The following is a 144,179-nucleotide window of genomic DNA, read 5'->3' as shown; positions in this document are numbered from 1 at the left end:
ATTTTCTAAGCATTCTTATGTGAAATACGTTGTGTATTTGATAATATTAGGGTGACAATGCTATTATTTGCAACATAACTAAGTAGGCGTGATGTTTCTTTTACTAATATGTCAACATATCTATCTCAGTCGTATCCATGGTATGAATCAGATAAATAATTATGCAATCATTTGCAAGGTGTCTAAGTAGGTGTGGTGTGTCATTCACCTAATTTGCTATCATATTCATTTCAATCATAACGTCATATCACGATCTATAATCATTGAGGGTATGCTTCTTATATCTGAGTTTAATATCAAATCATGCTACAACAATGGTAGCAAAACCAAATCCATAGTCTTCCAACTAGCTATCAATCATAGACATTCCATGTAACTATTTCATATAACATGATCATTTTTACAAAGATTTATCATATTAGAACAAGTCCCTTGTCAGATTATCTGGTCTTGAAAACATACCTCCTCACAGGTTCGTCCTCATCGGACTCACTTGGTATTGAGATAGTACACCCTCATGGAATCATCTTAGCCAAGCTACTGGTATTGGACATGTACACTCATATACGATATGCCTGGTTATAGAGCTATACATCCTCATAGGCTCATCCTGGCCGAACTATTCGATTGTAGATATATACAACCTCACAGGATCCTTCTCTTGAAATCAGTTCCTCAACGGTTTATGGATTTATAAAGTTACTTTGAGTGTCGTAAATACACAAACATAGTAACTCATTAATAGGGTCAATGGTCACCAATTTGGGCACACACACATATAAATTCAATTGACAAGTCACAAGATTATTGGCCATCACTTTGGGCACAAACACATATCAATTTAGATGACCATACACAAGGTCATGAGCCATTTTTCTGGGCTCGAGCATTCAATTGATCTTATGTTGTTTCTTGGTTGCTTTCTACCCAACATGACTTCTACATATAAAGGCTATTTGAGTTCTTTGATAAGGTCGCTATTTACGAGTTGTTCGATTGATACAGTATAGACACAACCAATCACAAGTTTTTGCTCTGTCTTTTATGGTGGCGGTAGTTAGAATGGGGGATGCTACGACGGTTGTTGGGAGGATCCTATAGATCTCATATTTTTTTATTGATCGTATGAGGCCTTCTTACAATGTTCTCTTATATGATGGCCCTGCTTGTCGTAATATAGGCAACCACCTATATTATAGGAATAAGCTTGTCCGGGGTAATGTGCGCTACACCTTAGGCAACCAAAATTGAACTGTTGGTAGAGTTAAATGGCTCCCTCCATCTGTGGTGGCCCCTCGATAGGTGGAGCAAAGCTATTTCCTCAGCACTCCCTCTTTTAAAAAGGTCATCATGATTCTTGTCCACCAAAGAACGTCCTCTTGTTGTTTCAGTCACTTGTTGATCTTTTTCCTATGATCCCCTTGGATTGCTCTCAGTCCATATTTATCTTTAAAGTTACCACTACGATAGCTTGAAACGTTTGGGGCATGATTGTTATTACGTGAGACCTCAATCATACCTATAATCCATGGATATACTTGTTGGCCCTCAACTGGTTAGTCTCAAACAACCTGACACAGTACTGATCAAGGTTCTGAAACTTAGTAGTATAGTCAATGAGACTCATATCACCTTATTTTAATTCTAAAAACTCCATCTTTTTCTAGTTTCTAGAGTGTATGGGGAAATAGTTATCCAAGAAGGCCCTTTGAAAATCATCCCAAGGGATGACCTCATATTCTGAAAACTGAATTAATTTGGTGGTATCCCACCACTTCTATGTGTTGTCCTTCAATCAATATGTGCCAAAATTGATTTTTCATTCCTCTGACACTCCCAGTACTTGAAACGCACACTCAGTTTCCTCGATCCAGCTTTCTACGAGTTTTGGGTCAGCTTTGTCAGTGAAAACCAGTGGGTCTAGCTTGAAGATTTTTTCGTAAGTAATTTCTCCAACATTCTCATTATGAGGCGAAACCGGTTCCTACCTTGTCTCAAAGATGGCGGTAACTAGATAGTTGAGGGTTTTCAAAAGAAACCCCTGAGTGTGGGACTTCTCGCTCGACACGATTCTCCTCATCGTAGTAGCCATCCGTCTATTCACGCATAATTAATGTGATTTAGTTTCTTCAATTGCATTTAAGTAAGCCAAAATTTTACTTTGTATATATATTACAAAGTAAGCAAACACATATCATCATTGCCCCTTGAGTTGTGAGTTACCATCAATATTTGTCAAAATATTTTTTTGATGTTAGAATCTTGAAAGTAATACTTATAGTGAGATATCATGAGCATGACAGATCTCAAACCAAGTTTTTCAAACTAAATCTCTGATACCAATTCTGTAACATGCTGAATTTTTAAAACAAAACCTTGTCCATATTTTATGGATTTCTTTTTTTTCTTTACTGTAAAATTTAGAAAAGGTTTTAGCAGCAAAATTAGATGATAGTTAGCCGTCGGTTTTAGAAAATGTCAGAAAAGTAACAGGTATGTGGCCAAGCACTCATTGTCCACCAAAATATTTTATTTAAGCAAACCAAAATGAGTTATTTATTACAAATAGTACTACTTGGTAAAAAAGTACTAAATAAAACTGAGTTTGTAAATGAAATATCCAACACAGTTTAGAGAAACCCTAGATCTTGATGTTGCCCTACCTTGTATATCACACAACAGCCTTAGTACATATATCTCTATAAAACAGGGTCAAAACCATTTCTGGTTTGGTCGAAAAGCATAACTTGTAGAAAATAAATACATATATATTTGCAAAAAGCAGGAGCCTTGGCATCGTTCGACGCAATAACAATCTTAAATGCATAAGCAAATACACACACACACACACACACACACATATATATATATATATATATATAGAAAGAAGAAGCCTTGGCATCGTTTGACGTGATGGCAATCTCAAAAGCATAAACAAAAACATATATATTAAGAAAAGTAGGAGCCTTAGTGATGAAATGGTACGATGTAAACTCGGTACACACCGATCCAGGATCCAAACGCACGCGAAAGCTTTAATGATAGAGAATCTGGACAGAACTCTGACAAACAAATTTTCGGGACCTGAGCATTGTACTTTGACAGAAACAATCTAAATAAAAGTTGTGTGTGACTCGCACAACTTTCCAACAAATCCAGAAACACCAGATTCAGAGCAGGGATGGCCGTTCTATAGATTCAGAACCGAGATTGTTAGACAAGTCCAACAGACTATCAGATTCTATGGATAGACTGTTCGAAGGGATTTTTGGACTCGTAAATGTTACAGTTTGCAAAAACTTTCAACTAACAAAATGAAGGTCAGATCTAGACCTTTTCAGAACACTAAGAATCGAAATTTTCTATAATCATCTATGAATTTTTGAATTTATGAAATGATATAAAATATTTTCAAGGAATTAACACTTTAGATATACGATAGCAGCAGAAAGATTGATCTTTTTGATAAACAAGGATAATGATTTATTGAAAACTTAAAACATGAAAAATGTAGGATTAGATCTTATATTTTCACAGAATAAAAAAAATCTAAATTTCATGTAAGGAATCGTCTAATAACAAGAAAATACTAAACACAACTATGATGATTCTGTAGCAGAAAAAGAGATAGCAGACTTCTGCCAGTTTGACATCTTGATAGCCAGATTCAGAGGCTCAAATGAATTCATCTTGAAAAATGTTCAACTATTAAGTTATAGAAAATTGTCTTAGCTTTCCAGGAAGCTAAAGAACACAAAAATCCGGTTAGTATTGAGTCCAACACAGATGTTTTATCAGGGGCACTTCTATTATCTCGTAACAGCATTTTGATCTTTTGACAGGATCCGAGTTTCATTCACACACATGAATATTCAGAGAAAACTCAAGTTCAATGGAGACAAATCATAACATGAAAACACTACTAACATGTATTTGCAACTCACTAAAGATCCAATATAACTTAGCAATGATAAATCATAAACAATCGCAAAACAAATGCGAATAAAAGTAGCAAAGGACTAGAACGAAGAACCGATGGTGATATCAGAGCTGAAATCAATAATGACTGTTGTTGAGAAGCAACCGACGCCACAAGGGAACCCACGAACAGTAGGGATAAATTTCAGCCACCACGAACTCACAGTTGGGGGCAACCATGACAAAATGACTTCTCAATGAACCCACTCATCACACTCACAAGGTGAAACACAATTCTCCTTTCACACCAAAGAGTCTTCCTCCAAGCAACCTCACGAATTTTAGCAAAAACAAAGCCACCACCAAGAACCCACAAATTTTCAAAAGAAGGAGCCTCCATTGCCTTGGTCAACCTCCCCTAATTAAAAGCATTGTGGTTTGGGAAGGGCCACAATAAAGAGGCCATGGGCCTTCCCAATCCTTGCGCCAAAAACAAGCATGCAAGGCATCATTTTTTGCCAAGAGCTAATAAATATCCAACAACCCTTTTTTTTTTTTACTTTGGATTGGTCAACAAGATTTGAATGAGGTCTAAGATGGACCACACTCATGTGGTGCCAACTAGGATCCCTCATTGATTATGGATCTCGATCCAGATCTCGATCGTGAAGTTAAATGGATCCTGCACCAACACATTAGAGAAGAGAATATGCAAAAAATAAAAAAAACTACCCTTGGACCCCCATACACCCTCTAGTAGCAAAAAAAAATCCTACAGGGTACCAGAACTATTCGGATCCGTAGAATTTGGCTCCTAAAAAATAAAAAATAAGAAAGATTACATGACACGACAATTGTTGAAACAAAGTCCAAAATACGATTCCACAATGGAATCTAGACAATAAAAGGAGCATGACGAACATCGGCTAACTGAGAGATCCACTAGGACCAGGGACGTCCTGCAAGCCTGTGGATCGCCTAGGGTAGCGATGTCCGGATCGAGTGTGGAGATTTGGATTAGTATCCAAATCCGCTTTTGAATTCTGAATCTCTAGATGCTTTGCATCATCCTCCCCATGTTGAAAAGGCTTCATCGTCAAAGTCGATTCCTCACCTTCAGCATCACCACGGTACCGCTCCAAGTGTTTGACGTTGAACACATTCAAAGTTTTCAATTGAGGCGGCAACTAAACCCTGTAAGCATTAGAATTATTGATGTTAGTAACTGCACAAGGACCAATGAGCTTAGGTGCCAACTTACCATGTAACTCAGGAGGTAAACGTTCTTTAGTAAGAGTAACCCATACCAGATCTCCAAGTTCAAATAATACTTGTTGATGCTTCTTATCATAGCTTGCTTTATACTTACTGATGTTGTCTTAAAGATTCAAATGTACCTGTTCATAAATATCTTGCAACAAAGAAACACGATCTTAAATAGAATTTAAAATAGGACCAACAACAGGAATAGGAGTTAAGTCAACAGGAGAACAAGGATTAAATCCATACAAAGCAGTAAAAAGGCTAAATCCAGTAGAATGATTCACAGATTTATTGAAAGCAAATTCAGCTTGTGCAATTATTTTAGACCATGACATTAGTTTATCCTTAATTAAAGCTCGCAATAAGTTTCCTAAAGACCGATTAACAACTTCAGTTTGACCGTCGATCTGAGGATGAGCTAAATTGTAGATTGGTTCCTAACTTCTTCCATAATTGTCGCCAAAAATGTCCTACAAATTTAACATCTCTATCTGAAGTGATAGTTTTTGGAATGCCATGCAATTTGTAAATTTTCTTGAAAAACAAATCCACAATATGAGATACATCCATGGTTTTTCTACATGAAATAAATCAAGTCATTTCTGTGTATCGATCGATGACCACAAAGATAGAATCAAGACCATGAGAGGTCTTAGGTAATCCTAAAATGAAATCCATGGTTATATCTTACCAAGGTTTCTCAAGAATAGGCAATGGCAAATATAACTCAGCATTTGTGACATTTCCTTTCGCGATATGACATGTATGACATTTTTTCATGAATCTATCCACATCCTTTCGCATGTGAGGCCAGAAATATGTTGAAGACACCAAATGCACTGTCTTGTCTTGACCAAAATGTTTCTCATTATGTATCTCAGAAATCAAACGTTGTCTCAGGGAACAGTCTGGGATACAAAGCAAATTGCCTTTAAATAAAAATCCTTCAACCAGGGAGAAATTGTCATGAGGATGACTATTCATTTCATTAATAATTTTTGAGGACTAACTATCTGACTCATATAATGATATGAATTCCTTAAAACCCCAAATAAATGATTTCATGGTAGATAGAAGAATGGTTTTCCTATTTAAGGCATCAACGATAACATTATCCTTTCTTGCCTTATGTTTTAGAACAAATGTGAACTCTTGCAGATATTCTACCTATTTGGCTCTATGGGCATTTAGCTTATGCTAACCATTGATGTATTTGAGATCCTTGTGGTCAGTATGGAGAATAAATTCTCGATACACCAAATAATGCCTTCAGTGCATTAATGCTCTAACGATAGCATAGAATTCCTTATCATAGGTGCTATATTTCAGTTTGGCTTTATTCAACTTTTCGCTAAAGTAGGCCACAGGTTTACCTTCTTGACTTAACACAACACCTATACCTACTCCAGATGTATCACATGACAATTCAAAAGCAAGTTCAAAATTATGTAAGACTAACACAAACATTGAACAAAGATAGGATTTCAAACGCTCAAATGATTGTTGAGCTTCTGGATTCCATTGAAAGGTTTTACCTTTTATACAATCGGTCAGTAGAGCAACGATACTACTAAAATGCGGAATGAACCTCCTATAAAAGGAAGCTAACCCATGAAAACTACGAACGACAGTAATAGAGTTTGGCACAGGCCAATCTCGAATCAACTTAACCTTTGAAGGATCAACAGATATACCTGTCGTCGAGACCACGTAACCAAGGAACAAAACTTCAGTGACCCAAAAGACACACTTATCTATAGATGCATAAAATTGTTCCCTTTTGAGGATATCGAACACTAAACGTAAGTGTTCTAGATGTTCAAGTTCGGTTCGACTATATATGAGAATGTCATCAAAATAAATGACCAGAAATTTGCTGATGTAAGGTCAGAAACTTTGATTCATGATTCTCATGAAGATAGATGGAGCATTGGATAGACTAAATAGCATTACGAGCCATTCATAGAGACCATCACGAGTTTTGAATGCAGTTTTTCATTCATCGTCAGGCCTAATTCGTATTTGATGATATCCGCTACGCAGATCTAACTTGGAAAATATCTTTGAACCAGTCAATTGGTCCAACAGATCATCCAATCTTGGAATGGGGAACCTATACTTGATGGTTATTTTATTGATAGATCGGCTATCAATGCATATCCACCACGTTCCATTCTTCTTGGGTACAAGAAGGGTAGAAACCGCACATGGACTAAGACTTTCACGAATGTGACCCTTAGTCAGTAATTCTTTAACCTGTCTACGAAGCTCTTCGTACTCTGTAGGACTCATGCGATAATGTGGGGCATGTGGAAATACCACGCCAGGGTGTAAATCGATATGATGTTGGACTTCCTGCAGAGGGGGTAATCCATCCGATAATTCATCGGGAAAGACTTCACGAAGTTCCTCTAACAGGGGTGTGATTCTAGGATCCATGGTGTCAAACTTTGACTCACCGCGTGATGAATTAGAATCAACGGAGAACAGAAAATAACACATGCTAGATTGACTTAGAGCCTCTTGGAGCTCATGTCTAGCAATAAAAGCACTTGAAAGCTTAACTTTGGAAGGAGCAGGTTGGGATGAAGTGGGGTGAAAATTTTGGGTGATAGCAGGAGTACGAGATGATGAAGCAGATGAAGATGTCTAAGACAAAGGTGGTAAATCCTTGGATGGCTTTAAATGAATCTTTCGTCCTTTAAAGGTGAATGAGTATGAGTTAGATCGACCATTATGTATAACGAAATGATCATACTGCCATGGTTTTCCGAGTATGATATGACTAGCATCCATATGGAGCACATCACACCAGACTTGATCGAAATAGATGTCTCTAATTGAGAATTTGACCAAGCATTGCCGGTCGACACAAACATCAACGCTCTTTTGGAGCCAAGACATCTGGTAGGGATAGGGATGAGTCTTACAACTCAAACCTAACTTGGTCATGGCTTCAACTGAAATGACGTTCTCACAGCAACCTGAGTCTATGATGAATCGACACACTTTTCCATTGATGGTATAAGCATACTCAAATATGTGAGTTCTTAACCATTAATCATTCGTTTCTTGTCTCGAGGCTAAACAAACTCGCCTAGTGATGAGTGCTTCACCTCTATCAGGTAGCAACACATCCTCATCCACAATTTTTTCTTCTGGTTCTTATTTAAAGGATTCAACCTCCGGGTCATAAATGGGGTCAAACTCGGGATTGAATTGGACATCCACTTCCTCATGAATTCCTTCAACGAATAAGGATTTGCCACGATATTCAGTGGACTTATGATCAGGTTTTCCATAAGTATAGCACTTGTTGGGGGTGCTCGAACTAGAGGTTCTAGTCTGGTTGCCTATCGGGTCATTCTGGCTCGTAACTCTAGGTGGGTTTGACGTATTGGGGTGACGGTAGGGTGGGACGACTTTCGTATTGGGGACCGTAGGAGTCCGCGCTGCTGGTCTAGTCACAGGACTAGGCCTAGCAAAGGTCTTTCTCTGGGTGGACCTCTCCCATTGACGTGCCTTTAGATGTGCTTCAGACACAGTCCAACACTCTACAAAATTTAACATTTCTTGTAACTAGAAGTTCAGACCTTCAATATACTTTGAGACTAGTTGTTCCTCACTTTCAGGGATGTCATTCCGTGCAACAAGATCATAAAATTCTTCAGTGTATTGGTCCACCGAACGAGTTTCTTGCTTAAGGCTTTGGTATTTTCGATAAAGTTCTCAATGATAGTTCAATGGTAAGAATTGAGCACGAAGTTTCTGCTCTATGTGCTCACAACGCTCAATCGAGGCATGACCCTGATGTCTACGCATTTGCTTGAGTTGTTGCCACCAGGATACAGCTCGACTCTTTAATTTGAGGGATATCAATCCCACACAACGATCTTCGGGGACTTCCTTAAATTCAAGGATTTTGCGAACTTCGCTAATCCAATCCAGGAATTCTTTGGAAGTTCCAGTTCCCTTGAATTCTGAGATATCAAAACATAAGCCTGAATCCTAATGGGATCTCTTAGGCTGTAGGTTATCTCTCCTCTCTGGACTTCGTCACTGTGACTCGAAGTCATCATTGGAATCATATGAATGAGTTTCATGAGTTTCTCAAGAACTGTGCAAACTTCGCTCATCTTGTCGATCGTTAACTCTAACATTTTTGGACATTTGATGAGTTAAATCTTTAACTTGGCGACTAGCCTTGGTGAGTTGTCTTTACAAATCTCGCACCTCATATCGATGGTCATGATCATTGTTTCCTCTATTAAAATTACTTTGACCTCGATCACCCATTCGACCCGCCATGGTGAATGGTTCTTAAAAAAAAAATTGATCTCCCACTGCATTGAGAATTGTGTCAGATTGAAAAATCCAACAACCCTCGCTCTGATACCAAAATGATGCAATGGTACAATGTGGACTCGGTACACACCGATCCATGATCCAGGATCCAGATGGATCTAAACACACACGAAAGCTTAAATGATAGAGAATCTGGACAGAACTCTGAGAAACTGGATTTCGAGACCCGAACACTATATTTTGATAGAAACAATCCAAATGAAAGTTCTTCATGACTCGCATAACTTTCCAACGAATCCAAAAACACAAGATTGAAAGTAGAGATGGTTGTTCCACAGACTATCAGATTCCACGAATAGACTGTTCAAAGAAATTTTTGGACCCACAAACATTAAAGTTTGTGAAAACTTTCAACTAACAAAACGAAGGTCAGATACAGACCTTTTCCAAACACTAAGAATTGAAATTTTTTAAATTTTCTACAATCCTCTACTAATTTTTGAATTTACAAAATGATATAAAATATTGTCAAGGAATGAGCACTTTAGATATACGACAACAACAAAGAGATTGATCTTTTTGATGAACAAAGATAATGATTTATTGAAAACTCAAAACATAAAAGATGTAGGATTAGATCTTAGATTTTCACATAATCAAAAAAATCTAAATTTCATACAGGGAATATTCTAATAACAAGAAAATACTGAATACAACTACGATGATTCTGTAGCAGAAAAAGAGACAGTGGACTTCTATTAGTCTGATGTCTTGACAGCCAGATTCAGAGGCTCAAATGAATGAATCTCGAAAAATGTTCAACTACGAAATTATAGAAAATTGTCTTATCTTTCCAGAAAGCTAAAGAATGAAAAAATTCATTCAGTATTGAGTCTGAAACAGATGTTTTATTAGGGATACCTCTGTTATCTCGTAACAACATTTTGGTCTTTTGACAGGATTCGAGTTTTATTCACACACATCAATATTCCAAGAAAACTCAAGATCAATGGAGACAAATCATAACATGAAAACACTACTAACATGTATTCACAACTCACTAAAGATCCAATACAACTTAGCAATGATAAATCATGAACAATCACAACAAATGCGAATAAAAGTAGCAAAAAAATACAACGAAGAACCAATGGTGATATCCAAACTGAAATTGATAATGGCCATCGTTGGGAAGCAACTGACGCCACAAGGGAACCCACGAACAATAGGGATGAATTTCAGCCACCACGAACTCATGGTTGGGGCAACCACGACAAAATGACTTCTCAACTAACTCACTCATCACACTCACAAGGTGAAACATGATTCTCCTTTCACACCAAAGAGTCCTTTTCCAAGAACCCTCACTTACAAATTCCAGCAAAAACAAAGCCACCACCAAGAACCCACGAATTTTCAAAAGAAGGAGCCTCCATTGCCTTTGTCGACCTCCGCTAATTAAAAGCATTGTGGCTTGGGAAGGGCCACAATAAAGACGCCATGGGCCTTCCCAAGCCTTGCACCAAAAATGAGTGTGCAAGGCATCATTTTTTGCAAAGAGCTAATAAATATTCAACAACCCTTTTTTTTACTTTGGACTGGTCAACAAGATTTGAATGAGGTCCAAGATGGACCACATTGATGTAGCGCCAACTAGGATCCCTCATTGAATACGGATCTTGATATAGATCTGGATCGTGCAGTTAAATGGATCTTGCACCAATACATTAGAGAAGCGAATATGCGAAAAATAAAAAAAACTACCCTTGGACCCCATACACCCTCTAGTACCACAAAAAAATCCTACAGGGTACCAGAACTATCCAGATCTGTAGAATCCGACTCCTAAAAAATAAAAATAAAAAAAGATTACATGACACTACAATTGTTGAAACAAAGTTCAAAATATGATTTCACAATGGAATCGAGACAATAAAAGGAGCACGACGAGCATCAGCTAACTGAGAGATCCACTAAGACCAGGGATGTCCTGCAAGTATGTGGATCGCCTAGGGTAGCGATGTCCGGATCAAGTCTAGAGATTTGGATTAGGATCCAAATCCTCTTTTGAATTTTGAATCTCTGGATGCTCTACATCACTTAGCATTGTTCGACGCGATGGCAATCTCAATAGCATAAGCAAATACATATATATTGAGAAGTGTAGAACTTTGGCACTGTTTAGTGCACAAACCTACCAAGATATACGGTAGTGCTCCAACAAGGTAGTTGAGGCACTCCTAGCTCATGGTCGATATCTCCTTTATGTTCGGTATGGTCACAACCATGAGTATCTTTTGCAGCTTTCGATAGAACGGTGATCCGACAAAGTCTAGATCAAGAAGTGGTTTGGACCTAGCTTAGGTCTAATTGGGTTCGAACCTACCTCAATTAGGCTAGGTTTGGTCGGATGGGTTAGACTTAGGCAAGAAAATGGTAGATAAGATCAAGCCGTCAGGACCAAGGGGTCATGTCCCAACTGGGTTCAAATTAGGTCAATTGGTTCCAAGCCCACCTCAACTAGGCTAAGTCTAGGTCAAGTAAGTTTGACCTATGCTAAGACAAAAACCAAAGTGGAGAGAGAAAAGCTAACGTGGTAGGTCAAGTGAGTCTTTACCAAATGGGCTCAGCAGGTCCAAGCTCACTGCAAGTAGGCTTTGTCTAGGCTAGAACCAAGAGAGAAGAGCTAGAGTGAGAAAGAGGAGAGAGGAGTGGGGATGATTTTTAAGAGAGGGGATCACCCCTATTTATAGTTTTTCAAATGTATCTTGGATCCATATATGGTATGGATCTGATCCAAGACCCAAACATGGGGATAAAGTAATAAAATAACTTCTATATCCCTATAGGGCCCACTTAATTAATTCCATGAGATATTTTTGTAGCGCCCACAAAATATTTTTGGAGAATTATTTTTGTGAGACCCACCAGATATTTTTGTGGGTCCCATATATTTTTGGAGTTTCGCAAATATTTTTTGGGAAAAATTATGAGTACACCATTTTCTTCGTATCGATGAAACTAAGAGAGTTGGCTCGTTGAAATCTCCTAATTTTACTCAAGGAGGAAGTTATGGCCCCCTGATTATTTGATCATATATTTGCGATGATATATACACCATAAGTATAATTGGTTCATTGAAATCTATTTGTTTCGCATTTTGAGTTCATATACTATTTTTATATAAAATACTTCATGGATTTATTCAAAAATTTTGCTGACAATTTTACGAGTCTTACAATATCCCTATCTCACTACACCAGACACCTTATTTTGCTTGCAACCATCATGGAGAGTCTCATTAGCATGCAAAATGTCTCAGCCAATCCATTGTGTGCCCACAGTTTTAGAGGTTTTGGAGTTTTTGGCATTTGCAACCACACACGAAGGGTTCATTGTATTGCTTGGGTAGCGGTCTTTGTAAACTTCGAAATCCCTCGGTCTTTTGGGTTTTGATTCATTGTTCTTCACATTATTAAGGTAAGGTATCTCAACTGAACTTGTAGAGAGCATGTTTAGGCATTATTCTTATAATCCTGTGGTATGGCATTAAATTCTTAACTGAATCACAAATATAAATTATGTGCACACACCACATATAGTTGTGGATATTTAGGGCCGTTATGTTTGCTTAATTGCCTATATTTTGTTTCAACTATGTTATGTGCATACACACATGTAGTTGTGGATATCTAGGAGTGCCATGGTGTGATCATCGCAAAATTTTTCCTCTCTTGGTATTTCTCTCTCTTCCTTCTCTTTTCCTTTCCAACCTCTATTTCCTCCTTTTTGAAGGGAGAAAATAAGAGACAGAAAAGAAGAGAGAAGGGAAAAGAAAAGAAGGAAGAAGGAGAGGAAATCTTCTGCGAAGGTCTCACTTGACCTTAATTTTGAAAAGATTTTAAAGATTACTTGCCTTCGTTTTGAAATATTTGCGGGAAAATTGAGAGACGGGGCTCGCTCGTCAGTATGAGGCTCGACCGTTCCTGGCGCCTTTACTAGAGGTAATCGAACCAAGGGTCAAATTCATGCCTCTTTGCTTTGCTAAAAGATTATCTAAGAATTTATCTTAAGTCTAAATGCACAAAGAATCATGCTTGTGAAATGCAAGGATGTATGCTCTTTTTGAAAAAAAAAAGGATTTGGAAATCTCTAAGTGTTTCTGAGATGAAAATAGAATGAAGAAATGATTTCTAACTTAGAACTTAAGATTTAAAGTTCTAGGTTTTTGGAATAATCAGAGCTTTGGAAAAATAAATCTGAACTTCGAAAGGAATGGTTTTGAAGTTGAGATAAAAAGAGAAGAAAGAAAAATTCAAAGTCATGAATGGACTTTGAATTAGGATTTTAAATCAGGATAGAGATGGAATGTGATTTGAATTTCAGTTTTAAAATTTGAAATCAGAGTAAGATTTGAGCAATCCAAATAGAATTGAGAGATGGAATTGGTTTTTGGAATTTTTGGGAATCAAAGATAAACTCAGATTGAAATGGAATTGGATTTTTGAAATCAGGATAGACTTTGAATCCATAGTCTGAATCCTAAGATGAATTTTGGATCTGAAATCTGAGATCCAGGATGGAATTTGATCCAAAATTTGGAATGGAATTTGGATCTGAAATCTGAGATTCAAGATGGAATTGAATTCTGGATCCTAAATGGAATTTGGATATGAAATCTGAGATCCAAGATGGAATTGGATTCTGGATCCTAGAATGGATTTTGGATCTGCGATCTGAAATCTAAGGTAAAATTAGATTCTGGATCCTAAAATGGATGTTTTGGATCCGAAATCTAAGATCCAAGATGGAGTTGGATTCTGGATCCTAAAAATGGATTTTGGATCTGAAGTCTGAGATCCAAGATGGAATTGGATTCTGGATCCTTTAGATGGGTTTTTGGATCTAAAATATGAGATCCAAAAAGTGGAGTTTATACTTGGAAATCTGGATCCAAGTGGGGATTAGGATCTAATTTTGTATTTGGATTCTGAAAGTCCACATGGGACTTTTGAAGATGGATCTGGGTTTTAAAAACCTAGATTAAATTTAAAGTTTAGGAAGAGTCAAATTTGAGATTTCAGAATTAATCTCAAAACCTTGATTTTGATTTAAGAAGCATTTTGAAGATAAAGAAAAATTTTGAATTTGAATTTTGAATATACAAATGAATTTCAAAGTCAAATTGGACTTCGAATTTGAAGCTTGAATTTGAAATCAGAAGATGAATCAAGAATTTCAAAGTTAAATTGAATTTTGAATTCGATTGGAGTTTTGAATGTAAGATGAATTTGAAATTTCAAAGTCAAATTGGACTTTGAAATCAAATTTTGAATCTTGAAGATAAGATAGAATTGATGAATCGAAGATATATTCAAGATTACTTGGATTTTGAAAAGGAATTTTGAAAATATGATGCAATTCTATCTTAAATGATGAATGTAAAGAATTTTGAAATTTAATTTGAAAAGCATATTTCATTCTTTAGGTGAATTAAAATAAGATTGAAGATATAATATATCCCTGACTATGGTAATTGAATATATTATATAATAATCATATTTGAATTCAGGTGAAGAATAAAATATATTTTAGGTGCTTTTATAGAGTTATAATGAAATTAACTCTCAATATATCTTGACTATGGCCATTGATATACGTTTTGAGTTAATTTTTTAACTAAATTCTGAAAAAAGTGGAAAATATTTAAAGAAAATATGATGATTTTTGAAGAGGGATCCCGTGTAGCTCCGGTGTTATTCTATAGAAGATGAAAATCCTAAGTCTTGTTCACATCTTGACTATGGCCATTGATGTAAATCATCAACTTAGGATTAATCACCTTTTATAAAATGGTGCACATGCTATTCGTGCTCCCGTTGGTGAAATTTTGCAATAAAAGGTAAAACGAGATGAAACAAACAATTTCTAAGATATACAAATGCTCATGCATTTTAATTTAATGCAAGAAATGGAAATTTTTTATCATATAAGTATTGCAACTTGGAATAACGGAATTAAACTTACAATTTCTAAGCTAAGAACACAAAATGACCTTTTTCACATATTTTCCTGCAAAACAGGGTTAGTACAAGATGAAAATGTATATAAAAAGTAATGACTTCACATTGAATCTCAAGATGTAACTAATGAAATGCTTGGGCACATGCACAGAAGACAAAAACATACATTGAGATGATAGATCGAATGAATACAAAAACATACCTGTGATATCCTAAACTAACAGAAGGATTAATACATTTTGCAAAAGATATATATTGTACCTTAGGCAAAATTGCAAATGTATCTACTTTAGTTTAAGGTGTTACACCCACAACTATATATGCTGGAATAGGAATATAATTACTGTATGCCGAGTGTTAATGAAGACTACAAATAGTAGTGTCATAGGGGCAGACTGCAGTAGTGATTGTCGAAAGGTGAAGCAGGTGATGTATGAGAAAGTAGTTGGAATGAGGTGTGCTGATTTAAGTAAACCTCTATAACTGACACTATAGTAAGAAAAGAAAGGGGACTGTAGATGAAGTGATGTGGTGAACATGAGTGGGGAAGGTAGGAAAATGTAACCAGGGAAGAAGGTGATATAAAAATGAATGTGGTGACTGGGAATGGAGGTGTGGAGGCAACTAGTATGACAATGGTTTGATCAATCACCTTCAGCAATAAAACTGTTTTATAACCACAATGAGCATGAGGATTCCAGCATTATTATCCTATGACAGAGCATCCCAACGATAGCATTATCCATGTAGTTCCTAGTAACAGCTTTTTGATGCATGGTTTTCTGGTGATAGTAAGTTGATTTGTTCACGACAAATCGATTTCTGCCAGCTGGTTGCTGCAAGAATGGTCACTGCTGTGACTGGATGCAAATGAAAACAGGTGACGCTGGGATGGATATAGGTATTGTTGTGTAATGACAATGTATGATGAAAGGTAATGTGCAATGGTGGTTGCAGCAAAGTGAAGTGGAAATAGTGGGTATGGACGTGAGGGGAATAAATAGGAAAAATGTCATGAATGAGTGTAGTGTTATGGTTGCTACAGTGATGATTGCAGGAAATAGTTATGAATAACTATAGGGGGTACAGTAGATGGTGCTGCTATAGGGAGGGCAGTTTGTGAATGGAGTGTAGATGGTAATAGTGAAGATGGGTGTAAGCTAAGGATTGCACATAGTGGTGTGCAAGCGTTGAAACTAAAGTGAGTGTTGGGTGCAAAGGGATGCACACAGGACCATGACATTAGTTATACAAATAATAAAACTGAATTGCTGACATATTTGGGCTAATTCAATCTTTAGCCCCTATAACCCTAATATCATCTGCCACCAGACCCCAAGATTGATGACAGCAAACAACCTGTACATGTGCTCCCTCCAATGCTCGTCATTCAACTCATCATATATATATATATATATATATATATATATATATATATATATATATATATATATTTATGGTTGACTCACCTTTTCCTTGATTTTCTTTTGACATACCACTTAAATCACCTGTATTACCTTCCATTGCACACCAAACACATCCACAACTGATCCAAAAGGAAAGGAAACTAACAGTGAAAGGATCAAACTCAGCAACACAAACCTCTACTCATGAGTTGAACCTCACACAGGTCTGCCACCAGACTTATATCACCTGAAAATTCACAGTGAAAGGATCAAGCCAGCAACACAAACCTCTACTCACGAGCTGAACTTCACACAGGTCTGCCACCATACCTATATCATTTGAAAAACTCACAGTGAATGGGTCAAGCCAACAACACAAACCTCTACTCACGAGTTGAACTTCACACAGGTCTGCCACCAGACCTTTATCACTTGAAAAACTCACAGTGAAGCGGTCAAGTCAGCAACACAAACCTCTACTCACGAGCTGAACTTCACACAGGTCTGCCACCAAACCTATATCACTTGAAAAACTCACAGTGAAGGGGTCAAGCCAGCAACACAAACCTCTACTCACGAGCTGAACCTCACACAGGTCTGCTACCAGACCTATATCACTCGAAAACTGATCATCAACGCCAAATATGGTCCCACCATTTAGGGGAAACAATTTGGATGGGTTAAACAGGTTTAAACCCATCAACTGACCTTATTTTCCCACCTTAAAACCCTCTGAGTAGCCACACAAATCTCAAATTTCCAAGAAAATGCACCAAAATAAAACGAATTTAGACAATGATGCCCCAAACCCTAGGTAGAGCATCTGATCATCAATGTCCAAAATTTTGCAGAAAATGAAACTAATAAGCTTTCTGTTTTAAGAACATCAAAGTTACTATTACAAGGCAAGGGTAAGCTATAAGCAACTCAATAAATCATGATAAACATATATGGAATGAATTGCTTTTCCCAATAAATCATGATAAACATAGATAGAATAAATTGTTTCCAATAGCATGCATATGGATGAGCAATTCTGCAGAAACAGAAAATTCTGATTTAAGAAGGGAATCAATCATTTGAACGGCATACCTATCAACGCTATTTTCACTCCATGAATGCAAGTCACAGTGTTATTGAAATAAACTATCATGGTCAACGTACAATATCGTAGAATAAAAACACATATCCATGTTATTTGAAGCACAGACATCCACTCAGTTAAAGTTCAAGGGACCAAAAAAAAAAAAACAGGTTATAACACATGATGTGCATGAGGATAGGGTATGAAAATATAAGCATGTGGTAATGTGAGTGCTAAGTGTGGTGGGAGATGGACATGTGAGGATGAAGGCAATAATACGCTATGAGGAATGAGTGATAGGTAAAATTGATCGAAGAAATTACTATTGTTAGCTGAAATTTGAATGCATTCAACTTTACTTTGAGCAGCATGCTCTTTCATTTATGATAGACCCTATTCTTTTCAGCAACAGACCCAGAACTTAAAAAGCATTCTTCCAAAACACGCTTGGCATAAGACCCTTTGCCCAGCTTTCTTCCTCATCCTCTGCTCTTGACATAAAACGCCAACTGAATTCAGACGCAAATGTTTATTGACTGTGGTCATTAATCTAGAGGCAAGGATTAGGATGATAGGAGTGAAATCCCACGAATCATGGTCTGGTACTTCATTTATCATATAATAGTCCTCTGTGAAATCCATAGTGGTTGTACAGGATTTTTTTTTTTAGGATAACATGATATCTGTACCAGTGGCTTCCGACTATGTGATCCATTCCTCCATATTTTCTCAATGGCTATTTTCTGAATTTCTGAAATCCATAATGGAATATACAAAGAACGATCCCACTCTTGTGAGACTGTTCCGATATCAGAGGTTCCCATTGAACATGATTTCAATTCATGTTCATACTTTCAACCGTCCTTGGGGAATGACAAGAGAACCTCGTCAATTGTACCACTCATGACACGAGCCCATATATCATCTTTGACATATTATCAAGGAACCTCTCCTTGCTACGTCTCTATGTGATTCACAGAGATCATTGAATTGCTCTCAACTTTTCATTCTTGGTGATATGTAAATCAAAATAAGAAGAGAAATTAGTGAACCAACAAAAATGGAATGATAATAATAACAAAATAAAAAAAAAGATCGCATAAGATACAAAGGTGAATTAACGTTTTGGTAACAATCAAATATGGCCATATTCTAAGGAATCCAAAGTAGAAGATAAATGAGGGGTTACGCGGCATGGTAAGTTACAAACAAATTCAGGTCAATTCTGAGTATTTCTTGTGGCCAAGGGTCACATTCAAACTAAACAAAAAAGCAAATGAGATGAAATAAAATGAACGGCCATCTTGAAAGAAAAGAAAAAAAGAAAAAAAAAATATAGCCAACAAGGTAAACAAACCAAATCAATTGTTGGAACAGATTAGTGGAAAGAAAATAATGCAGCATAAAGAACATATGGAGGAATTGTGGGATGTTGTTGAACGTGAAAATACAGAGATGATGAAATAGGGGTTATGCTGGTGTTAACATTTACAAAACATAAATGAGAGGTAATAAGGGAAGCAAGAGCATAACTTGAAAGCAAATGAGTGAAAAATACAGAAATTAGCCAATAATCATGCATCAACAGTAGTGGCCACAGGGTTTGCAAAGGGGCATAACATGAGTTGAGATCTACACTTGCACAGACTGAAGAAAATCAATGAAATAAATTAGAAAAAATGTTGGGATCTCTCATCTCGTTAATATTACATCTCTGTAAATCGGTTTTGCTAATAAGCAAGCCGATGTTACAATGGTGTTTTAGTGGAAATGACTGAAATAAAGGCGAAAAAGAAAAGAAAAACCCAAAAAAAAAAAAGATAAAGAAGACCATGAAGGATTGAGAGAAATGCAGTAAAGAAGAGAAAGGGGAGAGCAAGTTACTTACCTTTGATTGTTATTAATGAGGTCCAGACTCCTTCGATCGATGAGAAAAACCCCAGAGGAAAACGAAAAGAGAAGAAGGAGAAGTACAGAGATGAAGGGCTGAAGAAGTAGTTCGATGAGAAATCAGAAGATGGTGGGATGAAGATGGATGAGGAAGAGAGAGCCCTGCGTGATTCTTTTAAAGGGAGGGAAGAAGGTTCGGGAGAAATCTGTTGGGGATCAAGGGCAGAGGATGAAGAGGGTGTGATGGAGGGAGAGAGAGAGATGGAGCCTGCGAACGGAAAATGGGCCGTTACAATTTTCCCCAAATTTCAAAAAGAGGGCTTTCTCAAAGGGTTTTTTTCATAAAATGGTTCTCCCACGAGGTTTTTAGTAAAACGAGTTTCAAAAAGAGTTTAAATTGTATATTTTCTGTTTTTTTGGGATTTTGTTATTTTCTTTCGGCATTTTCCACATTTTTTTGGTGTTTTTAAGATAAAACTCTGAAACTTACAATAAAATAAAAGGATTTTTAAAATATTTTGTAAAATTTGAAAATATTTACAAAGGAAGGGTTTTTCGAGAGTTTTAATGTTGTTCTTTGGAAAATCCTTCAAAAAAATGGGTTAGAAATGAAAATTGGGTCTGGTTTCCAACAAATCCGAGAAATGAATGGAGATTTTATCAAAAATTGACCTGATTATTCTAAAGATGGACCTAGGGGCAAAGAAGGAATTTTTGAATTTTTTGGAAAATTTGGGGTGTTCACAGATGCCCCTCTTTGCTTCTAAGCCGGTTGTAAGCCGAGCTTAGCGGCAAAGAAGACATGCCAAATTTTCTTTAAAAATGCCCTAGTCAGGATGTCTGAACTGGGTGTGGAAGAATTTATTTTGAAAAGCTTTATTTTCAGGTTTTATACCTTATCCTGAAAGGTTTTGGCAGGAATGAAATCCTCAAGAATGAAAGTAATTTGGACAGAAGAAAATGAGGAGATCGTGATGGGATTTTGGGATGATTATCCCGAAATGGTAAAAGGAGAGATTTTGAAAAAGTCTTACAGCTGAGACAAAAATAAGAATTTTTGAAAAGACACAGGCTTAGCCCTTAACCTGGATGGGACAAAGATATTTTGAAAACTATGATGGGGCATTTTTAAAAAAAAATACCTCGTGAGGCGAGGTTTAGGTATAATCTTTATTTGAAATGGATATACAAAGCATGGCTTCCTTGATGAGGAAAACCATGACGGGACTGGGAGAAATACCTACCTGAATGAAGCGATTCTCTTTTGGAAAATATAAACGACGCTAGGTTGCGTCAAAATAGATATTGAGCATTCATCTCATTTTTGGATAACCAGAAAATTTTGCCAATAAGATGAAATTGCAATCGATTCAAATGCTTGAAAGTGTACACGTATGTGCGAAAGATATTTCCTCTTTTTACCTAGAGTATTTCCTCCAAAGTGAGGTTAACTTCCCGGATTCCGGAGTCAGATTCAAATTTTAAAGCTGTTGAGTTTCTTCAAGGAAGTTATCTATTTTCTTGATATGAATAGAGAAGAAATACTCTTAATTTCATAAAAGTAAGTAGTGAAAAGACATCGATGAAAGAATTTCGCATAAGAAAAGATGATTTCTGGCAATTTTGGCAATTTGATATCTTGAGGCTTTTCCTATAATGATCTTTCTGGCACTCCTTTTGAGTCAGTGAGCTTTCTTGGGTTTTTTTTACATCATCCTTCATTTGGATGTGTCCTGACTTTTCTCTCTTTTTCGGAAAAGGGTACATCGCAAACTTCTTTATCTTGAAGATGTTTCGATCCTTCTTTTATCTCAGGAATTCTATTGATGATATTGGCTCAAAAGGTCTTTAGATGATAGCAGAAATCAAATATCTTTTAGGGTCTGTCAGTAGGTTCATCACACTCGCCTTCATCTCGACGGTGATCTGAACTTTCCCTGGAAGGATCCGTCACAAACTCCTTCATCTCGAAGATGATTCAAATCTTCTTTGGCCCCGGAGGTCAAACTCGCATATTCGTCTTCATCTTGACGACAATTGAGAGATCCCCTTTGCGGATATTTGATTGTAGCTTAAATGAATGAGGAGATATGGATTGAGTGGATTCTTCTTATCGCTCAGAATATTTTCACTGCCTGATTACCAGAAAATCATCTTTAAACATGCGCCATAGCTATGATCAATATCGATTCACTTCTAGCTTTTCAACATCATTGAATATTTCTTTCGCTAATCATACCAAAGATATTTCTTACATCCTCTTGGTTGATCAACAGAGGGAAGATTTGAATTTTACTCTTTTTCGCAGAAGCTTCACCCTTTTTAAAAAGAATACTAGAGGTAACCAGAGGTGATTCTTTTGTGCGGTAAAATATTGGAATCAATACATTTTTAGCAGATTGGTAAGATTTTCGAGAATCCTTGGTGAAATAACCACTCAATATGGATTTTGATAAGACCTTGGGCTGAAAATTTTGATTTTGACAATTTTGATCAATAAGATTGGATTTTATAGGACCAATATATAAAAAATGAGTTTAAGTAAAGAATTTGGGTGAAAGACTTTGGTAAAAGAATTTGATAAAGGAACAGTGTTAAACTGGAATTTTAGAAGGATTTTGCTAAAGGAATTTTTGGAAAAAAAGATTTTGGTAAAAGATCTTGGTAAAGGACCAGCGTTAAACTAGAATTTGAAGGACCAATTTGAGAAAATTGGAATTTTGAAGGACTGGTGTAAAACTAGAATTTGAAGGACCAATTCATGAAAATTGGAATTTGGAAGGACCAATGTAAACATTGGAATTTTGAAGGACCAGTGCAAAACTGGAATTTTTGAAGGACCAATTTATGAAATTGGAATTTCGGAAGGACTAATGTAAACATTGGAATTTTGAAGGACCAGTGTAAAACAGGAATTTTGAGGGACCAATTTATGAAATTGGAATTTTGGAAGGACCAATGTAAACATTGGAATTTTGAAGGACCAGTGTAAAACTGGAATTTTTGAGGGACCAATTTATGAAATTGGAATTTTGGAAGGACTAATGTAAACATTGGAATTTTGAAGGACCAGTGTAAAACTGGAATTTTGAGGGACCAATTTATGAAATTGGAATTTTGGAAGGACCAATGTAAACATTGGAATTTTGAAGGACCAGTGTAAAACTGGAATTTTTGAGGGACCAATTTATGAAATTGGAATTTTGGAAGGACCAATGTAAACATTAGAATTTTGAAGGATCGATGTAAACTGGAATTTTGAAGGACCAATTTATGAAATTGGAATTTGGAAGGACCAATGTAAACATTGGAATTTTGAAGGACCGGTGTAAAACTGGAATTTTGAAGGACCAATTTATGAAATTGGAATTTTGGAAGGACCAATGTAAACATTAGAATTTTGAAGGACCAATGTAAAACTGGAATTTTGAAGGACCAATTTATGAAATTGGAATTTTGGAAGGACCAATATAAACATTGGAATTTTGAAGGACCAGTGTAAAACTGGAATTTTTAAGGACCAGTGTAAAACTGGAATTTTGAAGGACCAATTTATGAAATTGGAATTTTGGAAGGACCAATGTAAACATTGGAATTTTGAAGGACCAGTGTAAAACTAGAATTTTGAAAGACCAATTTATGAAATTGGAATTTTTGGAAGGATTGGGAAGGACCAATGTGAGAATCGGATTTTGAAGGACCATTATAAAAGGTCGCACCGCTTCTATGAATGGTTTCAAGATTATCCCTTATCCTGAACGGAAAATGAAGGAATTTTAAAGAGAATAAACCTGAATTTGGATATTCAAGAAGATGGAACATATAAAGGGGAAAACCCGAGTTGGAACCCGGATCTTCAAGATAAAAGATAAAAGAGAAAATTGAGTTTGAAAACTCGAATTTTCGACGCAACGATTGGTTCCAACACGAGTATTGGATGCAAAAGGAAGTCCGAGTCGGAACTTGGAACTTCAAACGAAAAATATGAAAGGGAAGGCCCGAGTCGGAACTCGAATCTTAAAGGGAAAAGATAAAAGAAAACTAGAGTTTTGGAACTTGAATTTTTAAGGAAAATGATTGGTCTAATGCGAGGATTAGAACCAAAGGGAAGCTCGAGTCGGAACTCGAAACTTAAAAAAAAAAGATAAAGGAAGACCCGAGTCGGAACCCGAATCTTAAAAGGAAAAGATAAAAGAAAAACCTGAGTTTTGGAACTCGAATTTTTAAGGAAAACAATTGGTCTAATGCGAGGATTAGAACCAAAGGGGAGCTCGAGTCGGAACTCGAAACTTCAAAAGAAAAGATAAAAGGAAGACCCGAGTCAGAACACGAATCTTAAAAGGAAAGATAAAAGATAAACGATTGGTCCAATTAGAACCAAAGGGAAGCCCGAGTCGGAACTCGAAACTTCAAAAGAAAAGATAAAAGGAAAACTCGAGTCGGAACCCGAATCTTTAAAAGAAAAGGTAAAAGAAAACTAAGATTTGATGAAAATTAAAGAAATTATGGAAGATGATTTTAGGCTTTATCCCTTAACCTGAAAGGGAAAAAGAATAAAATTGACAAATTCGACAAAATTTAATAAAAGGTTGATAAATAATTTAAAAGAATTGATAACAAATGATAAGGAATCAATAAAATTGATAAAGAATTGGAAATAAAGAATTGACAAAGATTGACAAAGATGGTAAAATTTGGTAGAAAAATTGAAGATACTTGGAAGATGATGAAAGACTTCAGGATTATCCCTGACCCTGACGGAAGAAGGACCTCGCGGGACGAGGTTCAGGTTTATCCCTTAACTTGAGCGGGAAAAAGAAGAAAAAAAGGAATACCTCATGGGAAAAAGGCATCAGGTTTATCCCTTATCCTGAAAGGGTAATTGAAATAAGAATTGACAAGAAAAATTAATAAAATCAATGAAGGATCAAGAAAATTGACAAAATTGCTAAAGATGAATAAAAATTGATAAGACTGATAAAAATTGACAAATGAAAAAAAAGTTGACTGAGGAAAAGTATTTGTTTGATCCTGCTTGCATGTGGGATCTTTAAAATGAGATGAGAATGTTTATGAGAAAATTATTTTTGTAAAGAGGATCAACCGTGAGGTTGATTTTGAAGAATAATCAATACGAGAGCTAAGTTTTTTGGAGAAGGATCAATACGAGGATTGATTTTGGAGAGAGATCATCATGAGGGTTGATCTTTTGAAAATAGTGGTTTTAAAAATCGATTTTGAAAAGGATATCAACACAAGAGCTGATTTTCGAAGGTAATGGTTCGAAACTGATTTTGGCAAGAGAAGATCAACATGGGGGTTGATTTCTGAAGATGATGGTTCAAAACTAATTTTGAAAAGAAAAGATCAACACCAGGGTTGATTTAAGATGGTGGTTCAAAACCATTTTTTAGAAAAGGATATCAACACAAGGGTTGATTTTTGGAAGATGATGGTTTTAAAACCAGAAGATCAACACACTGGTTGATTTGGAAGAAGATTGGGTCAAATTTTGAATTTTTGGTGATTATGATGAAAATTTTGCAGAATTTTTTTTTCAGATTTTTACGATTTTGAAAAACCCTCATAGGCAATATCATTTCTCTCACGGAGGATTTGTCAGGATTGCCCCTCATCCTGAAAAGAATGGGAATTTGATGACAAAAGAATATTTTGAAGTGTAAATGTAATTTTAACAATAAAATATGCCCCAATATGGCGAAAGAAATAAGAATTGAACATCAAAAATAGGAAGGAAATTTCCATTTCATTGATAAGTAATGACTAAAAACAAAACTTGGATATTTACAAGTGATAAAAAGAGATCACAGAAGACTGGGGCTGACTTGCCCCTACAAGATGATTGCTAAGAAAAGGAGAAAAAAAAAAACAGAGAAACTTCAGCATCTTTAGTTCTTGGAGTGGTCCGAGAAAGGCTTGGTTATGACAACGGGCTGCTCTTCATCTTCGTCCTCTATCAGGAGATTTTTATCAATGCAATCTTGGATAATGTTCTTTAGGACGAAGCAGTGCTCTGTGTCGTGCCCCACTGCTCGGTGAAACTTGCAGAACTTGTCCTTCCATTTTCCCAAGGAAACTGGGGGATCAGCAACTCTCAGAAGTTTAATCATATCTTTGCTCAACATATATTCTAGAACTTGCTCAAGGGACTGTTCCAGAGCAGTGAATTGGCGATCATAACCCCACCCTTCATGTTTTATTTTTTCCTTTTGCTTGGCTGGAACTGGCTTGTCATTCTTCTTGAAGGGTCCCTCTCACTGCCCCATCTGCTTGTTCGTGCTATCCTTGCTGCTATTGCCCCCAGAGTTGGCTGAAAAGGTATAATTTGCCCTCTTTTTAAGGTCTTGACCGCTCTTGACGAGAGTGATGCCCTCATAATTCCCATTGTCCATCCTCATTTCGAGCCACTCAGCTCGTTCAATAAGCTCTATGAATGATTTTGATGGGTAAGTGGAAATAAGGCTCGTGAGAGGCTGAGAGAAATTGTTTAGGATGACCTAGAGCACGTGTTCCTCTGAAATGGGGGTTCTCATTTTATTTCAGGTATCTCTCCACCTGCGAATGAAATCTACGGCCTTTTCACTGTCTTCTTGTTTCAGGTTATATAGGTGATTAAGGGTTGGCAGCGCCTCGATGTTGAACTTGAACCGTTCCACGAACAGATTAACAACTTTATCAAAAATTTGCAGCTCGACGAGGTTGATATGCTCTGCGTACCATTTTGCCACTACGCTCTCCAAGCTGCGAGGAAAACACAAGAACAAGGCCCGATTGTCTTCACTAATCTGGCACACTCGGCGAAGAACATCGCAAGGTGAGCCTTTGGGTTGCTGGACCCATCAAACTTAATAAATTTTTGGGGGAGGTCTTCCAAGCTGCTGTCCCCATCTAAACCGAGGTAGAAGTCCTGCCTGGTATACACTTTTTTTTTCTCTTGTCTCGAATTTGCAGATCTTTGACCATCTTTGTCAATACTTGAATTAAATCCTCTGCCGAGACCCCATCTTTAGGTTTGTTGACTTATTCAGGTTCTTCTGCCACCTTCTTCAGTTGTCGCAGATGTTTTGGGATGAATACAAACTACTCTTCTTCGGGGTCCTCGTCTGCCGATTCTGAATCCTCTGAGGTGTTGTCCTGCTAAACTTTCTTCTTGTTGATCCTGACATGTTTCTTTACTGGCTTCCTTTTGACCTTGGTTTTAGAGGATGTTTTCTTTGAATCTGCCCCAGCTTGTTCGGACATCATTTTTGCCATCATCTTTTGAAAGATTTTATACATTGTCGAGTCGACATCATCCTCATCTGAATCATGTTTTCGGGACAACCTGGAAGAGTTCATCTCTTCCACTTCGCTGTCATTGTGCTGCTGAGCTGCCCTTCTCCCTGCTCTTGTTTGAACCATGGTGAAATGACGATGCTTTCTGTAGAATAAAGGAAGGATTTAAACTCGAGGATTTTCTGGGAAAAAGAGAGATAAAGAAAGAGATTTTTAAAAGATTTGAGAGGAGATCTCTTGATTAAAGGAGATCTTGGATGGGAATGTAGAATTTTAAAGACATAGTTTTGAAGATGGATGACAAGACCTGAAATATTTTTGAAAAGTTGCAGGCAGGATCAAAAGAATAAATCAAAAGAAAAGAAGGAAATGTGCCTGGACTTTTTGAAAGATAGAGAAAAAAAACTTAAAAGAATGTCCAGGGTTTTAAGAAATTTATGAAAGAATAAAGAAATGAGGAAAATACAATCCTGGATTTTGAGAAAATAAAAGAATTTTTATGAAATAAATATCCAGGGTTTCGAAAAATAAGATTTTTCAAGATAATATCTACAAAAGAATCAATCTATACAAACAATTATGCTCAAGATGGCACTCCCTAGAGGCTGACTCTAAATGCAAATTTTAAAAAAGGCTCGTAGGACCTTAATCCTAACTCTAAGGTTCAGATCATCTGATTCCAATCAAGGTATGCCGATATACTCAAGCCGAAGCTCGAAGTACGTGGCATATAAAATATTTCTCTGGTTCTAAGGTAATGGTTTCCCAACATCCTTGAGCACCTACCTCAGACTATGGCCCTTAGGTATGTGGTAGGGAGGCGTGAACCCAAATAAGTGGTCCAATTGTGAGGCTCTCTCCCGAACTATGGTTCAGTGAGACAGCCCAGCAACGTGAAGACCGGGACAATATAGGTAGGGAGGTTTTCAAAATATGCTCAACATGCAAGAAATCAGATGTCTCTAATGCAAGTCCTAAATAGATAGATTTAAAATGAAGAGGAGCATACACTTGCATACATTGTTTTACATTCAATCCCTAGCATTGAGGAGAGTTGTATTTCAGACCTAAGTCTAATGTGAACATGGAATAATCTCCTCAATAAGGTCCTACCAAACCATACTTAAATCCTATATGCAATGATGTCAGCTTAGGACAGAGTCTAGGCTCCTAAGGTTTGCATCGAAATGAAGCTGACATTTAAAGAATAAAGACTTAGATAATATCAAAGCAAAGAAAAGGCATAGATTCAACCGGACGAAGACGGGGTCCCATAACGATCGCCAAATCTGTGATCATCGCAAAATTTTTCCTCTCTTGGTATTTCTCTCTCTTCCTTCTCTTTTTTTTTCCAACCTCTATTTCCGCCTTTTTGAAGGGAGAAAATAAAAGACATAAAAAAAAGAAGGGAAAAGAAAAGAAGGAAAAAGGATAGGAAATCTTCTGCGAAGGTCTCACTTGACCTTAATTTTGAAAAGATTTTAAAGATTACTCACCTCCGTTTTGAAATATTTGCGGGAAAATTTGGAGACGGGGTTCGCTCATCGGTACGAGGTTCGACCGTTCCTGGCGCCTTTACCAGGGGTAATCGAACCAAGGGTCAAATTCATGCCTCTTTGCTTTGCTAAAAGATTATCTAAGAATTTATCTTAAGTCTAAATGCACAAAGAATCATGCTTGTGCAATGCAAGGATGTATACTCTTTTTGAAAAAAAAAGGATTTGGAAATCTCCAAGTGTTTCTTAGATGAAAATAGAATGAAGAAATGATTTCTAACTTAGAACTTAAGATTTAAAGTTCTAGGTTTTTGGAATAATCAGAGCTTTGGAAAAATAAATTTGAACTTCGAAAGGAATGGTTTTGAACTTGAGATAAAAAGAGAAGAAAGAAAAATTCAAAGTCATGAATGGACTTTGAATTAGGATTTTAAATCAGGATAGAGAATGAATGTGATTTGAATTTCAGTTTTAAAATTTGAAATCAGAGTAAGATTTGAGCAATCCAAATAGAATTGAGAGATGGAATTGGTTTTTTGGAATTTTTGGGAATCAAAGATAAACTCAGATTGAAATGGAATTGGATTTTTGAAATCAGGATAGACTTTGAATCCATAGTCTGAATCCTAAGATGGAATTTGGATCTGAAATCTGAGATCCAAGATGGAATTTGATCTGAAATTTGGATCTGAAATCTGAGATTCAAGATGGAATTGAATTCTGGATCCTAAATGGGATTTGGATATAAAATCTGAGATTCAAGATGGAATTGGATTCTGAATCCTAGAATGAATTTTGGATCTAAGATCTGAAATCTAAGGTAAAATTGGATTGTGGATCCTAAAATGGATGTTTTGGATCCGAAATCTAAGATCCAAGATGGAGTTGGATTCTGGATCTGAAGTCTGAGATCCAAGATGGAATTAGATTCTGGATCCTTTAGATGGGTTTTTGGATCTGAAATCTGAGATCCAAAAAGTAGAGTTTATACTTGGAAATCTAGATCCAAGTTGAGATTAGGATCTAATTTTGTATTTGGATTCTGAAAGTCCACATGGGACTTTTGAAGATGGATCTGGGTTTTAAAAACCCAGATTAAATTTAAAGTTTAGGAAGAGTCAAATTTGAGATTTCAGAATTAATCATAAAACCTTGATTTTGATTTAAGAAGCATTTTGAAGATAAAGAAAAATTTTGAATTTGAAGTTTGAATTTTGAATATACAAATGAATTTCAAAGTCAAATTGGACTTCGAATTTGAAGCTTGAATTTGAAATCAGAAGATGAATCAAAAATTTCAAAGTTAAATTGAATTTTGAAATCGATTGGAGTTTTGAATGTAAGATGAATTTGAAATTTCAAAGTCAAATTGGACTTTGAAATCAAATTTTGAATCTTGAAGATGAGATAGAATTGATGAATCGAAGATATATTCAAGATTACTTGGATTTTGAAAAGGAATTTTGAAAATATGATGCAATTCTATCCTAAATGATGAATGTAAAGAATTTTGAAATTTGATTTGAAAAGCATATTTCATTCTTTAGGTGAATTAAAATAAGATTGAAGATATAATATATCCCTGACTATGGTCATTGAATATATTATATAATAATCATACTTGAATTCAAGTGAAAAATAAAATATATTTTAGGTGCTTTTATAGAGTTTAAAATAAAATTAACTCTTAATATATCTTGACTGTGGCCATTGATATACGTTTTGAGTTAATTTTTAAACTAAACTCTGATAAAAGAGGAAAATATTTAAAGAAAATATGATGATTTTTGAAGAGGGATCCCATGTAGATCCGGTGTTATTCTATACAAGATTAAAATCCTAAGTCTTGTTCACATCTTGACTATGGCCATTGATGTAAATCATCAACTTAGGATTAATCACCTTTTATAAAATGGTGTGCATGCCATTCGTGCTCCCATTCGTGAAATTTTGCAATAAAAGGTAAAACGCGATGAAACAAACAATTTCTAAGATATACAAATGCTCATGCATTTTAATTTAATGCAAGAAATGAAAATTTATTATCATCTAAGTATTGCAACTTGGAATAACGAAATTAAACTTACAATTTCTAAGCTAAGAACACAAAATGACCTTTTTCACATATTTTCCTTCAAAACAGGGTTAGTACAAGATGAAAATGTATATAGAAGTAATGACTTCACATTGAATCCCAAGATGCAACTAATGAAATGCTTGGGCACATGCACAGAAGACAAAAACATACATTGAGATGATAGATCGAATGAATACCAAAACATACCTGTGATATCCTAAACTAACAGAAGGATTAATACATTTTGCAAAAGATATATATTGTACCTTAGGCAAAATTGCAAATGTATCTACTTTAGTTTAAGGTGTTACACCCACAACTATATATGCTGGAATAGGAATATAATTACTGTATGCCGAGTGTTAATGAAGACTACAAATAGTAGTGTCATAGGGGCAGACTGCAGTAGTGATTGTCGGAAGGTGAAGCAGGTGATGTATGAGAAAGTAGTTGGAATGAGGTGTGCTGATTTAAGTAAACCTCTATAACTAACACTATAGTAAGAAAAGAAAGGGGACTGTAGATGAAGTGTTGTGGTGAACATGAGTGGGGAAGGTAGGAAAATGTAACCAGGGAAGAAGGTGATATAAAAATGAATGTGGTGACTGGGAATGGAGGTGTGGAGGCAACTAGTATGACAATGGTTTGATCAATCACCTTCAGCAATAAAACTGTTTTATAACCACATTGAGCATGAGGATTCCAGCATTATTATCCTATGACAGAGCATCCCAACGACAGCATTATCCATGTAGTTCCTAGTAACAGTTTTTTGATGCATGGTTTTCTGGTGATAGTAAGTTGATTTGTTCACGACAAATCGATTTCTACCAGTTGGTTGCTGCAAGAATGGTCACTGTTGTGACTGGATGCAAATGAAAACAGGTGACGCTGGGATGGATATAGGTATTGTTGTGTAATGACAATGTATGATGAAAGGTAATGTGCAATGGTGGTTGCAGCAAAGTGAAGTGGAAATAGTGGGTATGGACGTGAGGGGAATAAATAGGAAAAATGTCATGAATGAGTGCAGTGCTATGGTTGCTACTGTGATGATTGCAGGAAATAGTTATGAATAACTATAGGGGGTACAGTAGATGGTGCTGCTATAGGGAGGGCAGTTTGTGAATGGAGTGTAGATGGTAATAGTGAAGATGGGTGTAAGTGAAGGATTGCGCATAGTGGTGTGCAAGCGTTGAAACTAAAGTGAGTGCTAGGTGCAAAGGGATGCACACAGGACCATGACATTAGTTATACAAATAATAAAACTGAATTGCTGACATATTTGGGCTAATTCAATCTTTAGCCCCTACAACCCTAATATCATCTGCCACCAGACCCCAAGATTGCTGACAGCAAACAACCTGTACCTGTGCTCCCTCCAATGCTCATCATTCAACTCATCATATATATATATATATATATTTATGGCTGACTCACCTTTTCCTTCATTTTCTTTTGACATACCACTTAAATCACCTGTATTACCTTCCATTCCACACCAAACACATCCACAACTGATCCAAAAGGAAAGGAAACTAACAGTGAAAGGATCAAACCCAGCAACACAAACCTCTACTCATGAGTTGAACCTCACACAGGTCTGCCACCAGACTTATATCACCTGAAAATTCAAAGTGAAAGGATCAATCCAGCAACACAAACCTCTACTCACGAGCTAAACTTCACACAGGTCTGCCACCAGACCTATATCACTTGAAAAACTCACAGTGAAGGGGTCAAGCCAACAACACAAACCTCTACTCACGAGTTGAACTTCACACAGGTCTGCCACCAGACCTTTATCACTTGAAAAACTCACAGTGAAGGGGTCAAGTCAGCAACACAAACCTCTACTCACGAGCTGAACTTCACACAGGTCTGCCACCAGACCTATATCACTTGAAAAACTCACAGTGAAGGGGTCAAGCCAGCAGCACAAACCTCTACTCACGAGCTGAACCTCACACAGGTCTGCTACCAGACCTATATCACTTGAAAACTCATCATCAACGCCAAATATGGTCCCACCATTTAGGGGAAACAATTTGGATGGGTTAAACAGGTTTAAACCCCTCAACTGACCTTATTTTCCCACCTTAAAACCCTCTGAGTAGCCACACATATCTCAAATTTCCAAGAAAATGCACCAAAATAAAACGAATTTAGATAATGATGCCCCAAACTCTAGGTAGACCATCTGATCATCAATGTCCAAAATTTTGCAGAAAATGAAACTAATAAGGTTTCTGTTTTAAGAACATCAAGGGTATGAATACAAGGCAAAGGTAAGCTATAAGCAACTCAATAAATCATGATAAACATATATGGAATGAATTGCTTTTCCCAATAAATCATGATAAACATAGATAGAATAAATTGTATCCAATAGCATGCATGTGGATGAGCAATTCTGCAGAAACAGAAAATTCTGATTTAAGAAGGGAATCAATCATTTGAACAGCATACCTATCAACGCTATTTTCACTCCATGAATGGCAAGTCACAGTGTTATTGAAATAAACTATCATGGTCAGCGTACAATATCGTAGAATAAAAACACATATCCATGTTATTTGAAGCACAAACATCCACTGAGTTAAAGTTCAAGGGACCAAAAAAAAAAACAGGTTGTAACACATGCTGTGCATGAGGATAGGGTATGAAAATATAAGCATGTGGTAATGTGAGTGCTAAGTGTGGTGGGAGATGAACATGTGAGGATGAAGGCAATAATACACTATGAGGAATGAGTGATAGGTAAAATTGATCGAAGAAATTACTATTGTTAGCTGAAATTTGAATGCATTCAACTTTACTTGAGCAACATGCTCTTTCATTTATGATAGACCCTATTCTTTTCAGCAACAGACCCAGAACTTAAAAAGCATTCTTCCAGAACACGCTTGGCATAAGACCCTTTGCCCAACTTTCTTCCTCATCCCCTGCTCTTGACATAAAACGCCAACTGAATTCAGAAGCAAGTCTTTACTGACTGTGGTCGTTGATCTAGAGGCAAGGATTAGGATGATAGGAGTGAAATCCCACGAATCATGGTCTGGTACTTCATTTATCATATAATAGTCCTCTGTGAAATCCATAGTGGTTGTACAGGATTTTTTTTTTTAGGATAACATGATATCTGTACCAGTGGCTTCCGACTATGTGATCCATTCCTCCAGATTTTCTCAATGGCTATTTTCTCAATTTCTGAAATTCATAATGGAATATACAAAGAACGATCCCACTCTTGTGAGACTGTTCCGATATCAAAGGTTCCCATTGAACATGATTTCAATTCATGTTCATACTTTCAACCGTCCTTGGGGAATGACAAGAGAACCTCGTCAATTGCCCCACTCATGACACGGGCCCATATATCATCTTTGACATATTATCAAGGAACCTCTCCTTGCTACGTTTGTGTGATTCACATAGATCATTGAATTACTCTCAACTTTTCATTCTTGGTGATATGTAGATAAAAATAAGAAGAGAAATTAGTGAACCAACAAAAATGGAATGATAATAATAACAAAATAAAAAAAAAGATCGCATAAGATACATAGGTGAATTAACGTTTTGGTAACAATCAAATATGGCCATATTCTATGGAATCCAAAGTAGAAGATAAATGAGGGGTTACGGGGCATGGTAAGTTACAAACAGAATCAGGTAAATTCTGAGTATTTCTTGTGGCCAAGGGTCACATTCAAACTAAACAAAAAAGCAAATGAGATGAAATAAAATGAACGGCCATCTTGAAAGAAAAGAAAAGAAAAAAAATATAGCCAGCAAGGTAAACAAACCAAATCAATTGTTGGAACAGATTAGTGGAAAGAAAATAATGCAGCATAAAGAACATACGGAGGAATCGTGGGATGCTGTTGAACATGAAAATACAAAGATGATGAAATAGGGGTTATGTTGGTGTTAACATTTACAAAACATAAATGAGAGGTAATAAGGGAAGCAAGAGCATAACTTGAAAGCAAATGAGTGAAAATACAAAAATTAGCTGATAATCATGCATCAACAGTGGTAGCCACAGGGTTCGCAAAGGGGCATAACATGAGTTGAGATCTACACTTGCACAAACTGAAGAAAATCAATGAAATAAATTAGAAAAAATGTTGGGATCTCTCATCCCGTTAATATTACATCTCTGTAAATCGGTTTTGCTAATGAGCAAGCCGATGTTACAGTTGTGTTTTAGTGGAAATGACTGAAATTAAGGGGAAAAAGAAAAGAAAAAAAAATAGATAAAGAAGACCACGAAGGATTAAGAGAAATACAGTAAAGAAGAGAAAGGGGAGAGCAAGTTACTTACCTTTGATTGTTATTAATGAGGTCCAGACTCCTTCGATCGATGAGAAGAAACCCAGAGAAAAACGAAAAGAGAAGAAGGAGAAATACAGAGATGAAGGGTTAAAGAAGTAGTTCGATGAGAAATCAGAAGATGGTGGGATGAAGACGGATGAGGAAGAGAGAGCCCTGTGTGATTCTTTTAAAGGGAGGGAAGAAGGTTCGGGAGAAATTTGTTGGGGATCAAGGGCGGAGGATGAAGAGGGTGCGATGGAGGGAGAGAGAGAGATATGGAGCCTGCGAACGGAAAATGGGCCGTTACAATTTTCTCCAAATTTCAAAAAGAGGGCTCCCTCAAAGGGGGTTTTTCATAAAATGGTTCTCCCACGAGGTTTTTAGTAAAACGAGTTTCAAAAAGAGTTTAAAATGTATATTTTCTGTTTTTTGGGGATTTTGTTATTTTCTTTTGGCATTTTCCACATTTTTTTGGTGTTTTTAAGATAAAACTCTGAAACTTACGAGAAAATAAAAGGATTTTTAAAATATTTTGTAAAATTTGAAAATATTTACAAAGAAAGGGTTCTTCGAGAGTTTTAACGTTGTTCTTTGGAAAATCCTTCAAAAAAATGGGTTAGAAATGAAAATTGGGTCTGGTTTCCAACAAATCTGAGAAATGAATGGAGATTTTATCAAAAATTGACCTGATTATGTATGATGAAAGGTAATGTGCAATGGTGGTTGCAGCAAAGTGAAGTGGAAATAGTGGGTATGGACGTGAGGGGAATAAATAGGAAAAATGTCATGAATGAGTGCAGTGCTATGGTTGCTACTGTGATGATTGCAGGAAATAGTTATGAATAACTATAGGGGGTACAGTAGATGGTGCTGCTATAGGGAGGGCAGTTTGTGAATGGAGTGTAGATGGTAATAGTGAAGATGGGTGTAAGTGAAGGATTGCGCATAGTGGTGTGCAAGCGTTGAAACTAAAGTGAGTGCTAGGTGCAAAGGGATGCACACAGGACCATGACATTAGTTATACAAATAATAAAACTGAATTGCTGACATATTTGGGCTAATTCAATCTTTAGCCCCTACAACCCTAATATCATCTGCCACCAGACCCCAAGATTGCTGACAGCAAACAACCTGTACCTGTGCTCCCTCCAATGCTCATCATTCAACTCATCATATATATATATATATTTATGGCTGACTCACCTTTTCCTTCATTTTCTATTGACATACCACTTAAATCACCTGTATTACCTTCCATTCCACACCAAACACATCCACAACTGATCCAAAAGGAAAGGAAACTAACAGTGAAAGGATCAAACCCAGCAACACAAACCTCTACTCATGAGTTGAACCTCACACAGGTCTGCCACCAGACTTATATCACCTGAAAATTCAAAGCGAAAGGATCAATCCAGCAACACAAACCTCTACTCACGAGCTAAACTTCACACAGGTCTGCCACCAGACCTATATCACTTGAAAAACTCACAGTGAAGGGGTCAAGCCAACAACACAAACCTCTACTCACGAGCTGAACTTCACACAGGTCTGCCACCAGACCTTTATCACTTGAAAAACTCACAGTGAAGGGGTCAAGTCAGCAACACAAACCTCTACTCACGAGCTGAACTTCACACAGGTCTGCCACCAGACCTATATCACTTGAAAAACTCACAGTGAAGGGGTCAAGCCAGCAGCACAAACCTCTACTCACGAGCTGAACCTCACACAGGTCTGCTACCAGACCTATATCACTTGAAAACTCATCATCAACGCCAAATATGGTCCCACCATTTAGGGGAAACAATTTGGATGGGTTAAACAGGTTTAAACCCATCAACTGACCTTATTTTCCCACCTTAAAACCCTCTGAGTAGCCACACATATCTCAAATTTCCAAGAAAATGCACCAAAATAAAACGAATTTAGATAATGATGCCCCAAACTCTAGGTAGACCATCTGATCATCAATGTCCAAAATTTTGCAGAAAATGAAACTAATAAGGTTTCTGTTTTAAGAACATCAAGGGTATGAATACAAGGCAAAGGTAAGCTATAAGCAACTCAATAAATCATGATAAACATATATGGAATGAATTGCTTTTCCCAATAAATCATGATAAACATAGATAGAATAAATTGTATCCAATAGCATGCATGTGGATGAGCAATTCTGCAGAAACAGAAAATTCTGATTTAAGAAGGGAATCAATCATTTGAACAGCATACCTATCAACGCTATTTTCACTCCATGAATGGCAAGTCACAGTGTTATTGAAATAAACTATCATGGTCAGCGTACAATATCGTAGAATAAAAACACATATCCATGTTATTTGAAGCACAAACATCCACTGAGTTAAAGTTCAAGGGACCAAAAAAAAAAACAGGTTGTAACACATGCTGTGCATGAGGATAGGGTATGAAAATATAAGCATGTGGTAATGTGAGTGCTAAGTGTGGTGGGAGATGAACATGTGAGGATGAAGGCAATAATACACTATGAGGAATGAGTGATAGGTAAAATTGATCGAAGAAATTACTATTGTTAGCTGAAATTTGAATGCATTCAAATTTACTTGAGCAACATGCTCTTTCATTTATGATAGACCCTATTCTTTTCAGCAACAGACCCAGAACTTAAAAAGCATTCTTCCAGAACACGCTTGGCATAAGACCCTTTGCCCAACTTTCTTCCTCATCTCCTGCTCTTGACATAAAACGCCAACTGAATTCAGAAGCAAGTCTTTACTGACTGTGGTCGTTGATCTAGAGGCAAGGATTAGGATGATAGGAGTGAAATCCCACGAATCATGGTCTGGTACTTCATTTATTATATAATAGTCCTCTGTGAAATCCATAGTGGTTGTACAGGATTTTTTTTTTTTAGGATAACATGATATCTGTACCAGTGGCTTCCGACTATGTGATCCATTCCTCCAGATTTTCTCAATGGCTATTTTCTCAATTTCTGAAATTCATAATGGAATATACAAAGAACGATCCCACTCTTGTGAGACTGTTCCGATATCAAAGGTTCCCATTGAACATGATTTCAATTCATGTTCATACTTTCAACCGTCCTTGGGGAATGACAAGAGAACCTCGTCAATTGCCCCACTCATGACACGGGCCCATATATCATCTTTGACATATTATCAAGGAACCACTCCTTGCTACGTTTGTGTGATTCACATAGATCATTGAATTACTCTCAACTTTTCATTCTTGGTGATATGTAGATAAAAATAAGAAGAGAAATTAGTGAACCAACAAAATTGGAATGATAATAATAACAAAATAAAAAAAAAGATCGCATAAGATACATAGGTGAATTAACGTTTTGGTAACAATCAAATATGGCCATATTCTATGGAATCCAAAGTAGAAGATAAATGAGGGGTTACGGGGCATGGTAAGTTACAAACAGAATCAGGTAAATTCTGAGTATTTCTTGTGGCCAAGGGTCACATTCAAACTAAACAAAAAAGCAAATGAGATGAAATAAAATGAACGGCCATCTTGAAAGAAAAGAAAAGAAAAAAAATATAGCCAGCAAGGTAAACAAACCAAATCAATTGTTGGAACAGATTAGTGGAAAGAAAATAATGCAGCATAAAGAACATACGGAGGAATCGTGGGATGCTGTTGAACATGAAAATACAAAGATGATGAAATAGGGGTTATGTTGGTGTTAACATTTACAAAACATAAATGAGAGGTAATAAGGGAAGCAAGAGCATAACTTGAAAGCAAATGAGTGAAAATACAAAAATTAGCTGATAATCATGCATCAACAGTGGTAGCCACAGGGTTCGCAAAGGGGCATAACATGAGTTGAGATCTACACTTGCACAAACTGCAGAAAATCAATGAAATAAATTAGAAAAAATGTTGGGATCTCTCATCCCGTTAATATTACATCTCTGTAAATCGGTTTTGCTAATGAGCAAGCCGATGTTACAGTTGTGTTTTAGTGGAAATGACTGAAATTAAGGGGAAAAAGAAAAGAAAAAAAAATAGATAAAGAAGACCACGAAGGATTAAGAGAAATACAGTAAAGAAGAGAAAGGGGAGAGCAAGTTACTTACCTTTGATTGTTATTAATGAGGTCCAGACTCCTTCGATCGATGAGAAGAAACCCAGAGAAAAACGAAAAGAGAAGAAGGAGAAATACAGAGATGAAGGGTTGAAGAAGTAGTTCGATGAGAAATCAGAAGATGGTGGGATGAAGACGGATGAGGAAGAGAGAGCCCTGTGTGATTCTTTTAAAGGGAGGAAAGAAGGTTCGGGAGAAATTTGTTGGGGATCAAGGGCGGAGGATGAAGAGGGTGCGATGGAGGGAGAGAGAGAGATATGGAGCCTGCGAACGGAAAATGGGCCGTTACAATTTTCTCCAAATTTCAAAAAGAGGGCTCCCTCAAAGGGGGTTTTTCATAAAATGGTTCTCCCACGAGGTTTTTAGTAAAACGAGTTTCAAAAAGAGTTTAAAATGTATATTTTCTGTTTTTTGGGGATTTTGTTATTTTCTTTTGGCATTTTCCACATTTTTTTGGTGTTTTTAAGATAAAACTCTGAAACTTACGAGAAAATAAAAGGATTTTTAAAATATTTTGTAAAATTTGAAAATATTTACAAAGAAAGGGTTCTTCGAGAGTTTTAACGTTGTTCTTTGGAAAATCCTTCAAAAAAATGGGTTAGAAATGAAAATTGGGTCTGGTTTCCAACAAATCTGAGAAATGAATGGAGATTTTATCAAAAATTGACCTGATTATGTATGATGAAAGGTAATGTGCAATGGTGGTTGCAGCAAAGTGAAGTGGAAATAGTGGGTATGGACGTGAGGGGAATAAATAGGAAAAATGTCATGAATGAGTGCAGTGCTATGGTTGCTACTGTGATGATTGCAGGAAATAGTTATGAATAACTATAGGGGGTACAGTAGATGGTGCTGCTATAGGGAGGGCAGTTTGTGAATGGAGTGTAGATGGTAATAGTGAAGATGGGTGTAAGTGAAGGATTGCGCATAGTGGTGTGCAAGCGTTGAAACTAAAGTGAGTGCTAGGTGCAAAGGGATGCACACAGGACCATGACATTAGTTATACAAATAATAAAACTGAATTGCTGACATATTTGGGCTAATTCAATCTTTAGCCCCTACAACCCTAATATCATCTGCCACCAGACCCCAAGATTGCTGACAGCAAACAACCTGTACCTGTGCTCCCTCCAATGCTCATCATTCAACTCATCATATATATATATATATATTTATGGCTGACTCACCTTTTCCTTCATTTTCTATTGACATACCACTTAAATCACCTGTATTACCTTCCATTCCACACCAAACACATCCACAACTGATCCAAAAGGAAAGGAAACTAACAGTGAAAGGATCAAACCCAGCAACACAAACCTCTACTCATGAGTTGAACCTCACACAGGTCTGCCACCAGACTTATATCACCTGAAAATTCAAAGTGAAAGGATCAATCCAGCAACACAAACCTCTACTCACGAGCTAAACTTCACACAGGTCTGCCACCAGACCTATATCACTTGAAAAACTCACAGTGAAGGGGTCAAGCCAACAACACAAACCTCTACTCACGAGCTGAACTTCACACAGGTCTGCCACCAGACCTTTATCACTTGAAAAACTCACAGTGAAGGGGTCAAGTCAGCAACACAAACCTCTACTCACGAGCTGAACTTCACACAGGTCTGCCACCAGACCTATATCACTTGAAAAACTCACAGTGAAGGGGTCAAGCCAGCAGCACAAACCTCTACTCACGAGCTGAACCTCACACAGGTCTGCTACCAGACCTATATCACTTGAAAACTCATCATCAACGCCAAATATGGTCCCACCATTTAGGGGAAACAATTTGGATGGGTTAAACAGGTTTAAACCCATCAACTGACCTTATTTTCCCACCTTAAAACCCTCTGAGTAGCCACACATATCTCAAATTTCCAAGAAAATGCACCAAAATAAAACGAATTTAGATAATGATGCCCCAAACTCTAGGTAGACCATCTGATCATCAATGTCCAAAATTTTGCAGAAAATGAAACTAATAAGGTTTCTGTTTTAAGAACATCAAGGGTATGAATACAAGGCAAAGGTAAGCTATAAGCAACTCAATAAATCATGATAAACATATATGGAATGAATTGCTTTTCCCAATAAATCATGATAAACATAGATAGAATAAATTGTATCCAATAGCATGCATGTGGATGAGCAATTCTGCAGAAACAGAAAATTCTGATTTAAGAAGGGAATCAATCATTTGAACAGCATACCTATCAACGCTATTTTCACTCCATGAATGGCAAGTCACAGTGTTATTGAAATAAACTATCATGGTCAGCGTACAATATCGTAGAATAAAAACACATATCCATGTTATTTGAAGCACAAACATCCACTGAGTTAAAGTTCAAGGGACCAAAAAAAAAAACAGGTTGTAACACATGCTGTGCATGAGGATAGGGTATGAAAATATAAGCATGTGGTAATGTGAGTGCTAAGTGTGGTGGGAGATGAACATGTGAGGATGAAGGCAATAATACACTATGAGGAATGAGTGATAGGTAAAATTGATCGAAGAAATTACTATTGTTAGCTGAAATTTGAATGCATTCAAATTTACTTGAGCAACATGCTCTTTCATTTATGATAGACCCTATTCTTTTCAGCAACAGACCCAGAACTTAAAAAGCATTCTTCCAGAACACGCTTGGCATAAGACCCTTTGCCCAACTTTCTTCCTCATCTCCTGCTCTTGACATAAAACGCCAACTGAATTCAGAAGCAAGTCTTTACTGACTGTGGTCGTTGATCTAGAGGCAAGGATTAGGATGATAGGAGTGAAATCCCACGAATCATGGTCTGGTACTTCATTTATTATATAATAGTCCTCTGTGAAATCCATAGTGGTTGTACAGGATTTTTTTTTTTTAGGATAACATGATATCTGTACCAGTGGCTTCCGACTATGTGATCCATTCCTCCAGATTTTCTCAATGGCTATTTTCTCAATTTCTGAAATTCATAATGGAATATACAAAGAACGATCCCACTCTTGTGAGACTGTTCCGATATCAAAGGTTCCCATTGAACATGATTTCAATTCATGTTCATACTTTCAACCGTCCTTGGGGAATGACAAGAGAACCTCGTCAATTGCCCCACTCATGACACGGGCCCATATATCATCTTTGACATATTATCAAGGAACCACTCCTTGCTACGTTTGTGTGATTCACATAGATCATTGAATTACTCTCAACTTTTCATTCTTGGTGATATGTAGATAAAAATAAGAAGAGAAATTAGTGAACCAACAAAATTGGAATGATAATAATAACAAAATAAAAAAAAAGATCGCATAAGATACATAGGTGAATTAACGTTTTGGTAACAATCAAATATGGCCATATTCTATGGAATCCAAAGTAGAAGATAAATGAGGGGTTACGGGGCATGGTAAGTTACAAACAGAATCAGGTAAATTCTGAGTATTTCTTGTGGCCAAGGGTCACATTCAAACTAAACAAAAAAGCAAATGAGATGAAATAAAATGAACGGCCATCTTGAAAGAAAAGAAAAGAAAAAAAATATAGCCAGCAAGGTAAACAAACCAAATCAATTGTTGGAACAGATTAGTGGAAAGAAAATAATGCAGCATAAAGAACATACGGAGGAATCGTGGGATGCTGTTGAACATGAAAATACAAAGATGATGAAATAGGGGTTATGTTGGTGTTAACATTTACAAAACATAAATGAGAGGTAATAAGGGAAGCAAGAGCATAACTTGAAAGCAAATGAGTGAAAATACAAAAATTAGCTGATAATCATGCATCAACAGTGGTAGCCACAGGGTTCGCAAAGGGGCATAACATGAGTTGAGATCTACACTTGCACAAACTGCAGAAAATCAATGAAATAAATTAGAAAAAATGTTGGGATCTCTCATCCCGTTAATATTACATCTCTGTAAATCGGTTTTGCTAATGAGCAAGCCGATGTTACAGTTGTGTTTTAGTGGAAATGACTGAAATTAAGGGGAAAAAGAAAAGAAAAAAAAATAGATAAAGAAGACCACGAAGGATTAAGAGAAATACAGTAAAGAAGAGAAAGGGGAGAGCAAGTTACTTACCTTTGATTGTTATTAATGAGGTCCAGACTCCTTCGATCGATGAGAAGAAACCCAGAGAAAAACGAAAAGAGAAGAAGGAGAAATACAGAGATGAAGGGTTGAAGAAGTAGTTCGATGAGAAATCAGAAGATGGTGGGATGAAGACGGATGAGGAAGAGAGAGCCCTGTGTGATTCTTTTAAAGGGAGGAAAGAAGGTTCGGGAGAAATTTGTTGGGGATCAAGGGCGGAGGATGAAGAGGGTGCGATGGAGGGAGAGAGAGAGATATGGAGCCTGCGAACGGAAAATGGGCCGTTACAATTTTCTCCAAATTTCAAAAAGAGGGCTCCCTCAAAGGGGGTTTTTCATAAAATGGTTCTCCCACGAGGTTTTTAGTAAAACGAGTTTCAAAAAGAGTTTAAAATGTATATTTTCTGTTTTTTGGGGATTTTGTTATTTTCTTTTGGCATTTTCCACATTTTTTTGGTGTTTTTAAGATAAAACTCTGAAACTTACGAGAAAATAAAAGGATTTTTAAAATATTTTGTAAAATTTGAAAATATTTACAAAGAAAGGGTTCTTCGAGAGTTTTAACGTTGTTCTTTGGAAAATCCTTCAAAAAAATGGGTTAGAAATGAAAATTGGGTCTGGTTTCCAACAAATCTGAGAAATGAATGGAGATTTTATCAAAAATTGACCTGATTATGTATGATGAAAGGTAATGTGCAATGGTGGTTGCAGCAAAGTGAAGTGGAAATAGTGGGTATGGACGTGAGGGGAATAAATAGGAAAAATGTCATGAATGAGTGCAGTGCTATGGTTGCTACTGTGATGATTGCAGGAAATAGTTATGAATAACTATAGGGGGTACAGTAGATGGTGCTGCTATAGGGAGGGCAGTTTGTGAATGGAGTGTAGATGGTAATAGTGAAGATGGGTGTAAGTGAAGGATTGCGCATAGTGGTGTGCAAGCGTTGAAACTAAAGTGAGTGCTAGGTGCAAAGGGATGCACACAGGACCATGACATTAGTTATACAAATAATAAAACTGAATTGCTGACATATTTGGGCTAATTCAATCTTTAGCCCCTACAACCCTAATATCATCTGCCACCAGACCCCAAGATTGCTGACAGCAAACAACCTGTACCTGTGCTCCCTCCAATGCTCATCATTCAACTCATCATATATATATATATATATTTATGGCTGACTCACCTTTTCCTTCATTTTCTATTGACATACCACTTAAATCACCTGTATTACCTTCCATTCCACACCAAACACATCCACAACTGATCCAAAAGGAAAGGAAACTAACAGTGAAAGGATCAAACCCAGCAACACAAACCTCTACTCATGAGTTGAACCTCACACAGGTCTGCCACCAGACTTATATCACCTGAAAATTCAAAGTGAAAGGATCAATCCAGCAACACAAACCTCTACTCACGAGCTAAACTTCACACAGGTCTGCCACCAGACCTATATCACTTGAAAAACTCACAGTGAAGGGGTCAAGCCAACAACACAAACCTCTACTCACGAGCTGAACTTCACACAGGTCTGCCACCAGACCTTTATCACTTGAAAAACTCACAGTGAAGGGGTCAAGTCAGCAACACAAACCTCTACTCACGAGCTGAACTTCACACAGGTCTGCCACCAGACCTATATCACTTGAAAAACTCACAGTGAAGGGGTCAAGCCAGCAGCACAAACCTCTACTCACGAGCTGAACCTCACACAGGTCTGCTACCAGACCTATATCACTTGAAAACTCATCATCAACGCCAAATATGGTCCCACCATTTAGGGGAAACAATTTGGATGGGTTAAACAGGTTTAAACCCATCAACTGACCTTATTTTCCCACCTTAAAACCCTCTGAGTAGCCACACATATCTCAAATTTCCAAGAAAATGCACCAAAATAAAACGAATTTAGATAATGATGCCCCAAACTCTAGGTAGACCATCTGATCATCAATGTCCAAAATTTTGCAGAAAATGAAACTAATAAGGTTTCTGTTTTAAGAACATCAAGGGTATGAATACAAGGCAAAGGTAAGCTATAAGCAACTCAATAAATCATGATAAACATATATGGAATGAATTGCTTTTCCCAATAAATCATGATAAACATAGATAGAATAAATTGTATCCAATAGCATGCATGTGGATGAGCAATTCTGCAGAAACAGAAAATTCTGATTTAAGAAGGGAATCAATCATTTGAACAGCATACCTATCAACGCTATTTTCACTCCATGAATGGCAAGTCACAGTGTTATTGAAATAAACTATCATGGTCAGCGTACAATATCGTAGAATAAAAACACATATCCATGTTATTTGAAGCACAAACATCCACTGAGTTAAAGTTCAAGGGACCAAAAAAAAAAACAGGTTGTAACACATGCTGTGCATGAGGATAGGGTATGAAAATATAAGCATGTGGTAATGTGAGTGCTAAGTGTGGTGGGAGATGAACATGTGAGGATGAAGGCAATAATACACTATGAGGAATGAGTGATAGGTAAAATTGATCGAAGAAATTACTATTGTTAGCTGAAATTTGAATGCATTCAAATTTACTTGAGCAACATGCTCTTTCATTTATGATAGACCCTATTCTTTTCAGCAACAGACCCAGAACTTAAAAAGCATTCTTCCAGAACACGCTTGGCATAAGACCCTTTGCCCAACTTTCTTCCTCATCTCCTGCTCTTGACATAAAACGCCAACTGAATTCAGAAGCAAGTCTTTACTGACTGTGGTCGTTGATCTAGAGGCAAGGATTAGGATGATAGGAGTGAAATCCCACGAATCATGGTCTGGTACTTCATTTATTATATAATAGTCCTCTGTGAAATCCATAGTGGTTGTACAGGATTTTTTTTTTTTAGGATAACATGATATCTGTACCAGTGGCTTCCGACTATGTGATCCATTCCTCCAGATTTTCTCAATGGCTATTTTCTCAATTTCTGAAATTCATAATGGAATATACAAAGAACGATCCCACTCTTGTGAGACTGTTCCGATATCAAAGGTTCCCATTGAACATGATTTCAATTCATGTTCATACTTTCAACCGTCCTTGGGGAATGACAAGAGAACCTCGTCAATTGCCCCACTCATGACACGGGCCCATATATCATCTTTGACATATTATCAAGGAACCACTCCTTGCTACGTTTGTGTGATTCACATAGATCATTGAATTACTCTCAACTTTTCATTCTTGGTGATATGTAGATAAAAATAAGAAGAGAAATTAGTGAACCAACAAAATTGGAATGATAATAATAACAAAATAAAAAAAAAGATCGCATAAGATACATAGGTGAATTAACGTTTTGGTAACAATCAAATATGGCCATATTCTATGGAATCCAAAGTAGAAGATAAATGAGGGGTTACGGGGCATGGTAAGTTACAAACAGAATCAGGTAAATTCTGAGTATTTCTTGTGGCCAAGGGTCACATTCAAACTAAACAAAAAAGCAAATGAGATGAAATAAAATGAACGGCCATCTTGAAAGAAAAGAAAAGAAAAAAAATATAGCCAGCAAGGTAAACAAACCAAATCAATTGTTGGAACAGATTAGTGGAAAGAAAATAATGCAGCATAAAGAACATACGGAGGAATCGTGGGATGCTGTTGAACATGAAAATACAAAGATGATGAAATAGGGGTTATGTTGGTGTTAACATTTACAAAACATAAATGAGAGGTAATAAGGGAAGCAAGAGCATAACTTGAAAGCAAATGAGTGAAAATACAAAAATTAGCTGATAATCATGCATCAACAGTGGTAGCCACAGGGTTCGCAAAGGGGCATAACATGAGTTGAGATCTACACTTGCACAAACTGCAGAAAATCAATGAAATAAATTAGAAAAAATGTTGGGATCTCTCATCCCGTTAATATTACATCTCTGTAAATCGGTTTTGCTAATGAGCAAGCCGATGTTACAGTTGTGTTTTAGTGGAAATGACTGAAATTAAGGGGAAAAAGAAAAGAAAAAAAAATAGATAAAGAAGACCACGAAGGATTAAGAGAAATACAGTAAAGAAGAGAAAGGGGAGAGCAAGTTACTTACCTTTGATTGTTATTAATGAGGTCCAGACTCCTTCGATCGATGAGAAGAAACCCAGAGAAAAACGAAAAGAGAAGAAGGAGAAATACAGAGATGAAGGGTTGAAGAAGTAGTTCGATGAGAAATCAGAAGATGGTGGGATGAAGACGGATGAGGAAGAGAGAGCCCTGTGTGATTCTTTTAAAGGGAGGAAAGAAGGTTCGGGAGAAATTTGTTGGGGATCAAGGGCGGAGGATGAAGAGGGTGCGATGGAGGGAGAGAGAGAGATATGGAGCCTGCGAACGGAAAATGGGCCGTTACAATTTTCTCCAAATTTCAAAAAGAGGGCTCCCTCAAAGGGGGTTTTTCATAAAATGGTTCTCCCACGAGGTTTTTAGTAAAACGAGTTTCAAAAAGAGTTTAAAATGTATATTTTCTGTTTTTTGGGGATTTTGTTATTTTCTTTTGGCATTTTCCACATTTTTTTGGTGTTTTTAAGATAAAACTCTGAAACTTACGAGAAAATAAAAGGATTTTTAAAATATTTTGTAAAATTTGAAAATATTTACAAAGAAAGGGTTCTTCGAGAGTTTTAACGTTGTTCTTTGGAAAATCCTTCAAAAAAATGGGTTAGAAATGAAAATTGGGTCTGGTTTCCAACAAATCTGAGAAATGAATGGAGATTTTATCAAAAATTGACCTGATTATGTATGATGAAAGGTAATGTGCAATGGTGGTTGCAGCAAAGTGAAGTGGAAATAGTGGGTATGGACGTGAGGGGAATAAATAGGAAAAATGTCATGAATGAGTGCAGTGCTACGGTTGCTACTGTGATGATTGCAGGAAATAGTTATGAATAACTATAGGGGGTACAGTAGATGGTGCTGCTATAGGGAGGGCAGTTTGTGAATGGAGTGTAGATGGTAATAGTGAAGATGGGTGTAAGTGAAGGATTGCGCATAGTGGTGTGCAAGCGTTGAAACTAAAGTGAGTGCTAGGTGCAAAGGGATGCACACAGGACCATGACATTAGTTATACAAATAATAAAACTGAATTGCTGACATATTTGGGCTAATTCAATCTTTAGCCCCTACAACCCTAATATCATCTGCCACCAGACCCCAAGATTGCTGACAGCAAACAACCTGTACCTGTGCTCCCTCCAATGCTCATCATTCAACTCATCATATATATATATATATATTTATGGCTGACTCACCTTTTCCTTCATTTTCTATTGACATACCACTTAAATCACCTGTATTACCTTCCATTCCACACCAAACACATCCACAACTGATCCAAAAGGAAAGGAAACTAACAGTGAAAGGATCAAACCCAGCAACACAAACCTCTACTCATGAGTTGAACCTCACACAGGTCTGCCACCAGACTTATATCACCTGAAAATTCAAAGTGAAAGGATCAATCCAGCAACACAAACCTCTACTCACGAGCTAAACTTCACACAGGTCTGCCACCAGACCTATATCACTTGAAAAACTCACAGTGAAGGGGTCAAGCCAACAACACAAACCTCTACTCACGAGCTGAACTTCACACAGGTCTGCCACCAGACCTTTATCACTTGAAAAACTCACAGTGAAGGGGTCAAGTCAGCAACACAAACCTCTACTCACGAGCTGAACTTCACACAGGTCTGCCACCAGACCTATATCACTTGAAAAACTCACAGTGAAGGGGTCAAGCCAGCAGCACAAACCTCTACTCACGAGCTGAACCTCACACAGGTCTGCTACCAGACCTATATCACTTGAAAACTCATCATCAACGCCAAATATGGTCCCACCATTTAGGGGAAACAATTTGGATGGGTTAAACAGGTTTAAACCCATCAACTGACCTTATTTTCCCACCTTAAAACCCTCTGAGTAGCCACACATATCTCAAATTTCCAAGAAAATGCACCAAAATAAAACGAATTTAGATAATGATGCCCCAAACTCTAGGTAGACCATCTGATCATCAATGTCCAAAATTTTGCAGAAAATGAAACTAATAAGGTTTCTGTTTTAAGAACATCAAGGGTATGAATACAAGGCAAAGGTAAGCTATAAGCAACTCAATAAATCATGATAAACATATATGGAATGAATTGCTTTTCCCAATAAATCATGATAAACATAGATAGAATAAATTGTATCCAATAGCATGCATGTGGATGAGCAATTCTGCAGAAACAGAAAATTCTGATTTAAGAAGGGAATCAATCATTTGAACAGCATACCTATCAACGCTATTTTCACTCCATGAATGGCAAGTCACAGTGTTATTGAAATAAACTATCATGGTCAGCGTACAATATCGTAGAATAAAAACACATATCCATGTTATTTGAAGCACAAACATCCACTGAGTTAAAGTTCAAGGGACCAAAAAAAAAAACAGGTTGTAACACATGCTGTGCATGAGGATAGGGTATGAAAATATAAGCATGTGGTAATGTGAGTGCTAAGTGTGGTGGGAGATGAACATGTGAGGATGAAGGCAATAATACACTATGAGGAATGAGTACAACAACAACAACAACTACGCCTTCATCCCAAAACAATTGGGGTCAGCGATATGAACCAAAAAAGAAATTCATTTTGGGTCTTCCACATGAATCCTTTTCCTCCAATCATTTCTATCCAACGCCATGTCCTCGGTGAGGTTCAAAGCATGCATATCCTTTCCTATCATCTCCATCCAAGTCTTCCTAGGCCTACCCCTACCTCTTTTAACTAATATATTTTCCCATTTCTCCAACCTTCTAACTGGAGCATCATTAGGCCTCCGCCGAATATGTCCAAACCACCGTAAACGATTCTCTCGCATCTTATTCTCAATGGGTGCAACACCTACCTTCTTACGTATCTCTTCGTTCCGAATCTTATCTTTTATTGTATTTCCACACATCCATCTAAGCATCCGCATCTCAGCTACACTCATTTTTTGAATATGATGTCTCTTGGCAGCCCAACATTCCGTACCATATAGTAAAGCGGGTCTAATAGTCGTCCTATAAAACTTTCCCTTCAACCGCAATGGCATTCTACGATCGCACAGCACTCCAGTAGCACTTTTCCATTTCATCCACCCAACCTTTATCCTATGATTTACATCTCCATCAATTTCTCCATACTTTTGAATGATGGATCCCAAATATTTGAAATAATCATTCACCGGTATATCTTGCTCACCAAGCTTCACTACACTCCCATCACTACTTCGTTGCTTACTAAACCGACATTCCATATATTCAGTCTTACTCTTACTCAACTTAAAACCTCTAGCTTCCAATGTCTGTCTCCATAATTCTAACTTAGCATTAACCCCAGCTCTAGACTCATCAATCAAAACAATATCATCAGCAAACAACATACACCACGGTACATTTTCTTGAATTGATCTCGTAAGCTCATCCATCACTATCGCAAATAGGAAAGGGCTTAAAGCAGATCCTTGATGTAACCCAACCGTTATTGGAAAATTGGTTGTCACCCCTCCACAAGTGCGGACATTGGTTACTACTCCTTCATACATATCTTTAATTATACTAATGTACTTGAGAGAAACACCTTTCTTCATCATTGTCCACCAGAGAACGTCCCTAGGTACTCTATCGTATGCCTTCTCTAAATCAATAAAAACCATATGCAAATCTTTGTTCCTCTCTCTATATCTTTCAATAAGTTGTCTAAGAAGATGTATAGCTTCCATAGTTGATCTTCCAGGCATAAAACCAAATTGATTCTCCGATATCATGACAACCTTCCTCAACCTAGACTCAATCACCCTCTCCCAAAGTTTCATAGTATGACTCATGAGTTTTATACCACGATAGTTTGTGCAATCTTGTATATCACCCTTATTCTTATATAAAGGCACCAAAGTACTCTTCCTCCACTCATTAGGCATCTTATTTGTTCGCCAAATCAAGTTAAAAAGATTTGTCAACCATTCTAAACCTTTCTCTCCCAAGCATTTCCAAGCCTCGATAGGTATACCATCTGGGCCAACTGCCCTTCTTGATTTCATTTTCTTCAAAGCCTCTGCAATTTCTTTCTTTTGAATCTTGCGCATGAAGTCACGATTTATCTCATGAAAAGGAATGGAGAAGTCTCCAAGATCTTGAGCATGACTATCATTAAATAGCTTATCAAAATAATCTTTCCATCTCTCCTTAATCTCCTCATCTTTGACTAAAACCCTTTGCGTTTCATCTTTGATACATCTAACCATACCCAAATCCTTCGATTTCCTATCTCTCATCTTTGCAAGCCTATAAATATCCTTCTCGCCTTCTTTGGTATCCAACTTGTCATAAACCTCCTTATATACCTTAGCCCTCGCGTTTCGAACAACTTTTTTAGCTTCCTTCTTTGCTATCATATACTTCTCCAAATTCTCATTATCATGACTCTTACTTAGATTTCTATAACACTCTCTTTTAACCTTAATAGCTAATTTGACATCCTCGTTCCACCATGATGTATCCTTACCTAGTGGTGCACCGCCTTTAGACTCACCCAATACCTCCTTAGCTACTTTTCTCATACCACCCGCTATCTTATTCCACATTGATTCTGAATCCTCCTCGAGACACCAATCAACTTCCTTAACTACCTGCTCTACAAACATTCCTTGTTTAGCTCCTTTCAGTGCCCACCACTTAATTCTAGGATCTATCCTATGTCTATCCCTTTTGCGGCATTGTCTAATTCTAAGATCTAAAATTAAGACTCTATGTTGTGTAGCTACACTTTCTCCTGGTATAACCTTACAATCGATGCAACAACCCCTATCTCTCTTTCTAAGTAGGAAAAAATCTATCTGACTCGTATTAACCCCACTTTTAAATGTTACTAGGTGAGACTCCCTCTTCCTAAACCAAGTGTTTGCTAAGATCATATCATAGGACAAACAAAAATCTAAAATCCTTTCTCCACTTTCATTTCTTTCTCCTATACCATAGCCTCCATGGATATTCTCAAATCCATCCCTACTAATGCCTACATGTCCATTAAGGTCACCGCCGATGAAAAGCTTTTCTCCATAAGATGTCTCTTGTACTACTCCATCTAAATCTTCCCAAAATTGATGCTTAATGGAATCATCTAAACCTACTTGAGGTGCATAAACACTAATAATATTAATAATATCCGTACCTAATACTAATTTAATAAGTAAAATTCTATCACCCTTCCTACGGACCTCAACTACATTATCTATAAACTGACGACTCATAACAATCCCTACTCCATTCCTATTCCTATTTATTCCTGTATACCAAATCTTATATCCCCAAGGTTCTATCACTTTAGCTTTCTCACCTACCCATTTGGTCTCTTGAAGACATAAAATATCAATATTTCTCCTACACATAACATCTACTAACTCTACCAACTTACCAGTTAAAGACCCTATATTCCAAGTGGCTAACCTAATTTTATGGTCTTGGACTAACTTCTTTACCCCCACCCGTCCAACAAAGTGAGGGAACCCTTGCCTATTTGACACCACACCCGGGCGCCGGTGTGATGCGTCGCTTCTGGGCGACGACCTAGCAACCCTTGCACATTTATCACTGCCTCCGGGCCTAGAGAGTACAGCGCGTCGCTCAGTAGGGAACGCCCCAACGAAATTCTCATATTGGTTCATTTTCATAGGATATGACAAAGTTTTTATGCTGGCTGTCACAGGCCTACCGCAACCCTCCTCCTTTATCCGGGCTTGGGACCGGCAGTGTATAACTACACAGGCGGAGTTACTATGAGGAATGAGTGATAGGTAAAATTGATCGAAGAAATTACTATTGTTAGCTGAAATTTGAATGCATTCAACTTTACTTGAGCAACATGCTCTTTCATTTATGATAGACCCTATTCTTTTCAGCAACAGACCCAGAACTTAAAAAGCATTCTTCCAGAACACGCTTGGCATAAGACCCTTTGCCCAACTTTCTTCCTCATCCCCTGCTCTTGACATAAAACGCCAACTGAATTCAGAAGCAAGTCTTTACTGACTGTGGTCGTTGATCTAGAGGCAAGGATTAGGATGATAGGAGTGAAATCCCACGAATCATGGTCTGGTACTTCATTTATCATATAATAGTCCTCTGTGAAATCCATAGTGGTTGTACAGGATTTTTTTTTTTTAGGATAACATGATATCTGTACCAGTGGCTTCCGACTATGTGATCCATTCCTCCAGATTTTCTCAATGGCTATTTTCTCAATTTCTGAAATTCATAATGGAATATACAAAGAACGATCCCACTCTTGTGAGACTGTTCCGATATCAAAGGTTCCCATTGAACATGATTTCAATTCATGTTCATACTTTCAACCGTCCTTGGGGAATGACAAGAGAACCTCGTCAATTGCCCCACTCATGACACGGGCCCATATATCATCTTTGACATATTATCAAGGAACCTCTCCTTGCTACGTTTGTGTGATTCACATAGATCATTGAATTACTCTCAACTTTTCATTCTTGGTGATATGTAGATAAAAATAAGAAGAGAAATTAGTGAACCAACAAAAATGGAATGATAATAATAACAAAATAAAAAAAAAGATCGCATAAGATACATAGGTGAATTAACGTTTTGGTAACAATCAAATATGGCCATATTCTATGGAATCCAAAGTAGAAGATAAATGAGGGGTTACGGGGCATGGTAAGTTACAAACAGAATCAGGTAAATTCTGAGTATTTCTTGTGGCCAAGGGTCACATTCAAACTAAACAAAAAAGCAAATGAGATGAAATAAAATGAACGGCCATCTTGAAAGAAAAGAAAAGAAAAAAAATATAGCCAGCAAGGTAAACAAACCAAATCAATTGTTGGAACAGATTAGTGGAAAGAAAATAATGCAGCATAAAGAACATACGGAGGAATCGTGGGATGCTGTTGAACATGAAAATACAAAGATGATGAAATAGGGGTTATGTTGGTGTTAACATTTACAAAACATAAATGAGAGGTAATAAGGGAAGCAAGAGCATAACTTGAAAGCAAATGAGTGAAAATACAAAAATTAGCTGATAATCATGCATCAACAGTGGTAGCCACAGGGTTCGCAAAGGGGCATAACATGAGTTGAGATCTACACTTGCACAAACTGAAGAAAATCAATGAAATAAATTAGAAAAAATGTTGGGATCTCTCATCCCGTTAATATTACATCTCTGTAAATCGGTTTTGCTAATGAGCAAGCCGATGTTACAGTTGTGTTTTAGTGGAAATGACTGAAATTAAGGGGAAAAAGAAAAGAAAAAAAAATAGATAAAGAAGACCACGAAGGATTAAGAGAAATACAGTAAAGAAGAGAAAGGGGAGAGCAAGTTACTTACCTTTGATTGTTATTAATGAGGTCCAGACTCCTTCGATCGATGAGAAGAAACCCAGAGAAAAACGAAAAGAGAAGAAGGAGAAATACAGAGATGAAGGGTTGAAGAAGTAGTTCGATGAGAAATCAGAAGATGGTGGGATGAAGACGGATGAGGAAGAGAGAGCCCTGTGTGATTCTTTTAAAGGGAGGGAAGAAGGTTCGGGAGAAATTTGTTGGGGATCAAGGGCGGAGGATGAAGAGGGTGCGATGGAGGGAGAGAGAGAGATATGGAGCCTGCGAACGGAAAATGGGCCGTTACAATTTTCTCCAAATTTCAAAAAGAGGGCTCCCTCAAAGGGGTTTTTTCATAAAATGGTTCTCCCACGAGGTTTTTAGTAAAACGAGTTTCAAAAAGAGTTTAAAATGTATATTTTCTGTTTTTTGGGGATTTTGTTATTTTCTTTTGGCATTTTCCACATTTTTTTGGTGTTTTTAAGATAAAACTCTGAAACTTACGAGAAAATAAAAGGATTTTTAAAATATTTTGTAAAATTTGAAAATATTTACAAAGAAAGGGTTCTTCGAGAGTTTTAACGTTGTTCTTTGGAAAATCCTTCAAAAAAATGGGTTAGAAATGAAAATTGGGTCTGGTTTCCAACAAATCTGAGAAATGAATGGAGATTTTATCAAAAATTGACCTGATTATTCTAAAGATGGACCCAGGAGCAAAGAAGGAATTTTTGGATTTTTTGGAAAATTTGGGGTGTTCACACATGGTTTCCTATATGTTTAATTAATTTGAGTGCAGGAAATACAAAAAATGTAATACTTACGCTAAGTATCAAAACGGCTATAAGCCAGTGTACATTGAATGCAATGCAATACGAAATGCAAATCAGGTAAATTCTCATGGTATGTGGTGCAAATTCATTACACAATAATTTATTTTATTGTATGCAACACCATACATATTTTACTTAGTTGTAGATATCTAGGACTCTTATAATTATAGTTCAGAGATCATGCTTGTTGATTGTATACATGCTTGTGCCCGTATTGGTGGCTATAGACCCTGAAAGTGGCCAATTGTATTGATGCATGTATGGAAATAGTTTTCACTGGATTTGGTACCCATTGAGGAACTTTTTTCAAAGAATTTCTTGTGAAGGTATGCATGACCAGATCGGGTAATCCGACTAGAGCAGTAAGTCTCTGTGAGGAAGTGCATTGTCCAAGAGCAGGTAGCCTATGAAGATGGTATATTTCTGTGAGAAAATGCATTGTTCAAGATCAGGCAGACCATCTGTTTAGGGCGGTAACTCCTTGTGAGGTTGTACATTTCTCAGACTAGGTGATCCGGTGTAGATCTTGTAAATCTTTATTATGATTAAATGAAATGTTATGATGAATTGTGACGATCTTCTAAGTTGGTTGAGATAACCAATTATGAATCTATAGATTAGGTTTTTCTATTGTAGCATGATTATATACTGAGTTGAGATCTGAAAATCAGATCCTTATTGATTTTAGATCTTGATATGAGGTTACGATTGTGATGCTCATGTTAGCATATAGGTGAATGACACATCATGCCTACAAATAATTGGTTTTAACTTATTAAGTGAATGATACATCACGCCTACATAGTTTGTTGCGAATGATTGTATTATGATTGATTTTAATATATCACACCTATGTATCATGATTGAGGTGTATTATGAATATCTAACTGATTTACTTAAAAAACATGTGTGTGTTTCACGCTAGCCATGGTTAAATATAATTTGACCTATTGTTTATAAGAATTATGAATACATATGAAAATAATGTAATGACTTGTATGTCTTAGATGTATATATATTCAAGCGATGACTTATATGTCTTGAATGCATATGATTTATGCTTTATGATGTGACTTCATGTTGAATGAAATATTAAGTGATAGAATGCTTTTAAATACCTTATGTTTAAATGCCTGAATAGATGACTTATGGGATGTTGTCTCCTTGTCTGCCACTTGATGATTGATGAATAATCTATCATGTCTTTACTTATAAATGCTTGATATGTTTTCTTTAGGTTTGAGTTTGGGTTGATCTACTAGACTTTAGCGAGTCTGACCCCATTTTATAGGGGACAGGTAATGCAGGTAAAGAATAATGAGTAGTTGAAGCAAAGGACTAGTCGAGCTACATGCTCAATGTTCACTCTTACCTTATGATCTTGGTAGACATGATCTTTTTGTTTTAAGTACTTGATCATGTAGAGACTAAACTATTGTTTTTATATTCTGATTTAAAATAAAATTAAAAATTTTCATATTTCAATCTTATATTGTACATGGTTTGAAATGTGTATATCTCGTATATTTTGATTTGATTGTTATCTTTAGTTTAACCTCGCCCAAACTCTTAACCGTTTGTGAAAATCATTTTCGCATTATAAGATCTTATTTACTTATCAAAAAAAAAATGTTCTCAAAATTTTAATATTTGAACAATAATTAAGGTTAAAATTTTGGGGGTATTACACTTAGTTTGCTTAATAATGTTTGAGCATGTGAGTATTGGATTAATCTTTTCTTGTTTTAATTTATGTGTATTGAATAACACTGCCCTACTGAGGACTTAATTGTCTGACCCTATTATTAATTAATATTTTTAATTAGTAGACGATTATGCAATGACAGGAGGTTGTGATGGAGACTGAGCCAAGTCTTTTCCAATTTTTGGACTTGTTTTGGATTACGAGCACTTACAAGTACTTAAGACTTTGATATTCATTTAATTTGAAAGGAATATGTTATTATTTAAATTCAAAGTGTAATGGACATTTAGTTAATTGTGGATGTTTAATTTTAAATTTGAAGTGTATTTGAAAATGATATGATAGAACTGTAATACACCAAAGCTTTTATCCCGTTCGAATTTCCACTATAATTTTATAAAACCATTTAAAAAAAACATTACAAGATTTTTGAGATAGAAATTTTGGGGTGTTACAAGCTCCTTTAGGCACTTAGCACCTGCATAAACACAACATTATATGTTTCATCTACATGTTCATTTAGCATTTAAAAACATAGGCTTATATCATACATTTATTTAATGCATTGCTTAATCGGTCCATAGCTGGTTCAAGACCCATTTAGGCCCATATCTGCTCTACTATTTCAATTGTCGCTGCTCTATGCACAGTCTAAGAATAGAGCTCACACATTTAGAAAATGTGTAAAGTTTCATCAGCTTTTCAATGCCATGAACCACTTGTAAAAACTCCTCTGAACGAGAGAGATATGATTGATTTACCAAACTAAAGTCGGATTTTACACACAGGCGGGAATAACATATTCGGGTGAAACTACTAACATATGTTTTTTATTTTATTTTCACTAATATTTAAACAAAATTTGAAATTTTTGGTTTTCTTTTCTTTTTATGGGCTAGGGTTAAATATAGCCCCAATTTAATTCATTCAATATCTCTAATGATTTTGAAACAATAATCATAGGTATTTTATTTGAAAAACTAGTTTTACTTTTAGAAACAAAAACTTGAAGTGCTCTTTCTTGGTCTTTTTTTTCTTTTTGATGAGTCATGACAGACTGAAAACATGTATTTCCATGATTATATCAGTTCCATAATATCAGCATATTAAAAGGATAATTCAATAAGCACAAGGACTAAAATTCATAAGATACATGGGTTATCTCAAAAATGGTTTAAAAAAAACCATTTTGAAATGCTTTTATTTCAAATCTTGCATCATAGTCATGGTTTGAATCCATGGTTCGATTCACACATCCATATACATATTAAATACACATATTATCAGCAAGGCATCATGATTATGACAGTCAAAGACACAACCACTTAGATGAACAAGTAGGCCTTCACCATGAAAATGTTTTTTATGTTTTCCATACTACATGTAAACTACATATTTTTTATTTAATAGGAAGTAAACTGACCTATCCCAATGAGGTCTGGTTTGGCTGTTACTAGGTTGATCAGAACTGTTAGTTCATGATTCCTTGTATGACCGATTTTGACCACCGCCCATGCTCGAATTACTTATTTAAATTCTAGAGTACAAAAAAAAAATCAGATTTTATTTTTTTTTAAAAACTTCATGATCTTAAACACGTACATATGCATATACATGTCAGTACATATGTATATATACCGGATATATATGCAGTTTTACATTGAACTATGTTAATGAATTGGTACATGAATTTGATGATCGGTTTTGAAGACTGATCCGATGCTTAATAGGTTCAAACCGACATCGACTTCTCATATGTGATGTTCGACATACGATTTTGACACTATTCAGCCTCAGAATAATGCTTGTGGATACGAGATCCAATCTACGAGTATCGAATAAAACCCCCAACCTTGTTTTGTCAAAATCAGTAGGTATGAATGCCAAAACGACCGATTCAATGGCTCGATCCGCACAAGTCCTTCGATGTGTAGCTGCAACTCCTTTATGAGCACTCCTTCAAGGGAGGTTCAGACCACCTAAACCCAATAAAAGGAGGAGAGAAACAAGAGAAAAAATGGGAAAAGAGAGAGAATAGGAGAGAGATAGAGAAAATAGGTAAAAACTCTAGAAAATCCCAACAGGGGGTGTGAGCCTATCCTTGGCCCTTTTTATAATTCTTCTCCTCTTTTCAAACCTTCCAAATCATTCTAACTGTCTAGCCATAACTTTTTAAAATTCATTTTTGAAGATTTTCAAATCACCTCTCCATACTAACTTTCTAAAATTATTATTTTTTTCTAATTCTACTTAGCTATATTACCTAACTACATATTAAATCTTACATTATATAGCCATATTAGATAGCTATATAATATATCTCATACAGTACAAGTAACCACATGGAAGTCCACAAGCATGGGACGCCCCCTTTGTGCTCTCAAACTTACCAAATTCCAAGCAATTTAGCCAAAGCACTATTCTATTAACTTATTTGGTAAGTTTTGACTTCTAACTTTTCTTCAATTTTTTTTCTATCTATATATTTTTTGTTACTTTCTTAACAATCCACCAATGAGAACCTTCTAGGAAGGGATGTCCCAACCTAGAGAATGTTGTCTCTAAGTAAAAAATCCACACAAGCTTCCTTGTGTTGTTTTTTTTGGTAAGCTTTAAATTTTGGTTTTCTTTATTTTCTTCTTTATTGTTTTGTTTTTAGAAAACTTTTGAAATATTATTTTTTAGGGTTTTTAACTTAGAATTTTCCAAAATTAATTCCAACATGGAATGCCACATAGGGGGATGCCCCACCCTATGGACCTCTACCATTTTATTAGACTTAGTTAATTCAAGTTTTTTATTCCATAAAATCCATATTTAATATTTTATGTTATTTTAGAATTTGGATTTCAAATCCATACAAACCAAATTCTAATTTACAATAATTACATTACATAATATCAAATTAAACCAAAATTTATCTGAACTCCTATTCGACTTTATTTTGATAAAATTTGTCAACTATTTCATTAAAATTCTATTTTTTCATAAGTTCAATTTTGAATGCAAATTTCACAAACATCAACTTTGACCCTTTATAAAATCTTTTTAAAAAATTGACTTAGTATAAATTTGCATTTTTATATTGCTTTCACATAAAAATCTGCATGTGTCCTTCGATGTGTAGCTGCAACTCCTTTATCAACACTCCATCAAGGGAGGTTCAGCACATAGGGGGATGCCCCACCCTATGGACCTCTACCATTTTATTAGACTTAGTTAATTCAAGTTTTTTATTCCATAAAATCTATATTTAATATTTTATGTTATTTTAGAATTTGGATTTCAAATCCATACAAACCAAATTCTAATTTACTATAATTACATTACATAATATCAATTTAAACCAAAATTTATCTGAACTCCTTCAATTTTGAATGCAAATTTCACAAAAATCAACTTTGACCCTTTATAAAAACTTTTTAAAAATTTGACTTAGTTTAAATTCGCATTTTTATATTTCTTTCACATAAAAATCTGCATATGTCCTTCGATGTGTAGCTACAACTCCTTTATCAGCACTCCTTCAAGGGAGGTTCAGACCTCCTAAACCCAATATAAGGAGGAGAGAAACAAGAGAAAAAAGGGGAAAAGAGAGAGAGAGAGATAGAGGAAAAGAGAGAAAATAGGCAAAAACTCTAGAAAATCCCAATAGGGGGGTGTGAGCGCCCCCTTGGCCCTTTTTATAATTCTTCTCCACTATTCAAACCTTCCAAATCCCTCTAACTTTTTATCCCTAACTTTTTAAAATTCATTTTGAAGATTTTCGAATCACCTCTCCACATTAACTTTCTAAAATTCATGTTTTTTCTAATTCTACTTAGCTATAATACCTAACTACATATTAAATCTTATATTATATAGCTATATTAGATAGCTATATAATATATCACATACAATCCAAGTAAGCACATGGGGGTCCACAAACATAGGATGCCTCCCATGTGCTCTCAAACTTACCAAATTCCAAGCCATTTAGCCTAAGCACTAATCTATTAACTTATTTGGTAAGTTTTGACTTCTAACTTTTCTTCAATTTTTGTTTCTATCTATATATTTTTTGTTACTTTCTTCACAATCCACTGATGAGAACCTTCTAGGATGGGACGTCTCACCCTAGAGGATGTCCTCTCTAAGTAAAAAATCCACACAAGCTTCCTTGTGTTGGTTTTTTTGGTAAGCTTTAAATTTTGGTTTTCTTTATTTTCTTCTTTATTGTTTTATTTTTAGGAAACTTTTGAAATATTATTTTCTAGAGTTTTTAACTTATAATTTTTCAAAGTTAATTCCAACATGGAATGCCACATAGGGGAACGCCCTACCATATGGACCTCTACCATTTTATTAGACTTAGTTAATTCATGTTTTTTATTCCACAAAATCCATATTTAATATTTTATGTTATTTTAGAATTTGGATTTCAAATCCATACAAACCAAATTCTAATTTACTACAATTACATTACATAATATCAAATTAATCCAAAATTTATCTGAAATCCTATTCGACTTTATTTTGATAAAATTTGTCAACTATTCTGTTAAAAATCTAATTTTTCATAAGTTCAATTTTGAATGCAAATTTCACAAAAATCAACTTTGATCCTTTATAAAATCTTTTTAAAAAATTGACTTAGTACAAATTTGCAATTTTATATTTCTTTCACATAAAAATTCGCACATGTTTTTCGATGTGTAGCTGCAACTCCTTTTTCAGCACTCCTTTAAAGGAGGTTCAGACCTCCTAAACCCAATAGAAGGAGGAGAGAAACAAGAGAAAAAAGGAGAAAAGAGGGAGAATAGGAGAGAGAGATAGAGGAAAAGAGAGAAAATAGGCAAAAACTCTAGAAAATCCCAATAGGGGGGTGTGAGCACCTCCTTGGCCCTTTTTATAATTCTTCTCTTCTAATCAAACCTTCCAAATCCCTAAAAACTTTTTAGCCCTAACTTTTAAAATTCATTTCTAAGATTTCCAAATCACCTCTCCATATTAACTTTCTAAAATTCATTTTTTTTCTAATTCTACTTAGCTATTTTACCTAACTACATATTAAATCTTATATTATATAGCTATATAATATATCTCATATAGTCCAAGTATGAACATGGGTGTCCATAAGCATGGGACGCCCCCCTTGTGCTCTCAAACTTACCAAATTCTAAGCCATTGAGCCTAAGCACTAATCTATTAACTTATTTGTTAAGTTTTGGCTTTTAACTTTTCTTCTATTTTTTTCTATCTATATTTTTTTTGTTACTTGCTTAACAATACAGTGATGAGAACCTTCTAGGATGGGATGCCACACCCCAAAGGATGTCCTCCCTAAGTAAAAAATCCACACAAGCTTCCTTGTGTTGGTTTTTTTGGTAAGCTTTAAATTTTGGTTTTCTTTATTTTCTTCTTTATTGTTTTGTTTTTATGAAACTTTTGAAATATTATTTTCTAGGCTTTTTAATTTACAATTTTTCAAAGTTAATTCCAATATTGATTGCCACATAGGGGATTCCTGTAAACACCCCAAATTTTCACCCTCATTCACAAACACCTTTCCTCTTGCCACTAAGGCCTACTCTCTGAAGCCTTTAGAGAACCAGTTGGTCGACACCCGAGCCAGGGCTATTCATAGACCAAATTTTGCACCAAATTTTAATATTTCATCTTGCAATCAAGACTTAATATCTATTTTGGCTTGATTTCAATAATCAATTTTTGCCTTCGAACATAAATGTTCAATTCTTTGTCTCCGCTAAGGGTCCGGGACTTCAAATCCCTCATCTAGAGTTTGCCTTTTGCATATCATTTCATAACATTCCATATCATTTTGTCATTTCATCGCATTGCATGTCATTGTATCTCATTTTTGAGATCCAACACTCAGGTTTTTCAAAATCCTCAAATCCATATTTGATTTTGAAAACTTCTCTTTTGAAATCAATTTAAAAAACTTGAGTTTTTAAATTGACATTTTGGCATTTGTTAACCCCCAAAATCTTATATTTCAAAATATTTTCCTTTGAAAATGATCTGGATTCATTTTAAACTCAATTTCAATTGATCTCAATTCTCAAATGAGACCCATCTAAATAGTGTCGCTTCTGGATCCCTTCTTTCATCAAAATTTCTTTAATTTCAGAGTTTCAGTTGGACTAAGACTCTGTCCATAGTTTTAGTCGGACTAAGACTCTATCCCAATTTCATCATTTATTCCTATTTTTCACTTATTTTCAAAAACCTTCTCATCTGACTTTCAAAAAGACAAAAATCTTAGAGTTTCAGTCGAACTAGGACTCTATCATAGAGTTTCAGTCGACTAGGAGTTTGTCTTTCATTTCTATTTTTACTTATTTTCAACAAAATCTTTTATTTTGACCTAAAATTGTAGAGTTTCAGTGAGACTAGGACTCCATCACAGAGTTTCAGTTGGATTAGCACTCTATCGCTCATCTCTATTTTCACCTGTTTTTAAGAAAATTCTTTAAAATCTTTCGAAAGAAGTCAAAATTTTAGAATTTTAGTGGAATCAGGACTCTATTCTAGAGTTTTAGTTGGATCAGGACTCTAACCTTGACTTCATTTTACAGAAAATCTTTGAAAAGCTTCTTTATTTATCTTCAAAAAATCAAATTTCAAAATTTTAGGACTTTATTGTAGAGTTTCAAAATTTTAGGACTCTGCCCTAGAGTTCCAGTCGGTCCAGCCCTCTACTCCGATTTCCTCCTTTTACTTTTATTTCACCTATTTTTCGAAAATAGATACAATTCTAAGAGTTTTAAAATTTTGGGACTCTATTCTAGTGTCCCAGTTGATTAGGACTTTGACCCTGATTTTGTCTTTTTGTTTATTTTTACTAATGTCTGAAGAAGATCATTCAAAACCTCTTCGATTGTCTTTTAAAAATCAAAATCTAAGAGTTTCAAAATTTTAGGACTCTAGCCAGAAGTTTCAGTTGGTTTAGGACTCTAATTTTTTTGAATTTTATCCTTTGCTTTTATTCTCATCTGTTTCAAAAACTTTTTTTAACCTGTTCAAAAACTCAGATGCATGGCCCAAATACTTGGAGCCACATTCGAGAGATTTTCAATTCATCTAGGACTCTAGAGGATTTAGAATTTTGATTTTCATCTTTTATTTTAAACCCTTTTTGAAAATCTTATTTTTATCCCCTTTATTTTTATGTTTTTAAAAGTGTTTTCTGAAAAACCAATGGGGCCTACAATAGGTGGCGCCACATTTGAAAGTATTTTGGTTAGCTTAGGATTAGCTAGTGTCCTAGTTAGGTTAGAGTCAAAATCATTTTTAAAACCTTACTTTCATTTTAATATTTTTAAAACCTTTTTTTAGTTTAAAGCTTTAAAATCAAATGTGGGCCCACAATAGGTGGCGCCACATTTGGACTTATTTTAGATTAATTAAAACTCAATTAGGTTAATCAGAGTCTAATTAGGAAGGTTGAAAAGTCAAACCTAGCTGGAAAAATCTCCTCCCTTAATTGATTTAATTAGAAAGAGTTTTAAAAAATAAAAACTCCTTAATTAACCCTAATTAAGGAGGTTTTGAAAAACTATAAATAGGGGACTCTAGGGGGGTCAACCTATGCTTTCTCACCCTCTCTCCCTCTCAAAAATTTGTGATCCTCTCCTCTAGCAGCCTACCTCCATTGCTGCAGCCCAAGGTAAGTTTCCTTTCTCTCCCCTTTTATTATTTTTTATTTTTTTATGGATTTTCACCATTGCCGCCTCTATGCATGAGCTTCTTTCTTATTTTTTTCATTTAGGGAACCCTAAAATGATTCAATATGACGATCTAAAGATCATCCATGTTTGTTTTCATCTTTTTGATTCATCAAAATCATTGATATTATGCTTATTATGCTAAACGCCCAAAAAAGATAGAGATTCTACCGTTCGATGGTCGAATCCCTCTTTTAATGGCTATATCAAATTCCAACCATGCTTTTCATGATTCTTTTTATCTTATTTCATCATATTAATGTTTATTTTATTCAGTCAAGCATCAAATCTAAATTCGTTATATTATTTATTGTTTTTTCTTTATTATTTTTCATGTTTAGATTAGTTTATTAATGCTTTATAGATAATCCATGGATCTCGATCCCGGACACGTGGAAACCACATTATTTTATGTCTATTTTTTTGTCAAAAAATATAATTTTTTAGGGTTAATCCGTACGTTTGTCAGTGATTTTATATAAAAAATTTGTATTACTTTGGGTTCTATAACCCTGTCAAAAAAATAGAAAACCGAACTATACTTCTTGAATTGTGAAAATGCTACAGAAAATTGTGAACAACTTGCTGATGCAATATCTCCCTCATCAAAGATCCGATCGATGATCCGTAAGTTGAAGTGCATTTTTCATAAAGTCTAGTATTTTCTGTAAAATTTTTATATTTTTTCACGGTTGATTTCAATTTTTCCTTTGTCAGAAATCAAAATCGGTTTCATAGAGCCCGTTATGTCCCGTTTAAACCCTAGATCAACTTGTTCAGATTGTATCTCTTTAACCAGAGATACGATCGATGATCCATAAAAAGGAGTATATTCATCTGTGTGTTCACTGTCATCTGCAAAAATTTTATAATTTGTTAACACTATTTGCTATATTTGCCAGCACCCGAAACCGAATCTGTTTATTTCAACTTGTTACGTATAAGCCAGAATCAAGCATATATTGCCGGAATGATATCTCTCTAACTAGAGATAATTTTTCTGATCTGTAAAAAGGAAATTTTTTGTTTATCTGTCTAGTATCTCTCTGTAAATGTTTATGAATTTATATGGTAGTTTGGTATCCTATTCAGGTTTGACACTGTGACAGGTATGTGCCCACGAGCAAAATTGTATATTTCATATTTTCATTTGATTTTCATATAAAAATAGTGTCAAAATTTCTATTTTTTTATTATATTTTAATTTTAAGGTTATTAAAAGTGTTCATATCAATTTTTACAGATTTTTGAATTCATTTGAGGCTTTATTTTATTAAATCATGAAAATAGGATGCCCGCAGAGTCCCGATTCAACCAAAACACGGGTAAAAATTATTATTTTCGTGATATTTTGATTTTTTTTAGGAAAAGTTTTATATTTTTAGGGTTTGATCATGTTTATAAATATGCTAGGGTGATTCATACTCGATTTGATGTTGATCTGAATTCGTTTGATCGTTAAATCAAAGGTTTTACAAAAATCTTTTCTGAAAACCCTGATTTCAAGGCCATATAATTGTTTAGTTATACACTGCCGGTCCCAAGCCCGGATAAAGGAGGAGGGTTGCGGTAGGCCTGTGACAGCCAACATAAAAACTTAGTCATACCCTTTGAATATGAACCAATATGAGAATTTCCTTGGGGCGTTCCCTACTGAGTGACGCGCTGTACTCTATAGGCTCGAGGCAGTGATAAATGGGCAAGGGTTGCTAGGTCGTCGCCCGGAAGCGACGCGTCACACCGGCGCCCGGGTGTGGTGTCAAATAGGCAAGGGTTCCCTCACTTTGTTGGACGGGTGGGGGTAAAGAAGTTAGTCCAAGACCATAAAATTAGGTTAGCCACTTGGAACATAGGGTCTTTAACTGGTAAGTTGGTAGAGTTAGTAGATGTTATGTGTAGGAGAAAGATTGATATTTTATGTCTACAAGAGACCAAATGGGTAGGTGAGAAAGCAAAAGTGATAGAACCTTGGGGATATAAGATTTGATATACAGGACTAAATAGGAATAGGAATAGAGTAGGGATTGTTATGAGTCATGAGTTTATAGATAATGTAGTTGAGGTCCGTAGGAAGGGTGATAGGATTTTACTTATTAAATTAGTATTAGGTATGGATATTATTAATATTATTAGTGTTTATGCACCTCAAGTAGGTTTAGATGATTCCATTAAGCATCAATTTTGGGAAGATTTAGATGGAGTAGTACAAGGGATATCTTATGGAGAAAGGCTTTTCATCAGCGGTGACCTTAATGGGCATGTAGGCATTGGTAGGGATGGATTTGAGAGTATCCATGGAGGCTATGGTATAGGAGAAAGAAACGAAAGTGGAGAAAGAATTTTAGATTTTGGTTTGTCCTATGATATGATCTTAGCAAACACTTGGTTTAGAAAGAGGGAGTCTCACCTAGTAACATTTAAAAGTGGGGTTAATACGAGTCAGATAGATTTTTTCCTACTTAGAAAGAGAGATAGGGGTTGTTGCATCGATTGTAAGGTTATACCGGGAGAAAGTGTAGCTACACAACATAGAGTCTTAATTTTAGATCTTAGAATTAGACAAGGCCTCAAAAGGGATAGACATAGGATAGATCCTAGAATTAAGTGGTGGGCACTGAAAGGAGCTAAACAAGGAATGTTTGTAGAGCAGGTAGTTAAGGAAGTTGATTGGTGTCTCGAGGAGGATTCAGAATCAATGTGGAATCAGATAGCGGGTGGCATGAGAAAGGTGGCTAAGGAGGTATTAGGTGAGTCTAAAGGCGGTGCACCGCTAGGTAAGGATACATCATGGTGGAACAAGGATGTCAAATTAGCTATTAAGGTTAAAAGAGAGTGTTATAGAAATCTAAGTACGAGTCGTGATAATGAAAATTTGGAGAAGTATATAATAGCAAAGAAGGAAGCTAAAAAAGTAGTTCGAAACGCGAGGGATAAGGTATATAAGGAGGTTTATGATAAGTTGGATACCAAAGAGAGCGAGAAGGATATTTATAGGCTTGCAAAGATGAGAGATAGGAAATCAAGGGATCTGGGTATGGTTAGATGTATCAAAGATGAAACACAAAGGGTTTTAGTCAAAGATAAGGAAATTAAGAAGAGATGGAAAGATTATTTTGATAAGCTATTTAATAAAAGACATGCTCAGGATCTTGGAGACTTGTCCATTCCTTTTCATGAGATGAATCGTGACTTCATGCGCAAGATTCAAAAGAAAGAAATTGCAAAGACTTTGAAGAAAATGAAATCAAGAAGGGCAATTGGCCCAGATGGTATACCTATCGAGGCTTGGAAATGCTTGGGAGAGAAAGGTTTAGAATGGTTGACAAATCTTTTTAACAAGATTTGGCGGACAAATAAGATGCCTAATGAGTGGAGGAAGAGTACTTTGATGCCTCTATATAAGAATAAAGGTGATATACAAGATTGCACAAACTATCGTGGTATAAAACTCATGAGTCATACTATGAAACTTTGGGAGAGGGTGATTGAGTCTAGGTTGAGGAAGGTTGTCATGATATCGGAGAATCAATTTGGTTTTATGCCTGGAAGATCAACTATGGAAGCTATATATCTTCTTAGACAACTTATTGAGAGAAATAGAGAGAGGAACAAAGATTTGCATATGGTTTTTATTGATTTGGAGAAGGTATACGATAGAGTACTGTGAACACCCCAAATTTTTCAAAGATTTACAAAATGACCCTTTTGCCCCTAACCCCGCTTTCTGAGAAAATCAAGTTATTTCTTCAGATTTCTGGATTAGATTCCACATTGATATATTCAAATTCAACTCCGGGTCTGAAATCAGTATTTTAAATCCAAATCTGAGCCCTGTTGTCCGATTTCCAAAATAAAAACACGAAAATACCAAAAATGATTTTGAAAAGGCCTGGGCAGCTCATCCGGCACTCTGTTGGATCCTCGACCCTATATTTCTCAATTCGAAGTTATAAACCTCGAATATTTCTTAAAAATTCGGACATAAACCCATTTCTGAAGAAATTTTCTCAAAATAGTTTCTAAAATTCTCAGAAAAACTACTCTTGTAAATATTTTACAAAAAACATAAAAAAAAATTAGTTTCAATCTTTGATTTCTTGTGAAGCTTTAGGATTTTATTCTAAAAATACAAAAAAATAGAAAAATAACATAAAAAATCAAAAACTCGAGAAAAGCTACAAAAAAATCTGATGATTTTCAAGCTCTTTGAAACATTTTTACCAAGAACCTCATTCCTTAACCAGTTTTTAGAAAATTCTTAAAAGGGAAACCACCTTTTGAAAATTTGGGAAAAGTTCTAACGAACTCTTCTCGCGCCCCTTCTCTCCTCTTTCCATCGTTAATCGCAAAACCGCATGCTTCCATCTTCACCCTCAATTCTCAACTGACCTTCCTCCTCTCGAAGCTTCCATTCCCTCTTTAAGAAGAGGCCAGCTCCCGTCTTCCGACCATTGCTGAGTTTTCTTTGAGATCGGTTTTACTTGAAGTATCCATTGTAATCCTCCTCCATCGACCCTGCTGCTGGAGCCTCTGTTCATTCAAGATCAGAATCCATCTCTTCTATAACGAGCTCATTACAATCCCCGAATTTCAATCAGCCTTTCACCAACATTTCTTTTGATCAACATTTCGTCTGAAGGAGGATCAGACAGCCACTTCACATCGCTCTCCACACCATCAAATTCCTGTATCTACTTCTTCTCCTCTCTGGTGATCGGCTTTGGTCACCTTGCAGAACAAAATAGGGAAGGATTCCCTCAGGACATTTCCTCCGCAGTCGTCTGAAGGAAGGTAAGCCACTCACTTTTTTTTTTCCTCTCATTTCTTTTGTAATTTCCCTCTATTTTCATTACTTTGGTTCTCATAGAAATTTAGTGTCCTCGTATTATCGGTCTTATAATTTTTGGCATTGGAGTAGGGCTCGATCTGTATATGGCAGATTCGACCCTCGCATTGCAAGATTAACAGAATGGTCATATTCTGATATCTGATTTTTCTTTTTCTTTTTTTCTATCTTTACTATGATTTTCACCTTCATCTTGATTTCAATACTAGTTAATTCAGAAATCAAATTGCAGTTTGTGGTTCAGATGCATTGCCTAGTCGATCTGAAAGTTAGGTTGATTCCAGTTGGATTTCTGAATATTGTCCCAATTTTTTTTTTTATACCTATATTGATCTCTCCCCCCTCCCCCCTCGTTGTGAGATGTTCAAGTGATCCTTATTAAAACCCATCAGGATTTCACCGTGAACATGAAAGAAAACCTATCTCAGAGACCCCTAAAAATCTTATTGACATAAAAAAAAAAAAGGAAGGGGAAAGGAGGGGCGAGCATTAGCATTCTTCTAATTTTGATGACCAATCTGACTTATTGGATTCGTATTTGGTTTGCTGAAAGCAAATCAAATTTTGATCCACTCTGCTAAAGTAGGGCGTTAACTCTTTCACGTCTGATTTCACTATGGAGATCTGGATGATAGTCCCTGTACATTTGGTGTGAACATCTTACATCTATCGCAGGCAGTCCCATGTGAGATTTATTAACAATGGTTTGCTCAAGAGATAGGATTCGATCATCCCTCTGGTCGATTCAAATATCACTGGCTGCCCTGACTCTCGGTGCAAAATCAAGGGGCTGCAGTATGAACCCGAGTTTCCAAAATGCAAAAAGGGATTGTAGCATAAGTCTGTTTGAATGATACCGTAGCATTTTTTTTTAAATATCTTGCACCATTGTTTCTATATTCTGTAATCTCTTGCATTATTGAGTTTTCCTTTTTACCATCTTGTGTCTCCATTTGTATCAGGACTTGATAATTGTTGTTTCATGACTTTTACCTGCTACAGGGATTAAGGATTTCTCATCACGATTTCCATTTATGTTATTCCTTTATCAAGCTCGGTTAAATTTGAAAGCCCTGAGAAAATAGTTCCTGTTACGATTGCTCCTGGGAAATGAAATCCAATGTTTTCCTTTATTGAATTATTGTATCTTTTCTTTGATGTTTCTTACAGTATGTTATTCTCATGTTCATATCATGTTTAGCGAAATATGTGATCCTGTGAAAATGGGGCACTCCCAACAGGTAGGTAATGGTTTCTGGAGTTGGGACTCGTCCCAACCTTAAAAGTCTGTTTGAGGGTGTGGATAGCATACTGTCTCTTCTGGCATTTCCAGGAATTTTTTTTTTCTTTCATCAGCATCCCCGGATTCAGATGATCTTTCATTTGGTTTTATTTCCAGCCCTTTTTATGGTATCTGATTATCAACCTCCATCATAACATTTGTTTATTTTCCATCTTTGTCAAATATATATAATTGTTGCTTACAACCATCATTGGGACTTACTTAATCCCCAACTGCGCAACAACTTGATCCATAGCATATCATCACTAATCACAGTCACACAGCCTCTGTTTTCCTTGCACAGTCGCCTCCATTGTTTGATCATTATCAAGCATTACCTATCCACCTCCAACAGCATTCTGCTGTTGCCACCTTCCATCTTACCCTTTCCTTCATATTGCCTGATGTAAGCATCTCAAACAGCATCCTGCTATTGCCAACCGTAACCCATGGCCGGTACCATATCCCTTATAACTACATGCTGCATCCTCTGTAGTAGAGTAATGCCCATCGATGGGTTGGGCATCACAACTCCAGCACTTAGATCATATCTAAATATCAATGCTTATGGATAAGTTGCGTCAAATCTCATTGCTGAAAGTATATTCCAGTTGCCTCAGCAACTCCATTTCCACCAAGCCCCGTGCTCACTAATCTTCCAACATCATCGTCAGTCTTCTGCAGAATGCATTGCTCATCTTTACATTTAACCACCTGTGTGTTCCATCTGTCTCCTTCCTTATCTCTCCTGACTTAAACCGGTCGGATGATCCGTTGGCAGAGGTCATTATAGAAGTTCTTCCTCTATTGTAAAACAAGTGGCTGACCTCTTGAATGATTCAAGCAGAGACCTCCAGATGGTTGGTATGCCAAGTCAAGCTGTAGGGTAAATAATTGGAGTCTCGCCTGGGTGACTGCATCCCCTCTTCTCCATTACAATCTGAATCACATCAGGAACCAGTGAAGAATTTCATAGATATAGCATACAGTCCATTTTCTTCTCTTTGCTATTTCATTCATTACTGTGTCACTATCTATCACATTTTACATACACCACTGACTGTACCCCCCTTTTTTCTTTTTTTTTCCTCACAAGCTTTCATTACAGCCTCCACTTACCTGTTAAACCCCCCCCATGTGGTGTAGGTGTCATTCATTATCCCAATTATGCAATATTTGTCTTAGCACTTGCTCATTTAGGAACACACAGCTGTATTTGCCACCATTTTCACTACCTTATTGCATTTAAAACCACAACATTTATATTTCTGCTATAGCTACCTATATACATCCTATATTTTTGTACACCCTCGGCATCACTCTCATCCACCCATGCTGCACATATGAAAAACATATATATGTACCTATATATATATATGTATACATATCCATATATATATACATGTAGATATACATATATATGTATATACATATACATCATTTCTCACATCTTAGATCATAAAAACCGTGGTATATGAGTGTCTCATATTTGGCATGTTTGAAATGTGCAATTTTCTTTTACTTTCATATTAATTCTATTGTTTTTGCAGGAAATATATGAAAAGGCTATCTTTCTCCTTGAATTAAGATTTCAATTTCCAGTTAATGTTGTAATAGCTAGATTTGAATGAAAAATTACATTTTCCTGCTTTAGGTAGAATGGATGAGCATTATAGACATCATAAATTGGTTGTTCCCATGCATTTCTTCCTTTATTTCTCAAATTCTCACAAATGGCAACACGAATGGCACGTGCACCATTTCGTAAGAGGTAATTGATCCTAAGTTGATGATCCACATCAATGGCCATAGTCAGGATGTGGACAAAACTTAGTATTTTTACCTTTTACAAAATAACACTGGATCCATTTTCAGAATTCATCATATTTTTCCTAAAATATTTTATTCTTTTATCAGAATTTAACTTAAAATTAACTCAAAATATATACCAATGGCCATAGTCAGGGTATATTGAGGGTTAATTTCATTTTAAATTCTATAAAAGCACTAAAATGTATTTTATTCTTCTTTTGAATTTAAATATAGATTATCATATAATATATTCAATGACCATAGTCAAGGGTGTATTATATTTTTCAATCTTATTTTAATTCATTTAAAGAATGAAATAGCTTTTCCAATTTCAAACTTATTCAAATTCATTCATCATATAGGGTAGAATTGCATCATATTTTTCAAAATTCTTTCAAAAACCCAAGTGATTTTGAACATCTTTTCTATTTTCCAAACCTATCTTAATTTTAAAGTCCAATTTGACTTTGAAATTTCAAAATTATTTCATATTCAAACTTCAAATTTCCAAACTCAATTCAAAACTCAATTTCAAAGTTCAATTTAAACTTTGAAGTTTCTAAATTCATCTTCTGATTCTAAATCCAGTTTTTCTTCAAAGTTTTAAATCAAAGTTAAGATTGACTTTGAATATCAAAGACCTAAACCTTCTCAAGTTCAAATCTGGATCTTCAAAAACCCAGATAATCTTTAAAAGTCCTATTTTGGACTTCTCAAAACCCAAATCCAAAATCAAATCCTAGTCTCAACTTGGATCCAGATTTCCAAGTATAGGACTCCATTCCACTTTGGATCTCCAATCACGGATCCAAATTCCATTTACGATTCAAATCCTTATTCTACTCTGGATCTCCCATCACAGATCCAAATTCCATTTAGGGTCCAAACCCTTATTTTACTTTGGATCTCCAATCACAGATCCAAATTTCATTTAGGATCCAGATCCTCATTCTACCATTGGATCTCAGATTCAGATTCAAATTCCAATGCTTAGGATCCAGAATCCAACCCTACTTTGGGTCTCAGCTTCAGATCCAAATCCATTCTAGGATCCAGAACCCAATTCTATTTTGGATCTCAGATTTCAGATCCAATTCCATCTTAGAATCTAGAGTCCAACCTTATTTTGGATCTCAGATTTCAGAATCCAAATACCATCTCGTATTCCAAGTCTTAAATCCAATTCCCTTCAAAATTCCAAATCCAAAATTCCACTTAAATTCCAATTCTTAAAGCCAATTCCATTTCATTCAAACCAAGTCCCTATTTCGGATCCTAAAAAATCAACTCAAAGCTCTATTCAGAATCCAGAATTTGGATTCGGATTTCATCTTGAAAATCCAACTTTTACAAATCTCATTTCTCAATTCCTTTAGACTTCCCACATTTCCTTCTAAAGTCAAAACTTCAAAAGTGGAATTCAATTCCATTCCAAATATTCATCCAAGTTCAAACTTCTAAATTCAAAATCCATTTATGACTTTGAAAATTTCCTTCATTCTCTTTTTATTTCAAAACTTCAAAATCAATTTCCAAATGCCAGATTTATTTTCCCAAGCTCTTGATTATTCTAAAAAACTTAGAACTTTAATCTTAAGTTCTCAGTTAGGAATCATTTCTTCACTTTATCAGATTCACTTGGAAATTCTTCAAAATATTTTCAAAAAGAGCATACATCTTTGCATTTACACAAGCATGATTCATTGTGCATTTAGACTTAGGATAAAAAACTTAGATAAATTCTTCGCAAAGCAAAAGGCATAAAATTCGACCCTTGGTTCGATTACCCCTGGTAAAGGCGCCAGGAACGGTCGAACCTTGTACCGACGAGCGAATCCCGTCTCCCAGTTTTCCCGCAAATATTTCAAAACGGAGGCGAGTTATTTCAAAATATCTTCAAAATTAAGGTCAAGTGAGACCCGCAAAAGAATTCCTCTTCTTCTTTTCTCTTCTTCTCTCTTCTCTTTTCTCTTTCCGTCTTCTATTTTCTCCCTTTAAAAGGAGGACATAGAGGTAGGAAAGGAAGAGGAAGAGATAGAATATTACGAGAGGAAAAATTTTGCGATGATCACAAGTACCTAGGGACGTTCTCTGGTAGACAATGGTGAAGAAAGGTGTTTCTCTTAAGTACATTAGTATAATTAAAGATATGTATGAAGGAGTAGTAACCAATGTCCGCACTTGTGGAGGGGTAACAACCAATTTTCCTATAACGGTTCGGTTACATCAAGGATCTGCTTTAAGCCCTTTCCTATTTGTTATAGTGATGGATGAGCTTACGAGATCAATTCAAGAAAATGTGTCGTGGTGTATGTTGTTTGCTGATGATATTGTTTTGATTGATGAGTCTAGAGATGGGGTTAATGGTAAGTTAGAATTATGGAGACAGACATTGGAAGCAAGAGGTTTTAAGTTGAGTAAGAGTAAGACAGAATACGTGGAATGTCGGTTTAGTAAGCAACAAAGTAGTGATGGGAGTGTAGTGAAGCTTGGTGAGCAAGAAATACCGGTGGATGATTGTTTCAAATATTTGGGATCTATCATTCAAAAGTATGGAGAAATTGATGGAGATGTAAACCATAGGATAAAGGTTGGGTGGATGAAATGGAAAAGTGCAACTGGAGTGTTGTGCGATCATAGAATGCCATTGCGGTTGAAGGGAAAGTTTTATAGGACGACTATTAGGCCCACTTTACTATATGGTACGGAATGTTGGGCTGCCAAGAGACATCATATTCAAAAAATGAGTGTAGCTGAGATGCGTATGCTGAGATGGATATGTGGAAATACAATAAAAGATAAGCTTCAGAACGAGGAGATACGTAAGAAGGTAGGCGTTGCACCCATTGAAAATAAGATGAGAGTGAATCATTTACGATGGTTTGGACATATTCGGCGAAGGCCTAATGATGCTCCAGTTAGAAGGATGGAGAAATGGGAAAATATATTAGTTAAAAGAGGTCAGGGTAGGCCTAGGAAGACTTGGATGGAGGTGATAGGAAAGGATATGAATGCTTTGAACCTCACCGAGGACATGGCATTGGATAGAAATGATTGAAGGAGAAGGATTCATGTGGAAGGCCCAAAATGATTTTCTTTTTTGGTTCATATCGCCGATCCCAATTGTTTGGGATGAAGGCGTAGTTGTTGTTGTTGTTGTTGCTGTTGTTGTTGTTGTCTTGTTTTCAGGGGCATTTTGGTCATTTTCCTTAAAATTCCAAATTTTAAAGTTGTTTTTTTAATATTTATTTAATTTTGTATCATCTTTTATTATGTTTATCTCAAGAAAATATGAAAAAAGACTTATATCCGGATAAATCTAGCAATTTCTAGATATTGTTGGATAAATCCAGAAAGCTGACATATCTTCACTAACAAGTTTGCTAGTTTTGCAGAGACATTCAAGACTGTATTCTCTTTACTTTCTTTTCTTTATTTCAATTTGTTATTGATATAAATTGTAAAACCTTTAGAATAAGAATTTAATTTCTTGCTTAGAATAGGGTTGCATTGTATATAGTGTATTTTTCAATAATGTTAATGTGTGATGGATGGTGATTCATGCATATTCAAATGCACCATGGTCTACATGAATGACACATGCACTAGCTTCTAAGGAGTTGATAAACTCGGTGGGTTTCGTATTTGTGGCCATAGTCAGAATACGAACAAAACTCAGATTTATCATCTTTTTCTAAGCCACAAATAGCTTACACTCTTAGGCATTTTCAGAAATCATTGCATATTTTAAAGTTTTTCTAAATATTTTTTCCTTTTACAATCAAATGAACTATATTCAATACATATTCGTGGCCATAGTCAGAGATATGTAAAGAATTTGTTTCATCTAAATTCTACAAGGCACAAAAAAATATTTTTTTCAAAGATTCTTCTTAAATTCTTCAGAGAATATTTTCTCAAATTGCATTCATTCATTCATCTAGGTTAGACTGCATCATGAAAAGACTTTCAGAGGGCCACACGCCCATATCTATTGATGTTTTTCAATTCAATCTCAACAAAAATCAATTTTCTCTAAGTCTTTCTCCAAGATTCAATTTTCTAAAAAAGATCGCCTTTTCTTCAGAAATCAATTTTTCTTTTTTCAAAAAGACTTTCCAAATGCAATTCACAATTTTCAAAGTGTTCTCTTTTTCAAGTATTTTTAAATATTCGAAGCATGCATCATATTTTCAATCAGCATTTTCTGAAATTCATAGCACATGCCTGATTCTTTGTGCATTTAGGAATAGAACATCGATTTAGACAAGTTGAGCAAAGCAAAGCACTAGATTGATCCTTGGTTCGATTACCCCTGGTTATGGCGCAATGAATGATTGAACCTCGTACCGACAGGCGAGGCCCATTCTTCAAAATTATCCTGCATTTTAAAACGAAGGCGAGTTATTATCAAAATCTTTTTTAAAAGTCAGTTTGACTTGCAAAAGTAAAATTTTGCAATGATAACAGGTTTGGCGACCGAGATGGGACCTGTCTTCGCCTGATCAATCCAGTGCTTTGCTCTATTCAACTTTCCAAAATCGTGTTCTACAATGTCAGCTTTATATGATGTGAACCTAGGAGCCTAGAATCAAACCCAGCTGACATGGATTGCATGTAGACTTAGACATGGTTTGGTAGGACTGATTGAAGAAGCATTATTCATACTCACATAGACTTAGGTCAAATACAATCCTCCTCAATCTAGGATCTGATTGAAAACAATGTTTGCTTCTCATAAATTTTCAAAACTCTACTTCTTTAGGTCATTAGAGTCTTCTATTTTCTTGCATGTCGATCATATTTTAAAAATAACCCCTACTACTTTTATATGGCCACCACGTTGCTGGGCTTTCTTGCAGAACCATAGTTCAGGACAAAGACTCACAACTGGGCCACCTATTTGGGTTGATCCCCCCTGCCACGTACTGAGGGCCATAGTCCAAAGTATATCGGCAGGCACTCAAGGATGTTGGAAAACATTAGCCTAGAACTGAAGAAATTCTTTTATGCCACTTACATCAAGCCTCGGCTCGAGTCTATCGGCATAGCATGATTAGACACAGATGATCTAAGATTTAGAGTTAGGGATAGGGTCCTACAGCTATTTCAAAACTTGTGCATCTAGAGTTAGCTTTTAGGAAATATTGTATGTGCATACTTGATTGTGCACGATATGATTGAATGTGTTTTTAGTTATTTTTCTTTATTCCTTTTATTTTCTTATATTTTTCGATAAATTTTCTAAAAATACTAGTCGATTTTCAAAATCTTCTATTTTCCATTTATTTTCATGTATTACTTGACATTTCCTTTTATTTTCTCAAACCCTGAATGATTTTTCAAAACCACTACTTTCCTTCAAAAACTCCAAGTGATTTCCATCCTTCCTTTTCTCTAGATCTCGAATTTCCAGCTTTATTTTGATCTTGTCTGCTATTTTTCTCAAGAAAAATCGTGTGTCTTTCTCATGGATTTCAATCTTTTTTTCAAAATCTCTTCACCTTATTTTTTCCAATGAATTCCATGATCATGGCAGTGGGAAATTATTCGCCCACCTTCCCTTTTGGGTTTACCTTAGTTGCGTACTTCCTTCATTGAAGTAACAACGCCTTAGTTAGGTTTACCTTAGTTGGTAATGGGATATCCTTTCAGAATTGCCAACCTGATCTCATCAGATTTTCCTCTTCTCCTTTTCATTCAAATTGTTGCCCTCAAAATTTTTTTCTCATCCCCCATCCCGACCAAGCTTTTCTCAATCATTCAAGAAACTGATAATGCCAGTCCTTTCTTGTTTCTGTCATTTTGAAGGGATGATATGATGCAATGGTACGGTATAGACTTGGTACACACCGATCCATGATCCAGGATCCAAATGCACGCAGAAGCTTAAACAATAGAGAATCTGGTCAGAACTCTAAGAAACGAGTTTTCGGGACCCGAGCACTAGATTTCGATTGAAATGATCTAAATAAAAGTTGTGAGCGACTCACACAACTTTCCAACGAATCTGGAAACACCATATTTAGAGCAGGAGTGTCCATTATTCCACGGACTCAGAGCCGTGACTGCTAAACAAGTCCAAAACAGACTATCAGATTCCAGGGATAGACTGTTTGAAGGGATTTTCGAACCTTCAAACATTAGAGTTTGTGAAAACTCACAACGAACGAAACAAAGGTCAGATCCAGACCTTTCTAGAACACTAAAGATCACAATTTTTTTGAAATTCCTACAACCCGCTATGAATTTTTAAAGTTATAAAATGGTAATATTTAACAAGCATGAAACCAAAAACTCCAATTAAAATAATAGTAGCAGAAATTGATATTTTCAGAGCATAAAGACAATGATTCAATGAAATTTTAAAACATAAAAGATATAGATTTAGATCTTAGCTTTTTATAGAATCAAAACAATCTAAATTTCATGTAGGGAATCTTCCGATAACGAAAAAATACCAAACACAACTACGACGGTTCTGTAGCAGAAATGAGACAGTGAACTTCTGTCAGTCTAACGTCTTGAGAGCCATATTCAGAGGCTCAAATGAATGAATCTTGTAAAACATTAAACTACAAAGTTTTATAAAATTGTCTTAGCTTTCCAGGAAGCTAAAGAATGCAAAAATTTGTTCAGTATTGAGTCCAACACGAATGTTTTATCAAGGATACCTCTGTTATCTCATAACAGCGTTTTGGTCTATTAACAGGATCCAAGTTTCATTCACACACATCAATATTCCAAGAAAACTCAAGACCAATGGAGACAAATCATAACATGAAAATACTACTAACATGCATTTGTAACTCTCTAATGATCTAATACAACTTAGCAACGATAAATCAAGAACAATCACAACACAAATACGAATAAGAGTAGCAAAGGACTAGAACGAAGAACCAATGGTGATATCCGAGCTCAAATCGATAATGGCCATCATTGAGAAGCAACCGACACCACAAGATGAACCACGAATAGTAGGGATGGACTAACAACCACCACTAACAAGTCGGCACTGCCACCACGAATGGAACCTCTCACAAGTTCAACTTCTAAACTCGCAAGGAACAAACGTTTCTTCCTTTCTCATAAAGGCACCACACTCAAAAGTTTCACACCAAAAACCAGTCATCCATCACCAAATTCATGATTTTTTAAAATGAATAAGAAGCCTCCTTTCCCTTGGTCGACCTCCCCTAATTAAAGGCCTTGGTGCTGGGGAAGGGCCACATTAAAGAGGCAATGGGCCTTCCCAAGCCTTCGCCAAAAATGAGCTTGAATAGACTATAATTAGCCAATGGATATTAAATGGTCCAACAACCATATCTTGAATTTGGACTGGTCAACAAAATTTGAATGAGGTCCAAGATGGACTACACCAAGGTGGTGCCACCTAGGACCTCCCCTCATGAAGATGGATCATGATCCAGATCCAAATAGGTTGCGAACTGGATCCTGCACCAACATAAAAGAGAAGCGAATTTGCAAAAAAATAAAAAACTACCCTTGGACCCCATACACCCTCTAGTACCACAAAAAAATCCTATAGGGTACCAGAACTATCCGGATCCATAGAATTCAGCTCCTAAAAAAAATAAAAATAAAAATAAAAACTTGTTTAATGTGATTGCTCACATGCCAAAATAGAATCAAAATAATAAAAATACAAACTTTGAGAAAGATGCAAAATATCTCAAAAATTGAAACATGATGATCAAAATGGGTCTGGGTTGGCAGAGATCCAATTGGACCCTGATAGTCCTGCATGATTGGATCTGCCTGGATCGCATCCTGGATTGGATCTTTGGAATTGGATTTGGATCCAATTCGTCTTCAAAGCTCGGATTTTCAGGATGCTCTGCATCATGATGTGATCCCATTTTCTTTCTTTGATTTGTCATTCTTCCCTCAATACATCAATAAGATATTAATTTTCCTCATAGTTGGCACCATCTTTTTTATATATTGTTGCTCTTTCTCCTTCTTTGCAAAATATCTTCTTGCAAGGAGTGACCTCTTTTAGAGTGCCTCCCGAATCGATCAAGAAGTCTGTTACCTTGTTACCCTCAGAGAGCATTCGTCAAACATCAATTATTTATCTTTTTGTTCAATGTCTTACTCCCTAGTCACACTGGGACATCTTTTGAAAATTTATTTTTTCTCAAAATGTCCTGTATGCAGGCAGGATCAAACAAAATCTCTCACCATTCATTTGCATCTATTTGCATTCATTTACATTTTTTTGCATCCATTTGCATTAATTTGCATTGAATTCATTACCCATTTAGGATAAGGGATAAATCCTGAGACCCCGACAGTTGTCCAACTCATTATGAGGGTGGAGGTTGAGAATCTCCCATCACAATCAACAAGCACTTTTCAAAATACTAGTCTTTTCCAAATTCGACCTTCGGGTCGAGTCTTTTATCAAAATTGTTTCAGCCAATCATGTCAAAATCAACCTTCGGGTTAAGCCTATTACCTAAATCTAGTTCTCACTAGTCGAACCCTCTAAACCCGATTTTTACTGGTCAATGTTTCCAAACTCAGTCTACACTGGTCTAGTTTTTTTTCAAAGATTTGAGTTTTGACTCAAATTTTCTTTTCTTCAATTGGCTTAATTTTCCTTCGAAGATTTGAGTTCCGACTCGAATTTTCTTTCCTTCAATTGATATAATTTTTCTTCGAAGATTTGAGTTTCGACTCAAATTTTCTTTCCTTTAATTGATATAGTTTTCCTTCGAAGATTTGAATTCCGACTCAAATTTATTTTCCTTCAATTGGTATAGTTTTCCTTCAAAGATTTGAGTTATGACTCGAATTTTTCGGTTGCCTTTGGGATTCGAGTTCTGACTCAAATTTTCTTTTCTTCAATTTGTCTAATTTTCCTTTAGGATTCGAGTTTCGACTTGAATCTTCTTTCCTTTAAACCCTAATTGGTTTAGTTTTTTCTTCGGGATTCGAGTTTTGACTCAAATATTTTTTCCTTTAAACCCTAATTGGTTTAGTTTTTTTTCGAGATTCGAGTTTCGACTCAAATCCTCTTTCCTTTAAATCCTAATTGGTTTAGTTTTTCCTTCGAGGTTTGAGTTTCGACTCTAATTTTCTTTCCTTTTAATCCTCATTGGTCTAGTTTTTTCTTTAGAGATTCGAGTTTCGACTCGAATATTCTTTCCTTTAATTGGTATAATTTTTCTTTGAAGATTCGAGTTTCGACTCAAATTTTTCAATTTCGTTTGGATTCGAGTTCCGACTGGAATTCTCTTTTCTTAAAACCCGAATTGGTTTAGTTTTTCCTTGGGATTCGAGTTTCGACTCGAATTTCCTTTCCTTAAAAACTAAATTAGTTTAATTTTCCTTTGGGATTCGATTTCCAACTCAAATTTTCTTTTCTTAAAACTGAATTGGTCTAGTTTTTCTTTCAGAGATTTGAGTTTCACCTTGAATTTTTTTTCCTTAAAATCCAAATTGGTCTAGTTTTCCTTTGAAGATTTGAGTTTCGACTCGAATTTTCTTTTCTTTAAATCCAAACTTTCTAGTTTTCCTTTGAAGACTCAAATCTTCTAGTTTTTCTTGCAGGATATGAGTTCTGACTCGGATGTTCTTTCAAAATCAACTTTTGAGTTGGACTTACTTTCAAAATCCGACATTATGCTAGGACTTACCTTCAGAATTCTAACTTCGTATTGGATTTACCTTCAAAATTGAGCTTCATGTTGGACTTTCCTCCAGAAGCCCATGGATATGTCAACTCGATGTCAAGTAATCTCTTTCACCAAGGATTTCAAGAAAGTTTACCAATTTGCTATCAAAAATAGTTGTTGATCTCAAAACTTTTATTGCACAAAGAATTACCTTAAATTACCTTTAGTATTCTTTCCAAAAGGACAAAGCCTTTGCAAAGAAAGACTCAAAATTCAAGCTCTTTTCTGTTGGTCAACCAAAATGATAAAGAAAAATTCTTGATATGACTGGCAAAGGAAAATTCAATGATGTTGAAAAGCCATAAGTGAACTGATATTGATCATAGCTCTGACACATTTTTAAAGAGCATTCTTTCGGTAATAAGGCAGTGAAAATATCTCGTGCTATAAAAAGAATTCACTCAATCTCAATTTTAATATCTCTCCAATCAATCAAGTTGCAATTAACTATCTGCAAAAGGGATCTCTCAATCATTATCAAGTTGAAGACTAATGAATGAGTTAGACCCCCAGAGCCAAAGGAGACTCGAATCATCTCTAAGTTGAAGGAGTATGTGACGTGTCCTATTAGGGAAAGTTTACATCATCGCCAAGTTGAAGGTTGATGCGATGAACCTCTCGACAATCCCTTAAAGATATTTGAGCACTGTTATCGTCAAAAGATTTTCGTTAAAGAGACCATATAATTAATATAATTCTTGGGACTAAAGAAGACTCAAAATATCTCCAAGTTGAAGGAGTATGTGATGTGTCCTTCTAGGAAAAATCAGAACATCACTAAGTTGAAGGTTAATATGATGAATTTTTTGTCAAATCTCAAGAGCGCTTACTTTTTATGTCTTAAAAGAGCGCAAAAGATCATCAAAAGATTTTTAATTAAAGATACATCATTAATATAATTCTTGGTACCAAAGAAGACTCAAAACATCTCCAAGATGAAGGAGCATGTAACGTGCCCTTCCAGGGAAAATCAGAACATAGCTAAGTTGAAGGCTGATGTGATGAAATTCTCGCCAAACCCCAAGAAAGTTTAATCTCTATGTCTCAAAAGAGTGCAAAAAGATCATCATGGGTAAGCCCAGATATCAAACTGCCAAAACTACCAAGAATTATCTTTATTCATGTAAAATTCTTTTATCAATATCCTTTTCATAAATTGCTTTTATGATACTAAGAATATTTTTCCTTTCTTTTCATATCAAGGAAATGGATAGCTTCCTTGAAGAAACTCAACAACAATAATTTGAACATGATTCTGAATTCTACGAAGTTAGCCCAATTGAAAGTAATACTCTAGGTAGAAGAAGGAATAATTTTCGCATGGATGTACATATTTTAATTATTTTGAATCAACTATAAATTTTATCGTTTTGGCAATATTTTCTAGCTATCCTGATATGAAGCAAGAGCTTGATGTCCATTTTGACATATCCTGACATCACCTTATGCCTCCTTGAGAGAGTAGCCTTATTTGTCTTTCACATTATCGAAAGATTCGCCTCACTTCTCTCTGAAAGAATAGCCTTCGTCGTCTTTTGCATTGTCGAAAGATTCACCTCACTCCTCTTCGAAAGGATAGCCTTAGTCATCTTTTGCGTTGTCGAAAGAATTGCCTCACTTCTCTTTGAAAGGATAGCCTTATTCATCTTTCACGTTGTCAAAAGATTCACCTTACTCCTCTCCAAAAGAATAGCCTTAGTCGTCTTTCACGTTGTTGAAAGATTTGCCTCACTCCTCTTCGAAAGGATAGCCTTAGTCATCTTTTACGTTATCAAAAGATTTGCCTCACTCCTCTCTAAAAGAAAAGCCTTAGTCATCTTTCATGTTGTTGAAAGATTTGCCTCACTTTTCTCTAAAAGTATAGCCTTAGTAGTCTTTAACATTGTTGAAAGATTTGCCTCACTCTTCTCTGAAAGGATAGCCTTAGTTATCTTTTGCGTTGTCGAAAGATTCACCTCACTCCTCTTCGAAAGGATAGCCTTAGTTATCTTTCGCATTGTTGAAAGATTTGCCTCACTCCTCTATGAAAAGATAGCATTAGCCGTCTTTCGCGTTGTCAAAAGATTCACCTCACTCATCTTCGAAAGGATAGCCTTATTCATCTTTCGCGTTGTCAAAAGATTCACCCTACTTTTTCTCTGAAAGAATAGTCTTATTCATCTTTCACGTTGTTGAAAGATTCGCCTCACTCTTCTTTGAAAGGATAGCCTAAGTAATCTTTTGCATTGTCAAAAGATTCACCTCACTTCTCTCTGAAAGGATAGCCTTAGTCGTCTTTCATATTGTCAAAAGATTCGCCTCACTCCTCTCCGAAAGGATAGCCTCAGTCGTCTTTCACGTTGTCGAAGGATTCGCCTCACTCATCTTTGAAAGGATAACCTTAATCGTCTTTCATGTTGTCAAAAGAATCACCATGTTCTTCTGCATTGCCTTATTCGTCTTTTGCGTTGTTGAAAGAATTGCCCCATATCGCCTTATTTATCTTTCGCGTTGTCGAAAGAATTGCCTCACATCGCTTTATTCATCTTTCGCGTTGTCGAAAGAATTACCTCACATCGCCTTATTCATCTTTCGCGTTGTCGAAAGAATTGCCTCGCATTGCCTTATTTGTCTTTCGCGTTGTTGAAAGAATTGCCTCACATCGCCTTATTCGTCTTTCACGTTGTCGAAAGAATTGCCTCACATCGCCTTATTCGTCTTTTGTGTTGTTGAAGGAATTGCTTCATATCACCTTATTCGTCTTTCGCATTGTCAAAAGAATTGCCTCACATCGCCTTATTCGTCTTTTGTGTTATCGAAATAATTGTTGTGTTCCTCTTCAAAAGAGTCGCCTCATTCGTCTTTTGTGATTGTTGAAAGAACCACCCTTGCCCTCCTTGAGACAGTTGCTTTATTCATCTTTTGCACTAACAAAACATTTTGCCTTATACTTTTTGAATGAATTACATTATTTCTCTATTGCCTTCCTTGCAGCCCATCATTCTATGAGGTATTTTTATGGTTTTCTTAAACTTTTCACTCGAGGACTTCACTCTTTCATTCCATCCAGGTTAAGGGCTAAGCCTGAGCCTCATTTCGATGAGGTGAATTTTCTTCTCCGTTCTCCATTTCATATCTACCACTAACACCAAAGCCAATTTTTTCATACCCAGTCAGATTCTTCTAACTGGGGCATTTTTATAGTCCAAATTTGATGTTTTTTTTTTGCCACTAAGCTCGACTTTCAACCGGCTTAGTAGCAAAGAGAGGCATCTGTAAACACCCTAAATTTTCACACTCATTCACAAACAATTTTCCTCCTGCCACTGAGGCCTACTCTCTCAAGCCTTCAGAGAACCAGTTGATTTACACCCGAGCCAGGGCTATTCAGAGACCAATATTTTACATCAAATTTCAATATTTTATCTTGCAATCAAGATTTAATATCTATTTTGTCTCGATTTCAATCATCAATTTTTGCCTTTGAACAAAAATGTTCAATTCTTTGTCTTTGCCAAAGGTCTGGGACTTCAAATCCCTCATCTAGGGTTTGTCTTTTGCATATCATTTCATAACATTCCATATCATTTTATGTCATCTCATCGCATTGCATGTCATTGCATCTCCTTTTCGAGATCCAACACTCTGGTTTTTCAAAATCCTCAAATCCAGATTCGATTTATAAAACTTCTCTTTCGAAATTAATTTCAAAAACCTGAGTTTTTAAATCGACATTTGGCTATTTGTTAACCCCCAGGATCTTATATTTCAAAATATTTTCCTTAGAAAACGATCTGGATTCATTTGAAACTCAATTTCAACTGATCTCAATTCTCAAATGAGACCCATATAAATGGTGTCACTTATGGATCCCTTCTTTCATCCAAATTTCTCAAATTTCAGAGTTTCAATTGGACTAGGACTCTGTCCAGAGTTTTAGTCGGACTAAGACTCTATCCCGATTTCATGCTTTATTCCTGTTTTTCACTTGTTTTCAAAAACCACCTCATCTGACTTTCAAAAATACAAAAATCTTAGAGTTTCAGTAGAACTAGGACTCTATCACAGAGTTTTAGTCGACTAGGAGTCTATCTTTCATCTCTATTTTACTTGTTTTCAACAAAATCTTTCATTTTGACCCAAAATTTTAGAGTTTCAGTCAGACTAGGACTCTATCTCTCGTCTCTATTTTTACTTGTTTTTAAGAAAATCCTTTAAAATCTTTCGAAAGAAGTCAAAATTTTAGAATTTTAGTCAGATCAGAACTCTGTTCTAGAGTTTCAGTTGGATCAAGACTCTAACCCTGACTTCATTTTTTAGAAAATCTTTGAAAAACTTCTTTATTTATCTTCAAAAAAACAAATTTCAAAATTTTAGGACTTTATTGTAGAGTTTCAAAATTTTAAGACTCTGCCCTAGAGTTCCAGTCGATCTAGACCTCTACTTTGATTTCCTTCTTTTACTTTTATTTCACCTATTTTTTGAAAACATATTCAATTCTAAGAGTTTTAAAATTTTGGGAATCTATTCTAGAATCCCAGTTGATTAGGACTCTGACCCTGATTTCGTCTTTTTGTTTATTTTTACTAATCTCTAAAGAAGTTCTTTCAAAACCTCTTTGTTTATCTTTCAAAAACCAAAATCTAAGAGTTTCAGAATTTTAGGACTCTATCCAGGATTTTCAGTTGGTTTAGGACTCTAATTTTCTCAAATTTTATTCTTTGCTTTTATTCCCATCTGTTTCAAAAACTTTTTTTAACTTGTTCAAAAACTCAGATGCATGGCCCACATACTTGGAACCACATTCGAGAGATTTTCAATTCATCTAGGACTCTAGAGGATTTAGAATTTTGATTTTCATCTTTTGTTTTAAACCCTTTTTGAAAATCTTGTTTTTAACCGCTTTATTTTCAGGTTTTTAAAATCATTTTCTGAAAAACAAGTGGGGCCCAGAATAGGTGGCGCCATATTTGAAAGTATTTTGGTTAGCTTAGGATTAGCTAGTGTCCTAGTTACGTTAGATTCAAATTGTTTTTAAAACCTCACTTTCATTTTCATATTTTTAAAACCTTGTTTTTAGTTTAAAGCTTTAAAATCAAATATGGGCCTACAGTAGGTGGCACCACATTTGAACTTATTTTAGATTAATTAGACTCAATTAGGTTAATTAGAGTCTAATTAGGAAGGTTGAAAAGTCAAATTCAGCTGAAAAAATCTCCCCCCTTAATTGATTTAATTAGAAAGAGTTTTAAAAAATAAAAACTCCTTAATTAACCCTAATTAAGGAGGTTTTTAAAAACTATAAATAGGGGACTCTAGGGGGGTCAACCTATGCTTTCTCATCCTCTCTTCCTCTCAAAAATTCATGATCCTCTCCTCCAGCAGCCTTCCTCCATTGCTGCAACCCAAGGTAAGTTTCTTTTCTCTCCCCTTTTATTATTTTTAAATTATTTTTAATGTATTTTCACCCTTGCCGCCTCTATGCATGAGCTTTTTTCTTATTTTTTCATTTAGGGAACCCTAAAACGATTCAATATGATGATCTGCAGATCATCCATGTCCATTTTCATCTTTTTGATCCATCAAAATTGTTGATATTATGCTTATTATGCTAAACGCCTAAAAAAGATTGAGATTCGACCATTCCATGGTTGAATCCCTCTTTTAATGGCTATATCAAATTCCAACAATGTTCTCCCTGATTTTTTTAATCTTATTTCATCATATTAATATTTATTTTATTCATTCAAGCATCAAATCTAAATTTGTTATATTATTTATTGTTTTTTCTTTATTATTTTTCATGTTTAGATTAGTTTATTAATGCTTTATCGATAATCCATGGATCTCGATCCCAGGCATGCGGAAACCAAGTTATTTTATGTTTGTTTTCCTGTCAAAAAAATATAATTTTTTAGGGTTGATCTGTATGTTTGTCAGTGATTTCCTATAAAAAAATTGGATTATTTTGGGTTCTGTAACTCTGTCAAAAAAATAGAAAACCGAACTATACTTCTTGAACCGTGAAAACACTACAGGAAATTGAGAACGACTTGTCAAGGCAATATCTCCCTCGTTAAAGATCCGATCGATGATCCGTAAGTTGAAATATGTTCATCATAAAGTTTAGTATTTTCTTTAAAATTTTTATATTTTTCCACAATTGATTTTATTTTTCCTTTGTCAGAAATCAAAATCAGTTTCACAGAGCCCGTTATGTCTTGTTTAAACCCTAGATCAACTTGTGCAAATTGTATCTTTCTAACCGGAGATACAATCGATGATCCGTAAAAAGAAGTATATTCATCTGTGTGTTCACTATCATCTTCAAAAAAATTATAATGTTTTAACACTGTTTGCTATGTTTCCCTGCACCCAAAACTGGATCTATTTATTTTAACTTGTTACGTATAAGCGAGAATCAAACATATATTGCCGGAATGACATCTATCTAACCGAAGATGATTTTTCCAATCTTTAAAAAGAGATTTTTTTTTATTTGTCTAGTATCTCTGTAAAATTTTATGAATTTATATGGTGGTTTGATACCCTATTTGGGTCTGACACTGTGACAGGTACGTACCCATGGGCAAAATTGTATATTTCATGTTTTTATTTGATTTTTGTATCAAAATAATGTCAAAATTTCTATTTTTTTATTCTATTTTAATTTTAGGGTTATTAGAAGTGTTCATGTCAATTTTTACAGATTTTGGAATTCATTTGAGGCTTTATTTGATTAAATCATTAAAACAGGATGCCCGCGGAGTCCCGATTCAACTGAAATGCGGAAAAAAATTACTATTTTCATGATATTTCGATTTTTTTTTATGAAAAGTTTTATATATTTAGGGTTTGATCATGTTTATAATCATGCTAGGGTGATTCATACCTGATTTGATGTTGATCTGAATTTTTTTTATCCTTAAATCAAAAGTTTTACAAAAAACTTTTCTAAAAACCCTGATTTCAAGGCCATAGTCTTGTTTTTAGGGGCATTTTGGTCATTTTTCCAAAAAATCTAAATTTAAATTTTTTTTTTAGTATTTATTCAATTTTGCATCATCTTTTATTATGTTTATCTTAGAGAAACATAAAAAAGGCTTATATTTGGATAAATCCAACAATTTCCAAATATTGTTGGATAAATCCAGAAAAGCTGACATATCTTCACTAACAAGTTTGCTAGTTTTGGAGGGACATTTCAAATTGTATTCTCTTTACTTTATTTTCTTTATTTTAATTTGTTATTGATTTAAATTATAAAAACTTTGGAATAAGAATTTAATTTCTTTCTTAGAATAGGGTTGCATTGCATATAGTGTAATTTTTAATAATGTTAATGTGTGATGAATGATGATTCATGCATATTCAAATTCACCATGGTCTACATGAATGACACATGCACTAGCTTCTAAGGAGTTGATAAACTCAATGGGTTTCGTATTTGTGGCCATAGTCAGAATAGGAACAAAACTCAGACTTATCATCATTTTCTAAGCCACAAATAGCCTACACTCTTTGGCATTTTCAGAAATCATTGCATATTTCAAAGTTTTTCCAAATATTTTTTCCTTTTATAATCAAATGAACTATATTCAATACATATTTGTGGTCATAGTCAGGGATATGTAAAGAATTTGTTTCATCTAATTTCTATAAGGCACAAAAAAATATCTTTTTCAAAGATTTTCCTCAAATTCTTCAGAGAATATTTTCTCAAATTTTATTCATTCATTCATCTAGGTTAGACTGCATCATGAAAAGACTTTCACAAGGCCACACGCCCATATCTTTTAACGTTTTCCAATTCAATCTCAACAAATATCAATTTTCTCTATGTCTTTCTCTAAGATTCAATTTTCTCAAAAAGATCTCATTTTCTTTAGAAATCAATTTTTCTTTCTTCAAAAAGACTTTTCAAATGCAATTCACAGTTTTCAAAGTGTTCTTTTTTTCAAGTATTTTCAAATATTTGAAGCATACATCATATTTTTAATCAGCATTTTCTAAAATTCATAGCACATGCTTGATTCTTTGTGCATTTAGGAATAGAACATCGATTTAGACAAGTTGAACAAAGCAAAGAACTAGATTGATCCTTGGTTCGATTACCCCTGGTTATAGCACCAGGAACGATTGAACCTCGTACCGACAAGCGAGTCCCATTCTTCAAAATTATCCTGCATTTTAAAACGGAGGCGAGTTATTTTCAAAATCTTTTTCAAAGGTCAGTTTGACTTGCAAAAGTAAAATTTTGCAATGATAGCAATGCCCCACCCTAGGGACCTCTACCATTTTATTAGACTTAGTTAATTCAAGTTTCCCATTACATAAAATCCATAGTTAATATTTTATGTTATTTTAGAATTTGGATTTCAAATACATACAAACCAAATTCTAATTTACTAGAATTACATTACATAATATCAAATTAAACCTAAATTTATCTGAAATCCTATTTGAATTTATATTGACGAAATTTGCCAACTATTCTATTAAAATTCTAATTTTTCATAAGTTCAATTTTGAATGTGAATTTCACTTAGATCAACTTTAATCCTTTATAAAATCTCTTTTAAAATTTGACTTCATACAAATTTGCATTTTTATATTTCTTTCACATAAAAATCTTCATAAGTCCTTCGATATGTAGTTGCAACTCCTTGATCAACACTCCTTCAAGGGAGGTTCAGACCTCCTAAACCCAATAGATGGAAGAGAGAAACAAGAGGGAGAGAGAGAGAGAGAATAAGCAAAAACTGTAGAAAATTACAATAAGGGGGTGTGAGCCTCTCCTTCACCCTTTTTATAATACTTCTCTTTTCAAAGCTTCTAAATCCCTCTAACTTTCCAGCCCTAGCTTTCTAAAATTCATTTTGTAAAATTCATTTTGAAGATTTCCAAATCACCTCTCCATATTAACTTTCTAAAATTCAATTTTTTTTCTAATCTACTTAGCTATATTACCTGACTACATATTAAATCTTATATTATATTGCCATATTAGATAGCTATATAATATATCTCATACGGTCCAAGTAAGCACAAGGGGGTCCGCAAGCATGGGACGCCCCCCTTGTTCTCTTAAACTTACCAAATTTCAAGCCATTTAGCCTAACAATCCAGCGATGATAACCTTCTAGGATGGGATGTCCCACCCTAGATGATGTCCTCTCTAAGTAAAAAATCCACACAAGCTTCCTTGTGTTGGGATTTTTGGTAAGCTTTAAATTTTGGTTTTCTTTTTTTTCTTCTTTATTGTTTTGTTCTTAGGAAACTTTTGAAATATTATTTTCTATGGTTTTTAACTTACAATTTTCTAAAGTCGATTCAAACTTTGAGTGCCACATAGTATGGGCCCACATAAGAGGACGCTCCACCCTATGGACCTCTACCATTTTATTAGACTTAGTTAATTCAAGTTTTCTATTCCATAAAATCCATATTTAATATTTTATGTTATTTTAGAATTTGGATTTCAAATCCATACAAACCAAATTCTACTTTACTATAATTACATTACATAATATCAAATTAAGCCTAAATTTATCTAAAATCCTGTCTGACTTTATTTTAATGAAATTTGCCAACTATTTTATTAAAAATTTTAATTTTCATAAGTTCGATTTTGAATATGAATTTTACTAAAATAAACTTTAATCCTTTATAAAATCTCATTTAAAATTTGACTTAGTACAAATTTGCTTTTTTATATTTCTTTCACATAAAAATATTCATAAATCCTTTGATGTGTAGCTGCAACTCCTTGGTCAAAACTTCTGCAAGGGAGGTTAAGACCTCATAAACCCAATAGAGGGAGGAGAGAAACAAGACGGAAAATGGAAAAGAGAGGGAATAGGAGAGAGAGAGGAAAAGAGAGAGAAAATAGGCAAAAACTCTAGAAAATCCCAATAGGGGGGTGTGAGCCTCTACTTGGCCCTTTTTATAATTCTTCTCTTTTCAAACCTTCTAAATCCCTCTAACTTTACAGCCCTAACTTTCTAAAATTTATTTTGAAGATTTCCAAATCACCTCTCCATGTTAACTTTCTAAAATTCATTTTTTTTCTAATTCTACTTAGCTATATTACCTACTACATATTAAATCTTATATTATATAGCCATATTAGATAGCTGTATAATATATCTCATATAGTCCAAGTAAGCACATGGGGGTCGACAAGCATGGGATGCCCCCCTTGTGCTCTCAAACTTACCAAATTCCAAGCCCTTTAGCCTATGCACTAATCTATTAACTTATTTGGTAAGTTTTGACTTCTATTTTTTTTCTATCTATATTTTCTTGTTACTTGCTTAACAATCTAGTGATGAAAACCTTCTAAGATGGGACGTCCCAAAGTTAATTATTTTCTAGGGTTTTTAACTTATAATTTTCCAAAGTTAATTCCAACATGGAATGCCACATAAGATGGTCCCACATAGGGGGATGCCCAACCTTATAGACCTCTACGATTTTATTAGACTTAGTTAATTCAAGTTTTCCTTTCCATAAAATCCATATGTAATATTTTATGTTATTTTAGAATTTGAATTTCATATTCATACAAACCAAATTCTAATTCGCTATAATTATGTTACATAATATCAAATTGAACATAAATTTATCTGAAATCCTATTTGACTTTATTTTGAGAAAATTTGCCAACTATTACATTAAAATTTTATTTTTTTCATAAGTTTGATTTTAAATGTGAATTTCACTAAAATCAACTTTACTCCTTTAATAAATCGCTTTTAAAATTTGACTTAGTACAAATTTGCATTTTTATATTGCTTTCATATAAAAATCCTTATTAATATTATTTTATTCATTAAAAATATACTTTAAAAAATCACAAGTATTACAAGATGGTATAACCTTGAGTGACAACAGTACATGTAGATTTGGTTACATGTCTTATTGAATGTTTATGGGAGCAATGGCATCTATTTGGTCTTTAGTCATTCGAGATTATGGAAGTCGAGGTTGTCTATGTGTCCTAGGTGACATACCCCAACTACTATAGATAGTCCTGGATTGCAATTCTTAACCGAGATTATTGAACGTCTAACCTTTGCGGGAATTCTCTCGACCATGGGTCGCCCACTTTAGATATCCTATCTGTTAGGGACTTTAGAAAAAAGAATTCATGTAGCATAATAAACACCCATCGTGACCTCATCAGATATGAAAATTATACTCAAGTACTCGGGGATGTTAACTAAGAGAAACAAGATATGCATTGACTCAGTAAATGTTATTTATGTTTTGGTGTTGAGATATATATTTGTCAGATGCATTGATGTTGTGATACATATTGCTAATTACAGTAATGTTGAGATACATATTTACTCTTTATTTTAGTTATAACATGATATGTTAAATTGCTAAACTGTGATATCATGGTTGGTGATGATTGTTCTAGCTTGTGCAATATTTTTATTATTGGTATAAACTTACCTGTTCATAAGAAATTGACCCCGTTTCATGAGGATACAGGTCATGAATGAATGGCAGTGCGATTGCGTGATATGGTGGCAAGGCCGAGGACCATGCTCTATCTTTTTGTCGATCCTAAGATTTTTTGTATCTCAATTAGACATATTGTTTTGTGACTCATATGTGTGGACATGGTGCAATAATTTTGTATACATTTTAATCTATGTTTAAATGATATTGTATCTTATTTTAATTAATGTGGTGTCAGATTCTCGATAAAATCGTTTACTTTGTGAACCTGGATCCAAGTCCAAATCAAAGTTGGACCCAATCCAACTCAGAGTTATTAGTTTCTTTAACCCACCCAGGGTTGTCTGATTCGAAAACCAAAAACTATTTTTGTTGTGTGTTGATCCTCTCATTAGAGTTGAACTGTATCTCAAAAAAAACAATTGGTTGCAAATTTTCACTTATTTTATATTGGAAATTCTGGGGTGTTATAGTTGGTGCTATCATTGGTTGTTCTTTGGCAAAGCTTCTAAAATACTTCAGGATGTACCTTTTCAAGAGATGGACTAAAATTTTTTCATTGGGATGAGGTGGAGGAGACAAGATTCAATCTTGGATATTTAAATATCTTTCTTGGCAAGAAAGATAACCCTCATTTAGGCAAGTAACCAATCTGGTATCTTGGAACTTTGTCTCACTACCCACTCACCTTTGAGGAATTAGCATAAGAAACCTTAAGCATTAGAATATGGCTCTTCCATTTAAATGCTCTATAATAATGGAGTGGTGGGCTTGGCCACTATAGGAGATGCAATACAAGAAGTTGGTGTAAGCATATCACTGATTTTAGTCAAAAGGTGAAAGTCAATCTGCGAAATGGAATTGTTTCTTTTTGTGATGACTTATGGGCTGTAGAGCAACCTCCCAAAAGCATATTTTTGGTGGTTTATAATTTGGCAAATGTGAAAGCTATATTTTTTGTCTCAAAATGATGCTTGGGACATTTTTTCTGATAAGGGATCCTTTGCATGCTTTGGCTGCATTGTGTGTAATTTTTAAGTAGATGGAAAGCAAATATAGGGAGGGACACTTATGATGAAGTGCATTTCTAAAATGGAAAACTTTCATTCAAGTCATGTTATAAAGAAGCCAAGGTTCAAGCCTTGTTGTGTGGTGGGAGAGCATCATAGAAATTTTGAAGAACTCTACCATGGAACAATACCATAGAGGATATATATTTACATAAACATAGCAATTTTACATTGGCAAAAATAAATTAGCTTGGTGCAATTTTATATGATTGGACAGGCAACCTAAGCATTAGAAATTTGTACTACAATTTTAAATAGCCTTGTTTATGTGTCATTGTGGTGAGTATTTGTCTCTAATTGCTTCTTATTGGTTGTTTCACCTTTTTACTTTTTCTTATTAGTAAAATACATTTGCATTCTCAAGACAAGATACACTTGCACACGAAAACAAAGATAGACATTTGTCAATGTAACTCCCTTTATCCTCATCACTAACATGCTTACCAACAGATTGCATAGCTTAACCAAATGAGAAATAGACAACAGTATGCAAAAAAATTTGGTATCGACCCTGAATCATTTATAATGTTTAGTTGCTCTTCAGGGATCTAGAAATTTTCAATTAATTCTACAATTAAGTCTCCCATTACCCTAGAAAATTGAGAGAGAGATGCCAAAACCCTAGAAAATCAAAGAGAGATGTTGAAACCCTAGAAAATAGAGAGAGAGAGAGAGAGAGAGAGAGAGAGAGAGAGAGAGAACACAAATGAGAGAAATACAGTGGGGAAGAACTAAATTCTAACCGTCTTCGCCCAAACACGAAAAAGGAGCAGGGATAAGGAGGTGGTCATTAGCGGTGTCACCTGAATAGGGAGGAGGATCGGGAGGTCATTTGTAAAGCCCATAAATTTTTTATATTTTACAAAAAATAACATTGAATTAAGGCTAAAATATTATTTGAGATTAAGATGAGAATTAATTTATAATTCAAACATTTATTAGGATTCAAAATAAATTTCAAGTTGAGAATTTATTCTGAATCAGGGTTTTGATTTTCAATCAATATTGAATTTGAATTCAGATTTAATAAATATGTTTTGAATATTATAATTAGATTTGTGCTTGAGTTTAACCTAAATTAAGATTTAATGAATGTCAATTCAAGTTTGATTTATACAATATTTTGAATCTTCATCTAAAATGAATTTAGAATCTTAAATTAAACTTTAAGGTAATACCTGTGAATTCTTTAGGGTATTTTTAATGAATAAAATAATAATAACAATGAATTTTATGAGAAAAAAGTGTAAAAATATAAATTAGCCTAAGATGAATTATAAGAAATATATTACAAAAAATTAAAGTTTATTTGAGTTGATTTAAGTGAAATTCACATTTAGAATCAAATTTATGAAAAATATTAAATTTAATAAAATATCTGAAAAATTTCATCAAAATAAAGTCGAATAGGATTTCAGATAAATTTATGATAATTTGATATGTATATAATGTAAATTCAATAATTTTGAATTTACTTTCAATTGTTGAGATCTAATTTATAAAAAATTAAAATAAAACACTAAAAAAAAACATGAAATGAAGGGGACATGATATCTGTGATGACTATCCAATTAGATTGGATGAAACTAAGCACAACTATGGTAGGTAGTGGCGCATGATGCAGTTAGAATAAAGAAGATACCATAAACAACAATGAATGAGATGTCATCAAAACAAAAAATCAAACATAAACAAGTAGTCAGGACAGAACAAGAAGTCAAAGCCGAAGAGCCTACTTAGTGAGGAAAGATGCCTGATCTCCTGCCATAGTGGGTGTCAAACCCGACATCGTATATGATAAAAGAACATATATGAGATACAATAAAAAGGGAATGCATACAGTCCTGGCATGATGGATAATCAAGCATGATGGGACTACCCAAAATAGGGGTGCATTAAGAAAAGAAAAAAAAAGTAAACTAAATCAGAACGCAACAGATTACTCAGAGATGCAAAAAACTCTATGGATGCATGGAGGACATGACATATTGATGAAGACATTACGGGAGATAAACATTGAACCGACGCATGTGTTTATGCTGTGGCAAAGCATGAACACGTGCTTACAGTAAAATTTCAAGAAATGAAGGTTACAACCAAGCATAGACATCTGTTATGCGTGGTGTATGAAAGGGAAAGATCGAATAAAATCAATAAGGAAACACAAAAAAAGAAATAACAACAATAAATGGAATTAACAACAAATCAAAAGGGATTCCAAGATAAACGGTAAATTGAAAGTTTAAAGACATGAGAAACATAAACTCATACCCCAGCAATGCATGTCCGTGAATTGTAATGATGTAAACACCCCAAATTTTCATCATCCATTCTCAAACAATACTCCTCAGGCAGTGCCAACCATGTTAGGTCAGTGTAGGAGTCAAACCCCGAGTCAGTTTCAGAAAATCACAATTTTACCAACTTTCATTAGGAAAATTACCATTTTACCCCTAGGTCATCTTGGACCCCAGTCAGTCGAAGTCAACAAAGCTCACTGGTCAGTTTAGAGCATTTATAATATCAGTCATTTCAAGCTCATCTGAGCTCACAATGAACAAACCATTTCCATTTCTGCCAAAATGGGATGATTTCTTCATAAATGAGCTTATTTCTCACTCAAATCCAAGCCAATTGTCTCCAAGTCAGTCATTCATAGTCAGTCATATTCCCTTAAGTCTAACTTGAGCTCACCAGAAATTCAAGCGCTCCAATTTCAGTTCAAAACCATTTCCAAGTGTCCAGGAGCCCATTTTAGTCCATTTCAGCTCTTTCAACTAAAACTGAGCTGAGTTCAGTCAGTTGAGCTAGTGTTTGAGCTTTGATTTTAGCTTATCTCAGTATTAGTAACCTTTGTTTCAGCTCAAAGCCAGCTCGGGTTCGTAATTCACTTCGCTCCAGTGACCATTTCGTATCATTTCTCTAAAAATGACAACTTTTCTTGAAAATTCAGTTAGAAAGGTCAGTTGAGTCAGTACCATTGTTAGTTCATTTGAGTTCTAAAACTCTAGAATCTAGCTCAATCTAGTTCATCTTAGTTCAATCTAGCTCGAACCCCAATTTTCAGTGTCACTCTAACCCAGTAGAGTCCCGAAAACCATTTCTTGAGCTATTTTGCAAATTTTATCAATTTTAATGCTTTTTAAACTAGTATAGCTGCCAATTGGGGTCTAACATCCAAAATTCTTCATTCAGGGTCTGCATTTCGCATAGCATTTCGCATTATTTCATATCATTTCTCAGCATTTTATAACATTTCATCACATCTCATTTCATTTTCGAAGTCTAGAACTCCAGTTTTATAAATTTCAATCCAGATTGGGTTTTTAAAGTTTTCAGAAATCAATTTCAAACCCTGGGTTTCCAAAATTGACATTTTTACCCTCGGAAGTCTAAATTTGGAAATATTTTCTCGAGAAAAACAATCTGGATTTCTTTCAAAATTAAAATTTTAAATTCTATATTGAATTTGCTTTGCAAGGAGGTATTGAACTTCAAAATCCGAGCTCGTTTCAAAAACTGTCAAAAATTGTTCGTTTCGTCTGGAATTTTTTTTTGGAAATATTTTCTTGAGAAAAACAATCTGGATTTCTTTCAAAATTAAATTTTCAAATTCTACACTGAATTTGCTTCACAACGAGGTATTGAACTTCAAAATCCGAGCTCGTTTTAAAAACTGCCAAAAATAGCTCGTTTCGTTTGGAAATTTTCTAAAAAGACTATTTTACCCCTTTAATCGTCAAAATGAATTTCAAAAGCAAAATTTGGACCTGCTCTGAGATGGCCCATCCATTTGCATTTTCTTGTTTTAATTTATAAGAAAAGAAAAAAAATTATCTTTTTCTTTATTTTTTGTTTGTTTTATTTTATTTTTTTAAATTATTTTATTCTTCCTAAGGTGGGACCCACAAGGGGGTCGACCACCCTAGCTCACCTTCCAGCCCACTTCCTTTTTTTTTCATTTCCTTTTTTTTATTTTTTATTTTTTTTTTCTTCTTTCTTTCTTTTCTTCCTTTTTCCTTCCTTTTTTCTTTTCTTTGTTTCTTTCCTCTCCCTCTACTCACGTATGGCAGCCCAGCCTCCCTTCTTCTTCCCTCTCCTTTCCCTCCTTTCCTTTCCTTTTCCTTCTTTCCCTCTTCTTTTTTATTCCTTCCCTTCCTTCTTTCCCCTTTCTTCCATACTCCCTTTCTACTTCTCCCAAGGACATACGGCTACAACAAGGAAAGGGTGGACCTCCTCACGTAAAGCCCACAACAGCAGCTCCTTGTTATCAATAATTAACAAGAAAACTTAGGAAAGATTTTTATCTTTCCTAAGTTTGTGATTCAATAGTGATATACGGCTGCCTTTCCATTCAACGCCCATCTTTCATCTCCCATTCAACGCCTCCTTTTTTTTCTCTCTCTTTCTCTCTCTCCCTTTACCTCCCTTCTTCTCTCCTTAGCAGCTCCAGACCATCTTCAACCTTCAGCCATCACAGCCACCAGTTGGGCCTCCATCACAGCCACCTTCCAAAACTTCAGCTGGGTCACCATCTTCAAGCTCCAGTCGGCATCCTCTTCAGCAACCTTCAGCCACGATCAAGCCCTCCTTGACGGTCTTTGCAGCAAGCATAACAGCAACCACCTTTTGAAGTTTCCAACAACCTTCACTCCATCAATCCCCACCGGCATCACCACTTCAGCCCCATTGCCACAACCACCTTCATCATCATCAATAGCAGCTGCCTCCAGCCGTTCCTCTCACTCCAGCCATAGCACTTTCAGCAGCAGCCGACCTTCACTTTGAGGCAGCCTCCACCCTCAATACACCATCCCCAGCAGGTCTGCAATGCCTCCAACACAGCTCCAGTCCTCCTTCTCACGCCCAACAGCCCTTGGCACCATTGCTATCAGCCACTCCTCCAGCCGCCCCTTTTGGAAGCAGCCACAACCGGTGCCATCTCTTCCAAAGACTCCCTTCAACTTCAGCACCAATCGTTGCGGTCACAAGCCATTGTTGGAGTCGGTCCAGCCACCTCCAAGTGGCCAACACCCAAGCCATCTTCCCCGCCTCTTCCCAAACAATCCAAGGTAGGGCCTTTTTTTTTTCTTTTTGTCAATGAACCACCATATGTGAATCCAATGCTATGATATGAGGAGTTTAAAAATTTGGATGTTTTCAGTTTAGTAGGTTAATATTTACTTTCGTTTTGTGTGTTCTTTATTCCAAAAAGATAAAAAAAAAAATAGATTCATTTGATTAAAAGTATCATGGATAATTTTGAAAAGTTATAAGATTGGACTTGGCTACATTAAGTGAAGGGATCCATTTAAAGGATGGATCGGATCCCTCCTTGCAATGGCCCATATCAAGATGAATCGTGCCCCCTGTTGATTTTTTGTTTCATTTTCATTTCTTATATAGCTTTCACGTTTTAGACAATAGGTTTAGTTTTATTACGTTGTTTTCATATTCATTTTGCTTATTTAATTTAACTTTATTGAAGTTCCATTGGTGGTTTATAATTTTATGTATATGCGTAGAATCCAGTTTTCGTTCATAAATCTTGTAAATTTTGTGATCATTAGATTTATGTGTCATTAAACTCTTGTAAAAAAATTGGATTAGTTTAAAATTCTGAGTTTCATAAAAAAATAAAAGATTGAACTTGGATTTTGAACTTCTCTGAGTTTTCAATTTCTGCGTTGGCAGACAAGAACCTCAGGCACCACCCTTGTGAAAGATCCAGATTGTTCTCCAAAAATCACAATGGATTCATGATTGAATCTACTAATGATCTGAAAATTTTGAGGTTTTTCCAATTAGTTTTGACTTCTGTCAAAAATCGGATTTCCCAGACTCTTGGGAAAATCTTGATTTTCCTTTGTCAGGGTATAGACAGACCCTAATGCATCAAGTTCATTCAATCCGTAGCTCGTCCGCAAAACCTTTCAACACAAAAGTTGTTCCTAACATGTTTTCCAGTCATTTCCCAAAATTTGGGGATTTTTAGAACTGTCTCAGTATTTTTCTTGAAAATTTCTTTTCTGTTTGACAGATTCCAATATCCAAAAATTTCAGAGATTCGGGTCTCTGATAATAGTGTGCCCTTTTCCAAACCATAACCTGAATCCCATTGACGCAAAAATATCAATTTTTTTCCTATTTATCAGGGACATTTTTCTACAATTTCATCCTTTTTACCATCTTTTTACTATTTTTCTCACATTTTCTATCGAAACCTGTCTGTTTCTCCCAAATCCTAGAGTCGCCGGATTCCGATCCGACTTGATGGACTGGTACAGCTCCGACCATAAGTCAAAACCAAAAATTATAAAAAGCAAAAATCCTTGACTTACTGTCCTCTGTCACCCCATAAACTTTGGGAAATTTTTATGGAAGTTTGATATCCAAAATCCTCTTTAGAATCAACATTTTAAGCAAAAATCACAAAATTTAGGGTTTTTATTTGAATTTCCATATTTAAAAAATTAAAAAAATAGATTTTCGAGCTCCATTCTGTTTCTAGGGTTATTTTATATGTCCATTCTAAATTTGGTTTAATTCCAAGTTCATTTGCTCCATGTGTTAGTTTATCTTTAAATTCAGAAGCGAAAATCAGGTTAAATATGATATTTTATGAAATTTTCGCCATTTTAGGGTTTTATTCATGTAAATTAGCATATAGAATCACATTAAGGTTAATTTCAATCTCATTTGCATTTCATATTTTTCAATTTTGCAAAATTTATTTCAGAAAACCCTGGTTTTAAGGCCATAGTCTTGTTATCGGGGGTATTTTGGTCATTTTGACCTAAATTTCGAAATTTCAATCTTTGATTTCATAAATATTCATGCATATCATCATATTTCATCATATTGTATTTTATTTATTTCATTTGATTTTCAAAATTCCAAAATTTACAAAATTTCTTTCAGAAAACCCTAATTTCAAGGTCATCAGGGGCATTTTGGTCATTTTAACCCAATTTCGAATTTTGAAGTTTATTTTCAAAATTTATTCATTATTTATCATGTTTATATCAAAGGGGGTATGAATTTGGGTTTATATCTAAATAATATCCGATAATTTCCCATATTTTCGGATAAATTCAAAAAAACCTACATTTTTGTGCTAACCTTGTTTTCTAGTTTTGCAGGAGCATTCAAGAAGAAGGCTTAGCTACTTTATTTCTTTATTTTATTCAATTCAATGTAAAAATCAATGTAATATTTGGAATAAGAGTTACTTTTCTGCTTAGAATAGGGTTGCATTGCATATAGTTTAATTTCTGCAAATTTCAATATTGAATGTATCATTCATGCACATTTTTCCAAATCCACTATGGTTGACACAAATGGCACGTGCACAAGCTCTTATGGAGTTTATAAACTTGGTGGAATTTGTATTTTTGGCCATAGTCAGAATACGAATGAAACCTAGATTTATGATCTTCAAATTAGCCACATTCAGCCTACACTATTAGGCTAACTTCAAAATGCACTGCATTTCTCAAAGTTTTAAAAGGATTTCCCAATTCCTCAATTAAAATTCCCTTTCAAATTCATATTCATTCATTCATATTATTCAAATTGCAAATTCATTTTCCAATTTCAATTTCAGAAAATTCAGTTTTCAAAAGAATTTCCAAGTCTTTCTCAGGATCTGATTTTCTCAAAATCCTGAGTTTTCAAAAGAGATTTCAAAGCATTTCCTAAGTTCAAACCAAGATTTTCCAATGTTTTAAAATTCTCAAATTTCAAAGTCTCAAGTTTTCAAAAAAATCGATTTTCTCAGATTTCCCATTTTCTTGAGAACCGAGTTTCCTGAGAATCCATTTTTCATTTCAAAAGTCATTTTATAATTAATTTCTTAGATTTTCTCAAAATTCTCAAATTCATTTTCTCAGAAAAGCAATTCCAAACTTCAAAATTGATTTTCTAAAGTTCAAATTTTCCTGAGAAATCACTTTCCAATGCAAATTGCTGATTTCCAATGATTTTCCCACGAATTCAATTTTCAAGTACTTTTCCAATCAATTTTCAAGCATATTTCAATTTTCCAAAGCAAACATCATATTTTCTCAAACATTGCATTATTTTCAAAATTTTATAGTACAAGCCTGATTCTTTGTGCATTCTAGAAAAAATAGAGCATGATTTAGATATTTGAGTCAAGTTAAAGCACGTAATTGATCCTTTGTTTAATTACCCCTGGTAAAGGCGCCAGGAACGGTTGAACCTCGTACTGACAGGCGGATCCCATTCCACGGAATTTTTCCGCAAATTTTCAAAACGGAGGCGAGTAATTTTCAAAACAATTTTCAAAACTTTGGTCGAGTTTGACTCACAAAATTCGTTTCTCTCTCGCAAGGGAGGGGAAAAATTTTGCGATGATAATAGGTTGGGCGACCGTGATGGGACCTGTCTTCGCCTGATCAATTATGTGCTTTAACTTAGATCAATTATCAAAATTATGTTCTATGGAATGTCAGCTTTAATTTCTGATATCATGTGAACTTAGGAGCCTAGACTTGAACCCAGCTGACATGGATTGCATGTAGACTAGGCATGGTTTGGTAGGACTATATCGAGGAGAATTATTCATGCTCACTTAGACTTAGGTCTGAAATACAACACTCCTCAATCTAGGAATTGTATGAAAACAATGTTTGCTTCTTCAAAAAATTTCAAAATCTCCATCTCTTTAGGTTTTAGAGCCCTCTGTTTGCTTGCATGTGATCATATTTCAAAAACCACCCCACCTATGTCTACTCGGTCTTCACGTTGCTGGGCTCTCTTCCAGAACCATAGTTCGGGACAGAGCCTCACAACTAGGCCACTTATTTGGGCTAACGCCTCCCTGCCACGTACCAAGGGCCATAGTTCAACGTATATCAGCAGGCGCTCAAGGATGTTGGGAAAACACAAGCCTAGAACCGAAGATGAATTTTATGCCACGTACATCGAGCCTCGGCTGGAGTATATCGGCATAGCATGATTGAACACAGTTGATCTGAGCCTAGAGTCAGGATTAGGGTCCTAAAGCTCTTTCAAAACCAATGCATTTAGAGTCAGCTTCTGAGGGATTGTTGTATGTGCATAATTGTTTATGATTAAATGTATGATTTTCGTCTTATTTTCTCATATTTTCCCCAATTTTTCTAAAATACCAGACAATTTTTCAAAATACCTTATTTTCCATCTTTTGTGAAATACCTCATTTTCTCAAAAACCTTAGACGATTTTTCCAAATTATCTATCTTTTCTTCAAAACTCCAGGTGATTTCCCATTCTTTCGTTCCTCTGGACTTCGAATTTCCAGCTTTTTATTTTATCCTGCCTGCAATTTTCAAAATTTTTGTATTTTTCTAAAGTTTAATTCCAATGTTCCTATCTTTCAGTCCAATGGCATCCAGTCAACTCGATTGTGTTTTTCTTGAGGGTCACATCTCCTACGAGGTGCGACAAAGTCTTTCCAAGCATCGAGCTCTCAGCACCGGACCCTTCTTCCCCCGGTGGTACTACATTTGGTTCAAAAACTTCTCTCGTATGTTTCCGGACCACTTGAGCAATTGCGGGTTGGAACTGACATCTGCAGTGAGAAAGTTGACAGTCAACGACAATCTGATCCATGCACTGGCAGAGCAGTGAAATCCGCGCACTTGCACATTTTGGTTCCCATGGGGCGAGATGATACTATTGATGGATAAATTTTCAGAGATTATGGGACTGCCCGAGCCAGCCGGTCAACCTAGAGATTCGTTAGAGCAACAGTTTCTGATCAATGTCAAGGGTCTGGATCCTAAAGATGTCGTGGCTCATATGATAAGGCACAAGTCTTGGCCACTGATTGAAGAAAATGAGAATGAATACGTGACCCTGATCGAGATCTACCGATAGTATGGAGAATTCACAGAAGTCAGCTCGTTGTCCAGGATAGCTCGAGAGAGAATTCAGCATGCGATGGTTATGTGTACTGTAGGACTTGCTTTCTTTCCAGATGGACAAAATTATGTGGATGTCAGAATAGTTCAGCTTCTGAGAAGATGGGGAAGTCGACAGACCAGCCGTCTCTCGATAGCCATGGTCGCGCTTGCTTTTTTATACAGAGGACTGACCCGCTTCACAATGGGAGAGTCCATCTTAGTCGAGGGATGTACCTATGCTCTTCAGTCCTGGTTCCTTCAGCATGTGACGACTAGAGTGAGTTTGTTCAGATATAACGGCAAAGAGCTCCTTCCAGTTGCGCGGTACCGATTCCTGATCGATTATCTGCAGAAAGAAGAAATGGTATGGGACTACTTTGATCGAGAATTATCACCTCCCAGATACACCTATGCATATGGAAAGAGATTCAAGTTGATTGGTTCATTCTTCTGCGCTTACTATTGATGATGCATGAAATGCACATCATGTTAACAAGTTTTTCATGCATTTTGTAACGAGTTTAAGGTTTTAAACCCATGTTTAGATGCATTTTGATAGTAAGGGGTTATGGTTTGAATTTCAGAGAAATCGGAGTTAAAATGAGAGAGTTATGGCTATTTCAGTGTTTGGGCACGAATTTCGAAGTAGATCGGATCCATATCTGATCCAATTAGGCTGTTTGGACCTTGGATCAACCTTTAGAAAGCCCAAAATCCAACCCACACGCATATCCATATCCATTTCAAAAAGTTTTGCAGAAAACCCCTTAGAAAGTGGCACCTAGTAAAATATTTTTTTATAACCTTGTTTCTGAAATTTCAAAAAGTATAAATACACTTTTTAGAAGAACCCTAGGCGTCTTTGGCTTTGGATTTGACGCCCCCTACAGTGCTTCTAGCTCCAGCACCGTCTCCTCTTCCATTCCATTCCATTGGCCATTGAAGATTTGGTTCATGCTTGCAATCCAAGCATTTTCTGATCTCTCTTTTCGATTCTTGTCATTTCTTCCTATTTCTTGTTGCGTTTTTCATCATTTTCTGTGTTTTTGCAGGTGCAGCAGAGGTGGAGACTACTAACCTTGATTCGTAGTGCAAAACACACCATCAAGGTGAACCGGCCCTACCTCCATCCGATTTTCTGAGCCCTCCGATCGCGAATCGGCGCCCATCCCATCCTCGGTGGATCTCCAACGTGTTGCAGCTGCAAAAGTTCTGTTCTTGATGAAGTTCCAGCATTCTCAAACTGTTCGGGATGTCAAGACCAAGCCATTGTCCGCTCTTCTTCTTCCCCACGATCGTCGGATCGCCCGAGAGGTAGATCTTCTTCTCCCTTCTCTTCTAGTTAAAGCCAAATTGTGTGTGACGATTTTCTTTTATTATTTTCTGTGTGTTTCTTGTTTTTCTTTTTGTTTCAACCTTAGAATAGATCCCGTGCACAGACCATCACGTTAGATTAGGTTTATTTCATTGTTTGATTTGTTTGAATCTTGATTTTCAACATTTTTCATTCAAATCGTGAAAATCGGCTAGATCCTCATCTAGCCGATTCTTCAAGTCTATCCAGCGTGTTTTACTGTGTTGTTTTTACAGAAAAAGCATTTTAAAAAGTTTTATTTTATGTTAGTGTAGTCGTGGGTTGTGATTGTTGTTTAGTTTAATTCAAAAGAAAAAAAAAAAGAGAGAAATCAGCTAGATTATTTCTAGCCGATATTTGGGGTTGAATAAATTTAGTGCTGCAAAGTTTGTCTTCTGTGATTATATTGATGAAATCAGAGTTGCAGTAGCTATTCCAGTGTTATTGATGTTTGTTTTAGGTGAGATTTGATGCTAAGATTGTCGTGTGATGTGTTTTTACAAAAATCATTGAATTAGATTTCATATGCATGAAGTGCATGTAGACTTCAATTTTTGGTTGTGTGCCTGCATGTGTATTGTATTCATAGTTTTATAAATGGTATCTTGATCGATTTTAATATTTTAGGATTGTTCTACATAGGATTTTAATCGTTTGTTGTTTTGAGTGTTTTGTGTTTCTATTGAAAAATACAAAAATAATAGAGTTTTCTTGTGTTCGTAATTGTAGTGATTATTCAGCCGGCTGCATGTTTGATATTTAGTTCAGTTTGTGTTCTTGTGTTCGTGATTTCTTGTTTCTTGAAGTTAGCTAGTTTTAGAAATAGATTTAGTCGTTTGAATTTTTCATGCTTTGTTCATTAGAATAGTGTTTAGATAATTTGGTGTTTTCGGTATTTTAGGATTTCTAGCATAATAGAGAAATTATTTGTGTTTTAATTAGTTGAATTAGTTAGTATAATTCTGTGTTAAATTAGTTTTATCATGTTCATTATCGTTTTAGCTTAGTTGTTCAATTTTGATTTTATTATTTTTAGGTCTTCTTCTTCCCCAAGGAGGGGCAGCAGCCATTAGAGCTCCATTCGAGCTCTAGGCTAATTTTGGTAGGTATTAGAATTAGGTAAGTTCATTATGGTGTCTAGGTTCAATGAATTAGGTTTAATGCTTTAGACGTTTTTAGGATTTTATTTAAGTCTTGAATTAGGTGTAGCATTTAATTCTAGGAAATCGTGTTTTCTATTTAGGTCTTTTCATTACCTAGGTAAGTTTTAAATTCTTTAGCCTAGAAAATAGCTTCAATTAGGGTTGACGAGTTTTGAGAAGGAAGGCAATTAAGGTAATTGAAATTAAAAACGTTTTTGGAAAAAAGTGGATTCTTCAAAAATCGTGTGGAGCATTTAAAGAAAGGATTAAATTTGGATTGCCTATTAAAAGGGAGTTACTCATTTAGCTTTGAAAAGTGATTTTGAAATTCAATTCAATTTTCAAATTGGGTGTCCACGATTTCAAGAAAGAAATAATTGCTATTTAATTCTATCTTGGAAAGCCAAAATCGTGGGGTTCTCTAGGCTGGACGTTTCCACTTCCCAAAGTGAACTTTAATATCATTAAGGAAAATCATAACTCTTGGGTTGGACGATTTTTGATAATTCAAACTTTCCAAAATTCGTTAATTGATATTTATTACCTTATTTTTCCAACCTTCTATATTAAATTCGTTTAGATTTGAATTAATTTTAGGTTAGTGAGTAAGTGACTCATTAGATATGTCTTAAATAGGGGTTGATTTAATCTAGTAGGCGTGTATTTAGTTTATTTAATTAATTATTCATTCTCATTTTAGGTGGTTAATTAATTAGATTTACGTTATTAGGTTACTAAAATAGTCAACCTAACCTAACCTAGTCAATCTAATTGACTTAGTTAGATGAGTCGTGTACCTAACCCAAACCGAGCCTAATTGAGTCAACCGAATCTAGTCTTAGTCAAACCTAGTCCATCTAGTTGACCTACTTAGCTAATTCAAGACCTAGCCTGAGTCGAACCTAGTTGAGTCAACCGAGCCTAATTGAGTCAACCGAATCTAGTCTTAGTCAAACCTAGTTCATCTAGTTGACCCAGTTAGCTAAGTCAAGACCTAGCCTGAGTCGAGCCTAGCCAAGTCCACCGAGCTTAGTTGAGTCAACCGAGTCAACCTAGTGAACCTAACCCTCGTCCTATCCTAAAACCACAGCCTTTGGTCTTTAGTAGCTTCGTTCCATTTAATTGTAATTCATATTGATTTTAGACTAATTAGTTTAGTTATTTGATCTAGTTATAGTGTAGAAGTGTGTGTGCTCAAGTTGTACTTGTTTCTTGTGTGTGAGTTATGTAATTTGATTATTCCAATAGTAGTTAGTTAGTGTTTAACTTAGTTAATTAAATTTGTATCTCTTTGATTAGCTTAGTTGCATTTGCATCATTATTTAGCTTAGTGTTAGTCATAAATTGCAATTTGCGGTTAGTCTTTCATTCATTTAGTAATAGTGCATTCAACAGCAGCATATACACTGTCAATTAGTCTCATTTAGATTGCATTAGGGTTATTTTGTAGTCCTAGTGTTCAAAATAGAGTTATTTAGTGAATAGTGCACTCAAAGAAAAACCTGATTTTTGTCCTATCGTACTGTCGTTATTTTATGTGCAAAAATTCTGCGTTTTTAAAAAAATATTCTTCTATTTACTTTATTGACGTGTTATCTGACTACAGACCAAATTTCAGCTCGATCAGAGTTGGTTTGGTCTGATTTTTAAGCGTTTTGTGAAAACCGCTTTTTCTAGTTTTTAAATTTCGGGACTTTCGATATCCTGATTTTTCCCAGTTTTAAAACGCTTATGTCTGGAGTTCCAGATATCGTTTTTTCATTCTTTAAAAACTGTCAGATTGATTAATCTGTTAGTTACAGAACAAAATAAATTTTGGGAAAATCGGACCTCGTTTTCTTTGTCAAACAGTTGTTTTCCAACAAGCTATCAGAACTCTATTTTACACTAGTTAGGGGCATATTTGTAATTTCTTTAGTTTCGACATTTTAGTTCTGTTTTCAGTATTTTCTGCATCTTAGGAGCTGCATCTGCATCTGCATCATACAACATTGTTAGACTTAATTTAGCTGATTTTAGAATTAGTTTAATATTTTATTTAATTGGTTTCTTATAATTAGAATTTGTTTTATTAATTTCTTGAAAATTAGGCTTAGTTTCATTTATAGTGTGCATTAGTAGAATAAATTACTAACTTTTCATTTTCCTTTGTTTTTAGGTTGAAAAGCATACTCGTTTTTCCAGGGTTCATTGTCCAAGTGCGAAGATTGTCTAATTGGCAAAAGGACCAAAATACCCTTGGCGTGCAACTGAAGATTGGATTGCTTTTTCAATCCTTTTAGTGATTAATTGTATTTTTATTAGCTGTGTAATTGTAGATTGAAATTTGTAACTAATAAATTAAATTTTGAGAAATATTTTGAGTAATTCCTGTTCCTTGAGGATTCGACCCGTACTTACCACTTTGTGGAAAGTCGGTTTTTATACTTTTGGTTGACGATGTTCCAAAGTTTTTATTGAAAATTATTGTTTTAAAAATATCATTTCAAAATATCAACCTAATTTTGGCGCCGTTGCCGGGGAACGGCGAATTACTTACTTTATTTCTTAGAGTTTGATTTATTAATCTGTTTTAGTTAGTACTTATTTATTTATTTTCTAGTTAGTAGGATTAGTAAGTGAATATAGGATTAACATAGTTAGTAAATATAGGATTCACGTACTGTTCTTTCTAGGATTCACTTTATATTCATTTTGCAAGGAGCGATTAGACAGGTGGGTTTTAGAAAAACTTAGTTTGTGATTTCCTGTATTTATCTTTTCAGTATTTTAGAATAGTTTACTTTGTTAGTTTATTTATTTAGTTATATAATTCTGACATAGATAGTTAGCATATTTGTTTATTAGTTGCTGTTATTTATGTTATTTACATTTTAGTACATGTGTTAGTTTAGATTTAGATTTAGGTCGTGTGCTTACATCTGGTCTTAGTACCAGTGTATGCAGGGGCGACGAGGTCTAGGAACACCATTACATCCATTTGTTGATAACCCAGAGAGAATTTTACATTCTCATCGAAGTTCAACAACAATGGCTCACATGGATCCTCCACCTTCACCCCCAGTTCATCCACGCCCTCTGCGGGAATACTTCATTCCCACAGATTATGTTCAGGCATCCTACATTTGGAGATCCGATGTAGGAGCGCCTCACTATGAGATTAAGGCCAACATTATTCAGATGCTCCCATCATTTTATGGCCTTAGTCATGAGGATCCCTACCGACATTTAGATGAATTCCTCGAAATTTGTTCTACTGTAAAGATACAGAATTTCGATAATGATGCTTTGAGGTTGACTCTATTCCCTTTTTCATTGAAGGACAAAGCCAAGTATTGGCTAAAGTCCTTAGATTCTGTAGAAATAGAGTCCTGGGATCAGTTACAGCAGAAGTTTCTTCGGAAATACTTTCCCATTGGTCGTACGAACCAATATTGTCGAGCCATCACTAGTTTCGCGGAGCTAGATGGTGAGCACTTCCATGAGACCTGGGAGAGAATGAAGGATCTCCTCAGAAAATATCCCCATCATCAGGTGCCGAGATGGCAACTGGTGCAGAGCTTCTATGATGGATTGTCTGACAAAAATCGTCAGATGGTTGACTCTTCATGTGGGGGAACATTCATGCTGAAGAGCGAGGATGAAGCGTGGAGGTTATTTGATACCTTGGCCGAGAATTCCCTCCACCATGTTTCGAGTCTCATTCGGATAGAGCCACACCCAACATTCAGAAGAAAGCTGGTGTTCTTGAGATTGGTCCATCTACTGCACTACAGTGCAAGGTAGACATGATTGCTCAGAAGTTGAACCAGCTTCTCTCAGGATCACCCACTACACAGCAGGCGTGTACTCTATGTGCTAGTCCGACACACGATATCACTGAGTGCCCTTCGGCAGCTCAGTACCCTGAATTTGTTCAAGAACAAGTTCAGGCAGCTCAGGGTTACGTCAGACCGCCGAATAACCCATTCTCATCTACATATAATCCGGGTTGGCGTAACCATCCCAATTTTTCATGGAAGAATCCATAGTCTTCCATGTAGATGCCTACTTCCTCCCAGCCAGCTCGGCCGCCATCTTTTTCTCAGACATTCCAGAGGCCGAGTTATTCTCAGTCTTCTACCTCATTTCCTCCCCCGATTCCGCAGGAGTCTGCCCCACAGACATCTTTTGAGGAGAGACTTCTTCAGGCATTCCAAGAGGTGAAAACCTCTAATCAGAATGCCTTCGAGAATTGTAGCCAGATATTGAGCTCACATACGCAGTCCATTGCGAAGTTAGAGTCGCAAATGAGACAGTTAGCAGAGGCTATCAGTAGGAGACCCGAGGGTACATTGCCGAGCCAGACTGTCATGAACCTGAAGGGCAAGGACCAGATGACTGGAGGCCTGTTTCATACTGAGACACAGCAGCAGGCTAAATCTGTTATGGCCCTGAAGAGTGGACGTGAGTATCACGTCGATAGCAGAGAGAGAGTAGAGAGAAGATAGAGGAGCCAGCGACCATTGTTTCACCTTCGTCGGCTCAGCCATCATCACCATCCTCACCATCATCTTCAGTACCATCGTCATCATCATCTTCATCCTCAGTGCAGAAGAAGGATAGGAGTTAACCCTCTCACAAAGAGGAAGAACCACCCGAGTATATTCCCTCACCACCCTATCCCAAAGCATTAGAGTCTCTTGGATTTAGAGGGAAGCAAGGTGCGAAGATCCAGGACATGCTTGACATCTTCAAGCATGTGCAGATCAACTTACCTTTGCTTGATGCAATTCAGCAGGTGCTGGCATATGCCAAATTCCTGAAGGAGCTATGTACGCAGAAGCAGAAATCTAGAGAGAGAGTTCCTAACACGGTCCATCTTACTGAGCAGGTGAGTTCAGTACTTCAGCATCAGACACCACCAAAGCTCAAAGACCCTGGAGCCCCGATCATTGCTTGTACCATAGGAAACATTCGGATAGAACGCGCATTGCTCGATCTTGGAGCAAGCGTGAACATTCTGCCCGGGTATTTCTTTGATTCTTTCGGGCTAGGAGAGATGAGATCGACTCCTATTACACTTCAGCTGGCAGATCGTTCTGTTAAGGTATCGAGAGGTGTCTTGGAAGATGTGCTAGTTAAGGTGGATGACTTTTATTTCCCCGTCGATTTCATCATTCTGGATATGGAAGGAGTAGATAGCCAGCACCAGACTCCGATCATTTTGGGAAGACCATTCTTGGCGACTGCTAATGCTTGTATCAACTGTAGGACCGGAGCCATGGATTTCTCATTCGGTAATAGGAAGGTCAAGCTGAATATTTTCAATGCCGCGATGGGACCAGCGGGAGACATGGACTGCTTTCATGTAGATATTGCACATGAGTTAGTGGAGGAGCAGCCCGAGTTGTATATTACTGAGGATTCTTTAGAATTGTACCATATAGAAAAGAATAGTTGTATAGATAGCGTAGATGTGTCTAGAGTGGCGTCAGAGAAACCACCTTGGGGAGCTATCATTGACCATCTCCCACCACTTGCGGAGACCTCTGCCAAATCTTCGATCGAGTCACCTCCGAAACTTGAGTTGAAACCCTTACCAGATTCACTCAAGTATGCTTACCTCGGAGATGATAAGACCTTGCCTGTGATCATCTCGTCCCTGCTCACTGAGGAGCAGGAGCAGAGATTGTTGACTATTTTGTGAGAGCAAAAGGCAACGATTGGCTGGGGAGTTGCCTATTTGAAGGGGATTGATCCTTCATTCTGCAAGCATAGAATTCATTGCGATGAGAAAGTTAAGCCAGTGAGAAATATGCAGAGAAGGCTAAATCCCAACATGAAGGAAGTGGTGAAGAACGAGGTGGTGAAGTGGTTGGATGCCGGAATCATTTACCCTATTTTTGATAGCCAGTGGGTCAGTATGATTCAGGTTGTGCCGAAGAAGTCAGGACTCACTGTTGTGGAGAACGAGAAGGGTGAGAGAATTCCGATGAGGACCACTACAGGATGGCGCGTCTGTATCAATTATCGGAAGCTGAATGTGGCAACTAGGAAAGATCATTTCCCATTGCCATTCATTGATCAAATCTTAGAGAGACTCGCAGGACAGAGCTATTACTGCTTTTTAGATGGATACTTAGGATACAATCAGATAGCTGTCCATCCTGACGACCAGGAAAAGACTACATTTACATGTCCTTATGGCACCTTCGCATTTAGATGTATGCTGTTCGGGCTCTGCAATACTCCGACCACTTTTCAGAGGTATATGCTTGCTATCTTCTCGAACATGATAGATGATGTAATGGAGGTTTTCATGGATGACTTTTCAGTGTATGGCTCTTCATTTGAAGATTGCCTCCAAAAACTTACTCGAGTACTGAATAGGTGTGCGGAGACAAATCTTGTCCTGAGTTGGGAAAAGAGCCATTTTATGGTCCAGAAGGGGATTGTGCTTGGACACATTGTCTCCAAGCGAGGCATTGAGGTTGACAGAGCGAAGGTGGAATCCATTTCTCGTTTGACTCCACCCACCTCTGTGAGGCAGATTCGATCATTTTTAGGGCATGCGGGCTTTTATAGGCGGTTCATAAAAGATTTCAGTAAAATCTCTCGACCGCTGTGTACTTTATTAGAGAAAGACTAGCCCTTCATTTTTAGCGAGGATTGTATGAAGGTCTTTGAGATTCTCAAAGAGGCCTTGATTACTGCGCCCATCTTGAGACCTCCAGATTGGACTCTCCCATTTGAAATTATGTGCAATGCATCTGATTATGCTATGGGGGCTATTTTAGGACAACGCATTGATAGGAAGCCCTATGTGATCTACTATGCAAGTAGAACTCTGTCTGATGCTCAGATGAATTATACTACGACAGACAAGGAGTTACTTGCGGTAGTTTTCGCATTGGACAAGTTTAGGTCCTATTTACTCGGTTCGAAGGTGGTTGTCTATTCTGACCATGTTGTATTGAAATATCTGTTGAATAAGAAAGACACCAAACCGAGATTGATTTGTTGGGTTTTACTACTACAAGAGTTTGATCTCGAGATTCGAGATAAGAAGGGAAGCGAAAATGTAGTAGCAGACCATCTTTCCAGACTGGTCGTGGAGACCATGCAGGATCAGAGGTCGATCAGTGATTCTTTCCCCGACAAGCAGATCATGTCAGTCAGTACATCGCAGTTACCCTGGTTTGCAGATATTGTGAACTATCTGGTTTCGAGATAGATCCCTGAGCATTGGAACAAGAATGAGCGTGAGAGATTCCTATCTCAGGTGAGGCACTATTATTGGGATGAACCAGAGTTGTTCAAATACTGTGCAGACCAGATCATTAGGAGATGTGTTCCGGAGGAGGAGTACCAGTCCATTCTTAGTTTTTCCCATTCATTAGCCTGTGGAGGGAATTTTAGCAGTAGGAAGACGGCTGCAAAGGTTTTGCAGTCAAGATTTTATTGGCCCACACTCCACACGGATGCTCATGAGTTTTGTAGGCGATGTCTTCGATGTCAGCAGATTGAGAACATGTCCAAGAGGGACATGATGCCCTTGCTTCCGATTTTGATAGTCGAGATTTTTGATGTTTGGGGCATTGATTTCATGGGACCATTCCCGCCTTCATTCAGAAATTTATACATTCTGGTGGCGGTTGATTATGTGTCCAAGTGGGTCGAGGCTGTGGCAACCAAGACCAATGATCATAGAGTAGTGCTTAAGTTCATTAAGCACAACATTTTCAGTCGTTTTTGTGTGCCACGTGAGATGATTAGCGATGGTGGCAAGCATTTTAGGAATGTACAGATAGCTTCTTTGCTGAGAAGATATTCTGTCAATCATAGATTCACCACTCCGTATCATCCGCAGACTAGTGGACAGGTTGAGGTTTCGAATAGGGAGATTAAGCGGATTTAAGAAAAGACAGTTTGCCCGGACCGCAAGGATTGGTCCCAGCGCTTAGATGATGCACTTTGGGCATATAGAACTGCATTTAAGACTCCCATTGGCATGTCCCCGTATCGCCTTGTATTCGGGAAAGCATGCCATCTTCCTGTCGAGCTAGAACATAGAGCGTATCGGGCTATCAAGAAGTTGAATTTTGACCTCACCCAGGCTGGCAAAGCGAGAGCACTGCAGCTCTTAGAATTAGAGGAACTCAGGAATGATGCATATGAGAATGCCAAATTATACAAAGCTCGCACGAAAGCGTTTCATGATAAGTACATTGTCAGAAAAGTGTTTGAGCCAGAGCAGAAAGTGTGGCTATACAATTGTCGTTTGCATTTATTCCCAGGGAAGTTGAGATCGAGATGGACAGGACCGTACATTGTGAAAGAAGTGTTTCCACATGGAGCAGTGACATTATTCGATCCTATGACCCAAGGTACATTCAAGGTGAATGGGCAAAGATTGAATCCCTTCATTTCAGATTCCTTGCAGGATGGTGAGTGTGAGATAGTACATCTCACAAAGGCATGAGGATTCAACCAGAGGGATGTATCATATGTACACTAGTTGTTTTTCATTTCAGTATTTTTCTTTATTCAGTATTGCATTTCATATGTGCTGACATCAGCTTTGATGTATGCAGGATGAATCTAACACTTAGTGTATCAGTTACCAGGTACAGAGCAGAGCTTTCAAAGAATTCAAAGATCAGATGAAATTCAACTTCAGAAGCTCAGAGTAGATCAGGTTGTATCTATCCTTTCTCCCATATTCTTATTGTCTTTTAGTGTGCATTTGCATTGCATTTTTACTTATTTTGTATGCCACTAGGGACAATGTCATTCAAGCATGGTGGGGTGGTTTAGATGCACACTAATTTTTTTTTTATGTCGGTAACTAAGGTAGGCATTTGAGAACAAGTTGTAGCATATATGATTGTTTTTGGCATAATCTAACAGTTTAGAATTTTTTAAGCCCCATGTAAAAAAAAAATTCTGAACTGATTCGAATAGAGTAGTTATTTATGAGAAAATTCAAAGAAAAGATAGTATTTGATTGTTAGAAAATTTTGAATCACTTTAGTATAAGTATGCACAGTATGTTTTGTGAAAGAAATAAACAATGGAAAGATGTTTTTGAAAAATGAGTTTAAAAGAATAGTGCTACGTTTAGTTGTTGATGTCTTCGTGAATCCTAGTAGTGGAACTCAGACACGAGATGAAGTGTTTGAGTCTCTTGACGAAAAGGATAACGAAGGAGATCATCTTCTTGTCTAGTTGATATATGTGGCCTTTGTAGTTCGAGTAAGTAGAATATGAAGGGTGTTTTACACCTGGTGCCCCAAAGCCAGCTGGTTTGGGAGCCACCGGTTCGAAAGCTTGTTACATGGACTGCATAGAAAGCCTAAGAGATAGAGACATTGCACATGACGAGAGGAAGACTATACGTAAACTATTAAAATAGAAGGTCTAGTGACTCGAGCAATTAAGTCCGAGGGATACTTTGTATCTAGTGCCCTAAGGTCGGCCAGCCTGGGAGTCACTGACCCAAAGCTAGCTACACGGGTCACGAAAACTGACTATTCGAAATAGTGCTCATGTGAGAAGAATGCTCAAGAGAAAAAATTGAAAAAGGGTGAAAAATGAAAGAAAAAGAATGTGCTGAATGAGAAAATTTTTATTGCTTAGGCATATGTGTGTATTACTATGCAGAAAATATACAAGTGAGGATAAATGAGTAAAACATGAGAATACTTGACTTTCTGAGAAAAAACATAAAATAGCTATAATGTTAGAAAAGTGAAGGAAAAAGAATTTTTACTGTGGTGGCATGAGATTTTTAAACTTGTTTTGAGAACATCCATTACATGAAATATTTGTCCAACTGTTTTTCTAATTGCCTAATATTTTTGAAAATCATCCTGGCATTTCATTGATGTTTGTGGGTAGCATCTCTGCAAACCCTAACGAGACCTTACTCGTCCACTGGTGTAAGCTAGGGGTTCAAAGGGCTTGTTGCGTACGTTAAATGCAACCGTGATTCCTACGAAAGTGAGTTAGTTTTATGCATTCATGTTTAGCATTTCTTGTCTTTGTTGCATAGCATAATTAGGGTTTGTTAAGGGACTAACAAACATTCAAGCATGGGGGTATTTGATGATGCATGAAATGCACATCATGTTAACAAGTTTTTCATGCATTTTGTAATGAGTTTAAGGTTTTAAACCCATGTTTAGATGCATTTTGATAGTAAGGGGTTATGGTTCGAATTTCAGAGAAATCGAAGTTAAAATGAGAGAGTTATGGCTATTTCAGTGTTTGGGCACGGATTGCGAAGTAGATCGGATCCATATCCGACCCAATTAGGCTGTTTGGACCTTGGATCAACCTTTAAAAAGCCCAAAATCCAACCCACACGCATATCCATATCCATTTCAAAAAGTTTTGCAGAAAACCCCTCAGAAAGTGGCGCCTAGTAAAATATTTTTTTATAACCTTGTTTCTGAAATTTCAAAAAGTATAAATACACTTTTTAGAAGAACCCTAGGCGTCTTTGGCTTTGGATTTGATGCCCCCTACAGTGCTTCTAGCTCCAGCACCGTCTCCTCTTCCATTCCATTCCATTCCATTCCATTGGCCATTGAAGATTTGGTTCATGCTTGCAATCCAAGCATTTTCTGATCTCTCTTTTTTATTCTTGTCATTTCTTCCTATTTCTTGTTGCGTTTTTCATCATTTTCTGTGTTTTTGCAGGTGTAGCATAGGTGGAGACTACTAACCTTGATTCGTAGTGCGAAACACACCATCAAGGTGAACCGGCCCTACCTCCATCCGGTTTTCTGAGCCCTCCGATCGCGAATCGGCGCCCATCCCATCCTCGGTGGATCTCCAACGTGTTGCAGCTGCAAAAGTTCTGTTCTTGGTGAAGTTTCAGCATTCTCAAACCGTTCAGGACGTCAAGACCAAGCCACTGTCCTCTCTTTTTCTTCCCCACGATCGTCGAATCGCCCGAGAGGTAGATCTTCTTCTCCCTTCTCTTCTAGTTAAAGCCAAATTGTGTGTGACGATCTTCTTTTATTATTTTCTGTGTGTTTCTTGTTTTTCTTTTTGTTTCAACCTTAGAATAGATCCCGTGCACAGACCAACACGTTAGATTAGGTTTATTTCATTGTTTGATTCGTTTGAATCTTGATTTTCAACATTTTTCATTCAAATCATGAAAATCAGCAAGATCCTCATCTAGCCGATTCTTCAAGTCTATCCAGCGTGTTTTACTGTGTTGTTTTTATAGAAAAAGCATTTTAAAAAGTTTTATTTTATGTTAGTGTAGTCGTGGGTTGTGATTGTTGTTTAGTTTAATTCAAAAGAAAAAAAAAAGAGAGAAATCGGCTAGATTATTTCTAGCCGATATTTGGGGTTGAATAAATTTAGTGCTGCAAAGTTTTTCTTCTGTGATTATATTGATGAAATCAGAGTTGCAGTAGCTATTCCAGTGTTATTGATGTTTGTTTTAGGTGAGATTTGATGCTAAGATTGTCGTGTGATGTGTTTTTACAAAAATCATTGAATTAGATTTCATATGCATGAAGTGCATGTAGACTTCAATTTTCGGTTGTGTGCCTGCATGTGTATTGTATTCATAGTTTTATAAATGGTATCTTGATCGATTTTAATATTTTAGGATTGTTCTACATAGGATTTTAATCGTTTGTTGTTTTGAGTGTTTTGTGTTTCTATTGAAAAATACAAAAATAATAGAGTTTTCTTGTGTTCGTAATTGTAGTGATTATTCAGCCGGCTGCATGTTTGATATTTAGTTCAGTTTGTGTTCTTGTGTTCGTGATTTCTTGTTTCTTGAAGTTAGCTAGTTTTAGAAATAGATTTAGTCGTTTGAATTTTTCATGCTTTGTTCATTAGAATAGTGTTTAGATAATTTGGTGTTTTCGGTATTTTAGGATTTCTAGCATAATAGAGAAATTATTTGTGTTTTAATTAGTTGAATTAGTTAGTATAATTCTGTGTTAAATTAGTTTTATCATGTTCATTATCGTTTTAGCTTAGTTGTTCAATTTTGATTTTATTATTTTTAGGTCTTCTTCTTCCCCAAGGAGGGGCAGCAGCCATTAGAGCTCCATTCGAGCTCTAGGCTAATTTTGGTAGGTATTAGAATTAGGTAAGTTCATTATGGTGTCTAGGTTCAATGAATTAGGTTTAATGCTTTAGACGTTTTTAGGATTTTATTTAAGTAAGTCTTGAATTAGGTGTAGCATTTAATTCTAGGAAATCGTGTTTTCTATTTAGGTCTTTTCATTACCTAGGTAAGTTTTAAATTCTTTAGCCTAGAAAATAGCTTCAATTAGGGTTGACGAGTTTTGAGAAGGAAGGCAATTAAGGTAATTGAAATTAAAAACGTTTTTGGAAAAAGTGGATTCTTCAAAAATCGTGTGGAGCATTTAAAGAAAGGATTAAATTTAGATTGCCTATTAAAAGGGAGTTACTCATTTAGCTTTGAAAAGTGATTTTGAAATTCAATTCAATTTTCAAATTGGGTGTCCACGATTTCAAGAAAGAAATAATTGCTATTTAATTCTATCTTGGAAAGCCAAAATCGTGGGGTTCTCTAGGCTGGACGTTTCCACTTCCCAAAGTGAACTTTAATATCATTAAGGAAAATCATAACTCTTGGGTTGGACGATTTTTGATAATTCAAACTTTCCAAAATTCGTTAATTGATATTTATTACCTTATTTTTCCAACCTTCTATATTAAATTCGTTTAGATTTGAATTAATTTTAGGTTAGTGAGTAAGTGACTCATTAGATATGTCTTAAATAGGGGTTGATTTAATCTAGTAGGCGTGTATTTAGTTTATTTAATTAATTATTCATTCTCATTTTAGGTGGTTAATTAATTAGATTTACGTTATTAGGTTACTAAAATAGTCAACCTAACCTAACCTAGTCAATCTAATTGACTTAGTTAGATGAGTCGTGTACCTAACCCAAACCGAGCCTAATTGAGTCAACCGAATCTAGTCTTAGTCAAACCTAGTCCATCTAGTTGACCTACTTAGCTAATTCAAGACCTAGCCTGAGTCGAACCTAGTTGAGTCAACCGAGCCTAATTGAGTCAACTGAATCTAGTCTTAGTCAAACCTAGTTCATCTAGTTGACCCAGTTAGCTAAGTCAAGACCTAGCCTGAGTCGAGCCTAGCCAAGTCCACCGAGCTTAGTTGAGTCAACCGAGTCAACCTAGTGAACCTAACCCTAGTTCTATCCTAAAACCACAGCCTTTGGTCTTTAGTAGCTTCGTTCCATTTAATTGTAATTCATATTGATTTTAGACTAATTAGTTTAGTTATTTGATCTAGTTATAGTGTAGAAGTGTGTGTGCTCAAGTTGTACTTGTTTCTTGTGTGTGAGTTATGTAATTTGATTATTCCAATAGTAGTTAGTTAGTATTTAACTTAGTTAATTAAATTTGTATCTCTTTGATTAGCTTAGTTGCATTTGCATCATTATTTAGCTTAGTGTTAGTCATAAATTGCAATTTGCGGTTAGTCTTTCATTCATTTAGTAATAGTGCATTAAACAACAGCATATACACTGTCAATTAGTCTCATTTAGATTTCATTAGGGTTATTTTGTATTCCTTGTGTTCAAAATAGAGTTATTTAGTGAATAGTGCACTCAAAGAAAAACCTGATTTTTGTCCTATCGTACTGTCGTTATTTTATGTGCAAAAATTCTGAGTTTTTAGAAACTTCTTATTCTATTCACTTTATTGACGTGTTAGCTAAATACAGACCAAATTTCAGCTCGATCTGAGTTGGTTTGGGTTGATTTTTAAGCGTTTTGTGAAAACCGCTTTTTCTGGTTTTTAAATTTCGGGACTTTCGATATCCTGATTTTTCCCAGTTTTGAAACGCTCATATCTGGAGTTCCAGATATCGTTTTTTCATTCTGTAAAACCTTCTAGATTATTTTATCTGTTAGTTACAGAACAAAACAAATTTTGGGAAAATCAGACCTCGTTTGCATTGTCAAATTGTGGTTTTCCGACAAGCTGTCAGAACTCTATTTTACACTAGTTAGGGGCATATTTGTAATTTCTTTAGTTTCGGCATTTAATACTGTTTTCAGTATTTTCTGCATCTTAAGAGCTTCATTTGCATCATACAGCATTGTTATACTTAATTTAGCTGATTTTAGAATTAGTTTAATATTTTATTTAATTTGTTTCTTATAATTAGAATTTGTTTTATTAATTTCTTGAAAATTAGGCTTAGTTTCATTTATAGTGTGCATTAGTAGAATAAATTACTAACTTTTCATTTTCCTTTGTTTTTAGGTTGAAAAGCATACTCGTTTTTTCCAGGGTTCATTGTCCAAGTGCGAAGATCGTCTAATTGGTGAAAGGACCAAAATACCCTTGGCATGCAACTGAAGATTGGATTGCTTTTTCAATCCTTTTAGTGATTAATTGTATTTTTATTAGTTGTGTAATTGTAGATTGAAATTTGTAATTAATAAATTAAATTTTGAGAAATATTCTGAGTAATTCCTGTTCCCTGAGGATTCGACCCGTACTTACCACTTTGTGGAAAGTCAGTTTTTATACTTTTGGTTGACGATGTTCCAAAGTTTTTATCAAAAATTATTGTTTTAAAAATATCATTTCAAAATATCAACCAACTATCATCCAGAGCGGTGTGTTCGATAGTTTTCTCAGAGACAGAAGCACATAGAGATGCGGCTGCTATTAAGAGTTGTGTCAGAATTCGACCTTACATCAGTGTAGTGGTTCAGAACATATCATTCTGCCAGATATGGCTGAGACTCTTTTGTTACTCTTCCACTTTTTCCTAGTCCTCGTGTCTCTGCTAGTTAAAAAGAGTGGTGACAAATTGTTTGTCCACCCCCTCTTTCCCAAGTTTATTATTGATGCAATCGTGTTTTTCCTTCAATAAATGAAAATCTTGCAAATTCTTCAATTCTTGGTTTGACGACCTCGCCTAGGTAACAAGGCATAATTTTCAGTTGTTTATTTTCTTTGCAAAGGAATGACAATGCAATTGTCGTAATCCCAGCGACGACTCAATCCCTAGTAATGGGATACTCTTTCAATCGTCTACCAAAATTCTCAGTAAATATTTTTCTTCCAATCAAAATCTCTTTCAAAAACCTAACCATCAATTTTGCTCTGCAGAGAGCATTCGTGATACTCAATGGTTCAGACAAGGTCAGGGAAGAAAACTGCACCAATCGAAGACATGATATATTCAACAGCTTCAGAAGAATAAATGAATTCCCCGCGTTCAGGCAGAAATCAAGGGCAACATGTTGAGGATGACATTGATCTTCAAATGTATGCCATGTTCAAAAAGATGATGACCAAGATGCTGGTAGAACAAGCTGAAGTCAGTGCAGGACAAACTCAAGTCAAGAAAAAGACAAAAGGCCAGGCAGTAAAAAAGACCTCGAAAGTAGCCAAGAAACCTGTTCAGAATTCTTATACAACTGATCAAGAAGAATCAGTGGAAGACACAGATGAAGAGATTGAAACTCAATAGGTACTCTGCAGAACTACTCAAGGGCAAGGGTCAGCCCATAAGTTCAAAGAACAGTCTATCAATGAATCTGACCAATCGCAATTCAGAGATATGGTCAGGATAGTTCAAGATCAGCAGGCCCGCGACAAGGGCAAGAAGGTCTTCACGAGCAAAGACCTCTATAAGGGCATCACCCCCATCAGAAATAATCAAGATTCAAAAAAGAAGAAAGAAAATTTCACCTTCCTTGCCAATGTCGGCCGCAGCGACTACAAAAATAGCAAGAGCAATCATGCAGGTTAGAAAGAAAAGTCCTCAAAGAAGAATGAAAAATTGAGTCAGCAGAAAGAAAAGATAAAACGGGATAGTTGGGGTGACGATCGTCAGTTTACTCCTCTTGAGCAACCCCTCGATGAAATCCTTGAATATATGTTGGCCAAAGGATTGGTAAAGCTCCCGAGAGTCACAAATCCTCCCACAATCATGGGAAGATTCATGGACCAGTTCTGCAAATTTCATCGGGCAGTAGGACATGATACCGACCACTGTTTCATCTTTAAGAACATTGTCCAAGATTATATCGACAATAATTTCTTCGATGAGAATGAGAAAGAATATTGGTCGACTATCTCGGCCAAGTCTCAACAGAAGTCAAGCAATCAACAAAAAGTACAGCATGACGTTCGAAACCAGGACCGCAAGATGGCTCCATTGGATCAAATACTCGAGAGTTTCTTGGAATACATGCTCACAAAAGATATGGTCGAACCTCCAGAGGCTCACTATACTCTTTCTGCCAATGATAGCAATCCTGATAGCTATTCAGAGGGATCTAAGGGCCAAAAAGGAAAGTTCTCCAACAATGATAAGCCTCTTCAATCTAGTCCTCAGCATAAAGAGAAAGATCAAGAAAAGCCAAAGCACAAGGATTGGAGTACGGATCGAAAGTTCACCCCTCTGGATCAGATACTAGAGAGTGTTCTGGAATACATGCTCATAAAAGATATGATCCGTTTACCTAAAGTAGCTGATCCCGCAACAATCATGGGCAGATGCACAGAAAAGTTCTGCAAATTTCAGCGGGCAGTAGGGCATGACACTGAGAATTGTTTCATCCTGAAGAACATCATTCAAGATCGCATTGACAAGAATCTCCTTGTTGAAAATGAGGAAGATACCAGTTGACCATCTTGATCAAGTTTTCCAAAGAAACTGACAATGCCAAGGCTATGTCATCTTTAATCATTTTGTTTCTGGTCATTTTAAAGGACAATATAGTCTCAGTTTTCTTACCAACTTGTTATTTCTCTTCAATGATTGAATAAATTATTCATTTTCCTCATAAACTTGATGTCACCTTTTATTCTCCTTGTCTGCAAAATGTTCTTTCATGAGGAATGACCCTCTTCAGAGTCTCAGAATCAATCAAAAGTCAGAAAGCATTCTTTAAATATCAATTACTTATCCTTTCATCCAACCTCTCACTCCCGAGTTATACTGAGGCATTATTTTGAAAATTATCTTCAAAATGTCCTGTATGCAGGCAGGATCACACAAATCTCTCATTTTGCACGCATGTGCACCCATTTACATCATTTGCATGCATTCATTCACATTCATCTGCATTCATATGCATCAATTTGTATTTGCATCAAGTTTTTCCTTCAGGTTAAGTGATAAACATGAACTACCCATTCAGGATAAGGGATAAATCTTGAGGCCCCGACAGTTGTCCAAGTCGTCGTGAGGGTGAAGACTGAAAATCTTCTATCAAAATCAATTAGTAATTCTTCAAAATCCAGTGTTTGTGCTGGTAAATTTCCAAAACCCAGTGTTCGTGCTGGTAATTTTTCAAAAATTCAGTGTTCGTGCTGGTAATTTTTTAAAAATTCAGTGTTCGTGCTGGTAAATTTCCAAAACCCAGTGTTTGTGCTGGTAATTTTTTAAAAATCCAGTGTTCGTGCTGGTAACTTTTCAAAAAACCAATGTTTGTGCTGGTAATTTTTCAAAAATCCAGTGCTTGTGCTGGTAAAATTCCAAAACCCAGTGTTCGTGCTGATAATTTTTCAAAAATCCAGTGTTCGTGCTGGTAATTTTTTAAAAAACCAGTGTTCGTGATGGTAATTTTTCCAAAACCCAGTATTTGTACTGGTATTTTTTCAAAACATAATGCTTGTACTGGTACATTTTTAAAATCCGGTGTTCACACTGGTACACTTTAAAATCCAGTATCCACATTGGTGTAGTTTTTCTTAGGGATTCGAGTTTCGACTCGAATCTCCTTTCCTTCTTTTTGTCTAATTTTCCTTAGGGATTCGAGTTCCGACTCGAATCTCCTTTCCTTCTTTTTGCCTAATTTTCCTTAGGGATTCGAGTTTCGACTCGAATCTCCTTTTCTTCTTTTCCTTCGGGATTCGAGTTCCGACTCGAATCTCCTTTCCTTCTTTTTATCTAGTTTTCCTTTGGGATTCGAGTTCTGACTCGAATTTCCTTTCCTTCTTTTTATCTAGTTTTCCTTCGCGATTCGAGTTCCGACTTGAATCTCCTTTCCTTCTTTTTATCTAGTTTTCCTTTGGGATTCGAGTTCCGACTCGAATTTCCTTTCCTTCTTTTTGTCTAGTTTTGCTTCGAAATTCAAGTTCCAACTCGAATCTTCTTTCCTTCTTTTTGTCTAGTTTTCCTCCGGGATTCGAGTTCCGACTCGAATTTCCTTTTCTTCTAACCGATCTAGTTTTTCTTTTGGATTCGAGTTCCGACTCAAATTTCTTTTCCTTTCAAATTGATCTACTTTTCCTTTAGGATTCGAGTTCCGACTCGAATTTCTTTTCCTTCCACAATGAATCTAGTTTTCCTTCGAAGATTCGAGTTCTGACTCGAGTTTTCTTTTCCTTCTGAATTGGTCTAGAAAATTAAAGTTCTGACTCAAATTTTCTTTCAAATCCAATTCAAATGTCTAGAATCGGTCCAGAAGATTAGAGTTTTGACTCAAATTTTCTCCCATATCCGATTCACTTAGCTTTCCTTTAAAGGTTTGAACTCCTACTCAAACTTTTCTGCAATTTAGTAATTGGTCTAGAAGATCCAAGTTCCGACTTGAATTTTCTTTCAAAACCCAATTAATTTAGTTTTCCTTGAAGATTTGAATTCTGATTCGAATCTTCCCTCAAAACCCAGTTTAGCACCTGGTCCATTCAAAGCTCACAAGTTGAATCCTTCCTTCTTAAACTGTGATCCTTAAGTTAAATCCCTATGGAATTGATAGTTCGTAGGTCGAACCCCTGCGTAACCAATGTGATCCTTGGGTTAAATCCCTATAGAATTGGTAGTTTGTAGGTCGAACCCCTGCAGAACTGATGCAATCCTTAGGTTAAATCCCTATGGAATTGATAGTTCGTAGGTCGAACCTCTGCGTAACCAATGTGATCCTTAGGTTAAATCCTTATGGAATTGATAGTTTGTAGGTCGAACCCCTGCAGAACCGATGCAATCCTTAGGTTAAATCCCTATGGACTTGATAGTTTGTAGGTCGAACCCCTGCATAACCAATGTGATTCTTAAGTTAAATCCCTATGGAATTGATAGTTCGTAGGTCAAACCCCTGCAGAACCGATGCAATCCTTAGGTTAAATCCCTATGGAATTGATAGTTCGTAGGTCGAACCCCTACTAAACCGATGTGATCCCTAGGTTAAATTCCTATGGAATTGATAGTTCTTAGGCTGAATCCCTATTGAACCCAGGTCGTTCCCAGTGAACCAATGTCGTTGTCAATAGAACCAATGTCGTTCTTAGGCTGAATTCCTATTGAACCCATATTTTTTCCAGTAAACCAATTCTCAATTTCGGCTTCCAGGTCATCCAATTTCCAATTTCTAATTTCTAATTTTTCAATTTCCAATCCCAATTTTGACCTTCGGGTCAATCAATTTCCAAATTTCCAATTTTGATCTTCAGGTCAATCAATTTCCCAATTTCCAATTTCCAATTTCCAATTTCCAATTTCCAATTTCCAATTTCCAATTTCCAATTTCCAATTTCCAATTTCCAATTTCCAATTTCCAATTTCCAATTTCCAATTTCCAATTTCCAATTTCCAATTTCCAATTTCCAATTTTCAAATTCCAAATTTCCAATTTCCAATTTCGACTTTCGGGTCAACCAATTTCCAATTTTGACCTTCGGGTCAATCAATTTCCAATTTTCAATTTCCAATTTCCAATTTCCAATTTCCAATTTCCAAATTCCAAATTTCCAATATCAAATTTCAAAATTCAAAATTTCAAATTTTCAAATTCTAATTTCGACCCTTTTGGTCACCCAATACCAATTTCAGTCATTTCCTCTTGCGAGAGACCCTTTTTACAGGGAGAGTTCAAGGGAGCGCGTTTTTTTTGCATGCTATCATTTGTTCACCTAGCTTCTTTTCAAGGAGAGTTTGAAGAGACTCGTGTCTTTGTGAACCGTTTGCAAAACAATTTTCTAATTTCATACAAAGAACCCTTAGTTCAAGGAGAGCTTCGACGGAAGTTCGCTTTCCTTGTGACCACAATTTCATACTAGGCCATTTCATCATGAAGGACCCTCTTTTCGGGAAGAGTGTGATGGACTCGTTCCTTCATGACCAATTCACCGACCTCACCATTACCGGCCCCCTTTCCATAAGAGAAGCCTAATGTTAGGAAGTTTTGACGAAAGCTTAATTTCTCTTCAAAAGTTCATTTTGCAAACACCTCCTCTTCAGAGAAGAGAGGAGTAATTTCTATTTCCAATTTCTGAATCTTCTCCTTTGGGGAAAAGAGAAGAAAAATTCTGTCATGGATGCATTGCAGTGTGCTTCAGATGCTCGCTTTCACGAAGGATTTCAAAAACATTTTGTCAATTTGTCGTCAAATACTTGTTGATTTCAAAATCTTTATTACACAAAAGAATTACCTCAGAATACCTTCAGTATTACTTCCGAAAGGACAAAGCTTTCGCGAAAAAGGATTTAAAATTCAGAATCTCTCTATTGGCCAACCAAAAGGATGAAGAATAAATCCTCGATATGGCCAGCAAAAGAAATTCAATGTTGTTGCAAAGCCATAAGTGATTGGTATTGATCGCAGTTAATGGCATTTTTTTAAAGATCATTCTTGGAAAATAAAGCAGTCAAAATATTCTGGGTGATACAGAAAAATCCACTCAATCCCTATATCTCCTCAATCACCTAAGTTGCAATTAAATATCTGCAAAAGGGATCTCTCAATTGTCGTCAAGATGAAGACGAATTATGCGAGTTAGACCCCCGGGGCCAAGGAAGATTTGGATCATCTCCAAGATGAAGGACTTTGTGACGGATCCTTCCAGGGAAAGTTCAGAGCACCGTCAAGATAAAGGTGACTGCGATGAGCCTCCCGACAAACCCTAAAGGATATTTAATTTCTGCTATCATCAAGAGATTTTCAACCAAAGAGCCAATAACCGTCAATATAATCCCTGAGAGAAAAGAAGGATCGAAGCATCTCTGAGATGAAGGAGTTTGTGACATACTCTTCCCCCCCAAAAAAAAGAGAGAGAGAAAAGTCAGGACATCTCCAAGATGAAGGATGATGTAATAAAAAAACCCAAGAGAGCTCTAATTTTTCCAATAAAAAAAAAAGAGTGGGCAGAAAGATCATCATGAGAAAAGAATCCCAGGATATCAGACTGCCAAATTTGCCAAAGAATCTTCTTTAAATTTTGTGAAATTCTATTATCAATATTCTTTCACCAATTGCTTTCACAATATAAAAAATACTCCCTTTTTTGTTCATATCAGAGAAATTGATAGTCTCCTTGAAATAAAGTCAATTGCAAGCAATTTAAATTCGAATCTTGATTCTACGGAGTTAAGCCCAGTAGGAGGTAATACTTCAGGTAGAAAAGAAGGAATATTTTTAAAACAATGTGCATCATTTTCAATTATTTTGAATCAACAATAATTTTTCAACATTTTGACAATATTTTCTAGCCATCCTGACGTGAAGCGAGAGCTTGAGGTTCATCTTTGGCGCATCCTGACATCAGTTGTTATCCCTTTTAGGACTTGATAACGGGAGTTTTCAAGATTCCTTCCCTTCTTTGGTATAATCTGAGCACATGGGCTCTCAGATTCGCACACTTCTCTGTGTCCCCACTGTCCCATCATAGACAGTCCAATTTTGGCTTGCGGTTAAGCCACAAATCATTTTCTCGCAAAAGGTCATCAATTTCAAAAGTTATTTAGTCTCAACAATGAGGCGCCCAAAATCAAACCCCTTTTCAAGCTTTAGGGACCCCAATTTCATCCTTTTGCAAAACCCTTATCGGATTCATTGTGCGGAAGTCCGAAGGTTCCATCATGAGTTCTTCTTTCAAGAATTTCATCATTTTCATTTCTCGGTCAGGTTAAGGGATTAAACCTGAGCCTCATTCTGATGAGGTATTTCATTTTCCGCTCAGGTTAAGGGTTAAACCTGAGCCTAATTCTGATGAGGTATTTCGTCTCCCGGTCAGGTTAAGGGTCAAACCTGAGCTTCGTTTCTACACGAGGTATTTTTCGTCTCATCCAGGTTAATGACAAAACTTGAATCTCACTTCTTTGAAGTAAATTTTTCTTCTTCATTCTCCATTTCATATCTACCATTTTTATCAGGGCTAATATTTTCATATTCAGTCAGATCCTTCGAACTGTGGCAATTTTATAGCCCAAATTTAGTGTGTTTTTCTTTGCCACTAAGCTCGTCTTCAAGCTGGCTTAGTAGCAAAGAGGGGCATCTGTAAACACCCCAAATTTTCATCATCCATTCTCAAACAATACTCCTCAGGCAGTGCCAACCTTGTTAGGTCAGTGTAGGAGTCAAACCCCGCGTCACTTTCAGAAAATCACTATTTTACCAACTTTCATTTGGAAAATTACCATTTTACCCCTAGGTCATCCCGAACCCCAGTCAGTCGGAGTCAACAAAGCTCACTGGTCAGTTTAGAGCATTTAGAATATCAGTCATTTCAAGCTCATCTGAGCTCACAATGAACAGACCATTTCCATTTCTGACCATTCCTGCCAAAATGGGATCATTTCTTCATAAATGAGCTTATTTCTCACTCAAATCCAAGCCAATTGTCTGCGAGTCTGTCATTCATAGTCAGTCATATTCCCTAGAGTCTAACTTGAGCTCACCAAAAATTCAAGCGCTCTAGTTTCAGTTCAAAACCATTTCCAAGTGTTCAGGAGCCCATTTTAGTCCATTTCTGCTCTTTCAGCTGAAACTGAGCTGAGTTCAGTCAGTTGAGCTAGTGTTTCAACTTTGATTTTAGTTCATCTCAGTATTAGTAACCTTTGTTTCATCTCAAAGCCAACTCAGGTTCGTAATTCACTTCGCTCTAGTGACCATTCTGCATCATTTCTCTAAAAATGGCAACTTTTCTTGAAAATTCAGTTGGAAAAGTCAGTTGAGTCAGTACCATTGTTAGTTCATTTGAGTTCTGAAACTCTAGAATCCAACTTAATCTAGCTCATCTCAGTTCAATCCAGCTCGAACCCCAATTTTCAGTGTCACTCTAACCCAGTAGAGTTCCGAAAACCATTTCTTGAGCTATTTTGCAAATTTTATCAATTTTAAAGCTTTTTAAACTGGTACAGCTGCCAATCGGGGTCTAACATCCAAAATTCTTCATTCAGGGTCTGCATTTCGCATAGCATTTCTCATTATTTCATATCATTTCTCAGCATTTCATAACATTTCATCACATCTCATTTCATTTTCGAAGTCCATAACTCCAGTTTTATAAATTTCAATCTAGATTGGGTTTTAAAAGTTTTCAGAAATCAATTTCAAACCCTGGGTTTCCAAAATTGACATTTTTACCCTCGAGAGTCTAAATTTGGAAGTATTTTCTCGAGAAAAACAATCTAGATTTCTTCCAAAATTAAAGTTTTAAATTCTACACTGAATTTGCTTCGCAACGAGGTATTGAACTTCAAAATCCGAGCTCGTTTAAAAAACTGCCAAAAATAGCTCGTTTCATCTGGAATTTTTTTTGGGAAATATTTTCTCGAGAAAAAAAATCTGGATTTCTTTCAAAATTAAATTTTTAAATTCTACACTGGATTTGCTTCACAACGAGGTATTGAACTTCAAAATTCGAGCTCGTTTTAAAAACTGTCAAAAATAGCTTGTTTTGTGTGCAAATTTTCTGAAAAGACTATTTTACCTCTTTAATCATCAAAATGAATTTCAAAAGCGTAATTTGGACCTACTCTGAGATGGCTCATCCATTTGAATTTTCTTGTTTTAATTTATAAGAAAAGAAATTTTTTTTATCTTTTTCTTTATTTTTTGTTTGTTTTTTTTATTATTATTATTATTTTATTCTTCCTAAGGTGGGACCCACAAGGGGGTTGACCACTGTAGCCCACCTTCCAGCCCACTTCCTTTTTTTTTCATTTCCTTTTTTTATTATTTTTTTTCCTTCTTTCTTTCTTTTCTTCCTTTTTCCTTCCTTTTTCTTTTCTTTCTTTCTTTCTTTCTTTCCTCTCCCTCCACTCACGTATGGCAGCCCAGCCCCCCTTCTTCTTCCCTTTCCTTTCCCTCCTTTCCTTTCCTTTTCCTTCTTCCCCTCTTCTTTCCTATTCCTTCCCTTCCTTCTTTCCCCTTTCTTCCTTACTCCCTTTCTACTTCTCCCAAGGTCATACGGCTACAGCAAGGAAAGGGTGGACCTCCTCACGTAAAGACCACAACAGCAGCTCCTTGTTATCAATAATTAACAAGAAAACTTAGGAAAGATTTTTATTTTTCCTAAGTTGTGATTCAATAGTGATATACGGCTGCCTTTCCATTAAACGCCCATCTTTCATCGCCCATTCAACGCCTCTCTCTCTCTCTCTCTCTCTCCCTCTCTCCCTTTACCTCCCTTCTTCTCTCCTTAGCAGTTCCAGACCATCTTCAACCTTCATCCATCACAGCCACCAGCTGGGCCTCCATCACAGCCACCTGGGTCACCATCTTCAAGCTTCAACCGGCATCCTCGTCAGCAACCTTCAACCACGATCAAGCCCTCCTTGACAGTCTTTGCAACAAGCATAACAGCAACCACCTTTTGAAGTTTCCAACAGCCTTCACTCCATCAATCCCCACCGGCAACACCACTTCAGCCCCATTGCCACAGCCACCTTCATCATCATCAATAGCAGCTGCACCTTCACTGCTCCAGTCGTTCCTCTCACTCCAGCCATAGCACTTTCAGCAGCAGCCGGCCTTCACTTTGAGGCAGCCTCCACCCTCAATGCACCCTCCCCAGCAGGTCTGCAATGCCTCCAACACAGCTCCAGTCCTCCTTCTCACGCCCAGCAGACCTTGCCACCATTGCTATCAGCCACTCCTCCAGCCGCCCCTTTTGGAAGCAGCCACAACCGGTGCCATCTCTTCCAAAGACTCCCTCCAACTTCAGCACCAATCGTTGCGGTCACAAGCCATTGTTGGAGTCGGTCCAGCCACCTCCAAGTGGCCAACACCCAAGCCATCTTCCCCACCTCTTCCCAAACAATCCAAGGTAGGGCCTTTTTTTTTTCTGTTTGTGAATGAACCACCATATGTGAATCCAATGCTATGATATGTGGAGTTTAAAAATTTAGATGTTTTCCATTTAGTAGGTTAATATTTACTTTCGTTTTGTGTGTTCTTTATTCCAAAAAGATAAAAAAAAAATGGATTCATTTGATGAAAAGTATCATGGATAATTTTGAAAAGTTATAAGATTGGACTTGGCTACTTTAAGTGAAGGGATCCATTCAAAGGATGGATCGGATCCCTCCTTGCAATGGCCCATATCAAGATGAATCGTGCCCCCTGTTGATTTTTTGTTTCATTTTCATTTCTTATATATCTTTCACGTTTTAGACAATAGGTTTAGTTTTATTACGTTGTTTTCATATTCATTTTGCTTATTTAATTTAACTTTATTGAAGTTCCATTGGTGGTTTATAATTTTATGTATATGCGTAGAATCCAGTTAGGATTTTATGTAAGATTTTTTGTTCATAAATCCTATAAATTTCGTGATCATTAGATTTATGTGTCATTAAACTCCTGTAAAAAAATTGGATTAGTTTTAAATTCGGAGTTTCATAAAAAAATAAAAGATTGGCCTTGAATTTTGAACTTCTCTGAGTTTTCAATTTTTTCTTTAGCAGACAAGAACCTCCGGCACCACCCTTGTGAAAGATCTGGATTGTTTTAAAAAAAGCACAGTGAATTTATGATTGAATATACTAATGATCTAGAAATTTTGAGGTTTTTCCAATTAGTTTTGACCTCTGTCAAAAATTGGATTTTCCAGACTCTTGGGAAAATCTCGATTTTCCTTCGTCAGGGTATAGACAGACTCTAATTTATCAAGTCCATTCAATCCGTAGCCTGTACACAAACACTTTCAACACAAAAGTTGTTCTTAACATGTTTTCCTATCATTTCTCAAAATTTGGGAATTTTTGGAACTGTCTCAGTATTTTTCTGAAAAATTTCTTTTCTGTCTGACAGATTCCAATATCCAAAAATTTCAAAGATTTGGGTCTCTGATAACAGTGTGCCCTTTTCCAAACTGTAACCCGAATTCCAATGACACAAAAATATCAAATTTTGCCCTGTTTGTTAGGGACATTTTCCCACAATTTTAGACTTTTTACCATGTGTTTACTATTTTTCCCACATTTTCTACCGAAACCTGTCCGTTTCCCCCAAATCCTAGAGTCGCCGGGTTCCGATCCGACTTGCCGGAGTGATACAGCTCCGACCATAAGTAAAAACTAAAAGTGCACTAGGATCGAGACAACGAGCACTAGAGGAGGGGTGAATAGTGCTTTTAAAAATTGTCTGCGGAATATTGAAGGATTTTGCAAATCGAAAAGCAAACACACAAAGAACACAAGATTTTATCCTGGTTCGGTCTAACCCGACCTACCTCCAGTCCCCAAGCAAAACCCGCTTGAGATTTCCACTATCAACCTTGTTAAATACAAGATCACACAGACCAAAACCGGTCTCACTTTCAGTAACAACCCTACTGAAAGCAAACAACCCCTTTAAACCAAGGAGTCCTTCTTTTTACAGAAAAATAAGTAACAACTTACAATACAACCTATGAGCCTTTCTTTTGAATGCGAATGAGATGCAATTGGCTTTTGAGGTTGTTGAAATACTCTACTCACGAATTCACTATCTCTCAAAGTGATTTGAGTGAAAAACTGAAGTGAAAATATCAAGTGAGTGAGAAAACAAATACTTGAATGAATAGGAGTGAAAAGCAATAAGTAAATGATTCAAATCGATTGAATTCTTGTTGTTTTGAGTGTAAAATGCACTCATATTTATAGTTGAAAGATTCCATACGTTGAGAGTATGAAAGGGTGTCAAAACTGTCCATTTTGAACAATCAAAACGTTTGAAAAACAAAAAGACACGCCTTTTTGAAGTTTCAGGAAAACGGCAAAATTAGTCGATTGAAACATCAGTTAGTTGACTAATAGTTAGTTATTAGTAGACTGACAGTTATGGTCGGTCGACTGATCTGTTAATCGAGCCGTTTGAAAATCTGAACTTTTGAAACTTAGTCGACTAGAGAAAAATTAGTCGACTGATAATATCATCAGTAGACTGAAAAACCTTTCAGTCGACTGCTGCTAAAATCTTCTGAAAAACAAACATTCTGTTCGGTCGACTGATAAAAATATTAGTCGACTACTGCTAAATTTTCAGAAAACACATGTTCTGTTCAGTCGACTGATAAAACCATTAGTCGACTGCTGCTAGTTTTTCAGAAAACAGACATTCTGTCCAGTCGACTGATAAAACCTTCGGTCGACTAATTTGACAAAAATGACTTTTTAGAAAATATGGCGCGAAAGGAATAGTCAACTGGTAAGTCGATTGGTCGACTAATAAACATGAAAATTTAATAAAAGAGTTTTCTAAAAGATTTTCAAAAGTGTTTCTTTTAGAAAAGTTTTTCTAAAGACTTTTAAGGTGAAATGCAACCTAAATATGCACTCTAAGTAATACTCTTACAAGAATCTAAGACTTTTAATGAATTAAACATTTGCACACTAGTCTTCAAAGATTCTTCGTCGAATTCTTCAATTTCTTCATAGCCTTAGCTGAAATGCAGTTGATTCCACTTGCTCATCATCAAAACCTTGTACTTGAAGTATCATGTATGGTTTTCATTGTCGTAACAATCTCCTCCTTTTTTATGATGACAAACTTAATCAAAGATGAAGCATTTAGATGCATAGATGGAGATTTTACTCCCCCTATCAATATGCTGCAAAACATTAAAAGTTAGTACTTTCAAAGCACATATATCACATATTGATTGGTTTGCATTTTCATTCATCATTACTTCATGCATTTTATCTTTTTCTCCATATGAGATTTTTCTCTTGCAAGATCTCCTGCAAATTCAATTTAATGCAAGATCTTTTATCTTTTTCTCCCCCTTTGTCAGAATCAAAAAGAGTAAGGGCAGAAATAGCATAAGCAAAATAGCGATACAAGTTTAAAATATTACAACCCATAAAGTATGAAAGTTTAGACAACAAAGATCAGAAAAGTGAGTTGAGCAAATCCTTGATTGAAGTAATCTCTTTCTGAATCGAAGATAGTTGTTGAGTCACATCTTCACGAAAAGTGTGTTAATGCAGCTCCAAAGCTTCCAGTCTCTGCATAACTTCATCATTGTCTTGACTTGTAGAAAATTTCTTTCTTTTTGCATGTGATGAAGGTGTCGCAGAAGGTGAAGGTTTAAAAATTGATGGTTCAGTAGGATCAGATGGTTCAGTTTGATCAACATTTAAAGGAGGCAGATATTTAATTTTCATTCTTTTAAAAATTGTTTGATCAAAGAACTCTTTTTGCTCAATATATTTTTTATTTGTTAAGGGAACTTTGAAATGTCTAAAAATACGAGTTAAAAGACAACCATAAGGAAGAAATGGTTTTTGTTTCCACAAATTTGTAAAATACACATTTGCCCAGTTGACAGAAATATTTCCAAATAAAACATAAAGAGCCGTAGAAAGATCTGTGGAATAATAATCAAAAGAACCAGTTTTAGGTAGAATATTGTGGGCAAGGATTCGTCCAGCAATGCGTGCACGAGTTGGAAGAAGAATTTGTTCAAAAACTCTTTCATCATTTAATTCAATAGTGTTGAAAAGAGTGTCTGAAGGTGGAATTTCAAGAATTTCTCCAAGTAGTTTCGAATCAAACTCGATTTCAACATCACGAACAAGAGAGGACAAAATTCTAGTTTCATGATCCATTTGTAGATTTGTGTAAAACAAGTGAATAGGAAAAGGATAGTGAAGAGTATCTGCACAAGCATCAAAAAGATGTGAAATTCCATGAAATAATTCTCTTATGTTGTAACGAGAAAATAAGTGAAATAGAACATTTCGGCCTGGTAAAATAGGTAGTGCAGAAATTGATCCAAAAGTATCATATAAAAGAGGATTTCAGAGTAATCTGAGTGAAAAATCATGTCTTGAAGTAGGTGTAGGAGGAGGAGAACCTAAACCTTTTGCAGATGCAAACTTCGTACGAGGCATGGTTAAAAACAGAGTTACCAAAAAAATGTCGGCTTCCAAATGACGTCCGGCAAGAGGAAAATGTTGTCCGGCGTTCAGAAACGAAGGAAAATACGATAACTGACGGCGAGTGTGAAGTCGGCCACAAGGGGATTTCGACAATGGCGAAAAATACATTGTCATGACAAGAGAGTTCCGGCGTGTTTTGAAGATGTGCCAGTTACTGCAAGAGGATTCCGGCGTTTCAAGATCACGGCCAGAAGACTCCGGCGTGTCCTTGTCCATGCAAGAAAATCCCGGCGAAGATGGGATCGAACGACACTCCGAGGGTTTTTCAGAAGAGAGAGAGGCAAAAGAGAAAGAGGGTTTTCGTTTTAAGGGTTTCGTTTTTAAGAAAAACGAAAAGGTACGAAAATGAAGTGAAACGATGCCTATTTTAAAAAGAACGGGTAAAAAAAATCCAAGGGGTATCGGGTCCCTTCATTTAAATTTTTTTAAAAATTTTAGTCGACTAAAACTTTATCGGTCGACAAAAAAATGTGCGACTCATTCTAAAAATATCATCAGTCGACTAGAAATATATCGGTCGACTAATATGGTGCGATTCATTCTAAAATTCTAAAACATCAGTCGACTAGAATTTTATCGGTCGACTAATAAAGTACGATTTTGAGATTTTGTTCAAAAAACAGCATTTTTACAAATCTAAAAATGAGCAAATACCTAGTTCTCTCCTAATTCTCATAAAATTTTCATTCTTAAGAGGTTTAGTGAAGATATCGGCATGTTGTTCTTTAGTGGAAATAAAATTTAACAAAATATCTCCTTTTAACACATGATCTCTTAAAAAATGATGTCTAACTTCAATATGCTTAGTTCTTGAGTGCTGAATAGGATTTTTCGAAAGATTTATAGCACTAGTGTTATCACAATAAATAGTTGTTGTGGAGTAATTCAAACCAAAATCTTTTAAGGTTTGTTTCATCCAAAGTACTTGTGAACATGCTAAACTAGCCGCTATATATTCAGCTTCAGTTGTTGAGAGTGATACTGAATTTTGTTTTTTACTAAACCAAGAGACTAAGGAATTTCCTAAGAAATGACAAGTTCCACTAGTACTCTTGCGATCAGATTTACTTTCTGCAAAATCTGCATCACTATATGAAACTAAATCAAAGGAAAATGATTTTGGGTAAAACAAACCGAAATCTGAAGTATCTTTCAAATAATGAAGAATTTGTTTTATTGTAGTTAAATGAGATTCCTTTGAATTAACTTGAAATCTTGCACACATACAAACACTAAACATAATATCAGGTTGACTAGCAATTAAGTATAATAGAGATCCGATCATACCTCTGTAGAGCTTAGTATCTACACTTTTACCATTTTCATCTTTATCAAGAGAAGTAGTTGTACTCATAGGATTCCTTCTTGATTTCGATGAGTCCATCCCAAATCTTTTGAAAAGTTCTTTTGTATACTTAGCCTGATTGATGAAGATTCCTTCTTCAGTTTGCTTTATTTGAAGTCCAAGTAGTTTAATTCGCCCATGAAGCTCATTTCAAACTCTTTCTGCATAGCTTTAGCAAATTGTTTACAAAGAGAATCATTAGTAGAACCAAATATTATGTCATCAACATAAATTTGTATAATAAGAATATCTGAATTAAGATTTTTAATAAATAAAGTGGAGTCTACCCGACCAATGGAAAAACCAGATTGTTCTAGAAAATTTCGTAGTCTTTCATACCACGCTCTTGGTGCTTGTTTGAGTCCATACAAAGCTCTTTTCAATTTGTAGACTTTTTCTGGATATTTCTCATTTTCAAAGCCTGGAGGTTGCTCTACATAAACTTCTTCATTGATGTGTCCATTTAAGAATGCACTCTTAACATCAATTTGATATAACTTGAAGTTCATGTAACTAGCAAAAGCAAGCATCATTCGAATTGACTCTAATCGAGCCACTGGTGCATAGGTTTCATCAAAATCTATGCCTTCTTCTTTATTATAGCCTTGTGCTACTAGCCTTGCTTTGTTACGAATGACTTCCCCATTTTCGTCCAGCTTATTTCGGAAGAACCATCTTGTTCCAATTACTGGATGATCCTTTGGTCTATCAACTAGATCCCAAACATCATTCCTAGTAAATTGGTTAAGTTCTTCAGACATGGCCAAAAGCCAAAATTCATCATCACAAGCCTCATTGATATTCTTTGGTTCTAATTTAGATATGAAAGCAACATTTGCAATATATTTTTCTAATTGCCTTCTAGTTTGGACACCACTCTTTATTTCACCAATAACTTGTTCATGTGGATGATTAGGAACTTCTTTCCAAACCGGTTGAAGATGAATATTTTCTTGAGAAGTACTCTCTATCAAGGGTTCTTCTTGAAGTATTACTTCTTCTCCTTCGCTTAGAGGTATAACCTGCTCACAATTCTCATCAAATGCAACATGTAAAGATTCTTCAATACAAGATGTTCTTTTATTGAAAATACGATAAGCTTTACTTCTAGAAGAATATCCAAGAAATATTGATTCATCTGATTTTGAATCAAACTTATCAAGATTATCTTTGGTATTTAACAAGAAACATTTACTACCAAAAATTTTGAAATGTGAGATCTTTAGTATACAATCATAATACAATTCAAAACATGTTTTATGTAAAATTGGTCGAATAAGAACACGGTTTAGAACATAACATGTTGTATTAATTGCTTCAGCCCAAAAGTATTTTGGTAAATTTTTATCTTGAAGCATGGTTCTAGCACATTCTTGCAAAGTTCTATTCTTTCTTTCAACAACTCCATTTTGAGGAGCCACTCTAGGAAAAGCAAAGTTGTGAGATATACCATGTAAATCACAAAACTTTAGAAAAGATTCATTTTCAAATTCACCACCATGATCACTACGAATTTTAATTATTGATGTAGATTTTTCATTTGTAATTCTTCTACAAAGTTTAGAAAATTCCGAAAAAACATCATTTTTGCTTTTTAGAAAAATCACCCATGTAAACCGAGAATAATCATCTACTATAACAAAAGCATACTTGCTACCATTCAAACTTTGAATTCTAGATGGTCCAAATAGATCTAAATGTAAAAGTTCAAGAGGACGTTTTGTTGAAACTATATCTTTTGCTTTAAAAGAACTTTTGATTTATTTACACCTTTGGCAAGCATCACATAAGTGATCTTTTTTATATGGTATTCTAGGTAGGCCTCTTACAAGATCATTCTTGGATAACTTTGAAATAATTTTAAAGTAAAATGTCCAAGTCTCTTGTGCCATAACCATTGAATTTCATTTGAAACAATAAGACAATTTTCATTAAAAGTGGGTAATTTATCTAGATATAGTTCATACACATTGTTCCTTCTTTTACCTTTAAAAATGATCTTTTTAGATTGAAAATCAGAAATTAAGCATAAATCATTTTCAAAAGAAACATGAAAACCTTTATCACATAATTGACTAATAGATATTAAATTATGCATTAAACCATCTACTAAAAGAACATTTTCTATCAAGGGAAATTTTGGATTACCAATACCTATTACTTTTCCCTTGTTATTGTCACCAAAGGTGACGGTTCCTCCATCCTTATTTTGGAGGGTGGAAAATAACTCCAGCCTTCCAGTCATATGTTTGGAACAACCGCTGTCCAATATCCATTTGCTCCTTATGTTGTGTACCTACAACAAAATTAGAAAACAGAGCATTTGACCCCTTTCTATTTTCGGGTCCATGAGAGTTAGTCTTAGGAACACATATCCATTTGGATTTTGGTTTCCTTTGATAATAAATATTCTTTCTATGAAAGGATTTATCATGTCTAGAATAATCATGTCTAGGCATATAAGCATTATAGTTTCCATGATTAGATGCATTTCTATTAGAACTAGAAAGTTTAGTTCTATGAACAAAAGGTTGAGAATAATGTCTTTGATTTTTCACCACATAGTTTGGTCTATTTTGAGTATCAAAGAAGCTATATTCCAATCCGGTTTTATTAACCGAGCATCTTTGAGAACCAAGAAGTTTTTCTAGATTCTCTTGACCATTTATGAATTTGGTCACTATAGAAAGAAGATCATTTGATTTTTCTTTAAGACTAGATATTTCTTTTTTAAGAGATTGGTTCTAACTCCAATTTCTTTTATCTCAAATGCTTGGCAAGAGTTTTCCTTCTTGAGATCTTCTATCTCTTGAAGTAACACTTCATTTTGAGAGTCAAGAGTTAAATTTTCAGTTTTTAACTCTTTATTTTTAGAACTTAGACTCTTAAATTTAGCATATAAATCATTGAATGCTTCTAGCAAATCATCATAGTCAAATTGACTTACCGAATCTTCTTTTGCTACAAAACACATGTTAGCAACTTCTTCATTTGATTCTTCATCGGAAGATGAGTCACTATCATCCCAACATGCTTGAAATGCCTTTTTCTTCTTGAATTGGTCATTGGGCTTGATTTTGAGAAGATGACAATGTTTCTTGATATGTCCTGCCTTTTTGCAGTTAAAGCACTTGACTTCATTGGGATTGGAAGAATCTGCTTTCTTTACCTTTCTTTGAAATCTTTCCTTTTTTATGAATCTTCTGAATTGCCTTGTGATGAGGGCAATATCTTCATCTTCTTCTGAATTTTCTGAGTCAGAAGTAGCCTTAAAAGCAAGAGACTTCTTTTTGGGCTCTTCTTCTTGTCTGTCTTGAAGTTGAACTTCATATGCCATAAGGTTACCAACTAAATCTTCAAGAGTGAGAGTATTGAGATCATTTGCTTCTTCAATAGCAGTGGTTTTTCTCTCTCATTCAGGAGTTAAACACCTTAGAATCTTTTTGACTAAATCCACTTGTGAATATTCTTTTCCAAGGGATTTCAAAGTGTTAGTTATATCGATCATTCTAGTTACCATGTCTGATATAGATTCATTTTGCTTCATTTTGAACAATTCAAATTTATGAACTAAAGAAGCAATTTTAGATTCATTTACCTTTGACGTACCTTCGTGAGTCACGAGAAGAGTATGCCATATTTCATTTGTTGTAGAGCATTGAGAGATGTGATTGAACTCTACCTTGTCAACGGCACAGTACAATACATCCATGGCTTTGGCATTTAGTGAAGCAGTCTTCTTTTCATCATCGGTTCATTGGCTGAAATCAGTTGATGGAGTTTGGTACTTTTCTGAAACAACTCTACAGATTTCGAGATCCATGGATTGCAAGAATATTGTCATTCTTACTTTCCAGTATCCATAGTTTGTTCCGTCGAAGAGAGGAGGACGAATAGAGGAGCTTCCTTTTTTGTGCTGAGATGTTGTAGTTGCCATGCTAGATGATGGTCAAATCAAAGTAATAGCAAACCTGTGCTCTGATACCAAATGAAAGTGCACTAGGATCGAGTCAACAAGCACTAGAGGGGGGGTGAATAGTGCTTTTAAAAATTGTCTGCGGAATATTGAAGGATTTTGCAAATCGAAAAACAAACACACAAAGAACACAAGATTTTATCCTGGTTCGGTCTAACCCGACCTACATCCAGTCCCCAAGCAAAACCCGCTTGAGATTTCCACTATCAACCTTGTTAACTACAAGATCACACAGACCAAAACCGGTCCCACTTTCAGTAACAACCCTACTGAAAGCAAACAACCCCTTTAAACCAAGGAGTCCTTCTTTTTACAGAAAAATAAGTAACAACTTACAATACAACCTATGCGCCTTTCTTTTGAATGCGAATGAGATGCAATTGGCTTTTGAGGTTGTTGAAATACTCTACTCACGAATTCACTATCTCTCAAAGTGATTTGAGTGAAAAACTGAAGTGAAAATATCAAGTGAGTGAGAAAACAAATACTTGAATGAATAAGAGTGAAAAGCAATAAGTAAATGATTCAAATCGATTGAATTCTTGTTGTTTTATGTGTAAAATGCACTCATATTTATAGTTGAAAGATTCCATACGTTGAGAGTATGAAAGGGTGTCAAAACTGTCCATTTTGAACGATCAAAACGTTTGAAAAACAAAAAGACACGCCTTTTTGAAGTTTCAGGAAAACGGCAAAATTAGTCGACTGAAACATCAGTTAGTCGACTAATAGTTAGTTATTAGTAGACTGACAGTTATCGTCGGTCGACTGATCTGTTAATCGAGCCGTTTGAAAATCTAAACTTTTGAAACTTAGTCGACTAGAGAAAAATTAGTCGACTGATAATATCATCAGTAGACTGAAAAACCTTTCAATCGACTGCTACTAAAATCTTCTGAAAAACAAACATTCTGTTCGGTCGACTGATAAAAGCATTAGTCGACTGCTGCTAAATTTTCAGAAAACACATGTTCTGTTCAGTCGACTGCTGCTAATTTTCCAGAAAACAGACATTTTGTCCAGTCAACTAATAAAACCTTCGGTCGACTAATTTGACAAAAATGACTTTTTAGAAAATATGGCGCGAAAGGATTAGTCGACTGGTAAGTCGATTGGTCGACTAATAAACATGAAAATTTAAGAAAAGAGTTTTCTAAAAAGTTTTTCAAAAGTGTTTCTTTTAGAAAAGTTTTTCTAAAGACTTTTAAGGTGAAATGCAACCTAAATATGCACTCTAAGTAAGGCTCTTACAAGAATCTAAGACTTTTAATGAATTAAACATTTGCACACTAGTCTTCAAAGATTCTTCATCGAATTCTTCAATTTCTTCATAGCCTTAGTTGAAATGCAGTTGATTCCACTTGCTCATCATCAAAACCTTGTACTTGAAGTATCATGTATGGCTTCATTGTCGTAACAAAAACCAGAAAGAGTAAAAGGCATAAATCCTTGCCTTACTGTCCTCTTTCACGCCATAAAATTTAGGAAATTTTTATGAAAGTTTGATATCCGAAATCCCCTTTAGAATCAACATTTTAGGCAAAAATCACAAAATTTTGGCTTTTTATTTGAATTTCCATATTTAAAAAAATAAAAAAATTAGAATTTTGAGATCCATTCTATTTTTAGGGTTATTTTAGGTGTCCGTTCCAAATTTGGTTTAATTCCAAGTTCATTTGCTCCATGTGTTAGTTTATCTTTAAATTCAGAAGCAAAAATCAGGCGAAAATCAGGTTAAATATGATATTTTTGCCATTTTAGGGTTTTATTCATGTAAATTAGCATATAGAATCATATTAAGGTTAATTTCAATCTAATTTGCATTTCATATTTTTCAATTTTGCAAAATTTATTTCAGAAAACCCTCGTTTCAAGGGCATAGTCTTGTTATCACGGGTATTTTGGTCATTTTGACCTAAATTTCGAAATTCCAATCTTTGATTTCATAAATATTCATGCATATCATCATATTTCATCATATCATATTTGATTTATTTCATTTGATTTTCAAAATTCCAAAATTTACAAAATTTCTTTCAGAAAACCCTGATTTCACGGTCATTAGGGGCATTTTGGTCATTTTGACCCCAATTTCAAATTTTCAAGTTTGTTTTCAATATTTATTCATTATTTATCATGTTTATATCAAAGAGGGTATGAATTTGGGTTTATATCTGAATAATATCTAATAATTTCTCATATTTTCGGATAAA

The sequence above is a fragment of the Nuphar pumila genome, chromosome 1, assembly GCF_984573655.1.
Source record: "Nuphar pumila chromosome 1, dmNupPumi1.hap1.1, whole genome shotgun sequence".
Lineage (NCBI taxonomy): Eukaryota > Viridiplantae > Streptophyta > Magnoliopsida > Nymphaeales > Nymphaeaceae > Nuphar > Nuphar pumila.
The sequence above is the reverse complement of the archived record's forward strand: the minus strand, read 5'-3'. Positions refer to the sequence as shown.